Raw genomic sequence first — 121,896 nt, 5'->3', positions numbered from 1 at the left:
TATTATTGCATAAAATTCATAAATTCATATTATTTTCTTCTATGAATAAGAGTCCTAGAAGAAAAAAAATCATTATATATTTTTAAATTTTTTAAAATTATATTGAATTTATTTTTTATTTTTATTACTATATTGAATTTAAATTGTGACAACTATTTCTATCACAATGCACGTTAAGGCAAGCCCGTGGCTAAATAGTCGAAGAAATGCACCTGATGTGACCCCATTTTTTAATTTATTAATTAATTAAAAACTCAGCGAATTGTTGTTCTGTGATTTTTTAATTAATTAATAAATTGAAAAATAGGTCACATCAGGTGCATTTCTTCTGCTGGATAGAGCAATAGCACTTGTTTCTTGTTAACAAGGTGGATTCAGTCGCACTAATTTCGAGTGCAGTATGGAATTCATTGCCGAAGAAGGAAAGCAACCGAAGAGCAGTACCACTGGTCTCGTTCTGGTGTGCAAAAATCTCATATAATTCTTGACAAATTCAGGGTTTAGGGTTTTACTTTAGTTGTATTAATCTCTCTGACATGTTGCAGCCAGCTCTTTCAATTGGAAATGCGGGACAATTGGCAGTGGACCTCCTGGTGTCTTCACGGAAGGCTGTTAGAATAGGGTATTTGGATGATCCATATATTTTACCCTGTGTAGGCAATGATGCTTACGGACCTCAACCACAAGGAGACCTAGCAGTGGCCCTAGAAGGTGGTTGTTATTATTTTTATTATTCATTTTTTTCCCTTCTTTTCTGTGAAGCTTGTGGGGGGAGGAAAATATTGTTGCCCCAAGGATTTAAAAGTTTACATTAGATTCACGACTATGGAAAATGTGTATGATAGCCTGTGTTGTTTGAGAAAATAAAAAAGTCAGATTTTAAGCTAGATTTCTCCTTTGCATCTAGGGGAACTCGATGATTTTAGTTCTAGTATAGGATTTCCATATCATGTTATTTCTGAAATTGATTATTTTCGAAAGTATGTTAATATTTTGCCAGTACATGCAAAACAGAACAAATACTTTTGTTAAGTAGAGAGGGAGTCTCGCAAAGTTGTGAAGCTGCATGTAAAATCTATTTTATGCTAAAATGATATAGGAATTATGTTAGAAAACAAGGTTATGGCGTTATGCAGATTCAAATTCACTTGCAAGAGCGAATATTTTTGGCTCAACAATTCATGACTTGTATGTTATATATAATGACACTCTACACGCTGTGGTCACATTCACCTTGATCGCTGTCTTAGACTATAAGCTTATTGAGCATTCTAAGTGTAATGCGTATTAAACCTTACTTAGATGCTATATCAAGCATATGTAATTTAGCTGCATAGGCAGGAAGGCCAAAATTAAACCCACGGGCATCTTGTAAACATTTATATCTTGATGGACGGGAAATCATTTTGTTATAGGACCTACATCATTCTCAATGTTTATTAAGAAAATATATGGCTCTTATATGATGAAAACACTTTTATTCAATAACTTCCTGTTTCTTAACAAATCCTTTGTATTTTAACTGTGCAATTCTATAGGTTTCTTCTAGGGGAGAGGACTGAAGCCTAACCTTGTGCTTCACAATATCCTATGTGGAAATTTTGAATTGCTTTCCAATTCTTACAGCAGCTTACTTGGTGCGTCCCCTACTCATAACTAAGGTACCAAGGCGACATCATCAAATATGATGCCACATAAGCATGTTTTATAGCCAAGATGTCCAAAAAGGCTTCAAAAAAAGTAATACCAATACTTGTGCATTAAGTCGTGTTTTATTGGCGTGCTGATGTGGCATCACATGATTTGTTGGTTTTTAGATCTAAGGAGTACATTTCATTCAATGATGGATAGTTATTTTCAACAATGACAGCTTTAAAGTCACAATTATTGGTGCAATATTGTCAAAAATATTGGCCATTAAATCGACAAGTTGTATCAGATTTATTGAAAGACACTCAACCTAGGTCCGGTTCTATAATGATAGCCTAGCAACAGTTTATATGATAAATGAGCCAGACTGATTTTCAGTCACAGGGCTGTATCAAGACCAACATAAAAAAAATCCCTTTTATGAAACTGTAGCTTTGTGCCACAAATTTGTAATTGTGGATAACAAACAGCAGTTTTACAGCATCAAATGCACACATGTATCATAGCCCACTTTTTTGCAGTTGGCAAATTATTGTGTTATTAAAAATCACTTGCTAACACCCATCAAATTCTCATTGAATTTCCTCAGTGATTATAGATAGGGTTCAAATACCGATTTGGAATTTAATATATTATTCAGTAAAGATGAAGCTGGTAAAAACTAAATGTTCCATTGTTCTCAACTCAAGGTCTGCTCAACGCATTGTCTGACCTGAGGGTGCTACATAATTGAAGTACAATCCAGTTTGACTTTTAAGTTTTAAAGTCCCAATTTCTGTTCCTCCTTTTATGGCTTTATAACACCACCCAAAACGAGATTTGCTATCTCCCAAGGTTACTTGTACTATGGCCTCAGCAATACAACTGTCATTCATCTATTTGATAATTAAGGAAGATGTGGATTGCAATTCATATGGTTCTACCCATCATTATTAAACAAGAGGCCATGTCATCAATCACACAACCATCACCATTATTTTATGTACTCACGAACAACAATTCCAAAAGGACACTTCTAACTGGTTAAAGGCCATCATTGTATTTATGGAAACTGAAAGTGACATGCTTCGTAAGTATTTTAAATCCCAGAGTCATTTCATATTAATTTCATTGAAGTTGTGTACATTAAGGGCAAATGAAATGTATTGATTAACTAGGTTTAAAGTGAGTCTTAAACCGCCCTTCACTATTGCTACGGTCCTTACATAAATAAAACATATGACTTCCACACATATGTTTTAACAAGTTAATTCAATGTATGGAAGGAATAGTGATGACAAAAATACTACTTCTATATCACATCCCGAACTGAGCTTTCAATGGCATCTAGTGGTTAATGTTTACAAAAAATTCAAGAGATACTTTATATTCAACACAACCATTCCAATATGTGCAAGGGCATTATCAAACCTGCCTTTTAACCTAGGTTGCATGGGTATGTGTACCCACACCCCTGGGACACATACCCACATACCCAAGTACCGGGTACTCAGTGGAGAGCATCATAGCTAAGGAACTTGATTAAGATTTCTGATTTTTGTTTCAGTTTTTTGTTTGTATATCAACTTGTTGTTTATCAAGATTAATTCAATATGTTATCAGTTTGGAACTTTGATACAATAATGATTAACAATAAACATTATCACTGTTCAAGTCAGAAGTCAGTATGTCATTATTATATGATTTATGATCTTCATGTTTAAAGTCTACCTTTTCTGTTATGCATATAAACATTTATCATATATATTACTATTACAAATATGCTACAAGTCTGAAACTGAAAACAATGCATTACATCTGCAAACCTTATCACTGTTCTTGTTTGGAAAAACCATTGTCATGACACATATTTTCAGATTTTCTATTAATAATTTATCATATTTAAAAAAAAGTTTGACGTACCTAAGTCCCCTATTTTGAAAAATAGCTGTACCTGTACCAGTACTCTAAGTACCCAAGTACCCCTGTCCCCATACGACAGTTTTAACACACAGCTCAAAGGGCAATAATTAAGTCTGTTCATCCATAAGACTAGGAACATTTAATGGGATATGGTTTCACTGTATCCATTATTTCGGCCTTCTGCATTCACTAGGCCATAGAAATAAACCTGCTTAAGTTTTGCATATAAATGACAAGGACAAAGGACCAAGAGCTAGAAGGGTTATGCCACTCTAATTTTTACCTTTTTTACTCTTTTAAACATTCATTGCAACATTTTTAATAACATAATGTCAAATAGAATTCACTACATCAATGCAATGACATTAACATAATGTAATGGTGTAAATTTTATCCCCCTGAAGGAAGACTCGATTCCCTTGAGAGCCAAATTCACAACATACATTCAGATATCTCCAAATTGGATAAACCAATGGAAATATCTTATTATAGATATGGGGAATAAGTATTTTAGTTTTAGAAATGGAAAAACTAATTGACAACAAGTCTTCGGTCCAAATCTGGGCATCTCGGCCATAGACATCTGCGCAATGTGCAGATGTCTTTGTGACGTGCTGTAGTCATATACACACTATGACAAAAAGCACCTAGAATGACCAAAACCTAGGTTTGCTCTTGAAACAACCTGTAAAGTGCAAAAATTAGAAACGTGACGAAATATACAAAATAATAGAGATGAATGTAAATGATATAAATAGAAATGAAATAAATAACGTATATGCAAACCCTTGTGTGGTTGGATGCTTCCACAACCTGCACACATGCAAGAGAGGGAAGATTATTTGGGGCTGTTTGGAGACTTGCCTTAGTGAAGTCCCTGTTTTGGCATTTCTACCTCCACAACAACTAGATAGATAGATAGATCAAAAAGATAAATAGATAAATGACAATGTAATAGAAACAAACCCTGCTAGATGGAGGAGAACTTCTATTACATGATATATTCAAATAGAAACAAACCCCGCTAGTGGAGAAAAACTTCTATTGCATGAAGTAGTAAAATGATATTGATAGAAAGGGATGTCATAATCCCAAGATGCTAAAAAACACAATATAAATGAAAAGATATTACCAAATGGTTTGAGAAAGCCAAGAGAACTATGTAGATCGCTAAAAGAGTGTTGTAGCAAGTATTAGAGAACAAGAGAGCTACAAAAGCAAAGATAATGCAAGAGCGCAAGAGAGAGCTTTTCTGGAGGGAGAGGGAGATCAATTGTAAAAAGTTTGAATGAGATAGAGAGAAGAGATGGAACTTCTAGAGAGAAAATAATTTCTAGAGATAGAACCTAAAGACCTTGAATGAAGCAAAAGGCCTCCATTTAAAGAGAGAATAGGAGGGGAACAGAGGTTTTCGGTTAGTTCTATAAGGTTCCCACCAACAAAAGGAAGTGACAAGTGGAAAGCATGCATGGGACCAACATTGGAACATTAAGATGTCGGTGGACAAATGCGTGACACACAGACATCCATGCGGCCAAGCAAATCACGCTAAAAAATGAAATGTGACCAGGATAACACACTGATTATGCAAAGTTGATGCTGGAGTATAGCTGCTAACAAGGAATTTGAGCATCCCAAGAGGGAAAAGGACAATGCAGGGCTGAATAGACCTACCCAAATGCTAATGGAATGGATACTAAAGTGGTTGCACAAGTGTGACCTAAATTGCATATGGGGGTGTGCAATTTTCCACTCTACAATTTACCTCTACTTTAGCGGGCTTATGAATCTAAGAAAGTATGTAAGCTAAAGGAAGTCTACTGAAATACCAATGCGTGACACACAGACATCCATGTGGCCAAGCAAATCACGCTAAAAAATGAAATGTGACCAGGATAGCACACTGATTATGCAAAGTTGATGCTGGAGTATAGCTGCTAACAAGGAATTTGAGCATCCCAAGAGGGAAAAGGACAATGCAGGGCTGAATAGACCTACCCAAATGCTAATGGAATGGACACTAAAGTGGTTGCACAAGTGTGACCTAAATTGCATATGGGGGTGTGCAATTTTCCACTCTACAATTTACCCCTACTTTAGCGGGCTTATGAATCTAAGAAAGTATGTAAGCTAAAGGAAGTCTACTGAAATACCAAAAGGATACTGTAGAGGAAGCAAACAACTCTTCAGACCACCATGGTATGCCCCCAAGGTGAAGACCTACAAGACAAATGCATTAGAGGAAAATATCTGCATAAGGAGACAAAGTGAGATCACAAAAGTCACAAAGCTAGTTAGAGAAAACAAAAGCCATGTTAAAGAGACTTCGATGTAAAAGGTTGTCTCAATACAATGCATCATCCCCAAAATACTAGCAACAACAAATAGAGGAATCTAAACAAGGAAACAATAATTAGGATTGGTTGCTTCTTTAAGGAAGAATACAACTAATAGACAAGTAAGCAACCACTATAGAAGAGACACCACATGACTAAGACACTAGCTTACTGTGTTGCTAGGGGTCATGCAGATGATCATGATTAGTAGCACCAACCTCGTTATGGAGGAAAGAAACTATCGAAAAAGACAATGTAACCAACTTCGCTAGGGAAGAGGGCTACCATTGAGGAAATTATGCTAGCATGGGTAGCAAGTTGTATTATGCTAGATAGCCATACAAAAGGGTGATTTTGATAGATCTTTGATATGCATAGGAAATGGTAGATAGGCATATGATAGGGAGACATTGACAGTGTGCCGACATCTAGAGCTTTGAGCTAGATAGGCATGTGCTAGGGTGGCCTAGACATATTGTGTTGACAAGCATAACTTTCTGCAAGATAGTCATGTGATAGGGTGACTTAAGATCACATTGATAAGCATAGCGTTAAGCTAAATAAGGCAATATTGAGACATAAAGATAGTTGTTTGGCCCCCACGGAGGCAGGCAAATAGACAATGAATTTGGCCCCCATGAAGGCAAATAAGATAATGTAAGAAAGTGGATTGGTCCCCACAAAGGTAGAGAAGATAAGATAAGAGAGTGGGTTGGCCCCCACAAAGGCAGATAAGACAAGAGAGTGGATTTTTCCCCGCAAAGGCAAATGAGATAAGATAGAGAGTGGATTGGCCCCCACAAAGGCAAATAAGATAACATTGGCCCCCACAAAGGTAGGTAAGATAAGATAAAAAAGTGGATTGGCCTCTGCAAAGGCAGATAAGACAAGATAGCTGATTGGCTCCCACAAAGGCAAATGAGACAAGAGAGTGGATTGGCCCCCACAAAGGCAAATGAGATAAGATAAGAAAGTGGATTGGCCCCCACAAAGGCAGATAAGACAAGAGAGTAGATTGGCTATCACAAAGGCAAATAAGATAAGATAAGATAGTAGATTGGCCCCCACAAAGGCATATAAGACAAGGAGTGGATTGGCCCCCACCAAGGCAGATAAGATAGGAGAGTGGATTGATCCCCACAAAGACAAATGAGATAACATAAGATAGTGGATTGGCGCAAACAAAGTCAGATAAGGCAAGATAGTGGATTGGCCCCTGTGAAAGAAAATAAGATGATGTAAGAAAGTGGATTGGCCCCCGCAAAGGCAGATAAGATAAAATAAGAGAGTGGATTGGCCCCCACAAAGGCAGATAAGATAAGATCTTATGATAGTTATGCGAAAAAGATAGGATGGAGGTAAACCTCAATATCACTTGGCATGTACAGAAGAAGAAGCATACCCTTCAATAGATGAATGATTGATGATAACTGATTCATGAAGTTCTTGTATTTTACCTTTCAAGGCCTTACATTCACTAGTGGAATGGCTAAACACTTGATGATATGCACAAAAAAGTGTCTTGCTTCATCCTTCATATCATGAAGTCTCTTACGTGTAGGAGGAAGAGTAGTCAAGTGGGCTTTAAGAAGTTGCAATTATATATGCTCTTGTTTAGATAAAGAATGAGGAGTGGTAAACAACCCTTTCTTATGTGAAGGAAGGTTTGAATGCTCACAAGAAGATGACATAGAGATCAGATGATCGAAGATTGAATAAAGTCAAAGGAGAAGCTTTGTAACCCAATCCCATTGTAGAAGATTGAGGCTTTGGTTACAAAGGGACCCTAACTCCTTCTTCTACACCTTCAAGACCCTTAAATTTATATCCATGCTTACAAAGAATATTGAATCCTAGACCGTAGCATGATTGCAATTCCTTGAGAGGGGGAGGATCAATACTATTGACATAATTAGCAACATTCATACCATCCTATAATATAAAAGAATGGTTATTCTCAATAACAGGTGTGGATGAAACATTTGGAATGTCAGGGGACATAGGATTGGTTTCATCCAAAGGACCTCGATCATCATTGGCACATGCATTCGATTGAGGAGAAGGCAAGTTGGCATTGCCATCAAGATTAGAGACCTGTGGTGGTGCAACAACACTTGATAATGTTAAAGGAGTTGAATTTTAAAAGTTATACAATTCGAAGACTGATTGACCTTGGCCTCATACTAATAATGGAGGGATGGAGCACCAATCTTTATTGTAACCACTCGATCATTATGATGAAACTTGGTAGATTTATGCAAGGTAGATGGGAAGGCACCCATGGCACAAATCCATAGTCTATCTAGAAGGAGATTGTATTGCAAAGCTCTTGGAATTACATGTACTAGAGTGGGTAACATAATGGGCCCAAGTTGCAAAGGTAGCGTTATCGTACCTAGAGCATTTTGACCAACATTATTGAACCCATGAATAGATATAGAAGAAGTTCCAAGAGGACTTGAGTCCATTTTAATTTTAGGTAAGAGGTCAATACTACAAACATTGATTTCCGAACAAGTATCAATGAGAGTACATCTAATACCAATGCCATTTACAAAAGAAACTACCATTAATGGATCATCTTGATCTTGTACTCTAGTGGATGGAATTTCATGTTGATGGAATGTAATCTCTGATATACCAGAGCATATATGATTCAATAACGCATTTTCATCACATAGTCTAGTAGAAGAGGGCACAAGGATCTTTTGTAGAGCCTTTTGAAGCATTTTGTGGTACATAGGAGAGTTTGAAGAAGATCCCAGAGAGATATCTTAGTGGGGGTAATGTGAAGTTTCTTTATAAGATCAAACTATAATGAGGATTGAGAGATGTTTTAGAATCAAATGAGAGAATAGATTGAGAAGATGAAAGAGATATAGAAATATTAACGTCTTTCTTAATTCCATTAGTATGATAAGTGTGAGCTACCTTCTGATAATTAGTAGCCACACACTTCTCAGAGTTTAGAGATAGACAACGATCAAAGAAAGGACACATAGGGTGAACTTTAGAAGGATTACCTCTAGCAGTCATAACTTTCTTTGACTTTGGTCATGGCTCTACTCCATTAACATAGATTACTGGTCTCTTAGGTTTTTTAGGGACAACAAAGACAATAACTACATTAATAGATTTATGCTCAACATCAACTTGTGGGAGTTCAGATGTGAGATGAGATTCTTCACTTACTAATGCATCTTCTCTAAAAGAGAGTACATTGGAATGAAGAGATGGTAGAGTAACATTAAGAAACGTATCAATGACCTCCTCTTCTTGCAACAAAGTGTCTTCTTTACTAGAAGTAACTTTACAAGAGGGATCACATGCATAGAGGGACATAGGAAGAGCTAAGTTACTATTACATGAATGAAAAGGAACATTATCAGTACTTTGAATAAAGCTAGAAATTGAATTGATTAAAGAAGATATCAAGTCAATTTTTCTAAATAGAGATATAAACAAGGCAGTCGAAGGTCGACGTATATTTTAGAAGTGATGACATGGAAACAAATTTTTTTCTGGAAAGGTGACACCTTTGAATTGCTTTATTTTAGGGGGCTAAGGACTACCTAAAGAAATGATAAAGAATGCTTTCAAATTTATGGAGTGTTCATGTTAGGTTCACCAAAATATAATGGTTAAATTTTACCCCCACAAAGGGAGACTAGATTTCCTTGAGAGTCAAATTCAAAACATACAGATATCTCCAAACTGGATAAGCCGGTGGAAATATCCTTTTAGAGATATGGAGAATAAGTATTTTAGTTGTAGAAATGGAAAAGCCAAATGACAAGTAGTCTTTGGTCCAAATCTGAGCGTCTCAACAACGCACACCAGTGCAACATGTGGATGTTTGCGCAATGCGCTGTAGTCTTGTATAGACCATGACAGTAAGTGCCTAGAATGACGAACACCCAATTTTGCTCTTCAAATAACTTGTAAAGTGCAAAAGTAAGAAATGTGATGAAATATACAAAATAATAGAGATGAATGCAAATGATATAAATAGAAATGAAATATATAACGTATATGCAAACCTTCGTGCGGTTGGACGCTTCCGAAAACTTGCACACACGGAAAAAAAGGGAGAATTGTTAGGGGCTATCTAGAGACTTGCCTTTGTCAAGTCCATGTTTTGGTGTTTCCACCTCCACAACGACCAGATAGATAGATCAAAAAGATAAATGACGATGTAATAGAAACAAACCTCACTAAATGGAGAACCCCTATTACATGATATATGCAAATAAAAACAAACATCGCTCGTGGAGGAAAACCCCACTTGCATGAAATAGTAAAATGGATTGATAGAAAGGTATGTGATGAATCCCAAGATGATCGAAGTCACAAGATAAATGAAAAGATATTATCAAATGGGCTTGAGAAAGCCAAGAGAGCTATGTAGATGTTGCAAGAGAGTGTTGTAGCAAGTACAAGATAACAAGAGAGCTACAATTAAAGATAATGCGAGAGCACAAGAGAGAGCTTTTGGAGAGGGGGAGAGAGATCACTTGTAGAAAGCTTGACCGAGAGAGATGTAATGTTTTTGTGCCTACGGGAATACCCTTAGTTTGTGCGACCAACAATACACGACAAAGATGTCATACAGTGGGCAGAAAAGTGTATGAAATAGAGGTCTAAACTGTTCACTGATGATGTACGGTGTCTACAGATGACGTACATGGGATAGCAGAGAGGTGTACAGTGGGGAAGTAGTATTACCGCATGGTGTGGGGAGTGGGTTGATGTATGATGTGTGGCTGGGTGGTAACTGTTAGCCGGGGGGGGTTGGTAGATGAATGGATATGTACGATGAGAGCAAGTGGGTTATACGAGACAACTAGGTTGTGCTGTGTGGTGATGTTACATGGCCAAGGGCAAAGAATATTTGATGTAATTGGGCCATGCCAACCAAGAATGGATCGTAGAAAATATAGACCACTCGCTAAACAAGAAAGACCAATCACAAATATATTCAACTTGTTGTCGAACAATACTAGTATTTGCAAACAAAGATGGTGCTTGAGAAAGCCAAGAGAGCTATGTAGATCGTTGCAAGAGAGTGTTGTAGTAAGTACAAGATAACGAGAGACCTACAAGCAAAGATAATGTGAGAGCACAAGTGAGATCTTTTGGAGGGGGAGAGATCACTTGTAGAAAGCTTGAACAAGAGAGATGTAATGTTCCTGTGCCTACGGGAATACCCATAATTTGTGCGACCAAGAATACACGATAGAGATGTCGTAAGGTGGGCAGGAAAGTGTATGAAACGGAGGTCTAAATTGTTCACTGATCGACGTACGATGTCTACAGTTGATGTACAAGGAAGAGTAGAGAGGTGTACGATGGGGAAGTAGTATTACCATACAGTGTGGGGAGTGGGTTTCCATACAATGTGTTGCTGGGTGGTAACTCTACGGTAGGTAGGGATTTAGTCGTGCGGAGGGCGGGGGGACTGGCGGATGAATGAACATGTATGACGAGAGTAAGTGGGCTATACATGACAGATAGGTTGTGCTATGCAGCGATGTTACATGGCCATAAGAGAGAATATTTGATTTAATTGGGCTATACCAACCAGAAATGGATCGTAGAAAATATAGACCACTCTCTAAATAAGAAAGACCAATCACAAATATATGCAACTTGTTGTTGAACAATAATAGTATTTTCAAACAAAGATGGTGCTCTGATTTGCCAGATCTGAGCAAAGTAATATAGAGAACGGAATAGGGTGAGTGCTGAATCCCACCAAAACCATGAGAGCCAAGTAGGGAAGATCTTGCACTTCTACAATGGTGAGATAAGTAGAACTCCAACAGGAACTCGTAATACAAATAAAACAAATCCAATCGCATACCTAAACAACTTAACCTAACAGACATATATACCCCATCGAGGGAGAAATTACGCGCCTACAAAAGACATGACAAACACCTACGAAAATAATTTAAATAGAAATGGGTCCGAGATATGCTAAATCAATCAGCCCAACAAAACAAATTTTAATAGCTCATTTATTTTATAATTGGAACATTACAAGAGAGGAGAGATAGAACTTCTAGAGAGCAAATAATTTCTAGAGATAGAACCTAGAGACCTTGAATGAATGAAAAAACCTCCATTTAAAGAGAGAATAGGATGGGAAAGGAGGTTTCCAAGCTGTTCTAGAAGGTTCCCACTGACAAAAGCAAGTGACGAGTGGCAAGCATGTACTGGACCAACATTTGAACATTAAGATGTCAATGGACGAATGCACAACGTGTGGACGTCCATGCAGTGTGCTAGCGTCCAAGCGAATCACGCTAAAAAATGACAAGCGATAAGGATAGCAAGCAGGTGACGCAAAACCAATGCTAGAATATAGATGTTGACAAGGACTTTGAGCATCCTGAGAGGGAAAAGGACAATGCATGGCTATAATAGACCTACTCAAATGCTAATGAAATAGGCACTAAGGTGGTTACAAAAGTGTGGTCTAAAATACACATGGGGGTGTATAGTTTTTGACTCTACACATAATAATCCATTTTGCCACATCATCAAATGACATTTACAAAACTCATTGGGATTGATCACCCAACACACCTGCATGGAACATGTAAGACACACAACAGTCAATCAAAACAAGATATGCACATTTATTCTCTGGTTGGATTCTTGTTTGTATTATATCCAAAATTTACCATTTGTTTATTCCTTCAATTCGTGTAATAACAGGATCTAATCATAGGGACCAAAGAAAGTATTCCGCAAAGACACATAAGTCGAGGTTAAGAAGTCAAAAAAATCCATGAGGAAGAAACACCGCTCTATTAGGATGATTGAAAGTATCATTTATAATTTTGAAGTATTGCGTTTGTTACCTTCCATAGTAGCCTTTCATTCATGTTCCATTCTCACTTATATAGCTTTCATGGGGTAGAAGCCATTATTTTACAAATTAGATGTTATTACAACTACCAAGCCACCTATTTGATGTGTAAATTAGTTACAAGATTTTCATTATCAACTTCCTCGTTAGAACTGGGTCTTATACCTTTGCTGAGAAATTCTGATAGTTCAATCTATTGTTTTCTTTCATGCAAAATAGTTCAATCATTTAGCATAGCTTTTATTGCTTTTCCTAGGATTACAATTCAAAAGTTAAGATCACTTCAAACATACCAAAGCCAAACATGGAAGTCCAGTGATGAGACAGAGGGGTAGGTTTAACTCCCTCACCATAACCCTGTCAAAGAATGGAAGCAGACATTTCAATAGTCACAGGTGCTCATAAGATCTCAATGTCTGTGGGGTTATTGGAATTCTCAAATCAGCAATGAGTACCACTCTCTAATCATGATATTAACAATACATAATGTCCCTTTTTATGGCCTTTCCAATATCTTCAAGGACTCCAACTTTCTTGGGGAGCATTAGTTGGCTAGAGTTTTGACAATGACAGTGAGTTCTAGAGATCAACGCTGGCTACCATGGTACTTTTTGGGTACAATTCTGACATTTCAGGTGCATTCCATACTAATTGAAAGAATATATTTTTAAAAAAAAGTTTCAATTAATATTAAATTGGATCTCCAATGAGCTTCTGTGTATGTTGGCACATTCAAGTATTCACCTATGAATTAGTTTTGTATTTTCTACAACTTTGGACATGTTAGTAAACAAATTTGTCCTTCAAAAAGAATTGCAAAATATGACTCAAAACACCTAGATAGAAGAACAAAAAGCTACTTACAGTTGGATGAGTTATCATTGATAGATAACTCTCCTCTGAATTGAGAGGTACAACTCCCTAATAAAAAGATATTCGATGAATTAGATAAATTGATTATGTCTTTAACTTGAAGACATGAAGGTTTGCTAACATTCACCCATCAACATGGAATGAATGCGGTTATAAGGTTTACAAATAGAATAAAGAGAGAGAATAGAAAATAGCCATAGGACCAATCATTCAATCCTCTTTACATCACAGAGAAACGGAGAAAAACATTATTTTATTCTTCAACTATAAATAACCATAGGATTGGATTCAAAACATGAAAGAAGTGACCATACGATCAACAATGATCCAATAATTACATCTTTAGACCACAAGATCTAATAAACATAACCTATCTTTATTATGAACACATAACAAAAAACCTTAAAATAACCTGTCCCTGCAATTACAAACGGAGTACATAAAATAAAACAAAATCATCTTTTCCTGTTACAATCAACACTTAAAATATGTCCTCCCGGGTAGTCTTAGGACTCCTGAAAAGAAAAATCCCTGGCTTCTTTTGCTCTTGCAAATTTCTCTTCTTCTCCGATGATGTTCATCAGTTATAATAACTGATTCTTGAAAGTTGGACGCCTTCTGCTGGATATACCCACATCACCTTTTGTTTACAAAAGTTCATCTTATCTTCACACCCTTCACATTGGCATAACATTTTAACTAAAAGATTAAAGGGGACACATGTACTCAACATGTGGCAATATTTCTATCTAAACAAGGTTTTGGTCAATACAAGATGTTTTACTCAGAAGCTGCCTCTTGTATGCCTATCTTTCATGGGCAAATGGCTTAACATGTCTCTTCCCCTATTTAGATGCTGTCACTAGATTTAATTTGCCAGTGCGTGTGGAGCGTCCATCTTCAGTGATATACCTTTTGGCCATATCTTAACGGTTTTGAATTCCAAATTCAATAAAGGCAATCAAATTTCCATGAAGCCAATAGGATAATCTAAGGCTAAATCAACACTTTATCAATATTTGTGATTGTCTACCATTCTTAAACTTTGGATAATCCCCTTTAATGTTCCGAAGGGAACACAAGTGATCACTTGAGATGGGTTTACAAGATACAAACTGATCATTTAGTTCTATTTCCCTCTAAGATGCCAATAACCCGATTCCGTATGCAGGCTCCCATTGAAATTTGTACTGTGAATTGACAGACAGGTCGGGTCATCACCATTGGTCGAGCTATTTGTTTATGTCCACGGGCATTCTGTCAAACACTTGGTTGACCTTCCTTCATATTTGTTATACTTTGGGACATGTATAAATGCAACTTGAGATGTTTTCTTTAATCTCATGTGTGAATCTCTTCGGATGCATTGATTGGATGGCAAACTGTGCTTTTGATGAAGCCTTTCTCATCTCATGCTTTCGAGAGCTTTGACTCTTGATAGACCCTATGCTTCTTTAGGGTTGTTCTGATATAAAAGCATTTTCATTTTGAATCTAGCCCAACATAGTTGTCTCGGCTTTTGAACAGATATCACGTCATTATTGTGATTCATTCCCAGCATTTGATCTCCTCCTTTGGACAATTTACACACCTCTTTTTATGAAGTTCCATGACCATATGTGTCATTTATCACTGTTGATGTTTCAGACAATGCTTTAGCACCATGCTCTCAGGATTCTTATGCCAGTGACATTTTGTCAAACAGTTCACATGCACTATCGGTGCTTCCAAATTGCGATTTTTGTGGGATCCCCTTTTCAATTGCAATTTTGCCATATGTAATTGGCAACCACTGAGAGGTATATGTTTTGGTGATTCACCACGAATGCTCAGTTTGTTACTGTAACCAAGGAATGCTTGACCTTATTTCTCCCTACATTTGCTTGTTGGGCTATCACAGACTCCCATTGGCTTTTAGCACCTTCGCTTGGTGACATGGAAAGGTGTCTTTACAGCCTTCAAGGGACTTAGCTATGGATATTGAGAAGCGTTGATAAGGGTCGGGCTGAACATTACAAACACTAGGTGTTTCCGATGGCTCCTTCATTTCAAAATCAACATGAGGATAAACACTACTACTTTCCAGTGTGTCATTCGCGAGTGCTTCAAACATGAGAATGATATCATCATTATGGATTTTGTGACCCAAACATTAGAGTTTGAAAAGCACTTTTGCAATCCGTATGTTTGTTTTGATAATCCACGGGACCTTGACATCTTTGCAAATTGCTATACCCACGGAGGCTTTGTTGCGGAAATCTCTGACACAGTTTGGTATACCTGAGCATGGGACATAATGAAGTTGGTATTTTTCTTTGAAAATGGTAGGATCTTAAATCGGGTAAGAGCTATGAGGATTGCTCTAGATGCTTCGAGACCTTTGAAACTCTCAGTTAATGCCTTCCTATTGCACATTTACTCCTATTGCATTTGATGCAAAAGTTTCAACGTCACTTCATCATTCCGGTTCACAATTATTTATCAGCTATAGAATTTCATGGAATATCATTGGGCCTTTGTATATGTTAGCTGCATTTGAAACAGTAGTCACAATACTTGATCTATATAAGTATTAAATGCATATCCTTTGAATCTGAATGTTCATCTAGCGAGCCCTCAAACTGACAAATCTGGAATTATGTGATCTTTAAATCTGAACTTGTTTTGTCCTTTTGAGTCATTGAACTTTTGAATCTGTATATCTGAACCGATCGTCTATGCTCTCGAACTTGAACTTTCTAACTGGCGAACCTTGAACCTTGAACCTTGAACCTCTGAACTTCGAGGTTCAAAGTTCAAGTTCAACATAACCTTAGAACACTGCCTTTCTTTGAAAATCATCCTTAACAACAAAAACCAACCAGATTCTTTCCATGGGGTTGATTTTTTAGAATCTGAAATTCAAGTGCTAAAAGCATGTTTACAGGACAAATGTGTGAATATTTATTCAAATATAAAATAATTATAATTTAAGTTGTCAAAGGGTGAATAAAGATAACTTATATTGATTATTTATAACAATGAATTATGAATACTTATAATAATAATTTTGATATCGTGTTTCAACCAATAAGTATTCCATGATATCAATGAATAAGTCAATCATATATCAACTTCAAATAAACCACGATGTTTACTCACGAGTAGCCCATAATATCAGCCATAAGTCAATCATAATCAACAATAAGTAAAGAAGCACATAGACTAAAAATTTCATGCAGGGATTCCGGTTGAAGTTGAGCATCAAAGCCAGCTTCCTATTATCGAGACTTCCAGTTAAGTGAAATCACAACTATTCTCTACTATCCAACATTTAAAGGTCATTGTTGAACAATGAATAATAGAATAGTCCATTAATATAATGAGAAAGTCTAATATTATAATAATATTGTGATGTTTTTATACTGGTCATCTGGGTTGGTTTAGTAAGTTTTCCTTGTGCCATTTATGAATGTTTCTTTTTAGAAACATCATCTATTAATCTATAATAAATAGAGCCTTTTGTCTTCACTGTATATATCAATTTTATAGTAACATGACTGACATCAGTGTGGGCTAAGATTTTTTTGATAGATTTTTTAATTTAAAAATTAAAAAACTTGGTTGCTTGATGAGTTTTGTGAAGATTCTATTAGAAGTTTTGTGTTCGAAAGTTTTTTCTGCATCATTAAAAAAGTAGTGGATTTTAGTCTTCTGCAAAGTTCAAGGGTTTCTGAAATATATTGGCATTTTTGGAAAGACGAACATTCTTTCAACTTGCTTCTTTCTTTGTGTCTGCACAAAGGATTTTTGTCCCATTTTCTTTGTGCGCAAAGGGTTTCATTACCTGCATCTCTATATAGAACATAACTTTTTGAAGTTGTCCACAAGTCTCTGTTCATGTGTTTTTTGTGATGCTCTCCTGCCCATGCATTATAATTGTTCTTGTTTCTGTGCATTTTATCTAGTGCATGAAGAGTTTCAACACTTTTTTTGTGTCATGGCCTTTGCAGTGACATGATTTTTTGTAAGTTTTTGGGCCTCTGTGTAATGTCCTTTGTTCGTACCTTAATTTATCCTAATTTCCCAATTAGGGTTTGGTTTGTAATGTCCCTCATGGGAATAGTCATTTATTAATTAGATTTAAGTTATTTGTTCAAATAGTTATCATTTGTACTTACCTTATTACTATTCCAATTCAATGAACGAAGGAGTCAATGTTATCTAAGTTGCCTAGATACCAACTTGCAATGGATTCCCTCAAAGTTTACAAATCCAAGCCCTACCCTTTCTTGGGACTTTGCCTGCAAGGCACTCAGGGTCATTGATCCCTACCCCATTTTAGGTCAAAAATCCATTGCTTGGATTTATACAAGCCCCTCCATGGTAACACTTCAATTTTCCCTCCTTAGTTAAATAGTAATAGGATTGTATATGTTATCAATATACAACCATAAATACTTAATTGAATGTTTAAATATATTCTTTAATTGTTTAACAATGGTTTCCTCTCTGATATGTGTGTGTGTGTGTGTGTGTGTGTGTATCAGTGTTACGGGACTCAGACTCGCCTCTGACTCAGAAAGTCAAAATCTGATTCGGACTCAGACTCGGCGACCGGACTCGACAAGGACTCGGAAAATTGAAAAACTCATGAAATTCAAAGATTTTTAAGGATTTTAAGATTGTTTCATGCATCTTTTAGTCAATTAACATCAAATACACAATAATTGAGATAAATAGAAGCTACTTAATACACACACAATTTTGCATAGATCACATAAGTATAAAAGCGAATTTTTGAAAGAAAAAAAACTAAATAACATAATATAAAGTTATAAACTATAAAGTAATAAACATAGTGTCACTCGAGTATCAAAGACTCAAATGTCTACAACATTCATGGATTACAAAATCCATGGTATCAAATTCAAATGTTCAAAACATATATCAAAATAACAACTAGAGCCATCCTCTATGTGCTCCTATGAGTGCGCCTAAGATAAGTCATGGAAGACTCTAGAGCCATCCTCTCTACCTGTGTTTGAGGCTGTCCCTGAACCTCCTCCTCATCCTCATCATCATCCTCCTCCTCACGCACATAATCCTCGTCATCAGCCCGAGATCCATCACTCCTAGCCTCAGGGTCCTCCACTCTGTCTCCTTGTGCTTTAGCCTCCTCAACTGCCATCGCTACTGCCTCAGCCTCTCGATCTACTTGATCTACCCACTCCACATCTTCATCACTGAAGACAGGATCATCCACCTCTATGTTCCACTCTGCATAAGGATCAACATTCTCTAATACAATCGGTGTTGTATCGGTGCCAAGGATCTATCTATGGCGAAGGTGAAGGTTGTAGTGAACAAAGACAAGATCATTTAATTTTTGCACTGCCAACCTATTGCGCTTTTTTGAGTGTATGTGCTCAAAAAGACTCCAATTACGTTCACATCCTGATGCACTAGATGGCTGGCTCAAGATGTGAATCGCAATCCTCTATAAATTTGGCACCTTTGTGCCAAACATCTCCCACCATGCATCTGAAACAAGAAATTTTTGAATCATATCAATCACTTTGAATTTATCAAATTAAGATGGTAATAAAATTACTATTAGAAATTAGGATATAGAATCAAAGATTTTTAGTGTTTACTAGGCATCAATGCTGTCCTATTTTTCCTGCACAACTCTCGTGCAAATAAGTCCCTTTGAGCTTTCTTAAATAGCTCAATCTCATGGACTATATCTGTGCTAACTGCTGAATCAGGTGACATTCTCTCTACAACATCATAGAGGCCACTTCACACCTCATCATCAGCCTTGAAATGTGGCTGAATTGGTATGCTGGATTAAGGAAGTAGGCCGCTGCATGTATAGGCCTGTGAAGTAGATTGTGCCATCCTGTATCAATGACATCCCATATAAGCCCATACTTATCTCGATTCCTTGCAAAAGAGCGAATGACCTCTTTCACCCTATCCATGCCCTCATAAATGTAGCCCATTGAGGGCTTCTCTCCATCAGCAATTCGTAGGAGAACAATAAGCGACTTTACAAACTGCAATCATTATGAAAGTTGGAAAAGAAATAATCAGCTTTAAGTTTTTTCTTTAAAAAATGAACAATAATTTATAACATAATTTCATAAACAAAATAAAGTTGAAATGAGGACAAAAAGGAAAATTACCGTCACAATATCAGCAATTGGTGTCCAAAAAGAAGACTTGTCAAAAATATGATCAGCTGCAGTAATCCCTGCAGTGGTCTTTACATATGATGATGCAAGCCACTCCTCACTGACAAACATGCGTCTCAAACCTCCCTTTGAATCAAGCAAGGATTTCAATGTGGGGAAGTTGGTTGCAAATCTAGTGATCCCTGGACGAGACAACTCCCTTTGCTCATTGTGTTTCCTCATGAGGTTGAGGACCCATGTATGATTATATATGAATTTGCATACACTCCTTCCTCGTTCTATAACTGTTTTGATCCAAGGGAGTTTACCAAGATCCTCTAACATGAGGTCAATGCAATGAGTAGCCCAAGGGGTCCAAAATAGGTGAGGGTGTCTCTCCATAAGAAGCTTTCCTGTAGCAACATAATTTGCTGCATTATCAGTAACTATTTGCACCACATTCTCCTCACCCACATCCTTTATCACTTTATCCATTATCCCATAAAGATATTCAACATTCTTTGTTTTTCTTGAAGCATCAATGGATTTCAAAAAAACCGTGGCACCTGAAGAAAAAGAAACAAATTAGTATAATGATTAATGATGAATCATAATTTATAAATTCAAAATTTATAAACTTAATCACTTAAGTACAAGTTCTACTTCTAAAATTTTAATGTCCAAGACTCTAAGTACAATTATAGTTTACCTGATGAAGAAACAAGAAAGTTGAGGAGTGTTCTACTCCTTCTATCAGTCCAACCATCAGTCATGATGGTACAACCTTTTTTCTTCCACATCTCACGCTGCTCCGTGATTTCAACTTGTACATCAGCCACCCTTTGGTTCAAAATAGGGCCTCCTAGCTCTTCAGCACTAGGGGCTTTGAACCCCGGACCACAAACAGCAACAGCATCGATTCCAATTTGCCAATAAGGGGACCTAAAACAAATAGAATAAAATTTAAAGTTAAACAAATTAGTATATTGTAAATAAATTTGAAAACAAAATACAAATTAAAATAAACAAAATAAACATAATATTGAAAGCTGAAAGTTGAAAGTTGAAACTTGTAACTTTGAAAGAAAGAGAAGACTTAAATTTAAATTTACATAAATAATTACCTTGTTGCATTGAATGAAATGTTGTTGTAGATGAAGAAGTCCCCAAGTGCCAATTTTGCATAATCATGTTTATCCTTGTTCCAACCAATGCCCTCAAGCGATGGCTGTGAACTTGGAGCCGTGCGTGGAGCAAACATAGAATCAAGTGTTGATTTTTGCTTACGAATGCGAGGCCCAATGCTCACACTCGTAGAAGCAATGGTATCCGTAGGTGGAGTAGGGGATAATGAAGAGCGAAAACTAGAAGACCCCTGTTGGGCTCCGACTAGTTGTGCCATTTCTTTATGTTGCTTCTTTTTCAATTCTTTTTGCTCCATTTTTTCCTCTAGAAGAATTTGCATGTCTCGCATAACATCTTGGGGTACATCTTTGCATTTTTTAGCATCACGTCTAGATATATGTGCTAGGTGATACTTCAATCTATTTATTCCTCCCCCATTATATACCATACCACAATGCCAACATGTAACAACTCCCTTTTTGTGCTCCAAGATGGCATGTTTCCAAGCCCTATTCCTTGCTATTGCACTTGGGTTTGCATTAGGGTTAAATGGAGGCCTATTTCCACTTCCCTCACCTTGTTGTTGAGACATTATATCAAATTTCAATAAGTTACTGTTCGCTGCCAGCCTGCTGCAATATGAATGTAAACAAAATGAGAAGTAAAAAAATAGTAGACTAGTAGTGTAGAGAGTAGAGACTAAACAAATTTAAACAAAATGAGAAGTAAAAATACTAAAAAAATACGAATGTAAAAGTTTAAAACATAGTATAAAACAACACAAAGAAATGCAACAACAACTTGTAGCTTACCTCTTCAAATTTGCACAAGCAATGGAAATGCAAGTTTGTAGAAACCTCCTCCAAATGCTCCCTTAAGCTCCTCTCAATGCTTTAATGCAAGCTAGAAAGATGCACAAACCATTAGCAATCAATACGGGAGAGCAAACCGGTTTGTTGATTTCTCTCTCAAAACCCCAATATTCTTCTCTAACTCTTTCCTCTCTCTTGTGAGCACAAGCAAATGGTGGAATGACCTTTTTAGGTCAGAATGCTTTGTTCTTTTTTTATTCCATCGCTGCTTATTTACTTTATCCAATGTACATTATATTCCATTAGATGTGTTTTCTATCAATATAGTATTTCTTCCTTGTAAGACCCTTTTGATCCGACTAAATGTATATATTTCCTATTAGATAATTCATATAATTTCCAGTCTGATTTAATTATTATTACTATATATATGACAATATACTTGACCATATATTGGCCTTTCTTAACTCATATATAAGTTGCAACATGATTTTATGTCACACATTGTTTGCTAGTAGTATAATATATTTTATTTCCTTTTATGATAACCATTCTGTTCATTTCCTATTCCTTGATTTATGATCTTGAAAGGGTGACATGAATGTCTACTTATATCCAATATATGGATTGTTCAGCCAATTAGGCTAAAAGACACTTTCATGTATTTTATGACATAGCTTTGTTAATTATTATTCGTATGCCTCTACGTGCTCCTTTACTAACCGTTGAATATAATATGAATTTTAATATTAATGTTGGAGATGGAACAGCTGTTTGGTAATTCGTAGTATTTATGTTTGCCGTTAACTATTATCAGTTATATATATCTTTAGCCACATGTTTGATTAGAACTATATTTGATCAGTCTTTCCTTAGCCATTTTGACAGATTAAGTAAAGAAATTAAACAATGTATAAGGATAAATAACTGATTGGTCTTTCTAATTGGCTATTTATTCGATGCTAGATACATGTAATTTGTTCATATTATGAATATTAGTTTCATATATACATTTCTTTCTGATGTATATTATTTGATTAATATGATTGATACAATTGCTTAATATTATTAATATCACATGGGTCAAAACTTTAAATAGTATTATCTGATGTTTATTTATTGATTATTATATTGATTAATAATATTAGTAATTTAGTATTATTGATTATCAAATATGTGATTGGCAAGGAGTAATTCTAATTTGCACGCTGTGATATAAAATATCAGATATTGCTCTCCAATAATCAGTCAAAAAGGATCTTTGGTGATTTCACAGAGGCTCTTTTTAGAGATACTATTGGCAAGTGAATCAAGGATCCAAAGCAGGGAGCAAATCCTCTTGAAAAAGTAGCGATTTCGGGCAAATAAGAGCAGACTTCCAAAATCTGAGATTAAGAGGTTGTAAGATAATAAATCTGGGCATGCTATTTTGATTTCCACATGGTGAACAATAAGCAGCAAATAAAAAATCTATAATATCGACTAAAAGCAGATCAATCTCCTTGAAACAACCAGCGAATTATTTTACATAAAAGAAGCTACTTACCAAGCAAAAGGCAGTGATTTTGAACATCACAGGGACGGTCTTGAATAAAAATAAACTTGAACCTCAAAGAAACCTTTTGAATGATTGACACAAGGAATAGGACTTTATCAAGGGATAAATCTCCAGTAGAGCTGGATAAGCTAAATATAGAAGCAGCAAGAATGGAAGGAAATAGCAACAAAGACCTCAGTAACATAGGCGAGAGTGGTGACAAAGGAGAAGAAATAGAGGAAGGGGAAATTTTAGTAGAGAGTATGGACAAAACAAACATAGCACAAATTCAGGAAAAACAAAAAAATAGAAATCCAGATGATGATAGAAATGACCGCCCAGAAGAGGATGGTATAAACTTAGAGGAAAATATCTATAGTGAAGATAACATGACCAGAACAACAATGTGAACAATGTCTTCATCAAAATCTATTTATAGAAGATATAAGGAGAAACTTGACCACCTACAATAGGTTGACCCATGAAATCATGCTAATTCAAAATGACATCAATGATCAACTGATGTTATGGAATGAAGCTCACAAGGGACACTTGCAACTAAACAATCATATTGAGATAACAGAAAACAGAGTAGAAGAGAACAAGAGGTTGGCAAATAGCATAGTGCGTAACAATCATAACAACCAGTAAGTATTTCTTCATAAATTAACTACATAAAGGAATAGTGAGAATTTATCAACAAAATTAACAAAAGAACAAGCCATTCTCTTAGAAAAGAATCAATCTAATAATAAAAAGGATGACAGAATATCAAATAATCAGGATGCGAATGATATAACAAGCAGGGTTGTAACTCCAAATACTACCCTTAAATCTAACGTGGATAGAGTTGGTTTAGATAAAGAAAACAAACTTGAGGAAATTGAGCCTGATTCAGAAAATGAGGAAAATGAAGAAGCATTAAAGGAAAAAAGATGGATAATTGAAAGAATTATGGAAATGGGTAAGGAAGATTTTGAAGATGTAGACCCAAAGACTAATACAAAAACTCTCAATCCTATTAATATTAAGGGTATTAGTGAGTCAAAGTCAGATACAGTTGTAACAATAAGAGAAGATATTCATCTAATACCCTTAAAAGAACAATATAAACTCAAGCAAAAGGATTCAAACTCTATTTCAGACCATAGAGGAAATGCAGAAGTAGGAACTAATACTTGTAACTTTATTCCTATAGAGGTTGAGATGTTTTTAAAGGATTCCGAATTATTAAATCAAGAAGAAGACTTAGATAATGGGAGTTTGGATAAATTACAAAAGGATAAATTTAGAAGTCAAAACTAGGAAGAGTTTGGGATTATGGAAGTATTTCAACAAGAGAAGGATAGTATAAACGAACTAAATTGTCAAACTTCAAAATCAATAATTAAAGAAGTGGTAGAAAAAGATAAAGAAATAAGTTATAAAACTATGAAAGAACTAGAAAAAGATTATTTAGATAAAGATGAAGATGATTTTATTGCTAAAGTGTGCAAAATTCAAGTAATAATCTAGAGAACCTAGGTATTAAAGCTAACATACAAGGATTAGTTCAACCAAAATGTGATAAGCAAAGCAGGCAAAGAGATAGCAAATCCTTAGCTGAACTTAGAGCAGCTATAGGTCTGGCTGGCAACCAGAAAAAGATCAACAGCCTTCTAAATGTAGGAAAGGGGAAGCTCCCTTCTACTTAATCATGATGTTAACAACCTGGAACATAAGGGGTCTTAATGCCCCCAATAAAAAATGTTTATTAAAATGCAACTTGTCATTATTTGAACTTGATATAATTTTAATTAAAGAAACGAAACTTAATAAAGGAGAGAAACTTAGAAGAAAATTGGGATTTTGGAAAACATAATTGGTTAAATTAGCTGGGGCCTCTGTGGGGATAGGTATTTTATGGGATTCTAGGAGGGTAGAATTTAATCCACTCATTTCAAGAAGTAATTGGATGGGGGGAAAGTTAAAAGCTTTAAAAGTGAAACTCAATTTATCCTAATAAATGTATATGGACCAACTCCAACATCGAATAAGAAAGAATTATGGAATGAAATAAGAAATTATCTAGAAACAAATCCTTTAGAAAATATTTTTATTGGGGGAGATTTTAATGCTATCCTAGACTTTGGAGAAAAAGTAGGTGGAGCCTCGACCATTTCCCAAGTTATGCTAGACTTCAAAGATTGGTTTGCAAAATAAATTTTTATAGATATCCCAACAACTAATGAAACTTTCACTTGGAACAACAGATGAGTGAGTTTTTGTAATATAGTAGAAAGATTGGATAGATTTATATTCAAAGGAAACTTAATTTTTTTTAATCATCCTTTCGTTACAGTCATTCTTCTTGATACAGGATCTGATCATTACCTAGTTAGGCTAGAAATAGGTGAACCACATGAACCATTAAGAAATCCTTTTAAATGTGAAAAAATGTGGTTTTCAGATAAATATTTTCTTAATAACATTAGGCAATGGTGGAGTGAAGAGGATTTTGAAGGATCTTGAATGTTTTGTTTTATATCAAAATTAAAATCTTTAAAAGAAGAAAAAATGGAATAAAAATCACTTTAACGACATTTTTAAAGATAAATTAGAGAATGGAGAGGAATTAAGAAATTCAAATGAAGAAGTTATCAAGAGAGGAATGGAAAATGATAAATTTATCAAAAAGAAAAAGAACTTTTGGCTAAATAATAAATTATTCTAACAAAAGAAATATTTTGGAAACAAAAATCAAGAGAAACCTGGTTGTTAGAAGGAGATAGGAATACAGTTTTTGTCATAATAGTACTATCAATAGAAGGAATATAAATAGAATAGTAAAAATCAAGGATCATGTAGGTAGGGTAAGGAAAACCCCTAATGAGATAGCATAAACTTTTGTTAAATATTATTCTAAAACTCTTAATAATTATGAATCATCAATTTAATAGCTCAGAATAAAATGTTAGGATTGATCCCCAAAATAATAACTTTAGAAGACAATAAGACCTTAAATAAGAAATTTACTAAAGAAGAAATTAAAGAGGTCCTTTTCCAACTTAATCCATATAAATCTCTGAGATCAGATGGTTTTCAAGTCTTTTTCTTTCAAAAGTGTTGGGATATCCTAGGAGATAATATTTGGAAAGCAATTGAGGCAACTAGGAATTTTGGATCTCTTTTGACAGAGATTAATAATACCTTCTTAGCTTTAATTTCAAAGAAGTCAGAATATGAGGATCCAGGAGATTTTAGGCCCATAGCTTTATGTAATACAATTTACAAGATTCTCATAAAAGTATTAGTCAACAGACTTCAAAAAAACTCATTTTAGAGGAACAGATAGGTTTCGTTCCCAATAAGTCAATCTTTCATGGTATTATATTATTCAAGAATTAATTCACTCTTTACAATCAAATAAGGAATCTTGTATAGTAATGAAATTAGATATTCAAAAGGCTTATGATAAAGTAGATTGGAGATTCCTTTGTAAAACTCTTGAAGCTTTTGGATTCTCTCGTCAATGGATCAATTTAATATACAATTATATTTCTACTCCATAAATATCGCTTTTTATAAATGGCACACCTGACCTTTTTAAAAATTTTTTCTAGAGGGATCAAACAAGGGGACCCTATTTCACATTTTCTCTTTATAATTACGACAACAACTTTTTGTAGAGCATTAACAAAGGCTCAAGCTGAAAGGAAGATAAGAGGTATTACAGCAACTGAAGAAGTTCTTAAAATAACCCACCAACAATTTGCGGACGATACTATTTTACCGAGAGAAAGTACTAAGGAAGAAAGTCAAAATTTTAAACAAATAATAAAAAGTTACATGGAAGCTTTAGGACAAAAAGTAAATAACAATAAGTCAGAAATTTTCTTCATTAATACAAAAGAGTGAGTGGAAAGAAACGTTTACAGAATTATGGGATATAGAAAAGGAACCTTCCCTTGTAAATATCTTGGGATTCAACTTGAAAAAGGTATTAGAGAAGGTAAAGCTTAGGACTCCATTATAGAAAAATTAGATTAAAAAATGTGAAGTTGGAAAGGCAAATGGTTAACTAAAGCTGGAAGAATGGCTATGATCAAAGCATTTCTTTCAGCTATTCCTATATATCATATGTCATGCCTATCTCTACCCAAAGGTGTTAAAAGAAAATTAAACTCTAAACTTAGAAGTTTCTTCTGGCAAGGAATCAAAGAAAAGAAAAAACAAGCTTTGATAAAATGGGATAAAATATGTAAACCGAAAGAGTATGGAGGCTTAGGTATTAAAAACTTGAGTTGGCAAAACGAAGCATTAGGGGCTAAACTTGTGAGGAGAATGTTCAAAGAACATAATAGTAAACAGACCAAAATTTTATATCATAAATATTTAAATAGCAGTAATCCTTTATCTCTGTTTAGAATAATAAATCCGCCAAAAGGATCAAGAATTTAGAACTTTATGTTAAGTTGTCATTCTTTGATAGCTACAAACCTAACTTGGGATATTGGTTTAGGACACGAAGCTTTATTTTGGGAGGACTCATGGGATGGGCTTCCTTCTCCAGATAGTGCAAATCTACCATTGAACATAAAACATATCTTGACAAATCTATGGGGTAAGTATGTGTGTGATTACAAAATTAAAATAAACAATAAACAATATAGAGAATGGCAATGGAAATCTTTAGATGAAACCCTTTTATCAGAGCAGGAGAAACACATACTTAGTTAACTTTTAAATAGAAGACAAACAAATCATAAAGAAAGTTAAGATAAACTAATTTGGGGAGCATCAAAAGATGGAAAGTACAAAGTTAAATTAGGGTATGAAAAGATGATAAACTCGAAACAATGAAATAAGATTGATATTCCTCTAAATTCATGTTGGAAGATGTAAGCTGACATCTTCCTTTGGGCATCTCTTCAAAGGAGAATTCTAACAACAGATAGGTTTTACTAAAATGAGTTTTGAAGGACCATCAAGATGTCCTCTTTGTGAAAAAGAATCTGAAATTGTTGAACATTTGTTTTTTGAATATTCATTTGCTAAGGAATGTTGGTATTGGTCATGTAAGAAATTAAACTGGAATTCTGCATTTCTTGAAAATCTTTTAAACTTTTTAAGTTGTTGCCCAAAATATGGAAGTTCTAATGTTTATAATAATCTGTAGAAAATATCCCCATCTATTCTTCTATGGGAAATATGGAAAGAAAGGAACAAAAGAATATTTTGTAACACAAAGATGGATCTATCATACTTCTTTAATAAATTAGAGGCGTGCATAAGTGAGGTAGCCAAAAATAATCTCAGAAATTTATATAAGGAGGAAGGATCCTTTTCAAATTGGGATGTAGAAATGTGGAAAAATTGGTTTAATCTAATAAATCCTCCAATGTTTTATACCAAAACAAATAAGATTGCTAGGAAAGAATGTAAATGGGAATCTCCTCCCGTAGGATGGTCAAGTTTAAATTTTGATGGGGCTTCTAAAGGTAATCCAGGACCAGTAGGCCTAGGATGTACAATTTATTTAGATAAGGGACGATGTCTAATTAAACGTGCCAAACTCTTAGTGTTAATGTCTAACAATCTAACAGAATTAGAAGCCTTGATAGAAGGCTTAAGACTTAGTCGAGATATCAGAATTAAGAAACTAATTATATAGGGTGATTCACAAATTATTTTAAATGTGTTAAGTATTACGATATTAGATAGTTTCTATTACTCTCTCTTCCATCTTTTTCTAATGGTCACTCTTTTTGTAATGTTTCTACAAAATCCTTCTGTTCGTTATGGAAACTTTCTTTTTCACTCTACAAAGAATGTTTCTATTTGCTCTCTTGTTCATTATAGAAACATTCTCTTGTATCTTGTATATATAGATCATTCATGATCTTTGTTTAATAACACATTCATTATTTTACCATAATACGGTATCAGAGCAAATTCCTGGCCTCTTCAAAAATTTTAATTTCTTTTTAAAAATTATTAGCTCAAATTTGTCAAAATATTTGCCCGAGTGTGCTCAAAATTTGCATCTTTTTTTCCTCCAAACTTGACTAGGGATTCGATGTCCAATTTTTTTTCAATTTTCTTTGTGCTGCATGGTTTAAAATTTGCCTTTTTTTCAAATCTACTTTGTTCAAGAACTCTGCAAAATTTTCAAGTATTTTAATGCGACTATTGTTTTTTTTGAAAACCCTCGATTCTTGTGTCAAACTAACTTTTTTTTTTTTGCATAGTCCTAGTGGGTTTTGCAGATCTCAACTGGGTTAGTCTCACTTTTTTTTGGGTGCATTGTTTCCTGTGCCTCAATTTTCAAGCCAGTGGATTCAAAATCTAATTTCAAATTCTTTGTGGGTTTTTCGAGCTCTTATCTGGGGGCTTCTTCAAAATTTCTGGGTCTTCCATCAAATTGTCTCAAAGTTCATGCCATCTCAGATTTTTCACACCTTTTCATTAAAAAACGTGCAATAGCATCTCTCACCAGTCTCATGCTGGAAGGCAGTCAGCGTTTCAATAGAAAGTACAACACCTGGAAGCAGAGAATGATGACGATCTTCGAGTACCATCACCTTGAGGTGCTTGTTCTGGGTATCGAGACTCGTCCCACCACAATCAATGCTACCACAAACCAACATTGCAAAACATGTAGACCTCTGTGATCAACTCGAGGCTGCCTTTTACGCTTATTGAAATGCAAATTTCTATTTTTTGAAGATAGATTGACCATTAAGGGAGGGTATTATGATATTAGATAGTTTCTATTTATTCTTTCTTCTGTCTTTTTTCTGGTGGTCACTCTTTTTGTTCTGTTTCCATAAAATCGTTTTGTTTGTTATGGAAACTTTCTTTTTCACTCTACAATAATGTTTCCATTTCCTCTCTCTAGTTCGTTATAGAAACATTCTCTTGTATCTTGTATATATAGATCATTCTTGATCTTTGTTTAGTAACACATTCATTATTTTACCATAATATTAAGAAAAAGGGAAACCCCGAATTGGATCCTAAATTTTGAACTTGAGTATGCCTTAGATTTAATCAATAATTTCGAAGAAACAATAATCAAATATATTTATAGAGAAGGCAATAAAGAAGCAGATAACCTTGCTAATAAAGGAGCAGATGGAGAGAGATATTAATAAGATAAAATTGATAAGTTAACCATTAGAGAGACAATTGTGCCTAGATGGTAATAATTGTAGAGGGATACAAATTCGTTTGGGATATAACCTAATAAAGATTAAATATAGATGTTCAAAAACAATCAAAAGAAAAAATCAAATCAAATATAAATATGTATAATCAAAATAATTTTCTAAAGCATATTTTGATTGTACAATAGATTAGAAAATGTTGACTTTTATTTGATTATGTATTAATCGAGTTTCTAACAACTTGATCTTAGCTTATTTTATTTTGGCAGGTACTTTGATAAGATATAAAGAAAGTAGAACTACACTTATGGAAGTTAAAAAGTTGGCGTCAAATGATTAAATTAGTTAAGCTTTAATAAAAAAATAATTATCCATCACTAATCTTGGATACCTCACAAAAATGGATATCAAATTTATTTCTAACTTCGGGCCTTATGGCCTTTTACCTGTCAAGAAAAAAATAGTATTATTGATTTATATTATATTGATTAATTAAAATTTAATTTTAAAATTTATTCCTGGAAGGGGATATCACACTTTGTTTGTTGCTGGCTGCTTTTGTGACTTGCGTCAAAGGGCATTCAATATATTTTTGAACAGATTTTCGAGAAAAAATCATGTTTTGCACTTGTCAACTCTGCATGTTTATTTTCAGTCCTTCTAGGGCTTTTGAATTTTTTTGTAGCAGCTATCCTTTTTGTAATGTCCCCTTTTTGGACTATATGAGACACTACATAAATAATGAAATCCTTCTTGCAAAGTTAATTTCAATAATGTGATTATGAAATAATCTGATGCGGTGACAATAGATATGACTGGTAATTCAAAATGCAATAGTATGTATGACTGGTAATCCCAAATGCAATAATAATGTACTATCTTAGTACAAATGACTGGTAATTTCAAATGCAGTACTGCAACTTAATAGATTTAAGAGTGTAGTTTACAATACAATGGCTGTTTCTGATATGACAATATAATATGTGCACGATATCCTGTATGGCTGTATCTGATATTCAAATGTGATGTATGCTGCAAGTTACAGGATCATAAAGGATCTCAAGTAGAGATATGCTGTATCTACTATTCTGAAATTATATATGCATTTGTATCCTGTATATGAGCCATCTCTGTTATATGAATGATGATATATGCTCTTCAATAAAATTCTGTCTTTGGTGGATAATTGTAGTGCCTGCACCAATGGTTGTTATTGCAACCTTCTATGCTCTTAGTCGAGCAATTCCTCAAAGGGAAAATATATTCTATAATATTAATTCTTCTTTTCCCCAATGGGGTGAGTACAGGCCATATTTTATATCCGGGCTTCATCAAATGGACGCGTCTCTTGGAAATCCAAGGACACTTATTTTTCTCTTTATAATTGATCACTTCTTAACATCACCAATTCATTAATTAATAATTAATAATTAAATATAATTGTTGGTCATTTAGTTATGCAAGATGATCATCAGAAGACAAAAAAATTTATTTAGCACACCGGTCTTCTTATCAGTACCACTCCTGTGCTATTGTCGAAGGTTAGATGGCTATTGTCTTACCATATGACATGACCATTTACGTCCTTGACTTATTTACAACACATGTCCTGTTTGTGGACAGGTATGCATATACTTCCACTGAGTCCAACATTTGCAAACATACTACTTGGGATCACCGAACCATTTTGCCATTCATCGATATTGTTAGATGGGGGACTGAGTTGGGTGTATAATATATACATCAATAACTTTCTATGTTAAATCCTGTTATGTAATATGGTCGAGCTTCCTAAGTAATCAATGATGATATATATGGTTTGAATCCTCATCTATTCGTGTATGCACATTATTGAAGATTTGTAATTGCTGTCCATTTCTGGACTTAATCAATATTCAAGTTGTCGACCATGAAGGCCATCTATCATATAATATATGTTCACCTTTGGGGACACAGGCTTTGTATTAAATAACACCTTCTATCATATTTACGTGCGTTAAATAATTTTCCTCAACTATGTGTATGAATATGAACCTTCCTCATATTGAATCTTGTCATTGTTTGTCTTTTCTCCTTACCTTCAATAGTCCAAAGGTTGTTAAAATTTGAACCAGAAGATACAGTAAAGAACTTGAAATAAATGATGCAAGAAACACAAGAGATATACTGGGAAAAACCCTCCTCAATGAAGGAAGCAACCCAGCCTGCTAAAGTTTAGATCTTTATTGATTTCCTTAAATCAAAACTGCAAGACTTCTGCTTTAAATCACTTTCTATTCTCCATAATGCACGCACATATATCAGTGATGAATAAAACAGAAATAAGAAGCTGCAGGAAATTCTCAAATAATAGACGTCTGCAAGAGTTCACGATATAACAATTCTGTAAAACTACACTCTCAAGATGATACTGTTGCATTAAACATCGAGCATCAAAAATGAATTGACAAGATAGCTATTCTGCTTATGAGAGAATCACAACATGATAATTTCTTTGCATAACCCGTGACTAACAAAACCACACACAGTATAAACAATTTCTGAAGATTGCATATGATGCATGCTGAGAACAGAACTTGCTAGTAATAATATGCACTTATTTCTCTGTAGAACAAACTGAACCCGATGTTCTGTAGGCTTTAGATCACACACAATGATGTCTCTGTTGCAGACCACACCCAATATCACCGTATATCCGTGGAGAGAAAAATGATTACACAAAAACTGATTAAGACTCGGAGCATCCAAAGAGACTTTACGCGTGGAGATGAAAGGTCATCGGTTACAAATACGAAACCGTAATGAATGCTTGAGCACATGCCACGTTAAATTCTGCCAGCAAGAAAGAGAGCCCACGATGGTCCTAGTTGGATGTCACAATGGGGACAATAAGCCAAGTCATAGATAATGCCAAATAGTGAGAAATGGTGCCATAACAAGAAGAGAGCTGCTTATGACATAAAACACGATACTATGAAATGCCGTCAGTGCAGGATGGACTTCCGACAACTGATGCAAGGCAACAAACTTTCATGCTGAAGAGAGACCATACGATCATGGAGGAATTGACAAGAAGAACTAAGGAGAGATGCCATTAGCTCAGGAAACAGCAACACCAAACAGGATGTAGAAGAAGGTATGACGAGCTGGATGATAGCAGAAGTTGACCTTAGGTAAAAGATCTATCTTGCAGCTAAACTGATTCCACAAAGGTAAGTATTCATTGCTTCCATAGTTTGAGTGGAGACTTGTTAATTCATTGCTTCCATAGTTTGAGTGGAGACTTGTTATCTTGACATTGATATCCATCAATATTAGATTATGCCACTTATACCATTGTTAATTCAAAGGCTGGTTTGTACCAACAATAAACATTGTATAAGTTTCAATCTTTAATTAAGACTTACTAAATCATAAATCAATTTTCAGATTCTGAATTGGGGATATTACAGTTTTCTCCAATTTTTCAAACAAGAAAACAAAAAAAAAGTGGATTTTTTATGGGTTTTGTACATTTTTTTTGGAAAAATTTGTGATTTTTTTGTAAAAGGGGTTTGGTCAATATTACCAAAAAATCATGGTCACAGGTTATAATTTTTTGTATGATTTTCCCACACAAAAATCCTGGGTTCTTTCTTTACTAAAGGTATTTTTTTCCAATTTTCTCCTCAAAAATAATGTCTAGATTTCTAATTTTTCCCCAAAAAATCATGAAAGGGTTTTGCATGATTTTCCTAAATATTATGGTCATTAGTTTTACTGTTTTCCACCAAACGAAGGGTTTGTTGATTTTTCCACAAAATTGTGGGTGACCTCAGCATCACATTAAGGATTTAACTGTTTCTCCACAAAAATTATGGTTTTGTGCAGTTGTTTTGGGGCACTTAGAGTTGCTGGGGTGAATGGTGTTCATTTGCATAAGTTTTTTTTGATGATTTTAAGAAAAAATAGTGTGACTGTTTGTTTGAACTTTGAAGTAGTGGAGGGTTTCACAAATTTTCCTCAAAATTGTAGTTTTAATTTGAGAATGTAACATGCCAACAAGATTGGCTTTCATTTCCTATGAACATGAATAAGAAATTTTATTAATTAACTAACAATTTGTTACTATCTAGTTTTCGCATGATTTTGATTTTACTAATTCATTTTGTTACTCTAGTAGTATAGGGAAATCAATAAGAAATGTAATATTAACCTTTCTAGGGAAGATATTATCATCACATTACTATGAAATGAAAACAACAAAATTTGATTACCAAGAAGTAATTCAGAAAACCTGGACTTGAAGATTCATTCTTTGCTAAATTTCATTTCGCTTTCGACTTCCACTGGGCGAAAGAGTATCATCAGTGGTTTTTTCCACCCAACTATTGATCTTATGAACATGACATGATGGTCCCTGCACAATTCCCACACAGAAGTGTCCTGACCCTTCCCAAGGGCATGTGAGATGGATTAGTAGAGCAGCCTTTCAGGAGAAGACTAGAGAACACATAATTACAATCATATCTCTGTTTCCTGATTGGGTGCTTTACATAGTCTGGGTTGAAATGGCTGAGCCAATTAAAGTCTCAATTGTTAAGTGTGACAATAGTCCAAGCCTAATAGCTCACCAAATTGTGAATATTACATCGGGTTGTGACAGGCTCATATATGATTGAAGCTTTCATTTGTATTGAGGTTTGAGCTATTAAGTTGTGGAAAGGAATCCCGAAGCTTAAAAATCTTATTGGGGGTCATTCATCCTTGGAATAACACCATGCTTAAGACATGGAGGCGTGTGAGGATTTGCTAGGAATTGTTGTTGACATGGACATGAGCCTATAGGGAACTTGCATATTTCTTCAGTTTGCTATTATATGATTGATGATTGGATTCTTGGAATGCTTTATGTTTTGTTCACAAAGTTAGATTTTCTGTCAAGGTCTGGTGCATTGATGTTAGGAGTTGTTGGGCAATGGAGCAGTAAGGAGAATTGACGGTCATAACTCTCTATCATTATGCCAAGTCATTGGGTAGTTGTTTCTATTCTTTCTGTTCCATAATTATCTTATTCTATTAGAATTCCACTTCCTTTAAAAAATCATCATACATTGAGTATAACTGTTGGAATATATTATATATATATAAACCAGAAAGGTTTGAAAGCAATATCCTGTCATATATAGCTATTTGTGTGTTGTTGGGAGAGATGTTACAAAATGGATATTACAGAGATCTTGCTGGTATGTGCATAGAAGGTGCAACTAGTTGCAAAATTGTGATAGATTTAAGCCAAAGGCAAGTAATTTTTGCTACAGCACTGCTGCAAATACATTCTATAACTTAATGCCATATAAGTAGTATTTGTACAAAACTCAATCAGTCTATGGGTTTAATAATTTCTTAAGTAAAAATTTCATGTTCACATCACAATGGTCTTTGAATTTAAATTTAAATTAACAGGATATCAATGTTAAATCTGTTTTATTTTGGTTGACTTCCATCCAAGTAGATGGAGTATTTTATTGTTATGACAGGTGAGGTTATCTTTAGCTAGCCTTTGATACTTCATATTTTATGTCTACTTTATCATGGTTTAATTTAACGCAGTTAGATGCTAGGTTTTCTGTCAATATTGTCAATATGCTGTCACACATGGTTTCCTTTTGCATCTACTTCTTATCTACATCGGATGTGAAATAAATTTTTTAATATGCACATCACAAGGATCTTTCAATTTAAATTAATAAGATAAAAAATGTTATATCTATTTTATTCTGGTTAGGTGTAATGTCCTCTTTCAGGATTGCAGTTTACTTTGGCTTTTCTCTCGAAATTTGACTAATAATCTTCTTTCATTGCTCCTACTTTTTGTCTTGCAATGAAGTATCTATTATTGATAAGGTCACCACCTTTAATTAGAATTGAGTCACCACTTCTCATTATTGCCTTTGAGAGTAATATATTATTCCCCAAACTTTTCTCCCTTGTCTTGAAAATGGAACTTTCTTCTTTTATATCTTTTAAGGTGGAGAGGAGTTACACTTATTCATCATGTCTGCTCTTTGCAATGGTCACGACATTTTTACAATTACTCTTCCTTTCAAGAGTAACAAAACTTCATCTTATTGCCCTTTGGAAGAGTCAAAACCTTTCATAATTACCACCCTTTATAAGAGTCCCAACCCTTCATCATTGTTGCCCTTTGAGAGAGTCATAATTTTTTAATTATTGCTGCTTCTTTAGAAGAGTCACAACCTTTTGGATTAATACCCTTATTACTTCATATATACTCTTTTTTCTTCCTTTTTCTCTTCCCCTTCCAAATGAAGTTCTCTTCTCCCTTTTTATATCTCATATTTAAGGGAACTTTTCATTTCATACTTCTTGACCCTCATTAACTTAACTAAGTTTAATTATGTCATAATCCAATATTATTATTTTATTTAAATTAAATTAAATTTTATTTCTTTTTATATTTATTCAATTTTATTAGCATTAATTACTAATTATTATTATTATTTTGATAGGTAATGGGTCGAAGCCTAGATTAATTATAATTTATTGAAATTTATTATTATTATATGTCAAGTTCAACTAGACTCGAACCCAAGATCTCCCACATGACAGACTCACAAGTTACCGTTGTGTTGTAGGCTCTTACCTAATTACTAATTATTATTGTTTAATTAACAAATTTGGTTTTATTTTAATATTTTTAATATTATTGATTTAACTATATTATAATTATATTATTTTACTTAATATTTTTCATTTGATTCGTTATATTTAATAATGTTATTTATTTATTAATTTCTTCTTATCTTATCTTGTTGGTTTCTCGACATTAATATTAGTATCTTATCTTTTTTTTTTGTACTTATTAAATAAATTATATTACTGAATTATTTAAACATTTTACTATTATTTTGTTATGATATTGACTATATAATATTAATTATTAATCAATATCTCATATTATTGTATTATTTTATATTAACGATGGTTTTATTATTAACCTATTTGTTTAAATTTGAATTATTATGGTTGTTTATTACTATTTGTCTATTTACGTCTAATATTCTCATCTACTCGTTGAATCTTCCTTTTAGAAGAGGACATCAAAATGGGGGACATGGCATTAGGCTTCCATCCAAAGATGGTATTAATAATTCTATTGTAATATTAGTTGAATGGTCTATTTTTGAAGTTGGATTTGAGCTCATTGTGTCTGCATCTTATTTTACGTGTAATTTATCATGGTTTGATTTTGTGCACAACTAAATTGTTATGGTTAAGATTGGTTGGTGATCTGGTATAAACAACATTTGGTCTATCCTTTTTCTGTAGTGATAGCCATGTAAATTAGAAATCTCTGGAAAGTAATAATGTATGTCATGTTTTGCTTCAGAACTTTTTATTCTTCTCTCAGTTGTAATACAAAAACCCTTGGCTGCATGAAAACATTAGCCTGATTCTTTATATGTAATCCAGGATTGCATAAAGATGTCCAATCTTTGTGACATCAAAATTTTGGTCATTGTGATTTAGTATGCTAATTTTGATATTATGCATATCTATCTTGAAATATGTTTGGTGGCCATCTTCTACTTCTACTGTATACGAGCTAGTACTATAACTGAATTTGAAGGTTTGATTTAATAGAAAAGCTTTCGAATGTGACTTGTTTTTGTATCTTGAATCTCAACTCATTCCATAACTCTACCTGTTATCAGAAATGGTTTTTCTTTTATCGAATATTTTTTATTCTGAAGATATATTCTTTGAAGTTTTTACTTAAAATTTCTTTGATAAAATGTTTTTTCGTTCCATAGTGGAGTCTTCATGACTAAACATTCTTTTTGAAATTAATAATAATTTGTAATGAAGTGTTGTTAGGAGCATTGTATTACCCACTCGCATCATACAACAAGACTAGAGGTTTACTTACATATCATTCAGTTAAATGTCTATTGCTAACTTAGCAATAACTTAATCAACTTTATATAGAACAAGTAACTATTTATGCACAAGGCTTAGACGCTACTCTACATTCTATTATTTTAGATAAACTTTTCATTTGGACAATTCATGGGTTAAACTCTCTATTTTATTTACTCTCTGTATCTTTATGCTGTGGAAATGTGTTTAAATTACGAAGGCAAGTACTTTTTTTGGCCCCTCTTAAACATGTTGTATGTTTTTTAAATAATTTAATTTTTCCCCTTCAAATTTTTTCTTTTTACTGGAAATCTTAGATTTTGAGTTTCCTGGTTTTTTCTCCAAAAGTATTTTGCTGCTAGGGACAGGTCCTGATGAAGGGGTTAGTGGGGGGGCATGTTTTCCCTTGTCCTATTGCCCTTGACACTGGATTCTACTATTTTAAGCAAACTTTTCCTTTGAACAATTCATGAGCTGAACTCTCTATTTTATTTGTTCTCTACATCTCTATGCTACAAAGATGCCTTCAAATTTAACAAACAAGTAGTTTTGTCTGTGTTGCAATAAAAAATTTTGAAACCCAATTTTCCCTTTGCTTAAGCCATGATTTTTTAAGAAAACCTTATACTTTTAATTTGCCGATTTTTTCCCCAAAATATTTATTGGTGCTATGGTTCCAAGGAAGGTCCTGACGAAGGAGATGGAGGGAGATGTTTTATCCCTGTCCTATTGCTCTTCGGATTTCCCCATTGCAGTGTTATGTGCCCCTGAGTACCGCTTTTTTGTTTCTTGGCTTCTAATTTATCACAATTAAAATCTTCTGTATTAAGCTATTAATAATGCTCTAAGTTGTATTCAGTGTTCATATGGTACATTCTCAAGACTTTCTTCGTCTACTTGTGTTTTCAAGAGTACAGTTTTAGGAAGGAAGGGATATGCTTTTGTGTTTCTTTCTTTGTTTTTCTTGTAATGGAATACTGAAGAGCTGGCTTATTCAGCAATTTGGGGTTTCATTAAGTGGCATGCTGAGCTCTATATTGTTTTCTTGAATGGCAGTTTATGAAGATTCAGAACATGATCTTTGCATTATTCAGCAAAGATCTCCAGTAATGAAGGTCTGTCACTCTCTCTTTCTGCCTTTTTTCTTATTGGTTAGTGTGTGTAAGTATGCATCCTCTTTATGAGAAGAGAAAACAAGGAAAAAATGAACCTCGAATTACAAGTGCTTTCTTGTAGTTAAAGAAGTTTTATAACCTAATTATTTTCCTAGAAACTATGGTATCGGCTCTCAAAGTGAAGTGTGAGAAAATTTGTATTGCATTGGAAATTAATCTGGCATTCATGAATTTACAAGTACTTCTACAGTTTTAAGCATTTTTTGTAAGCTGGAGTTTTCTAATGAATCTCTTATTCTGTTTTAGAAATTTTTTAAATGTCTTGTTTATTTAGTGGTTTGATTATGTGCACATATGGATGAACTTTCCTTTTATGTCATTTTTCTCAACATATTCAACTACAAACTTTTGGGATTTTTTCTTTCAAATTGTTATTTTGGCAAAAAAAGACTTTCTTAATTTTACAAATGGATGAAATAATAAAAATGGAAATATAGTTCTTTTTGAGCCTACAATAAGAAACTGTTCAACAGATTTCCATTACCTAGCAGAATTAGATGAGCAGCTTTTTCTGGAAAATACAAGTATGCTTAATGGGACAGTACTTCTCTTAAAGATCCCACGGAGAGAATTAACAAACCATGTCATAAACCACAGTTTCAAGTATCTACAAAGTTATTGTTGTATGCAGGAAAAGCATGAAGAAACAGCTTTTTTAACAACTAAGAAAAGTTCCTTGAAACATACAAATTTCATCAAGGTTATCTCCTTTCCCAAGAAAAAACTAACGTAAACATAACAAGCAGCAAATTAGCCAGTATACATATTATCAAGGCCACACACAGTAAACCACAGTTCCTGGTCTGCTGTTTAATACCCAAGTTGCTGAATAAGAATTTTGATTGGGGATAGGGATGCTGACAGTAATCCAAAGTGAAACTGCATGTGATCCACACCATGTACACTGTGCAATACTCCCTAGTGAACCTTGACAGAAGCTCTAATGCACCCAAAAGATCCCATATCACACTAAAAAGTGTCCAATAGAATATACCTGGATCCCAAATCCTGAATAGAAGCTTGTTAAGAAGAACAACCACCGAGTTCTGTTGTGCTAATCCGATCATAATGTCATCATTGTAAAGATTCTGCAAATTCTGTATCCTTTGAATCAGACTTTTATTTCAGTCCTTGATTGCTGAGAATGGTTTGTAATAATCTGAATATTGAGGAAGTTGACACCTATATTTCTGATCAGAAAATTATATACTTCTGCAATAGATCAGTATGATGATATTGTTTGAATAAATAGACTTAATTGTGTAACATGTGTAGAGCACTAAACTTCTCTAATGCCTATACAATAAGGAATAATCAACCTTTGATTGAATGGGAGTATCTCTGAAAGTAATTGCAGGATATAGATGCTTAGGGGAGCAGACTTAATTGTTACTGTGTATCACTCAAACTGCACCGATAACCTCCTTATATATCCTTGCTAAAGGGTAGGTCCCTCAAAGGGACATGTCCCTTCCTAAGTTAGCATAACTAATCTTCCTATAAGTCGGCAATCTGAAAGATAAACACAATAACATCCAACTAACACAATGTGTTAGATTAGTTAAGGATTATCAAGTTACTTCTTGAGAAGTTGCTGGCTCCTAAGGAAAATATACTAATGCCAACCGAATGATATATTAGGGTAAGAAGAAGAAGTACGGTCTGCACTTTTAGACCTGTAGGTTATCTAGTTGAATATACTTAACACTCCCTCATAACCTAATAATCCTACAGAGAGATATCATATCTAGCAACACCAATATAGATGAATAAGAAAGAACTAATACTTTATATCTGTCTGACTCTTCTTAGTATGTGGTATCATAGAACACATGATACAAAATCATATTACTAATCCTGTGATATGACAAATCACTACTACTAGTGATAATATACAGGATAAATTTGAAGAGTAATTTAATCTCTTCATTTATCCAAGTTGTGATTCATAGAAACTAGTATTTCTATATCACTACAAGATCCTGAGTTTAAGATCTGCCAGAGTATAGGATAAACCCAAAGAATACTAAAATTCTTCCTTTATCGACATTGTGACTCATAGACATTGCAATGTCAACATCACAATATGATCTAGAACTCATCTAGATGTTACAGTAGAACTCTACTGTTTAGTGCATTATCTAAGAGATTGTCATCTCTCATTATGTTTTTTATAAAATTGTTCATTATCTCAAAGATCGTCACCTCTTAAATAATGAAGACAAATGGTGGAGCCCATAACAGTCAATAGCCTGACAAAAATAAAATTATTTTATTTATAATTTAAAGAGTACAAATGGATTACAACTCAACCATACCAAGTCTCCTCCTGAAGTGTTCTATCTTCACTCTAGATAGAGGTTTGGTGAGTATGTCTACTGTCTGATCTGTAGTGCAAATGTATTATGATTTAACAGAATTTTTGTCTACCATATCTCTTACATAATGGTAAGGAATTTCAATATGCTTGAACCTATCATGAAAAACTAGATTCACTGAAAGCTTGATGTTGCTCTGATTATCACAATGAATAATTGTAGGATTCATGGCTTGCCTAAATAATCCTACGAGTAACTTTCTTAGCCAGAATGCTTCTCGAGAGGCCATTGCTGCTACAATGTATTCAGCTTCTGTGGAGCTTTGAGCTACTGAAGACTACTTTCTGCATATCCAAGATATCATCGCTGATCCTAAACTGAAACAATATCCTGAAGTACTTTTTTGTCTTTTAACACTTCCACCCCAATCTGAATCAGTGAATCCATGTAAGTCTAAGCCAACTTTCTCTTATTTGACTCCAAAATTAAGAGTGCCTTGTAAGTATCTCATAATGTGTTTAACTGCAACTAGGTGAATCTCCTTCGATTCACATATAAACTGACTCAAGGCATTAATTGCATAGCAAATATCCGGTCTTGTATTTACTAAGTACATAAGGGACCCAATCATTCGTTTGTAGAGAGTAGAATCTATGGAAGGTGATTTTGTTGCTGCTTCCTTAAGTTTATGTAGATTAGTCTCCATTGGAGAAGACATAGGTTTGCAATTCCACATTCCAAATCTCTTCAAAATGTCTGATGTATACTTCCCTTGATTAAGTATGATACTGTCAGAATTCTGTCGTACTTCCGGTCCTAGGAAGTAATGGAGTCCCAAATATTTCATCTCGAATTCTCTAGTTAGATAGATCTTTCTTGCATTGATCTATTAGATGATCATCATCTGTTATTAGTAAATCATCAACATACAGTATCAAAATTACCATATCATCTTTATCTCTTTTATAATATAATTTGGGATTGGCTTCATTCTTGGAGAATCCTAAGCTGGTGAGATACTTATCAATTCTTTCATACCAAGCCTTGGGAGCTTGTTTAAGTCCATAGAGAGCTTTCTTGAGCCTGCAAACAAAAGCGTTAGGATCATGAGTTTCAAATCCTTCAGGTTGCTTCATATATACTTCTTCTGTAACTTTCCATTTAGGAATGCTGTTTTTACATCCATCTAATGTCCTTTCCATCTCTTCGATGTTGCAATTGCTAAGACTGCTCTTACGGAGGTAAATCTGGCAACAGGAGCAAAGGTTTCTTCATAATCAATCCCTTCCTTTTAAGAAAATCCTTTGGCTACAAATTTAGCTTTATACTTTTCAATGCTACCATCAGCAGCATGCTTTATTTTAAATATCCACTTGGAAGAAACAATAGATTTTCCTTTAGGTCTTGGAACAATTTCCTAAACATCATTTTTCATAATAGATTGGTATTCTTTTGTCATAGCTTCTTTCCAGGCTGTATGTTTAATAGCATCAGAAGGATTGGTTGGTTCTGATTTGGATAAATCACTCATGTTTGCTGTATAATTAGAGAATCTTTTAGGTCTTTTACTTTCTCTGATTGTTTCGAAAGGTGCAACAAAGTCTTGAGTTGCCTCAACTGTTTTAATGGCCCAAAGTGGTCTTTTCTTTGAATTTTGATTTTCTTCAAGATTCATATTTTGAATTTCATCTTCAATTTCTTCTAAGTTCTCCTTCAGAGACCCAGATTCACTATTTCTTTCAGCTCTAGATAAAGGAGAAGTTTTTTCAGAACTTAGGGCTCTTTTGAATGCAAGATTTTCTTCAAAGATTACATCCCTACTAAGTTCAATACTTTTCAGTCTAGTTATGAAAATCCTATATGCCTTAGATGTTTCACTATACTCTACAAAAATACCTTTCTTCCAATAGGGTTTTAACTTGATTCTCTTTTCTTTTGGAACATGGATATATACAGGGTATCCAAAAATCCTAAGATGACTTATATTAGGTTTGGCCTTAGTAAATACTTCTTCAGGAGTTTTATCTCTAAGGTAAGAATGCGAGCTTCTGTTTTGAATATATACAGCAGTACAAGAGGCTTCTGCCCAAAGATAATATTCCAGATTTTGATAAAAAATCATGGCTCTAGCAGCTTCTATAATTGTCCCATTCTTTCTTTCTGCTACCCCGTTTTGTTCTGGATTATAAGGAACAGTGTACTCCCTCTTAATCCTTGATTCTTTACAAAACCTTTTAAACAAGTCTGAGGTATATTCTCCTCCGTTATCAGTTCTAAGAGTTCTAATTTTATGCCCTGAAAAGTTTTTAGTTAATGTTTTGAATTTTTTAAATCTCTATAGGATTTATTCTGATTCTTTGCATTTTAAAAAGTAAATCTACGTTTTCCTAGAGAAGTCATCTATGAACAAGATATGATACTAGAATCCTCCAAGAGAAGGAACAGACATAGGTCCACATAAATCTGAATGAATTAATTTTAATACATTATTTGTTTTTCTAGTACTATCATCGAAGGACTTCTGCTGTTCTTACCCGGAGCACACCCTTTGCAAATACTTGACTGGTCTTTATTTAGTTTAGGCAATCCAGTAACCATCTTCTCCATAGTTGATAAATTTTTGAAATTTAGATACCCTAATCTTTTGTGCCATATTACATTTATATTTGCAGCTTCATGAACTAAGGCTTGAATAGATTGACTAGATTCTATATTGAATTCATGCAAATATCCTTTTCTCTGACCAATTAACTTCGCTTTCTTGATGGAGGAGTTCTTTGCCCAAGTTAATACTTTGCTATTCATGGATGCAACATTATGCCCATCATCTTCAAGTGCTATAATTGAGATTAGATTTCTTTTAATTCTTGGTACATAGAGTACACCTTTGAGAAGAAGAGTATTTCCCGATTTTAGTTTCAAAGTGCAATTTCCAATTCCTTCAACGAAGTGTGTTGAATTATCACCAATGGTAACTTCACTATTAACCTTCTCTGATAAAGAGTCCAGTGTTTCTTTGTATCCCATTATATGTCTAGAAGACCCACTATTAATTACCCATGCTTTATTTGAAATTTCATTTGATAGTGAGGAATACAAAACACAGTTCTTAGGATCATAAGTATCTTCGTCCCTAATAACATCTGTACAATTTGCTTCTTGTTTGGAATTTTCAGGACAATTAGATCTATAGTGTCCAAATTTTTCACATTTGAAACACTTTATTTTAGATAGATCTTTCTTGGGTTTCCCTTTCTTTTGATTTTGCTTTTTTTTTTGAAATGCTTCTTCTTGCCCTTATAGGAGTTTGTATTAAGAACATGAAGTTCTCCATCTTCTGTTTTCGGTTTCCGTCCTTTCTTTAGTTTTTTGGATTCCTCTTGAAGACAATCGTTCTTAAGTCTGTTGAAGTTCGGAAGATTATCTCGGGCACTTATTCCTCGTGCAAATGTCTCCTATGAATCTAGCAATCGATCTATAGCCATTAGTGTTAATTCTGTGTCACTAATAGTGGTTCCTATACTTGATAGTTCATCTCTAATGCCGACAACCCTTAGGAAGTAAGAATTTATCGATTCTCCTTTCTTTATCTGAATGTAATCTAGTTGCCTTTTCAATGCGAGAACCCTAGTTGCATTGTTTACTTCATATGCATTTCGTAATGCATTCATCATATCAAAGGCAGTTTGATGTTTTGTAATCAGAGGTACGATATCATTTTTTACTCTATCTAAAATGATTTGAATGGCTTTTCTATTTCCTCTGCTCCAGATAGATTTATGAGGTTCAACTAGTGGTTGTTTGGATGCTTTATCAATGAATTGTCTTGCATCATTCTCTTCAAGAATCATTATGATTCTGAATTTCCGGGCCTCAAAGTGTTCTTTCCCATCAAACCTGTCCTCGGGTTTGATTGTGTATGCCATTGAAGATGGGAGATAGTTGCTAGATATATATGAAGTCTGATAACTGAATTTTGCAAAGTCTAGGTTTGACTACCAGAGCTCTAATACCATGTAAAGGTTCTACAAATTTTGTATCCTTTGAATTAGACTTTTATTTTAGTCCTTGATTGCTGAGAATGGTCTTCTAATAATCTGAATATTGAGGAAGTTGACACCTATATTTTTGATCAAAAAATTATATACTTCTGCAATAGATCAATATGATGATATTGCTTGAATAAATAGACTTAATTGTGTAACGTGTGTAGAGCACTGAACTTCTCTAATGCCGATACAATAAGGAATAATCAACCTTTGATTAAATGGGAGTATCTCTAAAAGTAATTGCAGGATATAGATGCTTAGAGAAGCAAACTTAATTGTTACCGTGTGTCCTCAAACTGCACCGATAACCTCCTACATATCCTTGCTAAAGGGTATTTCCCTTCCTAAGTTAGCATAACTAATCTTCCTATAAGTCGGCGATCTAAAAGATAAACACAATAACATCTAACTAACATAATGTATTAGATTAGTTAAGGATTATCAAGTTACTTCTTGAGAAGTCGTCGGCTCCTAAGGAAAATATATAATCTAATGCCAACCTAACGATATATTAGGGTAAGAAGAAGAAGTACAGTCTGCACTTTTAGACCTGTAGGTTATCTGGTTAGATATACTTAACAACCATGCTGCAAATGGCAAAGCAATCCAATGGAACCCATCCAACCTACGGTGCCAACCTTGTCACCACTTGGATTCTAGTATAAACGAAACTTACATGCATCCACCACAAGGAGGTAAGAATATCTAGAAGCATCTACTATACCAAATTTCCCTCTACACTCTATCAATCCCTCTTGGGTGTGAAATCCATCTATACTGTGGAGATAGAACTCTTGAGGGTGTTTGTATCAAACCATGATATCCATCCTCTGCTAAACTATCATGGATGTGCTGACTCTGCAAGCAGCTCCCCACTAATTTGCAACTATTAATTCTATCTGCAAAGAAAGAAAATGGTGAAAACTAGCTTCGTGTTCTTTTGCATCTGATTGTGAGTGTTAAAAAAAATACTTCAGACATGTGCCAATTCACACATTGCCCTAAAGCCTGACTCTATATGTCCAATAGTGTAATGATCGAACCTAGTGATAAGTGATATTTTTGCAAAGCAAATCCAATATGAAGCTTCCCAATCACCAACAAGAAGAAATTTATCCAATTTTTCAGCAATATTTTAAAAAACCATTGCGCCTATTGGTCCAAGTGAATTGTCCATATCTCAATTCAATATCTATCAAACCATTGTTAGGAAAGAAATTAGCGAAGTCCTTTTGGCTCTGTCTAGTCCATCCTTTTCCACCCTTTTTTTCTGCTACACTTAGGATTATTACGATAATAGATAAGCTTCTATTATTAGTGAATGGTTATCTATTTGTAATCTATTGTAATATTAGAATGTTTCTAATATTAGTTAGTTTGTAGTTATCGGTTAGCTTTCTTTAGCGTTCTTTTAGCTAGAATAGAAAGTTTCTATTCTTTACGATCATTTCCAAAGGAAACTTCGCTTCATTCTTTTGTATATATAGACCTTTCGGCCTCTGTTAATATTAAGAAAGTATTTTACTAATTATTTCATAATATGGTATCAGAGCCAATTCTTTGAATTTTATCGAAAAATATTATAATTTCTTGTTTGAAATTATTAGAACAATATTTTTCGAAATTATTTTATGCGATATTTGCTTCTTATGGCCATTTTTCTGCAATTGTCGTTTGTTTTTCTGCACATTTCCACCATTTTTTGTGGTTTTTTTGCAGCAGGGCCGTTTTTGTTCAAAACTCTAATTTTTGGATTTGAAAATTTTTACTAATTATAGATTCTTGGTGGGTTTTTTTGAGAGCTCAACTGGGTTGTTCGATTTTTTTGGGTGCCTCAATTTTTGAACCAGCAAATTCAAAAACTGACAACACTCTTTTTGGGTTTTTCGAGCTCTCTTCTGGGTCACTCTTTGTAATGTTCCGACCTCCTGTGAGTTAAAACCACGATAAAACAATGGTGTGTGTCCTATAGGAGAGTTTCATACAGATCCACAAAACATATGAATCAAAGAATGGTGGCTCAAGAAGTCTGTATAGCTGGAAGTAAGTATATCGTACAATGGAATTGGGTTGGCCGTATAGTGGGAAAGGAGTAGACCGTACGGTTGAAATGGACAGTTGTACGGTGGAAATGGATGCAAGATGGTTGGGTAAAATGGAGAAGTACGGTGGAATGTAGGTTGTGCCACAGGTGGGCTGTACGGTGTGAATTTGAGGTTGTATGAAATATCCTAAGGATTGTATGATGGTGAATAAAGCAGGCCGTACACTAGAAAATTACAGGCTGTACAAAGGGGTGAGGAGGTTGGTAAGAATGCAGTAAGACGACAGGGATGTGGAAGGGTGGAGGTACGGATGGAGACAAGAAGTTGCATGAATGATGGAGAGAGGTATGGAGATGTTATGATGTCACAGAACCAATGCATAGATACTGCCAGTTTGAAGTAACCAAAATGCAGAGTATATATATATATATATATATATATATATATATATATATATATATATATATATATATATATATATATATCTATATCAAATAATAAATAGCTTGCAACAAGAATGAAGCTCCGACTTGCCAGATCTGAGCGAAGAGTTACAGAGGACAGAATATGGCGAGGGTTGAATCCCACCGAAACCGGAAAAATAGCCAAGTAGGGAAGATCTTTCACTTCTGAAATGGCGAACAACAGAGAACTCCAACAGGAATTCGCACTGTAGAGAAAATAATCCAAATTGCCTACCTAACGACTACCTATAAACCGTGCTTAAATACCCGTCGAGAAACTTTCCGAGGGTGTACAAAGATAGCCGACGGTGACAAACTATGAAAACAAAATAAAAATGGGTCCGAGATATATTAAATCAATTGGCCCATTAACAAGGTTTAATTAAATATATTTATTTTATAACAGGGACATTACAGTCCTCCCATCCCAAAATTTTCTTGTCCTCAAGCAAATGCACATTTGGTTCTAGGAAACCTTCTGTAATCAACTCCTTCAGTTCCGAGTCAAGCACTAAGTAGATCTTCCCGCCAAAGTAAATGATGTCATCAATAACTTTGTATCTTTCATAGCGTACATAGCCATCCATCAACTCACTGGCAAAAGTGTTCTTGGAATACTCAACCAATAGATGGGCCCTCCAATTATCCAAGGAATGTGGTGAGGTGTTGACTATCTTTTTTTTATTTGTAGTGTCTGGGACCAAATTCTGTTTAAAAATTGCCTCCATCTTCTTGATTGTGACTTCCCTCGATCCTTTATTTGACATTCCTCTTAGCAACACCTTCTTGCCATCCGTCTCGAATGAAAAGTCCATCCTTTTGAAACTTTGGGTGTACTGGTCCAGAGTTGCCAACCACTGAATGCCCAAAATGATATTAGTATCAACCAAATCTATGACAAAGAAATCATCTGTCATGGTATAGTTTCCCATGAAAGTTTGTAGCCATGGGATCACATGAGTGCAAGTTAACAAGGTTCCTCCTGCAACCTTAACCTCAAGTCCTCCATGCTCAACTGCGCGCAGGCCTTTACTAGTGACCAAAGATGAATTGATGAAATTGAGTGTGGCACCACTATCAATCATGATTGGGACTCGTTTTCCATGAAGTGTGACGCGAACCCTGAAGATACCACCTCTAATCAATGTAGTGAGGGTAGCAATGGAACCCTCTTTTTGTATCAGGGCATTTATTCTCTCCTGCTGGGTAATGTCTTCATCGGTTGCTGTAGGTATTTGTTCTTTGTTGTCATCAGGCATCACCTCAATGTAATGAATCTTTCCCTTCCCAAAGCAACGATGACCAGGTCTCCATGATTCTTTGCATGTAAAACAAAGCTTTTTCCTCCGGAGTTCTTGGCGAGAATCTTCATCAATTTGAGGTTTCTTCTGAACTGTCTCCTTGTCCTTGTCTTCTTGTGGGGATGGTATTGGTGTAGCCATGTGAGTTTTGGAGGAAGATGCAGCCATGTCATGCATCTTCTTAATAGCTTTGTTGAGTGTACACGTGTTGAACCCTTTGATCAAACCTCTCAAAGGCTCTCTTAGCCCATCCATGAATAACACAATTCGGCATCTTTCAGAGATGTCTGTGACTAGGACTGATAGCCTTTGGAACTTAGTGATGTAGTTGTCTATCGTGCCTGTTTGCTTTAGCTGAGCTAGAGCTTTGAAGTTTAGCTCACGATCTTTCCCATCGAAACGGTCAATGAGTCTCTCAGTGAAATCAACATAAGAGGTTACTTGGTCATGACTGAGAGTGACCAATCCATGATGCCACCACTCGTGCGCCACTCTTTCCAGATGAAGTGCTGCAAACTTGATTGCTTCCTCTTCGAGCATTGGGTTAAGTGGGAAATAGGTATCTGCCTTTAGGACCCATGACTGTGCGGTAATAACTCCAGATCCATCAAATGGCGATAAGTTTACCTTTTCGATCTTTCTCCTGAGATCATCATTAAAATAACCGTGATTTCCCCCGCCAGAATATCTCATTCTTAGATCAACATAGTCTCTGTAAGATATATATTCTTCAAGGTTTGCATTCTTCCAGTCTTCTCTCAGTTGTTCTTGCATCTCTTTGAAGGTTGGTTGTCTCCCTCCATGTTGTGCCTCCGTCCATGGTGGAAAAGTCGGCATGGAAGGTCGAGAGCGTGCTGGCTGAGGGTTTGATTTACCCGACATCGAGTCCGCACTGTGACTATTTTGTTCTCCAGATATTTTGTTGTCCACCAACTTCTTGAGACTTTCTTCCATGAGTCACTGTGTATCAATGATCTGTGCCTGATTCTTAGCAAGTTCCCTTAGTAGTACCACAAGTTTGGCAGCAGTCGGTTCTGGATTGGCAGCCATTCGATCAACGGAATGTGTCCTCTTCCGGCTATAAACTCTCATTCACTACCCACAGGCTGGCAGGATAGAAGCGCTCTGATACCATTGTAATGTTCCTGACCTCCTGTGAGTTAAAACCACGATAAAACAATGGTGTGTGTCCTACAGGAGAGTTTCATACAGATCCGCACAACGTATGAATCAGAGAATGGTGGCTCAAGAAGTCTGTATGGCTGGAAGTATGCCATACGATGGAACTAGGTTGGTCGTACGGTGGGAAAGGAGTAGACCGTACGGTGGAAATGGATAGCCGTACAGTAGAAATGGATGCAATACGGTGGAATGTAGGTTGTGCCACAGGTGGGCCGTATGGTGTGAATTTGAGGCCGTACGAAATATCCTAAGGATTGTACAATGGGGAATAAAGCAGGCTGTACACTAGAAAATTATAGGCGTATAGAGGGTGAGGAGCTTGGTAAGAATGCAGTAAGATGCCAGGGATGTGGAAGGGTGGAGGTATGGATGGAGACAAGAAGTTGCATGGATGATGGAGAGAGGTACAAAGATGTTATGATGTCACATAACCAATGCATAGATACTGCCAGTTTGAAGTAACCAAAACACAGAGAATATATATATATATATATATATATATATATATATATATATATATATATATATATATATATATATATATATATATATATATATATATATATATCAAATAATAAATAGCTCACAACAAGAATGAAGCTCCAACTTGCCAGATCCGAGCGAAGAGTTATAGATGACAGAATAGGTTGAGGGTTGAATCCTATCGAAATCAAAAAAATAGTCAAGTAGGGAAGATCTTTCACTTCTAAAATGGCGAACAATAGAGAACTCCAACATGAATTCGCACTGCAGAGAAAATAATCCAAATTGCCTACCTAAAGACTACCTATAAGCCGTGCTTAAATGCCCATCGGGAAACTTTCTGAGGGTGTACAAAGATAGCCGACGACAACAAAAACTACAGAAACAAAATAAAAATGGGTCCGAGATATATTAAATCAATCGGCCCATTAACAAGGTTTAATTAAATATATTTATTTTATAACGGGGACATTACACTCTTCAAATTTTCTGGGTCTTCCATTTTTTGCCTTGAAGAACGTGCCTTCATAGATTTTTATGCTTTTTCATTGAAAAATGTGCTATGACATCATTAACTAATATTTTGCTTGAGAGCAATTCAAAATTCAATGGTCGGAATTATGGTACTTGGAAGCAGCGAATAATTGCAATTTTTGAATATCATAATACCGATCAAATTGTTTTGGGTGTTACACAGCGTTCAATTGCCCCTAATATTGATCAGGATACATGGGATTTGAATAATCGGGAGGTGGTGATGCTTCTCAAATTATCCTTAGCTAATGATCAACTCTCATAGATTCCATCTGACAAGACAACTGCCGAGATATGGGCGCATCTCAAAATCTTCATTTGAGACTTCTGACAAAAGCAAAGCTTTCTTCTTGAAGAACATTTATTATTATTATTATCATGGTTGAGCGGACCTCGCTCTAGGCTCACTTGAATAGGATTCAGAAAATTCGTGATTAGTTGCTTGTCATTGGTCGCAAGATGGAGGAAGAGGACATTGTGGTTATCACTCTTCGGAGTTTACCAAAGTCCTACGAGCATTTTATCAAGACTCTCAACATCACGTCTTCTGGTGTTGATCTGAAGTTCATGGATCTCTGCACACTTCTGCTTCAGCAAGATCGGTGGAAATAATAGTTCGGTAGCAGTTCCAGCTCCTCCTCCATAGAGCAAGCCTTTGTTGCTTAATCCTTTTAGAAGGATAAGGGCAAGTCTCAACTATCTTCTCAACAGAAGACCTCTGCTCCAGTTTCAAAAGGCTCTTGGAAGAAGAACATTCAATGCAACTATTGCCACAAGTTTGGTTACATGAAGGTTGAATGTTGGAAATGCTTAGCTGCCCAATTAAGCAATCAGACTCGCAACCCGTAGCGAACAGTATAGAGCACTCTGAGTAGACAGAATCTGCCTTTTACGTTTTTTTAAAGCTTTGTGCTTTGGATAAATTAACCATTAAGGGAGGGTATTGCGATAATAGATAAGCTTCTATTATTAGTTAATGGTTATCTATTTATAATCTATTATAAATATTAGAATGTTTCTAATATTAGTTAGTTTGTTGTCATGTCCCCTATTTTCTTCCAAAAACATAATAATAAATAATAGTAAAATGGATAAATAACTTATGATATAATTCTCATTAAATTAACTATATCAATTTATATAATAATTTAAATAGCACAATATGTTATTATATAATCATTGATAATATATTAACATTTCATTATTATTTAGAATATAATATTTGTATCATATTATAATAGATAATACATAATAATCATAATAAATATATAAACAAATGAATAATAAACAATAATGCATATTTCATTTCATTAAACATTGAAAATGCAACCTTAAATTAAGTATTAGCGAGTAAGAAGTCATGACCAAATCTAAGGGTCACGACTCCATTTCCATCCCGAGCAAGTATATATATGGATTACTTCCTCAACTCAAGGGGAAAAAGGCCAGTAAGAAATAAATGATGCATGGTACTTGATTATCATTCAATGCAACTGTTTGTGAACATACAATCATCATTTTATATGAGGATACAAGCGATGGGAGAATCTAGTTTCAATCATTCAATCAGGAAACTCTGTGAAGTTACAATCAACGAATACATTGATCGGGAGAATAATTGCCGGAAATGGAGGGAGACATAAAACCAGTCACTGATGAGGATGACGATAGAGCCAAAGGCCTATTCCATTTTTATGGTACCAAGAATAGTTATTGAAGCTAATTAGAGGGAGTGCTTAGATCAAACACTCCAGATTGGGGGATCCATTTTTCAGCGCTACACTATCAACTTGGCATAAGTTGAACCGTCTATAAGAGATTACAGATGGAAAGCTTTTTCATTTACTAGCTCATCAAATATTCCGACAATGACAGAGTTGAAAGGGTGTAAGCCGCGATAGTGGAAACAATCTGAGTCAGTGTGATGCATCCATCAGTGGGTGAAAAACAGCAAATCTCAAATCATCCAAAGTTATCGATTACCATCTGAGCATAGAAGGAAGTAATCAGCAGAGTTAGCTCATGCAGATTGGAATCATGTCACAATTAGATAATGATAAGGAGAATCGCAAGCTAGTCAAATACACAATATACTCAGCTACTTACCGCTCACAGGAGACTGTAGAACATATACAGTCAGCAGTGTAATCATTCAAACTCACTTATTCATATATGACTCGGTATTCACTTATCTTATTACACTCGTATATATTGAATTAAGTCCAGCCAACATTCCCAAATGGCAGAAAAGACAGAGACTTAATCAGGCAACTATAGAGGAAACTATAAGCTAACATATTTTATCTGCAGGTATAGACAGAATAGGAAAATAACAAAGGTAGCAACCATCGAGCTTTACGAACAAAGTATCATGTTTAGCACAGATAGCTTATAAGGAAAGACAAGGCATGATGAGACAAGAAAAATACAATAGATACAATATAACCAAACCCACAATCGCTAAGCCAGTAAAATGATATAAAATAATTTAGCAACAACTTCCCCAGTCTGAATATACTAGATGTCAAACCAGTCACAACACCTATATGTTAAAGAGGACATTGGCTTACATAGATTAAGTGTAAAATAAACATTGACACAAAGATATCAGAACAACTATAATAAGATCTTCAAGAAACAACAAAGGAGAGAGACTACTCTTACAAGATAAAGAGGACAAGAGAATTCCCTGTAAGTTCCTTCGGGAATTAAGGAAGAGGTTGAAGGGTTCTTGAAGGACTTCGGTAGCAACCATTTTGTAGCGAAGGCTAAACCGAAGCATGACAAAAATTAAACATTCTGGAAGGTTTGTTAGCCAGGAGATTGTGAACATCAATTGGAAGACCAAGGTCTTTACATTTGTAGTTATCTGTTAGCTTGCTTTAGCTTTCTTTCAGCTAGAATAGAAAGTTTCTATTCTTTACGATCGTTTCCTAAGGAAACATCACTTTATTCTTTTGTATCTATAGGCCTCTCGGTCTCTGTTAATATCAAGCAAGTATTTTATCAATTACTTCGTAATAAGGATTGCATTAAAATTGCCACCCAGAATAAACAACTCATTTGGGTTTGAAGATATAATGTTAGAAAGATCTTGCCACAATTTTTTTTTTGGGCTGGGCTTGTTGGACCATATACATTAATCACATTGACATTTGCAAAAAACGGTTTTGAAGCAATGAATAGCCATTGCCAACACACGTCTTGCACTTTCAGAGTAACTTTCGTAGTCCCTTCTTTCCAGAAAACACCAAGTCCCCTAGAAGTACCTAAAACATCAGAAAAACATCTACATTTTGAAAATTTGCACCTAAACCTATCAATATCCTCACCTTTAAGCTTTGTTTCTTGCAAAAAGAACAAGATCTGGCATCACTTGGTCGAAACAATCACGGATCCGATTCACTTGCCCGAATCTTTGTTTCATGAATCGCCAACTAAGATAGTAATCTTACAAGGATAAATGATCAATATAATCTATTCCAAAATGATTACATTTAAAAAGTAGCAGTTTTAGTAATTGAATAATACAGTGACTAATCAACATTGAGAGTCATATAATCATGTACACTCGATAGAAAATGATTGCAAGCTGCATAAACCATTGAAGACAATTACAAGCAGATGATATGAGGTGCATAGGATGGGACATGTAATTAACATTGATAGTTATAAATAATAATGAGTTTGATAAAGCATCTATTAGTGCTAAATATTGATAATTATTGACAGAGGCATATGAGTTATACAAGCAAGCTGATCAATATCATCAAATGCTCCAAAGAAGATAATAACAATGATACAAGCATCGGAACTGTAATATCGGGTATTCAAAATGTATGCACTCAATACTTGTGAAGAATGAAGTGGCCATGCTATACAAGAACCATAGACCATTTATTGATAAAGAAGCCAATTACCTCCAAGTCAGCGAATTCTAATGAACTCATAATAGTGATGATAAATAGCTTGGCACAATAATTATGCTAACTACAATTAATCATCAAAGAGCAACCCCTCAATGTAATCACTATAATAGAGAAATGTTCAAACAAGCTAGGACAATATTATACTTAATATGATGTGTTGAGGAGACATAGTAATCAAGGAGAAATTCAATTAGGCAATTTAGATAAAACAATTAAAGCTGGAGACATAATGAACACGCTGATGACAACCAATGTTGTTATTGAGTAGTGATTACATTAAATAGATGCCAGTGACTATCGTGACTGATAGTATGGTTAGCGATTAAGGAAAGGGATATCCTTAAGAAATTTGCTTTGTTTTAACAAACCAGGCTTGTTGTGTTATCAAATGACATAGTGAAATGTTCATACAAGCCACGACAATATTGTACTTAATACGATATGTTGAGCCGTGACAATATTGTACTCAATACAATATGTTGAGCCATGACAATATTGTATTAAGTAAGAAATTTGAATTTTTTAACAAACCAGCCTTGAGTTTTCAAATGGCACAGTGAAATGTTCAAACAAGTCACAACAATATTGTACTTAATACGATATCTTAAGGCAATAGAGTAATCAAGGTGAAATCCAGTCAGGGAATTTCGATAAAACAATTAAAGTTGGAGACACAATGAATACGATGATGACAACCAATGTTATTATTGAGCAGTGATTACATTAAATAGATGTTAGTGACTATCATGACTGATTAGTATGGTTAGTGATTAAGGAAAGGGAGATCCCTAAGAAATTTAATTTTTTTTAACAAACCAGCCTTGTATTATTGAATGGCGATTTGGCTAGTTAAAGATAACCGATCACCATTAACTATGAAAGGGTGCAGTGTTGTTACCATGGTTTTCAAGTATCCAAATTTTCATATGTCAACTAAGTTACTTATGGAGTCATTGTACCTATGTTGTCACCATATTGTTCGTGGTCTTTGCTGGTCAAATGTCCAAAATCCCATTATTTCCACTAAAAAATAAGCAATTGGATATCAAACTTGTTGGGTGGATATTTTGCAACCGACAGTTTTGGGTAAAAATTCAGTCGCAAAATAGGATGACCAGCCACAGTGTGTGAGACAAAGTCTCTCCTACCTTAAAGGGAAGGCTCCCCTTTCTCACTGTTACTTGGATCAACTCAAGGTAAGCAAGAAATTGAGAGATTTATAAACTGGGTGTTACTATTATCCTTTCTTCTTAACTTTCAAGAAAGGATCCACTTATTCGTAAGGCGAATAATGGGCAAGGTGAATATCTAATTACACTTCTATCACGAGCTGGAAACAATGATATCGATAAATTTTAACTAACTCAAAGGCTAGCCAAAATGTACCAGTTTGGCTCTAAGTCTTGTTGTACTTCTATGTGGTAAAATCTTTACAATTAGGACACAAAGACTCCTAAAAGTAACAACAATCTAACTATTTTGCAAATTAAGACGAACACCCAAGCTACAGACAAAGCTAATAGCTATGGATTTTTACAATTGTTCCTAGTCAAAGTTGGGGATTCAATTGTTTCTTAACTCTTTTCTATCAATCACAAAGGATACAATATCAATAACAAAAGATAATACGAATCAAAAATAACTTGAATGAATAATAGACAAAGTTTATAATTCATACAAGTGACAATTTCACTTAATCAAAGTTAAGTCTCAAATGCACCTTTGTATTCACTTTTTCTCAAAATAATGCTCACACAAACAAAGTTTTGCTGGCACAATTTCTCCAAAGCTCTCTTGGATAAAGATAATGATCCTTTTACAATGAGGGGGCACTCTTTTATATAGGCAAAGAAGTTGAGAAAAAGGGGGAGGAAAAAGTGGGAGCAACTCAACCAACTTTGACCAAGTCTAACTACAGAAACTAAAGGGTTACATGCAACTGCACATGCTACTCGCATTACATCTTTTACATACACATGTAACTCGCATTACATGTAATTACACTTTTTCATGTAATGCATCTTCTCCAACTACAAACATGAAAAAAGAAGAAAGCAGACGGAAGAGAAAATAACAATTCTGAAAGGCCTTGTACTTGACGATGCAATCCTAGATAATAACAGGATTGGGAGTTTTGTACCTTGTACTGCTGCATTCATGTTGATAAAGCTGTTGTCCTGCATTTTGTCATCACAAAATGTAGGTAACAGTACGAAACTTTTTCAAATTAGTTTCGCATTTCTCTGAGTTTATTTCATTATTTAATTGGTTAGTATTGATCAACCAATTGGTACCAATTGATACAATGAATCTTTTTATTGAAGGCCTTCGTCAAGTCTTTTTTGTTTTGCTTTTTGTTAAGCCTTTGCTTGATTTTTGAAGCTTTCAAAGTCCGTTTTTTGCTTTTGAGTTTGTGTTTGTTTGTTTTTAGTCCTTTGGTTTTGCTCATGTCATGTTTTTCGTTTTTTCTTTCGATTCAGTCTAATCCAGAGGTCAATCGGAGTTGTCAGTCAAGAGATATGGTCATTTTAGTGCCTCAAAAGTGGACATTTTAGGTGCAACAACACGAATTAAAAAAATGATGTTATATTTTCATTTTGACATTCACTTTTTGAAAATATAACATTTTACTCACTTTTTGTTATGTTTTGAAGTTACTTTTCATTTAAATTTATAACTTAAAGTGACTAATGCACTTTATGTTATAATTTTAAGTTGAGTTACTTTTTAATTTGTCACTTAAAGTGATTATAGAATTATATTGTTATTTTTAAAATTTTTGATTTTTAAATCAAATACTTATATAAATGTCACTTTAATATAATGTATATGTATTATATTGATTAATATGATACATAAATGTTATTTTTGACCCATATTGTTGACATTTTTATAAAAATAAGTGAAATGCATAACTTAAAAGCCTAAAAGTGGACATTTTATGTGCATATGCTTGTAAAAAACTATGAAAAGTGGAAACTTTTCATGCTAATGCATATAAAAACTCATTTTGAAGACCTTTTTCATGTCATTACATCAAATGCTTGTAAAAGTGGACCTTTTTGATGCAATGACATGAAAAGTTGAGTTTTTATGCTTGTGCATCAAAAAAGTGAGATATGTTTATAAAATATGTAAGTGACTCCAAAAAGTGAGATTTTGGAGACTTGCACATTTTAAAATATGTAATGGGTTTCAAAAAGTGAGATTATGATCAAAGACATATTTTAAAACATGCATTGGACTCTAAAGGGTCTGATTTTGTCTTATTACATGTTTTAAAATATGTAATGAACATAAAAATGTGCTACTATGTGAAGAAAACATGTTCTTGCTCCAAAAACCTCTGATTTTGCTTATAACTTTTGATTTTCTCCATGGATTTGGATGAAATAAGTTGCATTCAAAACATTTTGGAGAGGTGATCATTTTGCCCTCATCAAAAATCACTTTATTGCACCCAAAAATGTGTTCAAAACTCCCAAGCTAGGGCACAATTTTGCAAAAAACTATAAATCTTCAAATTTGGAACATGTTTTTGTTTGGAATCAAATCGTTTTGACCTTATTTGCTGATTCCATTACATTGTGATCATTATTTTGGTGTTAAAACACCAAATCGTTTTTGCTTGGAGGAACACATTTTTGCTTAGAATGCCTGGAAAATTGGGGTTTTAATGCACTTTTGTGTTTTAAAGCAACTTTTTTGCATTTGGATTCATGTAATCCATTTGGGGAAATCGTTTTTGCATTCACAAGTCAAAAATGACTCAAAAACATGCAGTTTTTGGCCATGTTTTTGCAACAACAGCCCAAATTTTTGAATAAAAAAGTCATGTTTTTGTTCAAAAAACTCAAAAATTGCATTTTCAACCCATACATTTGATCAAAAGGGATTTTTTTGAGTTTTAAATGCGTGATATTGTCTTTGGAGACCATTTATTTTGCACTTTCATGTCAAATCCGACCATTGAATGTCCATTACATGCAAGTGCGGAAAAAGTCAAAAGATTGTCTGAAAATCCAGATTTAAGGGAGAATTTGTTTTAAGTCTATAAAACTTGCTATTTTGGCTCTTTCTCCATTTTTTGCACTTAATCTTCATGTAAGTGGACCTCTTCTTTCATGCATTCTAATTCATGTTTATCTTTGCTGATTTTATGCATGAAATCGTTGAATGGATGCCATTTGTAAGAATCTTTGCCTTAGGATTTGCATTTTTTTTAAATATGAATTTCTCCTTCATTTTGATGTTTTTGGTTCTTCCCCAAGTTCCAAATTCGAATTTCAGCTTTGGAGTGCATTGCATCTTGGCATGTTTTGAGTTGTTTTCAAAGGTATGTTTTTCTTTTGTTTTGATTTTGTGTGTATGTTTGCCGGTTTTTCTCCATTTGGAGAAGTTGCAAGTTTTTTTTCCCAAAAACTTGTTTTTCCTTCATTACATGCGAAAGTGTTATCATTTTTCACATTCCATTTCCATGTCATTACATCTCACATCTCATCCGACAAATGTGATTACATGTTTTTCACCTCATTCGCCATTCACACATACATGTAATCCCATTTTTCACTTCCATTTTCATCCATCTCATTTTTCGCTTTCATTCACACAACACGATTACACGAAATGTCTTACATGTAATTGCATCTAAAAGGTCCAATTTTGACTAAAAGTCACTTTTTGAAAAGTCAAAAAGATGTCATTTTCTCCTTTCCATATGCATTCACACCTCCATGAGAAAATATATGTTTCTGTATCTTTCCATGCTTTCCATCTTAGCCTTCATCCACATATGCATGTAAAGCGTATCTTTCACTCACACTTGCATCTCATTTTACCCTCCACCTTCCGTTACATGTTGCATTTACAAGTAATCCATTTTCCGTGCAGTGACATCTTGAAAGCCTCAGTCACTTTTTGAAAATCGGCAATCTCCATTTACACACATTCCCATGCATCGAGCACTTTACTTTTATTTTATTTTATTTTAAAAGGGAGTTAAAGGTGCTGATGGAAAGTTGTTTGGAGTGTACATCCGAACATCGTCAAGAAGGTTTTCAAAGTGTGAAAGACTCCAGTTTGTGCTGATCTACAAAGGAGAATTCATGACAACTTGAGCGAGAAAAGATGGATCACATCAAGTTTTCACATGATAATGGACAATTCATCAAAGAGAGCTAGAGGTTGTCAAAAGACGCAACACTATGGTTATCAACGTGAATGCAGCCGTACAAGGTACAGGAACTCCCAATCCTGTTATCATCTAGGATTGCATCGTCAAGTACAAGGCCTTTCAGAATTGTTTTTTTCTCTTCCGTCTTCTTTCTTCTTCTTTCATGTTTGTAGTTAGAGAAGATGCATTATATGAAAAAGTGTAATTACATGTAATGCGAGTTACATGTGTATGTAAAAGATGTAATGCGAGTTGCATGTGCAGTTGCATGTAACCTTTTAGTTTCTGTAGTCAGACTTGGTCAAAGTTGGTTGAGTTGCTCCCACTTTTTCCTCCCCTTTTTTCTCAACTTCTTTGCCTATATAAAGGAGTGCCTCCTCATTGTAAAAGGATAATTATCTTTATGCAAGAGAGCTCTGGAGAAATTGTGCCAGCAAAACTTTGTTTATGTGAGCATTATTTTGAGAAAAAGTGAATACAAAGGTGCATTTGAGACTTAACTTTGATTAAGTGAAATTGTCACTTGTATGAATTATAAGCTTTGTCTATTATTCATTCAAGTTATCTTTGATTCGTATTATCTTTTGTTATTGATATTGTATCCTTTGTGATTGATAGAAAAGAGTTAAGAAACAATTGAATCCCGAGCTTTGACGAGGAACAATTGTGAAAATCCATAGCTATTAGCTTTGTCTGTAGCTTGGGTGTTTATATTAATTTGCAAAATAGTTAGATTGCTGTTACTTTTAGGAGTCTTTGTGTCCTAATTGTAAAGATTTTACCACATAGAAGTACAATAGGACTTAGAGCCAAACTGGGACGTTTTGGCTAGCCTTTGAGTTAGTTAAAATTTATCGGTATCATTGTTTCCAGCTCGTGATAAAAATGTAATTAGAGATTCACCTTGCCCATTATTCGCCTTACGAATAAGTGGATCTTTTCTTGAAAGTTAAGAAGAAAGGATAATAGTAACACCCAGTTTATAAATCTCTCAATTTCTTGCTTACCTTGAGTTGATCCAAGGAACAGTGAGAAGGGGGCCTTCCCTTTAAGGTAGGAGAGACTCTGTCTCACACGCTGTGGCTGGTCATCCTATTTTGCGACTGAATTTTTACCGAAAACTGTCGGTTGCAAAATATCCACCCAACAGTTTTTTTGGTGTGAATTGTAAGCTTTGTCTATAATTCATTCAAGTTACCTTTGATTCGTACTATCTTTTGTCATTGATATTGTATCCTTTGTGATTGATAGAAAAGAGTTAAGAAACAATTGAAGCCCAAGCTTTGACCAGGAGCAATTGTGAAAATCCATAGCTAGAAGCTTTGTCTGTAGCTTGTATTTTCATCTTGATTCGCAAAATAGTTAGATTCTTCTTATTTTTAGGAGTCTTTGTGCCCTAATTGTAGAGATTTTACTATATAGAAGTACAACAGGACGTAGAGCCAAACTAGTACGTTTTGGCTAACCTTTGAGTTAAAATTTATCGGTATCACTATTTCCAACTCATGATAGAAGTGTAATTAGAGATTCACCTTGCCCATTATTTGCCTTACGAATAAGTGGATCCTTTCTTGAAAGTTGAAAGGATAATAGTAACACCCAGTTTATAAATCTCTCAATTTCTTGCTTACCTTGAGTTGATCCAAGGAACAGTGAGAAGGGGGAGCCTTCCCTTTAAGGTAGGAGAGATTGTCTCACACACTGTGGTTTGTCATCCTATTTTGCGACTGAATTTTTACCCAAAACTATCGGTTGCAAAATATCCACCCAACAAAACTTATGGCTTTAAAATGGTCAACCATTTATCAAAGTTTTGACGATTTTATGTTTTCAAAGCCTCTGGTTGTTTGCCAACTTCGTCCAGCATTTCAAATTTCTGAAATCTGATGTCTGTGTCAAAAGTTGTTCAAGGTTAATCGAAGCTTCCAAAACACATATTTTTAAGTGATTCATTAACCCAAAAATGTTGAAGAGGTTAATGAATCAATCCAAAATGCACCAAATCCAAGGATTTATGAACCTGCAAAAAGATTGTGGTCGGATGTTGGATTGAATGATCAATTAAGAAGAGAGGTATGCAATGAGTGGCTGTGTACGCAAGGCAGGTGAACTATTTGATAGAATGTCACGGCCACATGTGTAAGTGTTTGAAGGATAAGATAAAACTTCTCGTTACTTGCCTTCTCTGTTTACAACATTTTAAATTTTGAAAGGAGATATTAATTGGTGCTGGTTGGTAGGTATTCCCTTTGCAAAATCTTTGTTGAAGAAATGACTTGACGATAGTATACAGGTCGACTCAAGACATGGATACTCATCAAAGCACATAAACACACCTGATGATGTGCCTGTGTGAGGTGTTGTGACTTGCGGCAAGTCATGTTACTATGCTTCGAGCAATTTTTTTCCTTTGTATATCATCCAATTGTAGAGAAATATGAGATCTCAATTTCTAAAACCATTTAGAGAGCTCTATATTGATATATTGATTTTTCTTTTCTCAGAAGAAACTTTCCACCACCATTATTTGAAATAGGTGAAATATTAGTCAATAACCTTTGTTACTGACCAGTTACAATATCCTCTCTTGTATATCTCGCTAACCAAATGCCAACAAAAATTCTTTCGTAGCAAATTTGTAGTTTGAGTCTTCAATCCATGTAGTTGATTCCACATTTTAGCATGCATGTACCCAACTGCAATCTAATTACTTTGAAACACTGAAGTGCATCCATTTGGCACAATTAGGTAGGTCATTGTTATAAATTGGATTTTAGCTTTACACCTTTCCAATTGCATTTACTTAAAAGTAATATTACACAGAATACTGCAATAATTGCATTCCATGAAATCAAATGTCTCTGAAGCATTCTTTTTGAACAGTTGGCGGGTTATAGTTTCAATCGGAAATAACATTTCTTTGTGTAACTCCATCAAACAATGTGGCGACATCTCTTCTAAGTAGTGTTCTCTATCGAGCGCACCTCAAAGCTGTTTTCCATGTTACACCCAAAGCTCTCAATTCGACACATGAGCAAGGTAATATGTACAATGATAGGTGCACCCTTGATGATTCTACATGACGCAAACATGCTTGGATTTCATGTCGTAGAGTGCTTAGGATGCTATTTGTTCAAACAATTTGATACTATGTCTTTGATTCTACATTCGGCAATACATTTTTCTGAATTCGATAGGAATATTTTCTCTTCAAGGTGGCGAGTGCATGGTCCATGGGTGTGAGTTTGTCTTTGCTTCTTTGCAATTTTCACAAACATTCTCCATGTGAGCATTCTAAAGATGCTTGAAACTCTATTATATGGCACTTAGATGGATGTCCTTACCCATTCCTCATTGGTGTACACTAGGAGAATATTATCAGGAGCTACTAAACTTAGCTTTAGATTAAGCATGACTTTTCAATACTCATTTCAATGGTGGTGAAATCCTTGCCTCTCCAGGAGACCGCAAATACTCATGCAATTAAATAATTTGGTCAAACAAATAAGTGCTATGTCAATGTCTTGATTCTACTTTTTTGCATGAATGTACGTGCCAAAAAGTTGTTGGCAAAAGGGTGTGGAGTTCAGCTATTACATCAGCCGAATAGAGTCTTTTGTAAGTTTTTGAAGCCGTTTTAGCCAACACAACCACACAATCATTGCATTATTGAAGGGCTATAGCCTTTGAGGCATTTTGTTATACACTTATAAAGTCTTGTTTGTGCTCCCATATTTTGCATTCATGTTTACAAGGAGATACATTTCCCATTTTTGTGTTGTTGCTTATGTGAAGACGTTTGACAAGAATCATCATCCAAGTGCACTTTGATGGACTTCCATACCTTGTAACAACGATCCCTTTATTGGAGTGGGTAAAAGTTTGATGGACCAAATCGAGCAGAGAAATATTTAGACCCCTTGCATTTCAAGAGACCACCTTTTTTCATTTTGTTAAACAATTTACGTGCCATGTCAATACTCAACACTATGGGCAATGCAAGGTGGAACCACCCTTTGTCGGAAATGCAAGGTGATAGTGGAGTCTTCTTTAGAAGACATGAGGTCTTGGACCTCTCCCATTCTTTGCGGGCAATGCAAGATGGGACCACCCTTTGTGGGTAATGCAAGGTGGTAGTACATTATTCTGTGTGAGGAGAATTGAGATGGTACATCTCTTCCACCCTCTATAGGCAATGCAAGGTGGCAATTATTTATTCACGAGCTCTGTGGCATCTTCCACCCTCTGTGGGCAATGTAAAGTGGATCCATTTTCTTCAAGTATTCATGATGGATATCATAGAAGGAGTCCATGATGATTATTCTTGATCTTGTCCTTCGTGGGCAATGTGAAATGGATATCATGTAATATCCCCATTTTTGTGAGCATCAAAATTTCAAGGATTAGCCTATTATTGTGATCCTCGTAGGCTAATATGGTGGTTAGAGGGTTTAATTGGGGATTGACATTTTATGATGGGGCATAATTTCATATTATAATATTATAATAAAGTGAACATATTATAATTTCATATTATAATATTATAATAAAGTGAAAATATAAGAATGTCTTTTATCCCACATTGGGGAGAAAAGTAAGTGAGCTCCCACAAGGAAAGAATAAAGGGGGTATGGGAGGCTCTTTTCTTATCATCCAATTATTGTCATTTACATTTGATGAGTTGTGTGGAGTCAAGGGTTTCAACATTTGCCACTAGAGAACAAAGTTCTTTTGTGTGCCTCCATTTGAGTTGGTGAAATACCCAATGAATTTGGTATTGGGAGGACATCATACAGGTGTTCTATTCGAGCATATTGGTGAAAGACCCTTCAAGGGGCTGCAGTTGTTGGAGAAGACAAATCAGTCTTTTCATTATGTCAAATTTGTTGCCTAGGGTCAGATTGGTAGAGTAAGATTGAAGGAATAAGTTGGATATTGCTACAGTATCGCTGCTACAGTAACACCGCTACAGTAACGCTATTACAATATCACTGCTATAGTATCGCTGCTACAATAACGTTGCTACAGTGATCTGCTAGAGTGTCATTGCTGCTACAGGAACTTGCTATAGTAAAAATCCAGATTTCCTTGAGCAGTTTTCCAAGTTCCTACCTATTTCATTTGTATTTCATGGAGGATAGATTTGAATATTTTAGGGCATGTGTAAGAATTTAGAAATCATTTGTAATCTGATTTATATTAGAGTTTTACATCAGAATTTGTTGCCCCAATGTCTTATTGATGTAGATCCATATTTTCTCATTTATAGTCAATGCTCTATGTTTCAAAAAAATACAAAAACGTTTGTTGGTTGTTTGGAATTTTGCAAGTGTATCATTTAAAGTTTGGCATATATATCCCTTGTGTGCAAAGTGTTTGACGAAATTCTTAGGTTAGCAATTTGGAAATAAAAATCAGAACTGCATAGGTTATTACAATGGTATTAGAGCTTGCTTGCAAAGTGTTTGATGAAATGTCAAACAACTAAATTAGAGAAGAATTTTGTGTTTGACAAAGTTTTAACCCGTTGGGTTTATTATAGTGGTATTAGAGCTTGCTTGCAAAGTGTTTGATGAAATGTCAAACAACTGAATTAGAGAAGAATTTGGTGTTTAACGAAGTTATAACTGGTTGAGGTTATTACATTGATATTAGAGCGATTTCCTGCCATCCTATGGGGTGGGAAAGTTATTTTATTTTGAGTTTTGCTGTTACATGTGGAGTGAGTAGAACTCTAGCATTTTCTAGCGATGGATAGACATACGTGGAATCACAGTTCTAGAAGTTGATGGAGTAATGATTAATTTAATATGAAAATTAATGCTTTGCAGGAAGTATAGAGAAGCTTAAGTTTCATCAACAAAGGTTGGCAAAGAGCTTGTCCGATTCAGAGACAATTAAAGATGGCAGTGTGGTATATGGTTTTTGCGTTTAGAAGGCCGAGATCGAGGTTGCAGGGAAGGAAGCTTGAGTTTTCCTCGACATGTGTCCATGATGTAGATGTACCTATATTCAGTACGACACCAACTATTCCTATTCATAGTGTTGATGATGTACTTATTTCATAGGGACATGTGTATGTGTTAATGCGCTTGGTGGATAGCAGCATTGAGCTTCAGTAGGTTGAGGCTCCTAGAGTAGTTGCTACGATTAGTTCAGAGGCAATTCATGATGCAATTGTCACTAATTGTTTAGACCCTCTTGAGGAGGGAGTTGTTATTGGAGACTTATATGTCAGCTATTGTAGAGTTGCTCTAGTGCAGGAGGCAGTTGATTCCTCAGGTGGGACCGAGGCATGTATAGAGTCAAAACTGTGATGTTGGTGATGTGGGTGTTTCAATGGAGTCAGAAGATGTGGGTTCATGCTCTAGTATTATTGATTCACAACCTGACATATAGTCATGTGTGCAAAGTCAGGTGACGACATTTGAGGCTCTGTTAGGTGATGGGGATGCAAATAGTATGGACACCTCTGATTATTTGTTTGATGATGCTATGAGCTGCGCTGGGTATGACACCCCTTATCAGATATTGGGTGATGACTTTGAGGAGGTTTTGGATGAGTCCTAGGATTGATGTTTACAAGATTTTACTATTGAGGTGCAAGCTGAGACATGCGGGGAGATTGATACTACAAGGGCTTCCATTTCTTCGGATGAGAAGTTGTTTGAGGTACATAGTAGTTGTATCTTGGATGCAGAGTAGTGGAAGGACGATAACACATGTATGAGTGATCTTGTGGTGGACAATTTTGATTCAGTTTGCTATCACAGTTAGTGAGACAGAGCTTGCATATGAGTCAGAGGTTACAAATGCATCATGTGACTTATTAGCTGAAGGTGAGTAATAGTGATATTTTTTCATCTCTTGATCATTATGATGCTATTCATCAGATGCTAGCTACATCTGGTTGGGGTGCTCCTTTGTCAGATGAGCATGGTGATAGTAGTCTTTCCCTAGCAGAGGTTCATGCGCTTTGAGAGGCTGTCAAGATATTGAAGCATGGTTACTTTTAGTTAGTTGCTGACAGGGATTACCTTCTAGAGTGGGGTAGCACCTGCTATGAGACACTATTAGGGAAAGAGGAGGAGATGGTTGAGCTCACTCAGGAGCTTGAGGTGACTGTGGACTCTCTTTAGTATACTCAGTTGGCTATTCAGGAGTCATAGTCATAGTTGGATGAGGCTACCGTAGAGTTAGAGCAGGTACAATCGACACTAGCCCTTGACCCCGTTTAGTTATATATTGTGGTTGGTGGTGAGTTTGCTTCTATGGTTGAGGACGAGGGTTGTGATGATATGGCGAACACATTCATCCAAGATATGAGTGTGGTATGTGTAGAGGAGGTGAGAGCATCAATGGAGACAAGCTCTCATGGTGATTTTCTTCCTTCTACTGAAAGTGAATCTATTTCTTCTTTTCATATAGTTAGTAGCATTAGACAGTTGACATTGTCACATTTTCAGAGGGATTAGTTGTGGATTGTGAGGGAGCAGATTGATGCTTCCACATAAAATTTCTATTTTACTGAGTCATTCATGGAGTATTTGTTGGAGAGCTCTGATTTGTAGGAGGTTTCATTCAGTATATCTAAGGGTACTCTCATTTGGGGCTCTTGAGTTATACGACGATTAGTGAGGAAGATTGTAGAGACCTTGGCTACAATGCTTCCCAATAGGGATTTTGTGGTTGGGTTTGCTGAGAGGGTTGCCCAGTATCCTGCCCGACCAATAGTTTGGAGTCGGAGATTGGAGCCATCTTTTTATTCCCAGTTTGATGATGTTGAGCCCTTGATAGAGGTTGAGAGTTTTTATTGGCATTACACTATGAGCAGTGCACATCACTCTTCTTTTGACCCATAGGTAGAGGACTTGGTTTTTGGCGTTATGGATGGTGACAGGAGGTTTGGTATTCATTATACTTGCAGAGGGCGTACTTCTCCGCCAAGGGATGAAGATTCTGAGATACAGGGTATTGTGAAACAATTGGATGTGCTAGTGAATGAGATGAATCAAAATCACAAACAAATGATCCAACTGATTTCGAATCCAAGATTTGAGAAGAGCAAAATGTGATGATACAGTTGCGGCTTCAGATTTGCGGGACATTTCTCATGAGACACTGCATGAGTTGGGCACAATTGAGGTGGAATTTGATGAAAATTCATGTCAGGTTAAGTCAGATGATGAGTTGTTGGCATGAGATCCTCAGATCATGTATTTGATGGCGATGCAGCGATAGTGGGAGTAGGAGCATGCGAGGATACTGTCATATCAACAGCCACTTCTGTGTTAGTTGAGTCATCCAACGAGGAGTTTAGTAGTATGCATGCAGTTGTAGATGTGTGCTCTGATGATAGTACACTTGTAATTGTTGATGAGGTGAGTCATGTAGTTACAATCATGTTATACTATCGATCAACAAAGTGTTGATGTTCACTTCATGGATAGTCCTACGTTCGACATAGATGCAACATTTTCTTATGACAATCCATTGTTTGAAGTTGATGTTGATCACTCACCTAAGTGGAGTTGGGCTCAACATTTCCGTTGTTTGAGGTTGATGTTGATCACTCACCTTAGTGGAGTTGTGCTCAACTTTCACCATCTGTAAAGATCCAATTTTTTATTGCGGCAGTTGGTAATATTCTAGCATCCACAGATTTTGATGTGGCTACACCTATTGTTGATACAGTTGGCATGAGTGCATATGGTTCTCCTGTAGCTACGTCTCTTCAAGGGATTGTTGATCAAGATTCCCGTCCAGTATATATTATATGTGTGGGGACCAGGATGAAGATATTTCTTGTGGGATTTTCTTCTGCTAATATTCTAACTCCTACATCATTAGCACAGGTTTTGAGTGCTACATGGTCCTGATGATGTTAGTGGTATGCAGTGGGTTCAATGTTGACAAAGGTGTCACGTACTACTTCTTTTGGGATCCAAGTAAAGGTTGGAGTCCAATGTGTTCTTGGATTGCTTGAGGGCAAGCAATTTTGGGGAGGGAGGATTTAATGTCCCCATTTTTGCTAGCATCAGAATTTCAGAGATTAGCCTATTATTGTGATCCTCGTAGGCTAATAGGGTTTTATTGGGGATTGGCATTTTATGATGGGGCATAATTTCATATTATATTATTATAATAAATTGAAAATATTATAATTTCATATTTAATATTATAATAAAGTGAAAATATAAGAATATCTTTTATCGCACATTGGGGAGAAAAGTAAGTGAGCTCCCACAAGGAAAGATTATAGGGGGCATGATAGGCTCTTTTCTTATCATCCGATTATTGTCATTTATATTTGATGAGTTGTGTGAAGCCAAGGGTTTCAACATTTGCCACTAGAGAACGAAGTTCTTTTGTGTGCCTCCATTTGAGTTGGTGAAATACCTAGTGAATTTGGTATTAGGAGGACATCATACAGGTGTTCTATTCGAGCATATTGGTGGCCTAGGGCCAGATTCGTGGAGTAAGATTGAAGGAATAAGTTGGATGTTGCAATAGTAACTTGCTATAGTATCGCTGCTACAGTAACATTGCTATAGTATCGCCGTTGTAGTAACGCTGCTACAATAGCACTGCTACAAATCGCTGCTACAGTGCTGTTGCTACAGTGATTTGCTACAGTAATGCACTAGAGTGTCGTTGCTGCTATAGGAACTCGCTATAGTAAAAATCCAAATTTCCTTGAGCAGTTTTTCGAGTTCTTATCTATTTCATTTGTATTGCATGGAGGATAGATTTGAATATTTTAGGGCATGTGTAAGAATTTAGAAATCATTTGTGATTTGATTTATATTAGTGTTGTACATCAGAATTTGTTGCCCTAATGTCTTGTTCATGTAGATGCATATTTTCTCATTTATAGTCAATGCTCTATGTTTCAAAAAAAAACAAAAACATTTGTTGTTGGTTGTTTGGAGTTTTGCAAGTGTATCAATTAAAGTTTGGCATATATATATATATATACATCCCTTGTGTGCAAAGTGTTTGACAAAATTCTCAGGTTAGTAATTTGGAAATAAAAATTAGAACTGCACAGGTTATTACAGTGGTATTAGAGCTTGCTTGTAAAGTGTTTGATAAAATGTCAAACAACTGAATTAGAGAAGAATTTGGTGTTTGACAAAGTTATAACCGGTTGGGGTTATTACATATCATGCAAGGAGTCCATGATGATTTCTTTTGTCCTTTGCGGGTAATGCACGACAAATATCATGGAAGGAGTACATGAACTTCCTAGAATCCTTCCTAGCTAAGACAGAGTGTTAATGTCTTATAGCTAGATCAAATTCTACCACTTTCAAATGTAATATCAATTTAGATGATTGGCTGGGCCATAATTTATGTATTGCCTTTCATAGTAAAATTTTACTTATTTAAAATCTTAATGGGCTGGGCCCAAGTTCAAAATCCTCCTAATATAAACTTGTATATATTAATACAAGCCGACTGTAGCTAAATTTGTATCTATTAATTCCAGCTGACCTGGATTAGTTTAAGACATGGGCCGACTTGACTCCTCAAGTCTACTCGTTCGTATATATTGGAGATCATCTTCATTATCACACACCATTCATGCAATATTTGATCTGATTATCATCTACTATCTGCAAATTGAATGCTGCCATCCACTACACATAGGCGATCTCTGGATAATGTGTGATCTAGAGGCAGTTATAATCTATATCAAGCCTGATCCAAAGTCTTGATAATTAGCAAATATCCATCGGCTGTCTGAAGCCATCTGTGACAGCAATCTGATTACTATCAGAAATTCAAGTATCATTAAGACAGTAATCTGAGCATTGAAGAATATACATGATTTGATTTCCTACAGCTATGCGACAACGGGCTTGATGATATACACAAGTTCTAAGTTTGAGATATAATGTTCAGATTTGCTTCATTAATCGGGGATCTTCAACAAATCTAAGAAAAGCGATTTATTGAGGTCTGTAGCATTAACTCGAAAGGATAATGAAGGATCTGGATTTGAATGTTAGGTTTTTCCTCCAAGAGGGAGGTTTCCTAGGGTAAAGTCTTTGTGTTTCTTGTGTTCTGATTTGCTTACTGTGTTCTTGTGTTCTGATTTGTTTAATTAGATATTCTAATTTAATTATTGATTAGATTTGATCACTAAAATTAATAGCGTGAACCCCAAGCAAACCCACGGGCCAAATTCAAATGTGGGCTTAAAAAAGATGTAAGAAGTGTTTTATTATTATTTTTCCTTACCTAGCCCTCAAATGCCCCTTCATACTTGACGTCTAACTCATTTTAGACTAATTTGATCTCTCATTTTGCTCCCTCATTCTTGCAAGTTTGAAGTGAAGTGATTGAATACCAAGGAGATTGATTGTAGAGTGATAAATTCTTGCTTGGAGATAGATTTGAGTGTTGAAGGTATGTATTTGAACCATTTTCTTTAGTTTTTTCTTCATTGTTTCAAAGTTTTCTAAAATTTCAAAAAATTTCCATGTTGTGTACACGTTTTGAAGATATATTTATTTATTTATTTTTGTTATAGATTGCAAGTGCAATAATGAGTAGTCAAAGCTTAGTGGGTGGGGAGAGATCTCAACAATTTAAAATTGATAAAGGGTCTTCTTTATGGAGACACACTACAAGAATCACACATTGTAGTAGAGGTGGGGGTTTCATTTGGAAATGTAATTTTTGTCAAGCACAATATAGGAGCTCCTACTCTAGAGTAAAACTTCACTCTTGGGCCTTGGGGGTAGAGGAATTAACATGTGTGACGGGCTTGTTGGACAAATAGCAACATTTTTAAAAGAACAAGAAAATGCTGATAAAATAGTTTCAAAAGAAAAAAAAAGTTCTTCTAGTGGGAAAAAATCAAAACACCACCCACTCACCTAGCCTCTACCCATCCTTTCTTGCCTATACCTTCTAGAGATGATGATGATGATGATGATGTACAAGTGTATGCCTAAAATGTGAACACACTTCTATGAGTCATTATATCCAAGATTGCTCAAGAATGAGGTCTCGAATGGCGGCTCATAGCTTTCTATTCATGGAGTGCAAGAGTTTGTAATAGAGGCCTTCAGTTTGACCTAGTTTGTGCTAATGCAAGTACACCACAAAATGAGAGATTTAAAGATCCAATATGCATGCAAATGGAGATGAAAACTAATCTATATGATAACAATGCAAAACAATGTAAGGTCTAATCTATCAATGCAAGATCTAAGCGAATATGAAAATGCAAGGATGGATTATGATGATAGAAGCCATGGATGCATGAGAGAAGAAGAGAAGATAGAAGTTCTCCACAAAAAGCTTTAGTGTTCAAACTCCTTCAAAAATCACTCTCTAAATCTGCAGCATAACAATAACCTAGAGTGTGTGTATTCAAACCTGCAACATAACAATAGAATAATTGTGGATGATAAAAATGAGGAGAGGGCTCTCCCTTATAAAGAAGATTGGACGATCCAAATTAAGAGGCAAAAAGATGTAATCAAGGGTGGAGAGAGAATGATCCGTGTGAAATAAAGATCCACCAATGAGAAAATAGGAAAATAATTAAATGGAATCTCACTTAGAAATATGTGCATTTAAGTGTAGAGGAATTTTTAATTTTAATATATTTTATTTCCTCTTTAAGTGGGGATTTATTTAATTAAAAAAAGAGCAAGTTATTTTAATCAAATAGGAAATATTTAATTAAATTAAAAGAGGGGTTTTTCTCTTAATTAATTAAATATGGATGAATTATTTAATTAAAAGAGGTTTTCTTTTAATTAAATAGGGACTTATTTTATTTAATTAAAAGAGAGATTTTCTTTTAATTAAATAAGACTTAGGATAAAATGATCAACCTTAGAAAATATTGAAATAATCGAATTTGATTAAAGAAATTCATTTGAATTGATTTAATAAAATATTGCAAACCATTGATTCAAAAAATTGAATAATGGGGGTCCATAGTCTAGGTGACCATTTTAGGGTGCATACATTTGCTTCTCTTTGACTAATGTGTGGTTGACTCGGGAACACATGTAGTCAAAGAATGAAATTGAAGTGCGAGGTCGATTCGGGATCACAAAACAACCCAGATGTGTGGTCGATTCGGGAACACATCAAGACAGAATACAAATAAATTGACTTGAAAAAGTTTGAGGATAAAATTGATAAAACTGAATCAAGGATTGAAGTTTGATAAGTATTGTCCCCTCATGATCGAAATCGAAATGAGATAGAGGAAAAACAACAAATTGATAAAATTGATCAAATCGAACAAAAGATAAGGTTCTTGATGTAAAATGAAAGATATAAGAATCACAAAACCAAGATAGATCATCAAGTATGAAATATTATGCCCTAGAGTTGAATTAGAAGAAAAGATGTGGGGTGAAAGTAAATGGAAGATAGAAATTTGGAAGAGATGGAAAGAAATGGAAAGAAGAAAGAGAATTTGCCTAAGAAAGAGAATCCTCCAAAATCAGTCAATTGTTTAAGATAGAAAATTTCGATTGAGATCACGAAAGAAGATAAGGAAATGAAGATCAAAACGCAACCACAGTTGATTAAAAGTCCACATGAAAGATGAAGAGAAAACCCTGTCAAACTCATAATGCAGCCTAAAAATGCAAACTAATATGAAGCCTAACAATGCACGCTACATGAAAATGCCAAGGTGTACTTGCAATAGAACAACTATGATATAGGATTTTGTGTTCATCATTCATTAGAGAATGTAAAGGAACTTATTTTCATCATTGGGTCATTATTAACGGACATCAGAAAATCACACAATCATCACTAGTCACAAGTGCAACTATGAAGATATGAATGTGATTTATATCGGATTGGAATATGGAAAGATTCTAACATAAGCATCAAAGACATAAATGTCAAGATGATTTCGATGTTAGCTTACTCAATTTAATGTTGCAAATAAAAAATATGCCTCATCAAGGCATAGATGTCAAGATGACTATAAGAATGGTTTTGCAAAAACAATCAAAATGATGCTTCAAATCTCCTAAGTGTGTTGAGGGGACAATAAGAGACACTCTAGAGTTTCATGACCACACCCACAAGCAGAAAACAAATAAAAACATACCCCATGCCCCAAGTCCTTTAGCTATACATCCCAGAGAGACTTAGGAACAATGACACTCAACAAAAATCAATAACAGTCAGCACACAAAGAAAAGATGATGACATAGCTCAAACATTAAGTGTTTATGTTTAAAAATGTGTGTTAACTAATATCTAGCTCTAAGGATAAAGATCGAATGCTTGCAAACAAGTAAGATTACATGACAAAACTGGGTAAGACCAAACCAATAAGTGTTGAAAAACACTTGACGTCAAGGATTGTATTGAAAAATACAATTGGGGTGGTGTTGAAAAACACCGTTTGCAAGGTGTCCTAAAAATTAATGCATCCAAGAGACCGAAGCTAACATAGTTATGCCCCCTAGACAAAGACCAATTCCAAACCAAGGCATGATGGAGAAAGGCTAAGTATCGAGGCACACTAAAAAACATAGGTGCAAAGGCCTCAAGTAGCACCCTTTTCCAAGTTTTCACCACTTGGATTTTTTTATTATTGGAATATATATATTTTTTGGAGATACGTCAAAGCACTTATTACTAAGATGATCATTTTTTCAAGCATTTTCCAATTTTTAGAATTTTGACAATATATCATTTTTTTTTGGATTTTTGAAAGATATGATTTTTTTGGATTTTTTCAGGATCAATAAATATGTACAAAGATGCTTCCAGACAGAATGAGCATCACTTCCAAGCAAGAGTACATCGTTTAGTCCCAATGTCTAACAAGATAGAAGACATGATGGAGCAACAAACTGGTGGATATGATGGATAAGCAAGAAGTGTACAAAGCAAGTGAAAGTGATCTTCAAGGATTGATTCCTCAAGAGTACCCAAGCTAGGGAAAGATAACCATATAAAGCATGTTTTGGACAAGAAAAGAAAGTCATGAAAGGAGATAGCATGAAAGTGTGTAGTCCAACAAAAGTAGGCACGTCAAGAGGTCTAAGAACCATGTTTCTCATTGTGTGATCAATTCCAAGGGGTCAAATGGAAAGGATAGTGGTAGGATAAAGCAATAAGAATAAAGGTAAATATGTAGGCTATGAGTGAATGAAAAAGCATAATAGGCAAGCTAATAAATAATATAGCCAATACACAAGGAAAGCTCAACATTGTCAAGATCAAAAAGGAAATATGGGATAGATGGATTAGGGAATGTCTACACATGATGCTTGTTTGTTAGGTTTTCATCATGGTACTTATCCAAGGCGCCACAAGAAGTGTTTTTCACCATAGGACGAATTTATTTCTCTTTACTCTTGCTACCAAGGCGCCTATTTACCAGGTTTTCACCAAGGCACATTTTCATTTTTTTCTTTTTCTTTTTCTCTTTTTTTTTCAATTTTTTTTTAAAATTTTTTTTGGAAGAAGTCAAACTTTTTTTCAATTTAAATAGTGCTCCTATAGGAAAAATGAGTCATGATAAGCCAACACCATACATAAGTATACTCAAAGATGCTAATAGGGTGATGGAAAGGAGATGGTAGATAATGTATATGGATAGTAGGTAAATGTAGGCTTGAAAATATTGCATAAGGGTAGGTGAGGAAGTAGGCAAGATCAACATCGACACACAATTTGAAGGGTTGCGAAATGATGGAGTAATCATGGAAGAAATGGTTTGAGGTTTAGATGTATGAGGAAGTTAGAGAATTTTGGAAGGAGACGGAGTGGAAGTCTTTGGAAGCTTCTTAGAAAGATTTTTGGAAGAAGATGGAGTGGAAGCCTTTGGAAGCTTGAATGCCAACTTTGAAGTATTTTCAATATTCAAGTCTTTCAAAAGAGACTTGGGAATTCATATAGCTTTAAATTTTTCTTTTCCTTTGGATGCTTTAGAATGCATTTCTTCAATGATAGATTTAGGAACCCATATTTGCTTTGATTTAGCTCTTTGAGGAGTAGACTTTTGTGGTCTGTTGAATAATTTTTCTTTCTTTTTATTCACATGTAGATTAGATGGGACATAGTGATACTCATTTTTCAATGGATTCTTGTGTTTGTTCATAAATTGATCATCCAAATTGCTTCCAAAAGACTTGGGATTTGTGGATGAATAAGGATTATATGACTGGTTCATATGGATAGATGAATGAGAATTCGTCAAGGATGAGTGTCTTTGTTGATCTCGAGGTATGATAGGATAGCTAGGAGATGAGATAGGAGTGAAAGTAGGATATGGAGGAACATAAGGTCCCAATATAGATGGAAGGTTTGAAGGCTTTATCTTTGAGGGATAAGGACCAAGGATAGATTTAGGAGATGAAAAGGGAAAGTGAATAGGGATATTAGCATCTTTAGGGTGAGCAATGTGACCAAGGCCATCAATAGACTCATGAGTATCTTTAATAGGAGAAACACCTTTAATAGGAGTATTTGAAGCTTGAGCATAGTTTTGAAGTGAATATAGAGAAGTAGAACAAGAAGGGATTCTTTGATCTTGACAAGTTTCTTTGGATAAAATAGGCATAGAACTTTGTTCACAATTTTTAGTAAGCTCAAGGGAAATAGTGGAAGTAGTGTCTTCATCATACTTAGGAGGTGGATAAGATATAAGATATGGAGGGGTGACATCTTGATCTTTCTTGACATTTTTATTTTTATCTTTTTGAGAGTCCTCTTGACATGGATCCACTTCTAATGATAAGGGAGTATATGAGGTTTGCATGATAGGATCTTGAAGAGGTAATGAAGGACTAGCTGAAGTGGGCATAGTAGACATAGTGTCGCATAAAGGTTGAGGATGTTTAGTCTTAGAAGCATGAAAAGGGTTTTCAGCCAAGTGTAGATTAGCTTGAGTTTCTTTAAGAGGTAGCCCTTGAGGATAACTATAGGGAACTGCATGAAAAGTATTAGGACCTTTGTTTGATGGAAGAATGTTGGATAGCTTTGAAGTTTTGGGAGGTGAATAAGTATTGGAAGAAATGGAGGTATCAAGGAAACCATCACTAGACATAGGTTCATCAACATGATCTTGCTCAAGAGAAGCATCTTCATTACATAGATCTTTAGGAATTTCAACATCAATGATTCCGTCATCAATAGGATCTTGAATTATACATTTAAATACAATACAATCTTCAATTTTATGACCTTTGCATGTATGGTAGCCACAATAATGATCATCTCTCCACCAATAAGGTTTTACCTCAGGTTCATAAGGTGTAGAAAATTTGTATGGTAAAGTAATGATCTTTTTTGCAACTAAGGTCTCAAGCACCATGTCATATGAAAATCCCAAAGGAGTAAAAGTTCTTTCAAAAGTATGTCTAGGAACATTTTTGTCATTCTCATCTCGATCAAAGATAGGCCCATCATAAAATATTGACATATCCTTAAAGGAGTTCTTATTCACTTTCTCTCTTAAGAGGTCTTTGGATCTATAGGATGAAGACAGTTGATGTCTTGGAGTAGAAGATGTAGACCTTGAAAAAGAGAAACTAGCAAGTTTAGATATTTTTTAATGGCAGAGGAGAACTCATAATCATCTAAACTTGATTGAGGTTTGGTAGCATAGGGTTTGAAGCCCATAGTGGTTTTGAAAGCATATAAAAAGAAAGAATCCTTAAGGCTCAATTTGATGGATGTGTCCCCTTTCGTTCAAACTGGGGTAGGTTCTAAACATTCAAGCACATCAAACACACCAACAACCTATTCAAGTTTCTATAAGGATGCACAAGCTCAACTAGGGGATGTCCTCGATATACGCAAGGTACATGAGGCCCAAATCTATAAATGAAAGAGAATACTGCCAAACAGCCAGGAGAAAACGGTAACCCAATCTCCACCTTCATCTCCCAAAGGTATAAAGTTCTTTGCGGCTTAGCCAAGATTGGCAAAATTGCTACTTTCAAGAGACCTGTCTTTAGATTCAAGTCACGCTATTTATACCCCACCGAAACACGGGAGTTGAGGTCGTCCCCTAGAGTGATCACTTCTTTAGGCAAGCCCCCGATCAAGATCCCTTATTTAGGTTCCCCTCAAACTCTTTAACAAGGATGCAAGAAGAAAACATCAATAAGAAAACCTTGGGGATTAAAAGACAAAAGGGGTTTATTTTAAGCCCAAATCCAAATGTGAATGATTCATTTAAAGTCCTTTTTTCAATGTTGGGAAGACACACCAAACAATTTGACAAAAGAAAAAAAAAAATTATTTTACAAGGAGAAAGAACACAATGATCACTTTTTATAATTCAAATGAGAAGGTTTGGAATGTGTGCACCTTGATTTCATGCTCTCCAATATTTTCCTTTTTTTTGCTCTATAGACCTCCAAGTTACCTTCACAAACTTCAATCAAGTGCATGAAATCATGAAAAAATAGGAAAATTCACATGAAAATATATTGAAGTATTTGATTCCATGAAAAAAGACAACTCATATCATGCATTGAAATTTGTACAAATAAAGTGCAATTTAATCATGATTTTTAACTTAGTCAACAAGATTGGACCTATATGCTATGAATTCGGGTCCAAAACCCTAAATGCAAAAAAGAGACCCTTGTCAAAAATCAAAGAGCTTTCCAAAAATGTTAGAATTTTGAAAATATTTTTTCATTTGTGCCCTAGGGAGCCATTTTGTCAAAACAGACCAGTTTTTGCAAATCAAATTACTGAGCCCTAATATGATCTCTAAAATTAAAATGCAAAGAACCAAATCTGTTATAATTCAGAGAGCTTTCCAAAAAGGCAGACTTTTCCAAAAAATTCGCTAATTTGCTCGCTAATTTGCTCCCTAAAATGATTTTTTATGAAAAATATAAAAAAAATTATAAGAAATTGAAAATGCCTCAGAAAAATCTGAAAATTGGATTGAAGCTTGTCTGATATGTTATCACCTTGCAAAAAAATATTTAGATCAAAATATCTATCTGTTTGGGAGATATGATCAAATCTTTCAGATCTAGGGTTTTTTTGTCTCCAAACAAATCCGTAAAAGGGGGTTAGATCTAAAAATGTCCAAAACTAGCAAGTAAAGGTGGGTTGCCCCAAATGTATGCCTAAAATGTAAGCACACTTCTATGAGTCATTATATCCAAGATTGCTCAAGAATGAGGTCTCGAATGGCGGCTCATAGCTCTCTATTCATGGAGTGCACAGGTTTGTAATGGAGGCCCTCAGTTTGACCTAGTTTGTGCCCATGCAAGTACACCACAAAATGAGAGATTCAAAGATCCAATATGCATGCAAATGGAGATGAAAACTAATCTATATGATAACAATGCAAGATCTAATCTATCGATGCAATATCTAATCTATGAAAGCAAGATCTAATCTATCAATGCAAGATCTAAGCTAATATGAAAATGCAAGGATGGATCATGATGATAGAAGCCATGGATGCATGAGAGAAGAAGACAAGAAGATAGAAGTTCTCCACAAAAAGCTTTAGTGTTCAAACTCCTTCAAAAATCGCTCTCCAAACCTACAGCATAACAATAGCCTAGAGTGTGTGTATTCAAATCTGCAACATAACAATAGAATAATTGTGGATGATAAAAATGAGGAGAGGGCTCTCTCTTATAAAGAAGATTGGACGATCAAGATTAAGAGGCAAAAATATTTAATCAAGAGTGGAGAAAGAATGATCCGTGTGAAATAAAGATCCACCAATGAGAAAATAGGAAAATAATTAAATGGTATCCCACTTAGAAATATGTGCATTTAAGTGTAGAAGAATTTTTAACTTTTATTTATTTTATTTCCTCTTTAAGTGGGGATTTATTTAATTAAAAGAGAGCAAGTTCTTTTAATTAAATAAGAAATATTTAATTAATTTAAAAGAGGGGTTTTTCTCTTAATTAATTAAATGTGGATGAATTATTTAATTAAAAGAGAGGTTTTCTTTTAATTAAATGGGGACTTATTTTATTTAATTAAAAGAGAGATTTTCTTTTAATTAAATAAGACTTAGGATAAAATGATCAACCTTAGAAAATATTGAAATAATCGAATTCGATCAAGGAAATTCATTTGAATTGATTTAATAAAATATTGCAAACCATTGATTCAGGAAATTGATAAATTGATAAATTGAATAAAGAGGGCCCATAGTCTAGGTGACCATTTTAGGGTGTATACAACAAGAACCACACCACAACACCCGCAAGAGAGGCCCATTAGATAAGGGTTTTCAAAATGAGTTGAGAGATCTAGCTGATGAAAAAGTTGGACGTTGCCCCTTTGCAAATGGTGGTCTATTTAACTTAGTTAGATCACCTTATTGGAGGGAGATGTTGGAAGGAATAAATAGTGCACCTTCTAGTTATGTGGCCCTGAATATAAAAAGTTGTGCACCACCTTATTGCACAATGAGAGAAATAATGTAGAGACCCGAGTCAAATCCATAAGAGATTCTTGGGTTCAAACAGGTATGTCTATTATCTCAGATGGATGGAAAGATTGCATAAACTGTCCTTTGATAAATGTTATTGCTATGTCCCCCCAAAGGAGCCATGTTTTTGAAGGCGGTTGGTTGTGAGGGGAAAGTAAAAGATGTTGAATTTATCGCTCACATTCTCATTGATTCCATAGAGGTAGCGGGTATGATAATGTTGTCCAAGTTGTTACAAATAATGAAAAAGTTTGCGGGGCTAGGAATGCATTGTTAGAGGCTAGATATGATCACATCTTATGGACACCTTGCACCATCCATTCCTCTATTTGGTGATACAAGCCTTTGGCACCCAAATAGATTGTGTGAAGCAAACATATGAGGATGGTGTGGAGATTCAAATGTTTGTGACGAACCACCATATGTCACAAACAATTTTCAAAACTTTTTTCCAAATTGGAGTTATTGAAGGTAAATTTTTAAATCTAATTTATTTAGTTTCATTTATGAAAGCTTGCTAAAACTTGCTTTGCATCACACATAATGGTGACTTGTGAGGGTGAAGGAAGCATTGTCATAAATGGCGATTAGCAAGCAATGGGGCATTTAGAAACAATCCAATACAACAAGGCCCAAAAGGTCAAGGCAATGATATTGGTGGACTTGGGTGGAATACGTATTAGAATTCACTGATCCTATCATGACTATGCTTAGGTTTGCCGACATGGATCAGCCATGCTTGGGGAACATCTATGATGCCATGGACAACATGTTGGAGAAATTCAAAGTGGTAAGTTATAATACAATTCTCTATCCAAGTTTATTATTATTAAGATATTGCTAAATTTTAGAACTCTTAATTTAACTTACATCAAGACAACTTACATGAACATCATTGGTTATTCATATCCTAGGTCATTCAAAGGAGAGAGAATGCCCTATAGACACCTTATACAAAAAGGTGGAAACAATTGTTCTTCACCGTTGGAACAAGATGACTAGTCCTTTGCATCTCCTAGCTTATGCTCTCTCCCACAGGTATTATAGCGGCAAGGTACTTTCTATTCTAGGTAGAGTGGCACCTTATAGAGATACCGAGGTTGCTAGTGGATATAAGAGGACATTCAATAGGATCTTCAACAATCTAGAGGTGGAGGCAAATGTTAGGAGAGAGTTTGGGTTATCCGTCTCAAGAAAAAATGCAAATCCTACTGCTGTGAATGATAAAGCGGGATGGATGGTATTACATGGTGGTACCTCCATGAGCAAGATTATTTGTACATCTAGCCTCTTGCAATAAAGATCCTATCACAAGTAAGTTTTTAATTTAAATTTCTAAGTATTTTTAATTTGTTTTAGCCACTTGCGATGTATTATTTTAGCACTTAATTTTGTTTGTTTTCTTTCTAAGTTTATAGCTCTTCTGCCGCTGAGCAAAATTGGTGTAGATACTCCTTTATCCACTCAGTGAAGCGTAACTGATTGGGCTTCAAAAAAGCAGAGGACTTGGTGTTTGTGCTCAACAACTTGTGCCTTCTATCATGTAAAGACCCAAAATACAAGAAGGGGGTAGAGAAGCTTTGGGATGTGGAACTTGAGTATGCTAACTTGGATATGACAATTGAGGATCTTGCTAGAGCCAGACTACTTGATATAGATGAGGACGATGACTGCTAGTGGAACCAGTTATGGTTTGAATGGCGAGGAGGATCAATTATTTGCAGCTAGTGAAAACCCCAATAATCGACATTTTTTAGACAATCCATTTGATGATTGAGAGCATTTTCATGATTATTGAATCATGTTTCAGACATTATTTAACTATAACTATAAGTCAAACTGCTAAGAAGCCGGGTTCGCACCTTGCAACTGGGTTCGCGTGCGGGTTTGCTGCGAGTTCATGTAGGGTCCGAATTTCATACTGTGGGTCCTTCCAGGTCCTTATTGGCATGAATCTGGACAAACCCTAGAGTACCCACAACAAGATGATGCAAAACATGAAATAAAACAAGTGAAAATATTTTTTTATTTAAATATTGTTTTTTATGTACCCCAATAAGGAACCTAATAAAAACATTTCCCTTATTTAATCTCGCGTTTGCTCTCTCATTTTGGTGTGCACATTTTGCAAGTTTTAAGAGAATGTTGTATAGATTGTTTGTTCCAATGGTGAGGTTCTAGATATAGTCACAGTAGGGGATGAAGCCATTGATCCCTCATTGTTTGATGACCCATTTGATCCTTGAAGGGCATTTGATACTATGATCATTGATAAACTATTAAATGCTTGCCATTTATCATTATGTTTCAAACTTTATTATTTGATGTATTACACCATGTTTTGACATTTTATTTTGTAATTTAGTGATTCAATGTATGATTCTCTTTACAATCGTGAATATAGATTAATGAGTGGGTATTTAATGTATATCTTTGACATTTGGCATTGATCAATGATCAAGCAACACATATTCATGCTATGAAATAACTAAGTTTTGCAATTATGCACGTTTCTGTTATATATATATACACTGACGAACCTACCCATGAATCTAAATGAAATTTTCTTTTTTTTGCCCGAACCCACGAACCCGAACTCAAACCCGAATCCGTTCCCGAACTCGACTCAGTAACTTAGAGTCTAAGTTTTGTGAATTCGATATGATGATTTTCTTTTGAATGATGAATAATGATTCATTATGCTTATCTTTGACATTTGGCATTGATGTATGGGCAAACATCATGGATTCATTGTATGAAATGATTTAGTTAATTATGTAGATTTCTCTTTTTTGTTTAATACACACACACACATACACAAATCCTTACGAATGCAGTGTGTTGTGTGCACTTGCTTTGATGCTATTCATTTTTTAATTTTCTTAGGGCACAATGATCAAATTTGCAAAGAATTTATCTTCCTGGGCAGCGGCTGTGGGCAAGAAAGAAGTCATCATCATTTCAAGTTTGGATTCTGGGAAGATGCAAGAATATGGTTTGAACAGGTATGCAGCTAAGTTCTTGTTTCTAGTATAGAAGAATTTCATGATTAATCTTAAAGATGCAATTCTATTTAAATGCGGGGTATCAGTTTCATTTTTTGAAAGCTTGTTGAGTTCATTAAATAATAAAAAGTTTGGTTCAAGATGGCCATTGAGAAGCTGCAGAAGAATTTTCCACACTTCACAAATGTTCTTCCATTTTTCCATATTCTTGACTTAAAATGTGCATTTTGGTAATGCCATCTATATTGAAAGCTCATTTTGATATTTTAAGTGCTTGGACTTAACTGTAACCGTTCCTGTATTTTATTATTTCTCTTTAATTAGTTGTTCTGTAGGAATTCATATGTTGGAATTTCTAATTCATGATTACAATGTTTGCAGCACATGTTATTGAAGTAATTCCTTTCTATATATATAATTACAATAATATTTTTTCTGAAGACTTAGTCAAAATAGACATTTATTATTATTAATTGCAACGGTTTAAAAATGATTCCTTTCGTAATGCATGTCCACTTCTCTTTAGTAGTTAAGAGCCCACACATTTGCTAAATTTTATTTCTTGTAAAAAGCAGTCAACAGATATATTATATTTCCTCTGCCGAAGCAGATGGTACAGACAAAAAATGTGAGGAATTAGGATTGAAGAAACTAGAGCAGTTTGTTCCATCACAGAAAGGATGGCAGTATCTGTATTCTCAGTTGTCTCAGGATTCTGTACAAGATGAGTTGTTTTTAGCAGATGATGAATTGACAGATGAGGATTATTTTTCTAGTTTGCCATTTGCCTCTTTGTTCTCAAGCTTTCAGGTGCATTCTTTCTCCTTTTTTAGTTAGCTTAGTAGCTTAATTCTACAGTCCTATCTTATACAGAATATTGTGTTTTTGTAATGATCAGGTAATCTATTTGTTAAATTGGTACTTGTTTTGTGATCTCACTAATGTATAAAATTTGACCCGTGCCCTATCATTGGCTGATCTTAGGCAAAAGGTTTGAAGGTTACGTGCCTTTTCTGTTTCTGCTCTGAAGGAGATAATATGAGAGATGCTTTTGTATTGGCTGAGGCAGTATATAAATTGCTTGGCCTATGTGCAAGCACTTCTGCGAGTAAGTTACACCTTACTTAAGATTGTAGTTATAAATACTAAAACAGAGGTTTCCAGAAGTTATCTATTTATCTTTTTACTAGCTCAATAAGCTGTTTCTTTTCAAGGTCTGGGATTTTAGTAATCCCTTTTACTAGTATTTCATATAATAAAGTTTGAATAATGAAGAGTGTTTTTTTTCAGCACTCTTAATTTTTCGACCCAATATCCTCAAATTATGACATAAGAAATGTTCTGAATGTGAAAATTCAAGCATCATGAATGTGTCACTCTCAAAAGAATTGAATTAGAGACTGCCTTACTTACAGTATATATGATTTCATATTATTGATGTTTATTTTTCCTGTAATAGGATTGCCATATTTAGAAGACAAAACTTCTCAAGTACCTTGTGTAACATCACCAAATCGTGTACATCATTTTTCACATATGCTTTTTAGAAGTGTCAGACTGCCTAATTTACAGTAAAAGCGATTTCCTATTATTGATATTTATTTTCCCTATAATAGGATTACCATATTGTGAAGATGGGACTTCTCAAGTACGTTGTGTAGCATTACAGAATTGTGCACATTATTTTTCCCACATGCTTATTAGAAGTGTCATTGCTTTTTCTTTATTACTCCCTTATAATTTTTTCCGTATTTGGCTCATCACTTCAATGTGGCTGTCATGCATAACCCTAATTTTGGGTTTACAACCTGCTAAGTTTTGCCCATTATTTTAAATTTTTTTGTAGCTTTATTGAGTATATTACATAAAATATATCAGCTTATTCAGCTAGTGATTACAGATCCACACAGATGTTGGCAGCATATGTTTCTTCTACGTGAACCCTGGATTGCTAGAATGAGGTGCCAGTGCACCCTCTGCAACATTCCATGATGTACATGAAAAAAAGAGAGCTTGGACAGCTAGGTTAATTTCCACAAGCTGCCCTAGGACACAGTAGAATAAGATTATATACTGCATACTCTGCTAGAATACAAAATTTGGAAATGAAAAATATGTCCACACTAAATGATACCATCAATCTCTAGCAAAGAAAAGAGGAGGCATGTGAAACCAAGTAAACTTCAAATTCATAGTTGATTGTGCCATATATTATGACATTAGATAGTTTCTATATAATCTCTCTTCCATCTTTTCCTAATCGTCATAATCTTTGTAATGTTTCCATAAAGTCCTGTTCATTATGGAAACCTTCTTTTTCTTTCTTTTTGAATGTTTCTATTTCCTCTCTCTTGTTCATTATAGAAACATTCTCTTGTATCTTGTATATATAGATTGTTCATGATCTTTGTTCAATAACACATTCATTATTTTACCATAACATGGTATCAAAGCAAATTCTAGCCTCTGAAAATTTTTAATTTATTTTTGAAATTATAAGTTCACTGTTTTCGAAATATTTGCCTGAGTGTGTTCAATTTTTGCCTCTTTTTTTCCTCAAATTTTTACCTATTCTTGGTGGGTTTTTGCAAATCTAAACTGGGTTAGTCTCGCTTTTTCTAGGTGTCTCATTTTTTGTTCCTTGATTTTCGAGCCAGCAAAATCAAAATCTGACAATAGATTCTATCTGAGTTTTTTGAGCTCATTTCTAGGTGTCTTCAAATTTTCTGGGTCTTTCGTCAATTTGCCTCGAAGTCCCTACCATCTCAGATTTTTCACATCTTTTTCATTGAAAAATGTGCAATGGCATCTCTCACTAGTCTCATGCTAAAAGGCAGTCATTATTTTAACGAAAAGAACTACAACACCTGGAAGTAGAGAATGATGATGATCTTCGAGTACTATTGCCTTGAGGCGATTGTTCTGGGTACTTAGACTCGTCCTACCATAGTTCATGCTACTTGAGAGAAGTTTGATGAGCATAATTGTGAAGCGGTTATGCTTATTAAGCTTTTAGTTACTAATGATCATCAGCCTCAAGTGTTGTTTGGCAAGACAGTTGCAGAGATCTGGACAACATTGAAGGATCTCCACAAGACATCAGAGAATAGAAGAGCCTTCTTTCTAAAGAATCAACTATTCTCTATTATTATGGATGAGCACATGTCCTTATAGGAACATCTTCTAAAGATTAAGGACATCAAAGATCAACTTGAGGCCATTGGTTGTACTATGGAGGAAGAGGATTTGGTGGTCATTACTCTGAAAAGTCTACCACCGTCCTATGAGCACTTTATTGAGACGCTCAACATTATTGCAACTAATGTTGACCTGAAGTTCTCAGATCTGTGCGCCAAACTTCTGTAGCAGGATCATTGGAAAAAACAGTTTGGTAGTAGTGCTTCTTCATCCTCCTCTGAACAAGCGTTTTCAGCCCATCTCAATCATCTGCTTAGTCTCAGAATAGCTCCAAGAAGAAGCAATTCCAAGTGGTCATGTGATTCAAGATTGGATGACTCACATTGCTTCTAAGCAGTGGAAGCAAGGAGGGTCTCAGCCACAGGTCAACATTGTAGAACATGCAGACCTCTCTGATCAACCTGAGACTGTTTTTTATGCGTTTTGAGGACATGAAAATTTCTATTTTTTGAAGATAGATTGACCATTAAGGGAGGGTATTATAATATTAGATATTTTCTATTTTAATCTCTCTTCCATCTTTTTCTAATGGTCACTCTTTTTGTAATGTTTCCTTAACCTTCTTCTGTTCATTATGGAAACTTTCTTTTTCTTTCTATTTCACTTACAAGAATGTTTCTATTTTCTCTCTCTTGTTCGTTATAGAAACATTCTCTTGTATCTTGTATATATAGATCATTCGTGATCTTTGTTTAATAACACATTCATTGTTTTACCATAATACAATACGATGAGGGTTCCTATTGGGAGATCTGCAGCTTGATTAACTAGATTCTCTGCAATGCTGTTGTTTGCTGGTCCAGTGCATGGAAGTCAAATTATATAATAAAAGTCAAAAGTAATTTTTTTTTTCATATAATTTGTGTGGTTAATCATTTGCTGCAGAAATACACTTTTGTGGTGAGATAGCTCAACTGCATCGATTATTAACAATGTCTCTCCATTGACTTGGAGCTAATATTACCTTCTTCAACTGTTAAGTGCAAGCCAATTTCCAATGCATGGGTTTCTGTGACATTGTTAGAGGTCGCTTCCATACCTGCAGCAAATTTGAAAATTAAATTTCCAACAGAAAGAAAGGAACCTCCAAATCCAGAAATTCTTGGGTTAGATTTCAATGTTCCTCAAAATAGAGGATTTGGCATCTGTTTTCGATAATTGGGCGGTTAGTATTTGTTTTTTAGACTTTCTTCTGACCTTGGGAACAGGTTGAATCTGCAAGGAGATTGACGATATTCATTGCTGTTAGCCCAAGAAGCCACCTTTTCGTGTTTAAACCTTTGGTGGTTCGTAGCTTTCTATATATTCTAAAATATGTATCCCAGGATTAGAGATGTAATTTAAATGATCTAGGTGGCTGCTTTATGAGTATCACAAAGGCTATAATGTATAGCAACCACTGTTTGGAATGATTTGGAGTAGAAGCTTTGTGATATGTTTTGGATAAGACTTGCTTCCTCACTTCTTTGACACATCATCATTTAAATAGCAAATCATTTTGATTGTCTTCCTCGAAACATAGAGAACATCTGCTAGGAGCAACTAATTCTTGGTTTTGAAGACTGTCAAATTGGAATGTCCCTTTTTGGGATTTCCCTAAATCTTGACCTAAAATCACAAATGCAATTAAAAATAAATATAGTTAGAATCATACCTTTACCAATAAAATGTCTTTATCATGAAAAATCTGGTTGACATCCTGCAAACATGTTAGATAACACTTGAACTATAATTTATAATATCAATTATTCTCATTAGGGTATGTAATGTGTCATTTTGCAATGCCCTAATTTTTGCCCTAAATTTCAATTCCAAGTAAAGCAAGAAATGTGATAGAGGTAGCAATGTCATTTACAAATTGTGAAAATAAGATAGATCCTCTATGAGACCCTACAATTATGTTAGGTAATCATTGAAACATAATCCATAAAACATATCTTTCCTACTAGGGCTCTAACATTAATCGATTTCATTGATGGAGCTTCTTGGAAAAAAATATTAGGCGCCTTGAGCTTAATCCTTTCTATCAAGCCCAAAAGTATAGAATGACACCCACCAAGGCTTCCTAGTCCATTTTGAGTCACCAATACTTGAAATGAACTTAGGTGTTACTTGCATCCCTTATATGTATCCCATCATAACATGCATGAGGAAATCTCTTAAGAGTTTAAGACCTTCCCCAATAACCCATCAGTATCATGTGTTGAGATTATGTGTGTTGCACACATTGCATAAATTGTTATATTATTTTATTATGTAATGTTGTACCTAGGAGCACTTAGATGGACACGCAACATGGAGAAATTCCCATGGGATATATTTGATGAGTTGTATTGTAACATTGTGATAATATTTGATGTAATTATTTAATATTGGGAAAAAACTTAGTTACCGGATTCATGCCGTAGAGGCTAGATCCGGATTTGGATCCGTGGCTAGATTCTTCCAGATTGTTTTAAATTTTTTTTTATAAATTTTTTTTTGAATTTTTATTTTTCAATTATTTTCTTATAATCATAGTGGATTTGATCCATAGATTCATACTATGAAATGATTTAGAATCATAGATTCATACTATGAAATAATTTAGAATTGTAGATTCATACTTTGAAATGAGTATTAGAATTATGTGTATTTCTCTCATTTTTTAGTATATATAATGCATATTATATATATATATATATATATATATATATATACAAGAATTCTCCATGAATCATAATTGGGAATTTTTTTAATGAATTCATGGATCCAATTCACATGACCAAATTGGATTCGTTTCACGAATCAGTAACTAAGGGGAAAAGAATTAAATGTCCAATATTAAATGTGGGGTCAATGGGTTAGGTAGCACATGATTTATGTAATACCATTTGGTGGTTTTGTGAAACTTTCTACTATCTAAGCATCCACAAGGATAGTTGTTGTATGAGAAGGCAAAAAAGGCAAAAAAAGAAAGTCAAGCAAGTCAAGCTTAATAGGAGCATTTATGAAGGTTGGAAGCATGGCATGGGATGTGTTGATTCATGTTTGTTCAAATGGATTGCTCGGTTGTGGCTATGGTTTTGAAGGCTTTCATGGTTTATATTGCAATGGTATTTTGCTGAATAATACATGGTGATTAATGCTTTTGGAGGCTGGGTTTTTGCCTCATTGAGGGTTTTTCCAGAGTATATCTTGTTTCACATTTTTGTGGGTATGTTGTCTATTCTCTTGCATGTGGATTTCAATTACATATTTAATTCAAATCTATTATGGGTTATGTGGAAACCGTTATATTTTTGCTTTCAAGTTTCCTTACACAAGTGGTATCAAAGCTATGGTTTTGTTGTTGTAACCCTACATTGAATCCATAAGAATGCATGAAAAGATAAAAGAAAAGGCAAGATATATGGGTTTCGTAGGTTGTTTATTGCAGATTTTAGGGTTTTGGATTTGCTATTATGATGGGTTGTTGGCAGATTTTGGACATGTGAAATTAACAATATCAGATTTCCACAATCCGTCTAGAATGAAAGCAATGTTTTTGGATCAGATTGTGTGAGTTTTTTGAGCATCAAAAAACTCATACAATCTAATCCAAAAACATATGAAATTGTTGGTCAAAAGGGTTTTTTGGATGTTTCATTTAAATGAGGGTTTAAGGGGTAGCTTGGAGAAATGACCTCTTAGACAAAAACATACTTCATCATTGGATCCAGGTTGACTTTTGCATAAATTTTGATAAATAATATGCCCTAGTTTGGTCATGTTGAGAGAAAATGAAAGATTCTTTTAGTTTCAGCCCATGACGACCTTCAAATTTAATCTCGTTTGGAATTTTCGTCACCAAAAAAAAAAAAAAAAGTAGTGAAAATGGTCAAAAAGGCTGTCTTGGTAAAACGGCTATAACTTTCACTCATAAAATCAGATCTCAGATTTTTTATAGTCATTGGAAAGCTAATTCAGAGCACTATAACTTCGTGCAGGTTTGATTATATGATTTGAACATTTTGTCAGGTTTTTAGAACTTGAAAGTCAGATGTTAATTTTGACCACAAATTTGGGTGTATGGAGTTGGATTTTAGACTTCAAGTAGTCAACAAAAGTTCTTGGAGAGCTCTACTCATTGGTTCAGATTTGGTGTAGGTTTGGTATAGTTTATTCAGTGATATATTGATCTAAATGGTTTATGATATATATTGACTATAATAACATTGTGAGTTTATGACATTGTATGTTTTGGAGATTTGAATATTTGATGTCATTATATACTTATCTTATATTTTCAAATTGGTCTCATAATGATATAGTTATCAGTGTTTGGTGTGAATATATATGATGACTTATTGGACCTACAAGTTGTGTAGTGTTGTAAATGGTCTATTCTTACAGGTTGCATTTATGACTTGGATATGAGTTGTCTTTGCCCATTGATCTTTCATTATTGATGTATATTCAGATTGGTGGCTTGGTTTTGGGTTGTTTATGCCCTTAGTCACATGATTTGTTGATTTGTCTTCATCTAGAAGGGATGAGTTGTTACCAAGTACAGTCATGGTAGAGGGTTGTGGTTGACTATTTTATGCTGATAGGTTAGACACCTTGAGAGTTAGTTGCTCATTTCATTGACACGATCATGGTGCCATGGATTTTGGCATGACATGATTGGATATAAAGGTAATTAATTGATTAATAATATCAAGTTTCCACAATCCATTGTTAATGATGATGTTGCTTCTGGATTCAATTGTGTAAGTTTTTTTATCATCAACGTTTCGGATCACACTCTGTGATCCATCATCAGGATGAGAGAAGGAAGTAAAAAGTATGCAGACTAGCCAAGCCAAGCAGAATAAAAAGAAAGAAGAGAGGGGGAGGAGGAGCACACAACACGAGGCAGAGGAAGAAGGAAACGAAAAGAAAGAAAATTTTTTTAAAAAGGGGGACAAGAGAAGAAAAAAACAAGATAGAAGAAACAAAAGAAAGAGGGAAGAGTAAAGAAATAACTGAGAAAAAGAGAGTATATATATATATATATATATATATATATATATATATATATATATATATATATATATATATATATATATATATATATATAAGACATTTTTAATATAAGATAACGAATGTATATGGTATATAACTATATATATGAATTAAGAAATAGTATATATATATATATAAGACGACCTGTGCAAATATAACCTAATATAATAGTATATGTATGCCTAAAATATATATGCACAATGAATATATATATAAATTATATATATATATATATATATATATATATATATATATAAATTATATATATATATATATATATATGAAATAATAAAAATAAAAGAAAAATAGAGAATGAAAATAAAAGATAAAAATATATATAAACAGGAACAAATGCAAAAGGTCTCCCAAAAACAAGACCCACCCGACACAAGAGAAAATTAAAAATAAACATAAATAATTGAAAAAAATAAATTAAATCAATCTAAAAATAAAAATAAAAGAACCAAATGTATATATATATATATATATATATATATATATATATATATATATAAAGGAGAGATCGCAAAAGAACACGAGACCAACTCGAAACACGAGACAAAATAAATGAAAGCAAAAAATAAGAACATAAAAACAATAAAAATACTAAATATTAAAAATAATTAATGAATAAATTAATAAAATTAAAAAACTTAGAAAAAATAATAAAATTAGAAGACCAAAAACATAAAGAAAAGCAAGCCGCACGCGAAAAGAAACAACCAAGAGACAGAAAAGAAGAGGACGGAAAGGAAGAAGAAAAAACAAAGGAAAAACAAGACAAAGAAGAGCCAACGAACAAGGACACCAAACCACAGACAGGGGAGGGGGCTATCCATGCTGTTGCCGGCAATCGAGTGAGCGAAGCAAAGGTTGCCACGAGGGGTTCAAGGACCACCCATCATCTCGATTAAGGTTGAGGGGGTGGTGGCTAATTTCAATGGCTAATTTCAAGAGATGATGGGTGGTCCTTGAACCCCTCGTGGCAACCTTTGCTTCGCTCACTCGATTGCCGGCAACAGCATGGATAGCCCCCTCCCCTGTCTGTGGTTTGGTGTCCTTGTTCGTTGGCTCTTCTTTGTCTTGTTTTTTCTTTGTTTTTTCTTCTTCCTTTCTGTCCTCTTCTTTTCTGTCTCTTGGTTGTTTCTTTTCGCGTGCGGCTTGCTTTTCTTTATGTTTTTGGTCTTCTAATTTTATTATTTTTTCTAAGTTTTTTAATTTTATTAATTTATTCATTAATTATTTTTAATATTTAGTATTTTTATTGTTTTTATGTTCTTATTTTTTGCTTTCATTTATTTTGTCTCGTGTTTCGAGTTGGTCTCGTGTTCTTTTGCGATCTCTCCTTTATATATATATATATATATATATATATATATATATATATATATATATATATATATATATATATATATATATATATATATATATATATATACATTTGGTTCTTTTATTTTTATTTTTAGATTGATTTAATTTATTTTTTTCAATTATTTATGTTTATTTTTAATTTTCTCGTGTCGGGTGGGTCTTGTTTTTGGGAGACCTTTTGCATTTGTTCCTGTTTATATATATTTTTATCTTTTATTTTCATTCTCTATTTTTCTTTTATTTTTATTATTTCATATATATATATATAATTTATATATATATTCATTGTACATATATATTTTAGGCATACATATACTATTATATTAGGTTATATTTGCACAGGTCGTCTTATATATATATATACTATTTCTTAATTCATATATATAGTTATATACCATATACATTCGTTATCTTATATTAAAAATGTCTTATATATATATATATATACTCTCTCTCTTTTTCTCAGTTATTTCTTTACTCTTCCCTCTTTCTTTTGTTTCTTCTATCTTGTTTTTTTCTTCTCTTGTCCCCCTTTTAAAAAAAAATTTCTTTCTTTTCGTTTCCTTCTTCCTCTGCCTCGTGTTGTGTGCTCCTCCTCCCCCTCTCTTCTTTCTTTTTATTCTGCTTGGCTTGGCTAGTCTGCATACTTTTTACTTCCTTCTCTCATCCTGATGATGGATCACAGAGTGTGATCCGAAACGTTGATGATAAAAAAACTTACACAATCGAATCCAGAAGCAACATCATCATTAATTAATTGATGCTCATTGGTTTGGATTCCTGATTTGATTATGGTGGTAAATATCTTCTTGGTTGAGGATCATGGTTATTTGGTTTCTTTTGAGGAGCTCATGATGTGCACTTTGAGTTCTTTGATGGTTTGATGCTTTGGTTGATTCTCATGGTTAGAGAATGGTTTTTCATCATGATGTCATTGATAGCTTGGATACATGGTTTAGTGGGTGCTTGTAACAGTGATGAGGTGGCAGTGCGAGATTAGTTCCTAGTTTAGTTTGTATCTTTTTAGTTTGGAGATCTTGGTTTTACTTGGTACTGACGTTTTGGTTGTGTGTAGACCTAGAGGATCTTCATGCAAAAGATGGATATTATGATGCCACAGGGGACTCAGTACCACGGTTGAGTGGGAGTTGTTGGCATTGATATATTATTGAGTGTTTGCAGATGTTGGAGGATGTCTTAGATCTTATTGCTACGGAAACATCTTTGACAATTGCATGTTGTACTTGTTATTTACATGGTGTGTGGATATGGTTGCATCTTGAGGACTCATGAGGTTTTTTTAAAGGTGTAGTTCATGCTTTCATTTGACATATTATCCTTAGTGTTAGGATGGTTTCATTATTATGTCATGGTATACTCTTGATATGCATTTAGAGTTTTTGACATGTTATGGTATGTTCATATGAAACATGTTGTCTCTTTGGTTGAGGTGGTTAGGTTATGATGTCATCTTTATGTTCCTGAGGCCATGGTTGGAACATTGACATTAATTTTGGTTTAGTTTCTTGGTATTGAGTACATTGATCATTTGTTGGATACTTAATGATATTGTTATGTTGCATTTGGAGTTGGCATGGATTGATAGGTTATAGGTGCTCATGGATACATAGAGACAATGGTGATGCTGATTTCTCTTCTGATTAGAGATGTATTTGTTGGAACAATTGTTTAGTTCCAATAGGAAGTTTGAGGGGCATTCACCTGATATGACTTGAGAGGAGATTGTTCTTAGATGAGTCTTGGTTGGAGACTCGGATATCTTGATGAGCATTCTCATTCCCCACTCTTGGTCTACTCGACGGTTTACTACTTGAGAGGTATAGCCCATTGTTTCTCTCAAGTGCATTATATTTATGCTCGTCTTTCATGGATATGGATCTTGAGCTATGGTACAAGAATTAGTTCTAGAGGGTTCATTTGAGAGATGGTTTAGCCATAGTTTAAAAAACCTATGTTTAATCGCATAACTCGCCATAGACACAATGATTTAAACACTCAAAAAATCGGGGCCAAAATTAACAAAAACTTTGCTGCAATATTTGCCGAAAAAACATAAAAAATGTGTGATTTTTCGGGGGAGAATCGTGGATTAAGTCAATACTTCAAACACCTTAAAAAACACAATCACGGGCTGATAAAGTTACATTTAGGTTTTGTTTTTGTTTACGTTTGTTTTCACTAGAAACAAAAGCGCAGTTGGGCGACACACCAAAAACAAAAGTGTGGCGGACTTTTTTGCAATGATAGTTAGAGTCGAATTGTTTTGTAGTGACAAGTCGGCATTGGGTTTGAGAAAGGTTTCTAACAGTGAAGTTTCTTTCTATGTCGGCTCTAAGAAAGACTTCACATTCAACGTCGGCTCTGAGAAAGGTTAGGCGTCGACTCTCTATAGTTTATATTCCAATTAAAATTTGCTTGGCCCAATACTTTTACTAGTTAATGCCAAAAAATTAAAATGTTATTTCATTTTACTCATTATTTGTTTTTTATATTTATATTGCTTTTATTTATCAATATATAATTATAATCTAATTAAAATGAGGTTTTCTGTTACTATTTTTTAATTTTAATATTTACTATTTATAATTATTAATCTTACTGTAAAACTAGAATCTGGTATAATTATAATTATAAATTTAATTGCATAAAACTTATTACTGTTTATTAACTGGTTACCACTATATTTATTATCACCAACATTATAATTTTTTCTAGTTATACATTTACTAGTAATATTTATCTTGGTAATTGGATAACTATAAAACATTATAAATAAAGTTTAGTTTATAAATATTAAATAACATATATAACTTTACATTCAATGAATATATAAATATTAAATATCATATATGTGTCATAAATTATCAATTATCAATAAATATGGATTTATTAGATTCAATTCGTTAATTTTTATAGGCTTATAATTGTACTAAATTGTTATAAGTTTTTATATGAATATGCTTTCTAACTATAAATCATTTATTTTTTGTTAGGTTCTCTAAGTTTACCCATTTCTTCATAAGATGGCTGGTGGCAGAGAGAAAGACCCATTATGGAAATATGGGATCCAAGGAGAAATCAAAGGACATGTCGAATGTATCTTTTGCCATAAGCATATGACTTCAGGCATAAGCCAAGTGAAATAACATCTTGCAAAGGTTCCATGCAATGATATTACACTGTGTTTAGAATGTTCACAAGAGGTTACAAAAGAGACTTTGACAAGCCTTCAAAAATATGCACAAAGTAAGGCAGCAAAAGAGAGGACATTTGATGCCATGGCAGCCCCAATGGGGACTTTTAGTTCTACAGGATCACAAACAGGTGGAGAGACTTCTTCTATAGGACCTTAGATACGAGGATCGGGAAGTGGGGGTGGGTCTTTATTAGACTTTTGGGTTCCACGTAACACTCTTGGTGCTCAACGCAACCTTCTAGGTACCGCATGAAACAAAGAGATGCACAAGAAGACAAAGGTAGCAATTACAAGATTCTGGGTCTGCAATGATATTCCCTTCAATGCTTTTTATGTAGTTTGTATTGGGATCAAGTGGTAACTTTGTTTTCTTTGTCAGGTAAGGGGTTCAAGCTCCCAACTCCTTATGAGGTGAGTGAGCCGTTGTTAGAGGGTGAGGTAAGAAACATTCATCAACTTGTGGAAGAGCAAAGAGAAGTTTGGGAACAAAAAGGCTGCACTATTATATTTGATGGGTGTATAGATGGCAGGAATAGGACGCTTATCAACTTTATAGTTGCTTCAAAGGAACGGTATTTCTAAAATTAGTTGATGCCTCTGATCAAGTAAAAAATGCAGAAAATTTGTGTAACATGTTGGATGAGGTGGTAATAGAAGTGGGAGTGGCTAATGTTATCCAAATTGTGACTGATAATGTAGCTGTGTATGTGGTAGCTGACACACTTCTGATGGAGAGACATCTCACATTATTTTGGAGCCCTTGTGCTACCCATTGTCTTGACTTGCTTCTTGAGGATCTAGGGAAATTGAGTTGGGTGGAGAAGGTGGTTGAAGATGGAAGAAATGTTGCAAAGTTCATCTATAATCATGCATGGGTCTTGAGTCTTATGAGAGAGCACACTAGTGGTAAGGATCTTGTATAAGTAGGGGTCAAACGCTTGGCTACTAATTTTCTAAACTTGCAAAGCATATATGAGACATTGTTTGACCTGGGGTGCATGTTTTTAGATAAGAAATGGTTAGAGATCCCTTATGCCAGGAAGCATGGAGCAAAGAAGATTGTGAGGATTGTGTTTGATGCTAGCTTTGAAAAGCTAATGGAGGAGATCCTCAAAGTAAGTTTTCAAGTCTTCATTGATGATTTAATATTTAATTTTGAAATACTTTCATTGGCTAATTTCTGTATTTTATTTATGTCTAGGTGTCAGAACTGTTGGTGAAGGTTCTACGAATTGTGGATGGGGATAAAAATCCCATGGGGTTTCTATATGAGGCCATGGATAGGGCCATAGGGGTCATTCAACACTTGTATAGGTCAAATGAGACCAAATATAGACCCATATGGAACATCATTGATCGTAGGTGGAACCGAAAACACCAACATATTCATGCAACTACCTACCACGTGAGTTTGGGAGATGGTTTTATATTGGGCATATTCTTTAGATTAGGAATGGCTTATGAGTTTGATCTTCTTGTGAGAGGCTTACATCCATGATTGGTTATATGGTATGGATTGGGTGTTGTTGTGGCTTCTTGTTGGAGTTTTATGGAGGAGATCTTATTTGACATAGTTTGCATCTAGAGGTGTGTGTAGAAGGACGTGATACAGGTTATGATTTGCATGGTTTTTCTTTAGTCTCGGTTATTTTCTTGGATGTTCGGTTTCACTTACATTGGATTTGGGATTGGTTGGAGTTTGTGATCACTGGTTTGTGTTCATGTATGTGATGTGAGAGATGACATGGTTATTTATTTATATCTTTCCTTTGTTGGTTGCAAAGAACTTGGGAGAGTGTTGGAGACTTGTTATGAGAGTTGTTCTTGCAAGTTATTGGTTTATATATGTTGTGGATGTCCTTGAGACTTCATGGATTCACTTCTTTGAGATGTTGTGAGTGGATTGGTTATAGATTTGATATTATCTTTTGCAGTGGGAGCTTCTCGGTATATATGTGATAGGTATTGCCTTTGAGGCTTGTGATTGCAGTTTATAGATTGAATATGTTGATGATGTGAGATTCACTTGGTATACTTTTGGAGGTATGGATAGTTGGAGGGGTTAGCACTTGTTGTGGGTTCTATTTCAGCTATGGATTTTGACAACTACAGATACATGTGATTACCTTTGGATTAGGTGTTTATGTTTGGCATTGCAATTGGTACAGGATTTATGATTCTTATGTGACAGGTTGGGTGGATTTCTCTTTGGATGGCTTCTATGTATGTCCGGTGGCAGTGGCATAATAGGAGGTGGGATCATTCATGTTCGAGATGTTGGATACTTTGATTTTGTTGCGGATACCAAGATGGAGCACTTACTGTACTTTGATCCATGATGGTGGATGTGTTAGTAGGGATTTTTTTTTTCATTTATGTGGCTACATATTTGACCCTATACAATGTATACAATGAGTGGGAGATTGTTGAGACTGTGTGTTGCGCACATTGCATAATATTGTTATATTATTTTCTTATGTACTGTTGCACCTAGGAGTACCTAAATGGGCGTGCAACATAGAGAGATTCCCATGGGATATACGTGATGAGTCGTATTGTAGCATTGTGATAATATTTGATGTAACTATTTAATATTGGGAAAAGAATTAAATGTCCAATATTAATGTGGGGTCAATAGGTTAGAGAGCACATGGTTTATGTAATACCACTTGGTCGTTTTGTGGGACTTTCTACTATATAAGCAACCACAAGGGTAGTTGTATGAGAAGAGAAAAAAGCCAAAAAGAAAATCGAGCAAGTCAAGCTTGACAGGTTAGCCAAGGGATCATTTGTGAAGGTTGGAAGCATGACATGGAATGTGTGGATTCATATTTGTTCACATGGATTGCTCGGTTGTGGCTATGACTTTGAAGGCTTCCATGGTTGTATTGCAATGGTGTTTTGTTGAATAATACATGGTGATGAATGCTTTTGGAGGATGGGTATTTCTCTTATTGAGGGTTTTCGAGGGTATATCTTGTTTTACATTTTTTGTGGGTATGCTGTCTATTGTCTTGCATGTGAATTTCAATTACATAGTTTTTTTAGATCCATTATGGGTTATGTAGAAACAGTTATATTTTTGCTTGCAAGTTTCCTAACATCATGAAGTACATTGGGGGATCACACAAGGCGCCTTGAGTGCATCCATCAAATCCAAGGGCACAAATTGACACTCGCCACTTAGCCTCCATGTCTCTCATAGGTCACCACCACTTGAATGGACTTTATGCTATTTTTATGTACCATATCCCTCCTTCATAATGTGACAGTTTAATGGTTGTAGGTCGTAAAGGAATATTCATCTTTATTAGTTATGCATACATTCCTAGTTTCTATAAAATGGAAGACAAGATAATCAATCTGCCAGATCAGAATGCACCATGGACCATAACAATGCCTTGATCAATATATAAACTGCTATCTAATTTATTTACTATGAGACTGAAGATATCTTGCTGAGTTGTATGCTTATTCGCTTTTCGATGCCTTGCTGTCTTCTTCCTACTGTGGCTTTGTATCCTCTTGTTTCCCCCAAGATGAAATCTTTCAAGATATCTACCCCCCTATAAGGGATCATCTCCTTTGGATCTGACCATCAGTGATGCCTCTTCATGACTATTATTTATCACGAATAATTCCTTTTCGCTCTTGAATTACTAGAGTGAAACTGTTCTTCTTTTCTCTAACCAACCTTTAGGTTCTGCTTTAAAGATCTCTTTTAACTCAGCTTGAAGGCATGCTCTACTTTTGCCTTATATCTGTTTTTAGTTCTGCTCAAACTCTTCTTAAGTATTTGATTATAAATTTGCTCTTAGATCTATGAGGAGTACTCACAAAGATCCGCTTTTATTAATCTTTCTCCTCAAAACACACAAATCATAAATTTGCTATAGAAAAGCTTCGGATCAAGTGATTGTGTTTGGAGTGAAGGTTTACATTTACGTGTAGTGAAGCCTGAAGTGCAGGGCAATTGAAGACATTCACATTCATTGGCCAAAATTAATTGTGGAATTCTATTAGAGAATTGCCAAGCTCTTGGATTTTCAATCTGTGATTTTGGGAACCAACAACACCATTTGTTCAGAGGGCAGGATCTTGAACAGTGGCAATTATAGGTGAAAGAGGTGGTGCAGTGGGCGAAGGAGATGATCGTAGAAGCAAGGTGATCAAACATGGTAGAGAGACAACAGGTATCAGTGAAAGGCGACTAAGGGAGGGACCATTTGAGGTGTAAGGTTTAAAGGTTTGAGGTGTAAGGTTTAAAGGTTGTGGTTACCATTAGCTAAGGAAAAGAGAGTGCGAGCAAGGGGTGGCACTAGGGGGGGTATTAAAGGTGAGGCTGTGGAGGGAGTGATTAGCTAGGGGGAGATAGGATATGGAGATGCAACGAATAGAGGGAATGAAAGAGGTGGAAGAGAGGGCGTAGTCCACTACGCTTGCATCCCCACAATGGGCCAACAAGTGAAGAGACTAGAGCCAGGCAAGTAGGAGAGCTCGTTCAGGATTAGTGAAGGCTAAAAAAAATTAATAAGTGATGACCATAACATGTCAAGGGGTCATAAGTGTCATTGGAGGATCGTTATAGGTCCAAAGTACCTAGTTTGACTCAGAAGTACAGGCAAAATTCATCACCTGGTCATGTAAGGGGGTGTGTAGATCCCCTTGTGCAGGCATTGAAGTCCCCCAAAATGATGATGCCACCCATAGTCGAGAGCCTACTAATACACTCATGTAAGTCCCCTTAGGGATCCCTCTCCTCTATATTGTGGATTGCATAAGACAAACTGCCACCAAAAAATAACATACTGCAATGAAGATGTCCCTTGTAAAAGAATCCCTCACCCTAATAGGGATCCACATGAATCTAGCAAAACTATCTGAGTTTACAGTTGAAGTTGCGCTAAAAAGGTGATCCTTGACAAGACACACAACCCCACTGGACACCTTGATCCCACTAGCAAATCTGACCTCATTTCAGAAAGAAGACAACCACTGAAATCTCAAGATACTAGGAAGAGGACGAATAAGACTCTCATGAGTCACAGTAACCGAAATGATGTTAGCAGAGCCAATGGCATCCTGAAAAAGACCTGGCAAGGACCATAAGGTATCGTTACCGTTCCAACAGGTGACATGCAGGGAACTACGGGGTGTAACCTGCTTGCCCAATTGCCTTAGCAGATGTCATTTGGCCATAGGGGTAGTCCTCGACTCCCAAGCGGGGGGAGGAGAGTCACGAATGACAACCCTAAGACTACCATCTCGCCTAGCCTCAACAACTAAGCCCTATGAATGCTTCAACTCTAACACTTGTGATTTATTACCAAGATCCTTGTCAAGGTAGATCTTAGTGGGAAGAGGAAAGAGCTTCCTCCTCGCCCAAGAACTTGCAGACAATCAACAAGTGTGAGAAACCCGAGGAAAAGGGTGCCATCGTGCCCAATCCATACTTTGTCAAGTTCAATATCTATAATATCCAACTGACAGCTAAAATGGAGTAACTTGCAGGGAGAGGATCAATAGAGAGGGGAGGAAGGCCCCAAATCCGCAAGTTGAGTTCGCAAACCTGTCTAACATGTTCCTCAGCCAACTAGGCATGGACAAGATCCTCAACCCTTGAGAGTGGCACAAAATTGGTATTGCTGCAAACAAAAGCCCATTATTTTAACTGTTGTTCTATTTCAGACACAAGGGAGGACTGTTTGCTATTTAACTCGGCTTGTTAGTCTTTGATTTCCCAAACTTGTTCTTTATTTGAATCTAATAATTGTCTTATATTAGCAAAGATGCATTCCACCGTGGAAGAATAACTGACAATGTGTTGTTTTAGCTCTGTAACAGTGGTGGGTAAAGAGTTGACAGTATCGTTCAACAATAAATTCTTGTTTTCGAGCTTGGTCATGCGGTCTATAACAACCCTCAGCCGGTTTAGTTCAAATAAACATTAAATTCCTCTTCAAATCAGTAGGTTGACATTTTGTCAAACACTTGGTGAACAAACTCTAATGCCCTTGTGAAATCTCTAGCTGGTTCTAACTGATAGTGTTAGATTATATGAACTGATTTTGGAAACTTGTGTTAGAATGCTTAGGTTTCTGATTTTGAAATATGTATCAATATCCTCTAAATATATTGAATGCAGAGAGTGTGAGCGTAGATTGTGTTGTAGACTCAAATTCTTTCTTTTTTGTTGGTATCTCATCATAAATGTGGGTCTACATGGTAGACTATGAGAGTCATTGCATGTGTTGGATCTATATGTTGGATGCTATTGGGGTTCATGAAATATATGACACCTTCCACTTTTTTTGTGAATGTTGTGCTCGCGTGCATGGGACACTTTTACCGTAGGGGTGGATTGAACATTTTGGTACTGTGATTAAGAAGACATTGTTCATTTTGGCTTCTTATAGAGACAAAATGACAAAGAGACGATTATTCTACAGCCATGAAGTGGAGTACACAACAATGACACACAGGTAGGAAAGTTGCTTCTCTTTGACACTTTAGGTGTCGTCGACACCTTCGATCTTTTCTACCAAGAATGGACATGAGTTCTTTATTGTTGCATTTATTAAGGCACCATTGCAGATTGAAGTTGGTCTCTAAAAAAAGAATTTCAAATATATTAAAGTGATGGCAAGTGAAGTGGAAGGAATCGATGTACTGTGAGCGTAGATTGTGTTGTAGGCTCAAATTCTTTCTTTTTTGTTGGTATCTCGTCATAAATGTGGGTCTACATGGTAGACTATGAGAGTCATTACATGTGTTGGATCTATATGTTGGATGCTATTGGGGTTCATGAAATATATGACACCTTCCACTTTTTTTGTGAATGTTGTGCTCGCGTACATGGGAGACTATTATCGTAGGGGTAGATTGAACATTTGGGTACTTTGATTAAGAAGACATTGTTCATTGTGGCCCCTTATAGAGACAAAATGACAAAGAGACGATTATTCTACAGCCATGAAGTGGAGTGGACGACAATGACACACGGGTAGGAAAGTTGCTTCTCTTTGACACTTTAGGTGTCGTCGACACCTTCAATCTTTTTTATCGAGAATGGACATGAGTTCTTTATTGTTGCATTTATTAAGGCACCACTGTAGATTGAAGTTGGTCTCTAAAAAAAGAATTTCAAATATATTAAAGCAATGGCAAGTGAAGTGGAAGGAATCGATGTACTGTGAGCATAGATTGTGTTGTAGACTCAAATTCTTTCTTTTTTGTTGGTATCTCGTCATAAATGTGGGTCTACATGGTAGACTATGAGAGTCATTACATGTGTTGGATCTATATGTTGGATGCTATTGGGGTTCATGAAATAAATGACACCTTCCACTTTTTTTGTGAATGTTGTGCTCACGTGCATGGGGCACTATTATCGTAGGGGTGGATTGAACATTTGGGTACTGTGATTAAGAAGACATTGTTCATTGTGGTCCCTTATAGAGACAAAATGACAAAGAGATAATTATTCTACAGCCATGAAGTGGAGTGGACGACAATGACACATGGGCAAGAAAGTTGCTTCTCTTTGACACTTTAGGTGTCGTCGACACCTTCGATCTTTTCTACCGAGAATGGACATAAGTTCTTTATTGTTGCATTTATTAAGGCACCACTGTAGATTGAAGTTGGTCTCTAAAAAAAGAATTTCAAATATATTAAAGCGATGGCAAGTGAAGTGGAAGGAATCGATGTACTGTCACTGTAGATTGTGTTGTAGACTTAAATTCTTTCTTTTTTGTTGGTATCTCGTCATAAATGTGGGTCTACATGGTAGACTATGAGAGTCATTGCATGTGTTAGATCTATATGTTGGATGCTATTGGGGTTCATGAAATATATGACACCTTCCACTTTTTTTGTGAATGTTGTGCTCGCGTGCATGGGACACTATTATCGTAGGGGTGGATTGAACATTTGGGTATTGTGATTAAGAAGACATTGTTCATTGTGGCCCCTTATAGAGACAAAATGACAAAGAGACGATTATTCTACAGCCATGAAGTGGAGTGGACGACAATGACACACGGGCAAGAAAGTTGCTTCTCTTTGACACTTTAGGTGTCGTCGACACCTTCGATCTTTCCTACCGAGAATGGACATGAGTTCTTTATTGTTGCATTTATTAAGGCACCACTGTAGATTGAAGTTGGTCTCTAAAAAAGGAATTTCAAATATATTAAAGCGATGGCAAGTGAAGTGGAAGGAATCTATTATAGAAGGTTTGTGAATAGATTCTCACAACTTGCTCTCCCCTTAACAAATCTAACAAAGAAGGGAAAAATAATACTTTTGAGTTCGAATGTATAATGTGAGCGTAGATTGTGTTGTAGACTCAAATTCTTTCTTTTTTGTTGGTGTCTTGTCATAAATGTGGGTCTACATGGTAGACTATGAGAGTCATTGCATGTGTTGGATCTATATGTTGGATGCTATTGGGGTTCATGAAATATATGACACCTTCCACTTTTTTTGTGAATGTTGCGCTCGCGTGCATGGGACACTATTATCGTAGGGGTGGATTGAACATTTGGGTACTGTGATTAAGAAGATATTGTTCATTGTGGTCCCTTATAGAGACAAAATGACAAAGAGACGATTATTCTACAGCCATGAAGTGAAGTGGACGACAATGACACATAGGCAGGAAAGTTGCTTCTCTTTGACACTTTAGGTGTCGTCGACACCTTCAATCTTTTCTACCGAGAATGGACATGAGTTCTTTATTGTTGCATTTTTTAAGGCACCACTGTAGATTGAAGTTGGTCTCTAAAAAACGAATTTCAAATATATTAAAGCGATGGCAAGTGAAGTGGAAGAAATCGATGTACTAGAAGTTGGACAAATTTGCAGATAAGTCTTATTATTAAATCTAATATTGTTATTGCTTTGAGAGTTTTTTTTTTTAAATTGAGATATTTTATTTGAGTAATATAGGTCCATGGATAGTTCTATGAGTTTATTATTACCCATAGCATAATTGAACGAGACTATCTACAATTGTTATTCATATTATCTGATAATTTGCCTGAATATTCTATTAGAAGATGTCTTCTATTATTAGGTTTGAGTTTTTAAGTATTTATCACCCAGACTTTCTAATACTGACAAATGCAAATTATTTCTTTATAGAGATACTACAATAGTATATTTCCAGACTTATTAAGTTGGCATTATTAAGGAAACCTTGGCAAAATCAAGAGAGTACGACATTGAGTATTTGCATTATGTTTACTATTTATCAATTATAGGAGGAAGCTAGGTCTCATCAACAAAGGCGCTAAATATTCATCTTGCGAGAGTTGTGGGCAAGAATTTAGAAATAGTGGGCTTGTATCTTGACGTGATTGCAATTTGTGGTTTCTTTATTTGTAGTAAGCAAAGCATTTGTAGTATATTGCCTAGTTCAGGTGTACAATTACTCTGTAGGGACTCTTCATATTGGAATAGAGATTTACTGACATTTGAATCTATTCATAACCATTTGATCTACACGAGGTCAAAGGAAGAGATTTGAATTAGAGGTCATCAAGGCAACCTATCAAAGGGTTAATGCCCTATAGATTGTGATGAAGTCAAGACTAGATAGTACTATTAATTTCATAAAGGGAGAGCTTGATGAGTTGAACTTCTTTGGGCTCAAGAAGATTTAGGGAGAGCTTGAGCGGTAGAGGGAGAGCATGAAGTCCTTTGCAGAGGATCAACAAGCTCACAAAGTAGCGTGGCTTAAAAAGCTCCTTGTTTGGTCAAACATTGGAGCCAACTATAATTTATTGTGATAATCAAAGCTATAAAAATGTTGCCCTTCTTTAGAGGGAGTTTCTATTAAGAGGGGGTCTCAGGATTAGTTGCTCTTATTATGTTCTAAAATGCACATTTCTCTTAGACAAAGAAATATGAGGTGAAGCCCTTGAAGAGATGTTCTTTAATGCATATTTGTTTGAGATGGAGAAATATGAGGTGAAAGCACTTGAAGAGATGTTTCTCTTTAATGCATCTTTCTCTGAGATAGAGAAATATGAGGTGAAAGCCCTTGAGAGATGTTGCTTTTCCATACATGGGAGTAACCATGGTGGATGTCATGTTGAGAGCTATATGTTTCTTTCCGCACATGGGAGTAGTCATGGTGGACGTCATGTTGAGAGATTCCATGAGGGCATTACATTGAGTGACTTCGTGATGTGAGCTTGCGTATATGTTTCTTTCCACACATCGGAGTAGTCATGGTGGACATCATGTTGATTGATTCCATGATGTTATCATGTTGAGAGATTCGGTGATAAAAATCTTTCCCACAAATGGATGTAGCCATTGTGGATGTCATTTTGAGAGATTCAATGACATGGATATCTAGAAAGATACCTCCTTAGTTAAAGAGGGAGTGTTGGAGATATAGCGCTGGTAGATATCTTTCTCTCATATATTTGAGATAGTCATCTTTGTGATTCACTTTCCTTGTGATGTCTTCATTCTCTGCTAATGCCATTTCATGTTCTTTATTAACGTTTGTCTATAATCCATCTGTGTCATTGCAACTTCCAACTTGTAGACTCTCATGTACGACAACAATTATTGCTTTTATATTGGATTGGTTCATGTAATGAAAGAGCTATTTGTTCTTGTGAAACTATAGCCACTTGAAGAGTTATGTGTCATGCCATAACTTGTATGGTAAGGGCTCTCATGTACGACAACAATTATTGCTTTTATATTGGATTGGTTCATGTAATGAAAGAGCTATTTGTTCTTGTGTAACTACAACCACTTGAAGAGTTATGTGTCGTGCCATAACTTGTATGGTAACAACGGACTCTTCATTGTCAAAGACAATGAAATCTTGCCTCTTCATGGGCCGAGGTGGTGCCTTCTTCTATTTGACATTTTTGGTATAATGGTGAAGGTGATGTTCTAAAGGAGTAACGAGTATTTCCAGCGGTGACGTATTATTGTGTTGCAGAGTTTTTCATATGCTACGCTTTCATGGTATCAAAGAGGATTCATGAATTGTATACAAGTTATTGCATTTCATCTGTGTGTAATGTCCCCACTAGTAGGGTTAGATTGGGACACTAATACTTGAAAAATTAATGTTAGGATTAAATACTAAAAAGTAGAAATATATTATTTTCTCCTTATTTATAGCCATTATCTTGTTCTCATCTAGCCATTTATACAAGGTTACTCATCTCTCGCACTAGCACGATAGCCATTTATATAGGCGAGCAATGTCCTTATACTGGCCCTATGGGTTCTTAATTCATTTTGTGAAAAATATACAAATTAAATTATTTATTTATTTATATTTCTAAATACCACTTAAAATGATATCTTTTAATAATATATATATATATAATCTACAAGTATGATTAATTAATATAAATAAATTCATAACTATAATTAAGAAAATATAATCCATAAACATACATTTCTTACCTTCCTCTTTGCGTGGTCCATTTGGATCTGTATTTGGCCCTTTTTATTTCTTCTTTCTCAAGAGTCACAACCTTTCGTAATATAAATATTTTGAAAAGTCACAACACTTCATAGTTATAATCCTTTCGAAAAGTCGCAACACTTCATGATCAAGATCCTTTAGAAAAGTCCAATTAGTTTATAATTAAAACATTTTTGAATAGTCACAACTATTCATAATTATGACCCTTTCGAAGGTTCACATCCTTTCAATATTATTGATACCTTTTCAAAAAGTCACTTTCTTATTTTCTTCATATTATATTCCTCTTTCATTTTTCCTTTTTGAACTCCTATCTTCTCCTCTTCCTTCTTCCCCCCCTCTAAAATAAACTCTCTTCCCTTTTATATCTTAATTTTAAGGAATCATGTCTATTTGTTAAATATTTTTTGACTTTTCATTAGATTTAATTAATTTATATTATTCTATGTTATATTATTTATTTACTTACTTATTTGTGTTTATTATTAATATATTGTTTATTTCTATTTAAAAAGTTAACATACTTTATACAATATTGTCTCTTGTATTTTATTTAATTTCTTTATTTATTCATTTTGATTTTAATATTTTATTATATTTAAATTATTTAAAATATCATACTAAATATGATTTCGTTGATAATATAGATTAAATAATCATTATCTCCTATTTTTATATTTTAGTATTAGTTTTAATATAACTCTATTATCATTATTTATTTACTAACATTGTATAATCTAATTATTACAAAAATTCTATCTCAAAATAGGGGTATGACAGTAGAATCAGTTTTCTTAGTGAGGATTGTAAAAATCAGACTCATTATTATTCAATAAAGAAATATTATCGGCTGGGTTTCTCCCCTTAAGCTGGAGGTTTTTCCCAAGGTAACAACTATGTTTGTGTTTTGTGTTCTCTATTCCTTGTATTGTGTGATTTCTACTAGTCAGTTGTAAAGTACAAGTCATGGCTTGTGGCTAAGGGGTTTTGATTATTAAAAACCTTTTCTACTCTTTCTAAGATTGATTCTCTTTATGTTGTACTTTCTTTTGCTACATCACAGGTTTAGTGATCTTCATGAGATCTATATGGGTAAGTGCTAGGTTTTGTGCTAGTCTGTTCAATTATATTATGGCTTCATTGTTTACTCGATGGTTTGAAACAAGCCCTTTAGGTTGCTTGGTATGAGAAAATAGATAGCTTCTTCCTTGCTTTTGGTTTCTTTTGTTGCCATTCCAATTTGACAATTTACACTTAGGAGACACATGGCAAATTGTTTGGTACTTGTTTCATTTGTGGATGTCTTTATTCTCATGCATAGTTCCCACTCCCATATTTAAAGCAATTTAGAGAACATTATTGGAAGTTGGAGAAAACTAATATGATCAATATTGGGTATCAACATTCTTTCGTGATCATCAAGCTCTTCAATTCCAAGACGATTTCTAGTTTTCAGCAAATAAAATAAGATATATTTGTTAATGTCCAAGGAAAGACCAACCACAGGTCCAAAGGACTACAACAACTTGGCCAAGTAAAAGCCAATAGCAAGAGCACCAAATAACATGCCTAGAAAGGAACAAAAGCAACAACAAAAACTAGAACAAGGAATGGAGAGGAGAAGACAAACCACCATAATAGCTGGCCCAAACCACCGGGAAAAGTCCAAAACTGAAGGATAGGCCTTGGGTGAGGAAGAGACCCCAAGTTGTTGCTGAGAATCTCTGGGGGAGGTTGTGGAGGAGGGCCACAATTGCAAGGAGGATGTGCGAGGACACACCACCCTGGGGTCCTAGAAGGAGGATCGAAGGTCGTTTGGTTCCCTGTGCGAGGGAAGCCATTGTATAAAATCATGTGATGAGCTGATCCTAGGCCCAAAGCCTCAAACCCTCGTGAAGGTAAAGAGCAAGGCACATTTGATCAATGTACCCAAAGGAGGAGGGGGGAGACTGAGTTTTGATTAGCTTTAGAGATTTGAGGATGTGTCTCTAATACGGCAAGTCATTTTATCAAACTAGTTGAGTTTCTCCAAATAATTGACAAAAAAGCTCAAGTAAACCCAATGAGTACTCATGGGGTGAGTAAACCTAATGTGTACTCATGGCACAAAAAATCCTGTGACTACTCAATGCCTTGCCAAGTACTCAACAGGTTTGGGAATTGTAGATTTGACCTTACAGTGTAGGATTTTGGCTAACTCTCATAGATTAATTTAGTTATGGAGCATAGTACAAACATTTGCAACTATTATATAACCATGCTAGGGTCCTCAACTTAATGAGACAATACATAGACAAGGAGTTGGTTTTACTCAAAGACTATTTCATAAGTAGGAGATATTTTTCACAGCAAGTCAAATTATGATATTGCTATCATGATTCAGCTGTGTAGTTTTTGAGTCAAACTCATTGACCCATGTTTCATGAGTTGTGGTTACAAGAATCCATCTCTCATGAGAATGAATGGAACACTCAGTAAATATTGACATTCAAATGACTATTTGTTAGCAAGGAACAATTTAAATTTCCATATGCTAAGACTATTGTGGAGTTGGCATGAGTTGGTTCTCAATGAGAAGAACTTTTGACTTTCAACAAAGGAAATCATAGATACAAGTTCATATTTTCTTTCTGCTTTTTGTTATTTTGCTAGTTTATCATTTATAGTTCTTTAATTTTTTTATAATATTAATTTGTCCTCTTCAATCTATAAACCAATTACTTATTTATGTCATTGTTCTACAGCAGTTCATAGACCCTTTTGTTTTTCTTCATGTTGTGCATCAAGAGAAGTACACAATCATCTGTGTGTATGAGGATATGGATAGGGCCAAGGAGGCTAATGGATTCATTTATGATATGCTTGAGGAGAAATATTTTCCCAATTATCATTGATTGATGATGGCACCATCAACTTCACAAACCTTTACATGTGACTTATGTTTTTTTAATTCAATGTTCCAATTTCACTTGGATTTCAAAGTCAACAACGAGGTTTTGGAAGGGCTCTACATTGCTATAGAGTGAATGGTGCTTGGTTTATAGCTTGGAGTGAGGATCAGTGTTGAGATTAAGATCATCCAACTTACACATTAGATGAGATATACCAAGGCGACTTACATGATATTTCAATGAGGTAAAATTTTATGAAGGATGTACTAATAATTTTGGAACTTTTCTATTTTTCATGTTAATGTTCAAGTTGAACGATGAGATTGGGAGATGTTTAGTGTTTAGGTGCCTAATATTCAGAGGATTGTTGTACTTGTCTTGAGCAATTTGAGCATGTTTGGGGACATACACTCCATGGGGCACAATGAATTACTGATACAAAAGTTGAATGATCCTGTCTATGTTCATTACAACCTTTGCCTTCATCACAAGTAAGTTTTCGGTTTTGAGTTATCACTATAACATTAGAGGTTGATCTACAATTGAAGCAGACTAGTGAGATTGAGGATAAAGTCTACATGTAATATCAGCATAATCTCGAGGTAGAGTTAGTTGCCTTGGCAGAGAGGAGAGCATGAGCATATCCCTTGGATGTTTATGTCACCCCTAGAGAAGCATATACCATGGCTACAGCAATTTTAAGGACTGATCTTATATGCAAGCACAAGACCTACCATAGAGCTATAGAAGTTGTGGTCCAAAGTAGGTTCTTCTCAACCCCAGTTGTATTTTTAGTTATTTTTATTGGTACCATCCATTATGAAAATATTGATTCCTTAAGCTCAAATCCACTTTGTAGTCATTAAATCAATGCATACTTGTGTATGTGATCAAAGTAGCTTCTGTCTGATTAGTTGATTTAGTGAAGGGTGTATAATAGCAGCTTTAAATCCATAATACCTACTGATTCTATAGTTATCTCAATTTGCTAAGTCTTTACTAAGTTTGAGTTCCAAGTCTGAGTTCGAGACTAGAATCATCTTACTGAGTACGAATCATGTGTGTGTCTCAGGGCAAGGGGGGATGTAATAGGACTGAATTGGTGCCTTACTTCAGGGTGATGTTGGAAATCAACTTTATCTTTACCTTGTAGTTATAAAAGGAATGCATCATCTTTAATGGAGAGAAATTTCTAGTAGCCTTGTAATCCTAATGTTTCCCAACTTTAAGATAAAAATGCTTTGACATGAGCATGTTAAAATGTCATGAAAGCGTGACATTAAAGTCATTTGGCTTGATTGCAGGATATTTGAAGGGCTAGAAATCATCTCATCCTTAAGACTTGATGATTTATTAAGAGCTAGAAATCAGACAGCATGGCAATGAGCGTGGATAATTACTTAAAAGTCTTAAAGAAAATTTTATCATACACCTCTATCATCTTTATTTTCTATAACTAGTTAATAAACATGTTCTGCTTCTTAATCTATCCCCTTAAGCAATCATTTTGGAATGGATGTATGTTAGGGAGATATGGTAGACATAGGTTCCCATAGATTAGGTAGCCCACTCCAAGGGATGGAATCTTCACGGGAAGTTCCTGCTGCTTGTGGACCTAAGGGCAAGTTGTCTTGGTCAGGTACTGCGCACTCTTGGGCCAGGCTGGACAATCATCCTCTATAACCCAGGCTCCCTCAAATTATGTAGCCTACCCTGAGGGATGGAATCATCACACGATGTTCTTGCCATTTGTGGGCCTAGAGACGAATTCTCTTGGTCAGATGTTGCATGATATTGGGTTTCTGTTTAATAGAGTTGAATAGTAACCAGGCACCCTTTGCAAATTTACTTTCCAAACCCTAGATATGATTAATTATGGAAATAGAACCATGGATAGTTGTTGTATTATCTATCTAGGTAGATTAAGATAATTTTTCTTATGTAAATGCTTATATTTGTTGATTAGGAATCCCTAACCCTAAATAGAAATAATGGGTCTTATGAATTATACTTCAAATATTATCCAACTTGATTGCAGGAGCTAAACCAGGGTTCATGCTGAGAACTGTATTATATTCCTTATTTCAATTAAATTTGTGATTTTAGGGCAAGATCTAGGGTCCTTCAGAGAGGGACATTACATGGGATTAACCGGTCATTACAATTTCTCTTTGGTTATTTGTGGCAAATACACTAAATAAATGATTATATTGTTAAACACAAGGTTCTTATGGTATTGACTAGAAATTGATATTATGAATATTAACATATGGTTCTCTTAACTACTTGCGATCTCTCTTTTTCAGGCAATAAAAATACAGAGTGGGTGATTCCATTGTCATGGAAATCTGTTTATGGTCCTGGTCCAGATATTTCAATATTCTGAACTCATATCTATGATTAGTGGCCAGGTTGGGTTTGAATTTTTGTTTTGTTGGAAGACATGCTACTTGCATTATCAAATATATTTCTTGTAATGTATCTGACAATCTAGCAAAGGGCATTGATATAGATGTATAGGCAGATACAAGACTACAATTATGCATCTGAGATATGACAAAGGAGGTCTCAACAGGTATTTAATACAAGGTTGGCCTCTCATTAATAGCCCTTATTGTCCAACTCGAAGGAAGATGAACAAGCAATTGTATTATAATAGGCAAATTTAAATAGCTTGTATATCTCTTCCATTTCATGCTGGGAAGATTTGTTTTGTTACCAGAAACTCGAAAGGTATGCCACTGTTTTTCTAATTCAATAAAGTTTTCTTTTTGTTCAGAGTACTTCATCGCAATTTTATTCAAGGATTGAAAGTAATGTCCCCAAATATTTATCTTAGGAATATAGACTTGTAACCTCAACAATGGGAGACTTCGTTTTGCTAAATCCTTTAGAACATACCATAGATTCTCTTAGTAGTATACAAGAACCAAATTATTGATCCAATCTGTATAATTTAATGAACTTTTCTACTCTCTTAATTGTATGTGTTATACGCAAAATTAACAACCATATTGAGCTCCCTTCTGACAATTTGTTGTTATGTAATTTAGATTAATGTGTTGATTGGTAATGAATTCAAAACGGTGTATGTACGAGATATGACTTATCCCTTTATACCGAGTAAATGACTATCCTTCACGGTTCTCCGAAAATATGTATATTTTCAATTATAATGTGACTCTTTCATGTGTACCACCCAGTAATATTACTCCTTCCAAATTATATATATATGCAATGCTATATGTTTATTGGTTGTTATTACTGGTCTTCTTAGTCTCTGTTCATTGGCGATGTTTTATACTGCATCCAATAGTCTTAATCTTATTGTGTAGTTGCCTCTTCCATTTCTTCCGCAATGTTATATATTCCCTTCTATCTGCATAGATATATATCTATACTATATCCTCATCCAAATCGCTAGCTCTATTCTTCTCTTATGTTATTATTGTTGAACATCTCATATGATATTTAACATCAGTACTGTCTTGAATCTATGTCACCAAATACCTCTGTATGAAATTGCATATTGTATTTATATTGATCACTATTCTTCTGTGGATTGTGTTCGACTTCTTGAGATCACTTCTTTTTCTTTGTATGGATATGTGAGGGATAAATGACAATGACTCAAATCTAGATTCCATCTCTATCCTTGGAACCAATGTTTTAAATTGCTTCTTATTATCTTTGCACTACGACGGGTGTATATCTTGCAGAGTTTTATACCAACGTAGACTGGGTGATGAAGTAGTGAATCGGCTAATTTGCTCTCTCCTTATATGTGTGTTGACTGACTGTGTTCTCCTTAACCGCTTGTTGTATATTCCACTATCATCTATTTCTCATACTAACCATTCGTCTTCCATAAGAATTACATGGGCGTCGTTCTCTTTTCATGTTCTATGCTTCTTGTTGACATCCTATCATTCACTATATACCTTCCTAAACGAATACTCATTTCCCCTTCGATGATAGTTGAAGTGAGATCGCCCTTAATAATATATCTGGTTGATCGATTAGTCACAATGGTTCAAATTAGGAGATGCATCTCTTACTCATCGCATGTTCTTTTCAAATTTTATGTCTTAGCAATCGATGGCCTTGACTTACCACACCGAGTGTCCAATTATATTATATTCTCCTTAGAACTTACGATCTCTTCTAATTAAGGAGTCTTAACGATATTCCTTAATATCTTGAACCACCATCATCCCCGGATAATTAATTAGTGATGTGCTTCTTTGATAGAGATTACTATATTATAATAACTAATCATTGGTAAGGATTACCGTGATTACTCGATCAATATTCTATTCGATGTCATTATATTTATGATAACACCATTCGTACTTGTCTCGGTCAAATCTTCTTATTCATATTACTATTGTTATATTTGCTTATTAGTTCCTGTCAAAGCAGGATACTATTTTTTTCATTTAATTCAATTTTTCAATTAAATTGATCAATCAACTCATAATATTTAAAAGATTAAAAGGAACTTCAAATATTTATATTTTTTTTAATTTATCATTATTTTATAAATCATATTTTTCATTCATTCTATTTGACCATTCTATTTTTGGTAGGGAGAAAATTCAATTTTCTCCAACAAAAATACAAATATTTTTTAACAATTCTATCATGCATTAATGAATGCATTAATTACAACTTTATCTTTTTCACATTTGTGACAAGTTCATTAGATTTTTAAAAAGGGTAATATTATTATTAGTTCTTGCCATAGGCAAGAATACTATTAGATTCATTAGACACAATTAAAAACTAATAAAAACATTTCATCAGCCAATCACATTTAAGATTTTTTTGAATTCTTATGTCAAGTGTATAGTTTAGAATATTATACATATTTATAAAATCAAAAAATAGCTATTTATTTAAAATCTTATTGACTTCAAACAGAAATTAAAACAATTTTGTCATTTCAAGTGCAGATATCATTTATTTTCATTTAATATGGTGTATACATTTCTGCACTCATTTATTTACTTTGGGACAAGACCAAGTCAATTATAGCAGACCAATGAGCTAATAATATTTGTTGACGTATGCTCTAAAGTTGCCTTTTTTATTTGTTTTTTTAGTTTTTTAAATGTGGAATTGTTCTTGGTTTATATTTATATTTTTCTTAATAATTTGGTCATACTTTAACTATATGGATAATAAATTAAAATTGAAAACATGATTTTTGATATAATTATAGTTATATTTAAATATAAATAAGAAATATAAATATAAATGGATTAATAAAATTTTTTAATGAACTAACTATAAGTATATATTTTTAAAATGAATATATGTACATTAATTGAAATGTGTAGATATATTTATAAAATAATTTATTTATAATTAATTATGAATATATTTTGTAATATTTTTAATAAACTAAATATATAAAGGACACAAATTATTAAAGAAAATATAAAAAATCAATCAAAAAAACAAACATTTAAATAAATATAAATATTTAATTTACTTAATAATTAGAATTATAATCTTAGTTATTCTATATGGATAATGTTATGATATTTTTCTCTTAAAATAAGACATACTTGATTTGTCTATGTGTTCTTTAGATGGAATGAAATTTCATATCTTTCCCCTCACAATGTTTAGATTATTTATTATTAATTTATCTTCAATTTATATATACAAGAAAATTATATCTCTATATGTCTTAAGTTCATTTTACCTTCTATCATTTCTATGGCCTCTAATATTTTCCATTAAATATTTACAACATATTTCCATAAATTGATCAATTACATTTTAATAATAATATTTTAACCTTGTTTTATTTTACTTATTTCTTCCCACATTTCTATCTTAAATCTTAGCTGCATTACTTTTCGGTGCTATATATTTTATCTTTATTTTCATTTAATTATACTAACTTAAAATGTAATTTCATTAGACATCGTTGTAATAGCAGGTCACCTAGGCTCTACTATTGCAAACAACCTTTTATTGCATTCCTAACATGGTATCTATATTAATAAATTCATATAATGCTTTTATGTTTTTTTAAAGACCTATACAATCAACAAAGACATAAAATTATTGATTGAATAACTACACTCTTACAAAAATTTAACTCTATTATTCAAATTTGAAGTAAGATCTATTAATTTGCAAAGAATCAATGTATTAATTTCACTCAATCTTAACACTAAATATATTACACAATGGCAAGAACTTTGACACTTTGCGTCTCTTGTTATCTTCCACCTCATACCGCTTTGAACAAAAATAAAAATAATGTCTAATCAATATTATTATCACAATTTATTTTTCTTACCAAGTTCAAATATAGAGTTAAATATTTTATATTTCTTATTTTAAATATATTTATTAGTTTTACGTTGATGTTTATTATTGTCAATTGTAAAATGTCATTTCTTTAAGTCTACACTATGTTTTACTAGTTACTATTTTACAATCTTGCTCTAATTTTTTTATACCATTTTACAAATTGTTAAACTAATACTACCCCTCAAACTTACTAGATATTTTTGTAGTTTGAATTAAGTAATCAACAATTTATTTTTTTAAATTAAATATTTCAACTTATAATTGAATTAATAGAAATGAGTAGTTCATTCATATAATATAATTTCTATTGTTATTTATACATTTCTTAAAATAATATATTTATTAATCTTTTTAAATTCCCTTCAACTCTCTCTAGTATTCTACCTTTACTTGTCCTTATAATAACATATCATTCTCTCTTGTAACCCTCTCTTTCTATCCTTCCTTTCTATCTATAAATCACTATTTTTCTTCTTTTCCAATTATTGGCAGGAACTTTGATGCATTGTGTCTCTTGTTTATATCACTACCCCTTTGGTTAATCCTTAAACTTTATAGAGTTGTATAATACTCTGACTCCATCGTTGTACCACTTATTGGATTGGTATTCATTCATTATGAGAAAGTTTGACTTATCATTTATGTGAGATCAACAAAGATTAATATCAGTCTATAGGACAGATTGTATTATCAATATAGTCATTTTTTATTTTTATTCTGTGTAGTCATTTATATTATCTTATATTTTTTATGTCGAGAGGCATATACAATGGGAACAACAATTCCCAACACAAGAATATTCCAAGGAATAATCCATGTAATGAAAAAAGATTTGACAAGAGTTGCAAATGAAAATCACTTTTAAAAACTAATTTAAAATATCAAATTCCATTTGGTATTCACAAAAATGTTGAAAACCAAATTAAAATATGTAATGTCATTTGACAATCATAATTACTAACAAATAGAAATAGAAAATAAATTTGATGGGAGTTACAAATGAAATTTATTTTTAAAAATCAATTTAAAATAGCAAATATCATTTAACATTCACATAAATATTAAAAACTAGATAAAAATGTGTAATGTCATTTGGCAATCATAATTATTAACAAATGGAAATAAAAAGTAAATTTGATGGGGAGTCACAAATGAAATTTATATTTAGAAATCAATTTAAAATAAATTCTTTGTCACTAAGAAATAAAATGGAGCAGTTACAAAAATTTTAATTAAATATTTACTAATTAAATAATAAAATAATAAAGTATTCCTAAAATAATAGTTGGTCAAAATAATAGCTGAGCAAACATATATGAAGCCAAATGGAGGCTGAAATATTAGGCCCAAAAAAATAGGGGCCAAAAAAAGGACCCAAAAAAATAGGGCTTAAATAATTTCATTATAAAATTATATATATATATTGCACACACATTCATGTTTTTTTTGGGAGTAGTGGAATTTGAAACAAATTCATAAAATGTGAAGAGACATCTCATAAGTTATAAAAAAGGCTCATCATTTCATTTTCATTTTGTGTTTGGAGAGAGGAAGAGGTGGAGATTATCGCAGGAATCGATTGAAGTTTTTGAAGAGGAGTTGATTGAAGTTTTGGAGTAACTTTTTTGCGGGTGAGATTTCTACCTTTTTAATAATAATAAAATAAATTAGTTTTGCATATAAATTTAGATTTAGTTATGTATTTAGATTTAGATTTAGGTGCACTCGCCTGAATTTTGCAGAGTTTAAAGAGTAGAGGGTAGAATTGCCTTATTATTTAGTCCAAGTTGTATAAGATATATTGAGCATGGGATTTAGCTAGTCCTTAGATATATTTGGTCAGTTTCTTGGTAGTTAAAATATCTGTCAAATCAAGAGCCAACGTCGTGTCATTCGTCACTGATGCACTCCTTATAAAGACTCAAGCTTATGCAAATATAACCAGGTGGTAAAGTAAAACCATGCACTAAATAAACATGTGAGTATAGTATAATTGTCCCCACATTGAATATTTTTTCTAAGTTTCCATGTTATCAAATATATTTCTCCAATATCAAATAATTATCCCAATATGAAGTTCACATTAAATATATTTGTAAATTTTACAATACAACATAAAAGTATCCCCAACAATGTTAAATCCTAGTGACACACGTCCATGTATTTTCCCCTAGATTACTACCATATGATAACAAATAATATTGTATATGTTCTTTACAAAAATCATTTGTTTGAGTTGAATGTCCTCAACCCTTAGTCTCTTATTTTGTCCTCTTATGCTTACCTCACTTAATGACATGAACACATGTTATCCTATATGCTTTTTCTAAGGGTTTCAAGGCCTCCATTTTTAAATGTGTCTATGAATCTCCCATATGTTGACATTGTGGGAAGGGAAACTTGCAAAGTGATTGCTTAAATCTCTTTGCCTATGTGACACGTGCATGGATCACATGACCATCAAATATCAAATAATGAGGTCTACATTAATTTTAGGTTTATTTTTTGAAGCATTAGGGAGATCTATTCCTAAAATAAATCATTTCCACTTTAAAAATTGAAAGCAATCTCCATGGGTGATGTTAGTAATCTACCTCCTCATGATGGAAAGCTAGTTGAGAAAAGTGCACCTAGAATTCATGCTACGAGCATTAATGTTAAGGATGGAAAATCTATAGCATGAAGGTTGTTGTAATGACTTCAATGAATAAGTAGCCACATTGATAACATGTGAAATAATGAGTTTAGTCTATAAAATCCCAAAGTATTTTGTATTAGAGGAGTTCAACTAAGTTCCAAATAAGACATTGCTTTTACATTCTTCTTTTAAGATTTTTGTTCTATCTTAAAAATAAATTTGAAATGCATTTTGTGGGAAATATTTGAATATGTTGGTAGATGTATTCTATTATTAGCTATGTAATGTAAAACCTTGATGCTAGACTTGGAATGCTTTCTCTTAATAAAGTATTATGATTATCCTAGTTTTTCCTTTCTTTTGTTGACTACCAAGTGTTTTGTGCCATTAGAATGTGTAAGTGGTCTTTTTTTTTTAATGTTGGATCTACTTAGAAGATGAATAATTGATCATGCAATCACTTACTCATCCATTTTCCTCTAAAATAGAATATAGATCACACCATTCTTAATAAAATTTATCGAATGGTTAATTATCATGAAATATTTTAATATAGATGTATATTTATTAGACCCATACAAGTGATACACATGGGTAGAATTTAAAATTTTAGACTTTATACCTTTATGACTTTAGGCGTTTTTCTGTCTTTCACAACTCAACATCCTAAATTTCATTTACTATGATTTTGGTCCTTTTCTAGACCCCATTTTTGTGTCCAACGCTTCCATGAATCATTGGCCTTTTTGTTAGGCATTCAAGTAATAAATATTTGAATATTAGTCCTTTATTGGCTTAATTTACATTTTGGGCCCTTAATCTTATGTGTTGCCCCTTTAATATTTTTAGTAATTTATCACCTCTAACATAGAAATGCCCTAATTCAATATCGGTGGCCTTTTGTATTTATTCCAAATTCAAACCTTGACTTCGAGCATATTTTAGGTACCCCATACCCTCATTGACTTCCAACTTAATTTTGAGTCTTGATTGGTTTGAAATCAACATCACATAAAAAAAGGGTGATGAAGGTTGACTTGTTATTTTAGGAGGTACTAATTTTGCTTAAATGTGGCCAAAATTTAAATTAGAAAAAGGTGTTTAGTTTGTAGCAAGGTACTCAAATCCTTGTTGGCTCTCTTTGAGTTTTAAGTCGTGGAATGGTTTGGAGAGACATATAATCAATGTTACCTCCCTCTTTTGGATCTAAAATCCAATCAAGAAATCATATCAAAGCATTCAAGATATCAAGACAAAATATTAGCATTGATATTCATTAAGCATAAAAGTCAAGGAGTTAAGTGAAGGCAT

The 121,896-nt window shown here is 34.4% G+C and overlaps 1 protein-coding gene across 1 annotated transcript; it reads left to right on the top strand.

Moving 5' to 3' along the window:
- Positions 1–352: 352 nt before the first annotated feature.
- LOC149577751 (clast3-like protein) lies at positions 353–114,392 on the top strand. The gene is made up of 7 exons (XM_089825510.1): positions 353–460; positions 546–711; positions 39,398–39,456; positions 84,321–84,439; positions 85,015–85,249; positions 85,424–85,547; positions 113,921–114,392. Exons 1-7 carry the CDS (start codon positions 401–403, stop codon positions 113,998–114,000), a joined length of 843 nt encoding a protein of 280 aa, XP_089681636.1. The 5' UTR covers positions 353–400; the 3' UTR covers positions 114,001–114,392.
- Positions 114,393–121,896: the final 7,504 nt, after the last annotated feature.

This window comes from Cupressus sempervirens, chromosome 1 (assembly GCF_028749045.1).
Source record: "Cupressus sempervirens isolate cs-2001-9-10 chromosome 1, ASM2874904v1, whole genome shotgun sequence".
In the NCBI taxonomy this organism is placed as follows: Eukaryota; Viridiplantae; Streptophyta; class Pinopsida; order Cupressales; family Cupressaceae; genus Cupressus; species Cupressus sempervirens.
Note: the sequence above shows the minus strand (reverse complement) of the source record. Positions and strands in the feature narration are given on the sequence as shown.

Excerpts from the sequence above, each read along its gene's own strand:
- LOC149577751 (XM_089825510.1), top strand. The coding sequence starts at position 401 with ATGGAATTCATTGCCGAAGAAGGAAAGCAACCGAAGAGCAGTACCACT. Across the intron at positions 461-545 it reads GTACCACTGGTCTCGTTCTG|CCAGCTCTTTCAATTGGAAA; the intron begins GTGTGCAAAAAT and ends GACATGTTGCAG. Across the intron at positions 712-39,397 it reads CCTAGCAGTGGCCCTAGAAG|TTTATGAAGATTCAGAACAT; the intron begins GTGGTTGTTATT and ends CTTGAATGGCAG.